Source organism: Helicoverpa armigera, chromosome 21, assembly GCF_030705265.1.
Source record: "Helicoverpa armigera isolate CAAS_96S chromosome 21, ASM3070526v1, whole genome shotgun sequence".
Lineage (NCBI taxonomy): Eukaryota > Metazoa > Arthropoda > Insecta > Lepidoptera > Noctuidae > Helicoverpa > Helicoverpa armigera.
The window spans coordinates 5793358-5937536 of record NC_087140.1 but is presented as its reverse complement, the minus strand read 5'-3'; the positions used below and the strand labels follow the sequence as shown (position 1 = coordinate 5937536).

The 144179-nt window shown below is 35.8% G+C and overlaps 9 protein-coding genes and 1 long non-coding RNA gene across 11 annotated transcripts in view; 4 read left to right on the top strand and 6 right to left on the bottom strand.

The window, feature by feature from the left end:
• The window catches only part of LOC110377125 (uncharacterized), a 5384-nt gene extending 1207 nt beyond the window's left edge, over positions 1-4177 (bottom strand). Inside the window, exons 1-4 of the mRNA XM_021335828.3 lie at positions 3839-4177; positions 2509-3657; positions 1130-2333; positions 632-834 (exon numbers count right to left, since the gene is read on the bottom strand). Of these exons, the coding sequence (XP_021191503.3) occupies positions 632-834; positions 1130-2333; positions 2509-3630 (2529 nt within the window). The 5' untranslated portion in view covers positions 3631-3657; positions 3839-4177. The remainder of the gene's footprint in view (positions 1-631; positions 835-1129; positions 2334-2508; positions 3658-3838) is intronic.
• Positions 4178-21687: 17510 nt separating this feature from the next.
• Positions 21688-22859, bottom strand: LOC135118338 (uncharacterized). Its single transcript, XR_010277522.1, has 2 exons — positions 22720-22859; positions 21688-22165 (listed from the first exon to the last, which is right to left on the bottom strand). It is a non-coding gene; the product is annotated as an uncharacterized LOC135118338 (long non-coding RNA).
• A 22206-nt stretch (positions 22860-45065) lies between these two features.
• On the top strand, positions 45066-48475 carry LOC110377143 (BTB/POZ domain-containing protein KCTD9). The gene is made up of 6 exons (XM_021335847.3): positions 45066-45739; positions 46235-46434; positions 46874-47009; positions 47508-47582; positions 47820-47938; positions 48320-48475. The coding sequence occupies exons 1-6, from the start codon at positions 45166-45168 to the stop codon at positions 48434-48436; spliced, it is 1221 nt and encodes a 406-aa protein (XP_021191522.3). The 5' UTR covers positions 45066-45165; the 3' UTR covers positions 48437-48475.
• Positions 48476-48977: 502 nt separating this feature from the next.
• Lost (lost) lies at positions 48978-73022 on the top strand. The gene is given in 14 exon segments (XM_064039968.1): positions 48978-49015; positions 49417-49505; positions 53869-54091; positions 59157-59317; positions 60362-60448; positions 60781-60869; positions 61747-61821; positions 62663-62778; positions 68929-69046; positions 69446-69595; positions 70132-70221; positions 70302-70352; positions 70727-70897; positions 71478-73022. Coding segments are annotated over 14 exon segments (1467 nt in total). The 3' UTR covers positions 71487-73022.
• Positions 73023-73781: 759 nt separating this feature from the next.
• Positions 73782-75575, top strand: LOC110377134 (uncharacterized). The gene is made up of 4 exons (XM_021335836.3): positions 73782-73930; positions 74213-74371; positions 74771-74929; positions 75382-75575. The coding sequence occupies exons 1-4, from the start codon at positions 73871-73873 to the stop codon at positions 75556-75558; spliced, it is 555 nt and encodes a 184-aa protein (XP_021191511.1). The 5' UTR covers positions 73782-73870; the 3' UTR covers positions 75559-75575.
• A 164-nt stretch (positions 75576-75739) lies between these two features.
• LOC110377127 (uncharacterized) lies at positions 75740-79963 on the bottom strand. The gene is made up of 13 exons (XM_064040067.1): positions 79787-79963; positions 79483-79694; positions 78492-78726; positions 78064-78275; positions 77680-77874; positions 77395-77547; positions 76987-77159; positions 76659-76730; positions 76558-76590; positions 76455-76475; positions 76323-76346; positions 76206-76235; positions 75740-76120 (listed from the first exon to the last, which is right to left on the bottom strand). Exons 1-13 carry the CDS (start codon positions 79830-79832, stop codon positions 75772-75774), a joined length of 1755 nt encoding a protein of 584 aa, XP_063896137.1. The 5' UTR covers positions 79833-79963; the 3' UTR covers positions 75740-75771.
• Positions 79964-80516: 553 nt separating this feature from the next.
• On the bottom strand, positions 80517-83868 carry LOC110377130 (uncharacterized). Of its 2 annotated transcripts, none has more exons than XM_021335833.3 (10): positions 83702-83868; positions 83210-83322; positions 82939-83090; positions 82596-82678; positions 82272-82489; positions 82022-82189; positions 81491-81691; positions 81078-81250; positions 80930-81007; positions 80517-80826 (listed from the first exon to the last, which is right to left on the bottom strand). In XM_021335833.3, the coding sequence occupies exons 1-10, from the start codon at positions 83745-83747 to the stop codon at positions 80559-80561; spliced, it is 1500 nt and encodes a 499-aa protein (XP_021191508.3). In that variant the 5' UTR covers positions 83748-83868; the 3' UTR covers positions 80517-80558. The 2 variants fall into 2 exon arrangements, with proteins under 2 accessions (XP_021191508.3, XP_021191507.3); XM_021335832.3 differs by having other exon boundaries at positions 83210-83328; positions 83702-83867.
• A 487-nt stretch (positions 83869-84355) lies between these two features.
• On the bottom strand, positions 84356-87875 carry LOC110377128 (uncharacterized). The gene is made up of 10 exons (XM_021335830.3): positions 87641-87875; positions 87299-87447; positions 86962-87113; positions 86696-86778; positions 86305-86522; positions 85846-86010; positions 85470-85622; positions 85036-85208; positions 84884-84961; positions 84356-84612 (listed from the first exon to the last, which is right to left on the bottom strand). The coding sequence occupies exons 1-10, from the start codon at positions 87699-87701 to the stop codon at positions 84390-84392; spliced, it is 1455 nt and encodes a 484-aa protein (XP_021191505.2). The 5' UTR covers positions 87702-87875; the 3' UTR covers positions 84356-84389.
• A 471-nt stretch (positions 87876-88346) lies between these two features.
• LOC110377149 (uncharacterized) lies at positions 88347-92829 on the bottom strand. Its single transcript, XM_064040066.1, has 11 exons — positions 92682-92829; positions 92198-92340; positions 91613-91764; positions 91252-91328; positions 90754-90971; positions 90592-90609; positions 90236-90403; positions 89758-89946; positions 89059-89231; positions 88691-88771; positions 88347-88560 (listed from the first exon to the last, which is right to left on the bottom strand). Exons 1-11 carry the CDS (start codon positions 92728-92730, stop codon positions 88407-88409), a joined length of 1422 nt encoding a protein of 473 aa, XP_063896136.1. The 5' UTR covers positions 92731-92829; the 3' UTR covers positions 88347-88406.
• A 4008-nt stretch (positions 92830-96837) lies between these two features.
• Positions 96838-130648, top strand: LOC110377144 (T-cell leukemia homeobox protein 2). Its single transcript, XM_021335848.3, has 3 exons — positions 96838-97722; positions 114258-114486; positions 128973-130648. Exons 1-3 carry the CDS (start codon positions 97170-97172, stop codon positions 129271-129273), a joined length of 1083 nt encoding a protein of 360 aa, XP_021191523.2. The 5' UTR covers positions 96838-97169; the 3' UTR covers positions 129274-130648.
• Positions 130649-144179: the final 13531 nt, after the last annotated feature.

Genomic DNA, 144179 nt, shown 5'->3' with positions numbered 1-144179 from the left:
TTGCTTTATCGGATCAGACATAACAATGTTGGGGTTTAAAGTAATAATAATGTGTAAACGTGACCTTAGTGCGTTGTAACGTATAAAGTTATGCGAATACACAAGAGTAAATATTAATTCACCTTATCATATATCGTACATGTACTTCTAAATAATGCGATATGTTAATTAATCGTTAATTTTATAGCCTAACGTAATAAAAATATAACGTTTTTTTTATTTCTATAATGTAATTTTCTCCCTTGGTCATCGGGTTTAGTACTAAAACGCGATTTATTATTAGACTTAATATGCGTCGAGTACGTTGGAGTGTGCGGTATACCGCATCATTACGGCTAAAACCAAGAGATAGCATGTGACGGTCATGAAGGATATTTTTAGTAAACATTCTGTTATATTACGAGGTCCCCCTAATACTTACTGTATTTTTATAAAATTAGCCACGCTACAAAAAAAAAGTTTTTTCTCCTATTCTTTCTTCGCAGGTATCCAAATTCGTGTGTTAAATATAAAACGATGTCTAATCGATTGGCACAAATAGGTCTATCACTGAATTATGCACATTACAATTGCAACCCAAACATTAGTTTAATTTTTTAATTAGTTATTTATTTATAAAAATAAATATTACCTGAACTGGAGCGGTTCTTCTAACTTTTCTGCAACTCCTTGTGTAGTAGAACCTTCTGATGAAAGCCCAAAAGAATTTGATAATTCTGGTGAACAGTTTACCGAAGTCAGCCAAGAGGATCAGGAACAGTGGGATCCCGATGGTGGCGTACACTATCGTCGCAACTCGGCCGTATGTTGTCTTTGGAGCTATGTGACCATAACCTGAAAAATATCAATTAAACTATGCTCTAATTTTGGAATAAAACTATGAATAAGTAAGAAGAAAAAACTATGAACCTAAAAATGCAGAGAATGGGTGAAAATGATGTAAAAAAATATATGTCTTAGGATTACGTGTATCTGAATAAAAAGAAAAGGTGCCCGTTCAATAGTTTAATTAAAACATTTCTCAAAAAGATACACACCGAAGTGCTAAAATGTGTACAAAAACAAATTGCTGATGCCATGTAAATATTTTTAAATCTCGTAAACATGATATAAATACTGTTGATCTTACCGACAGTTGTGACTAACGTCAAGCAGTAGACGAAAGAGTTCATAAAGTTCCAAGATCGTTGACCGCTGTACGACGTTACACCAGCTTCGTGGGCAGTATGCAACTGGTCTTCAAATTCATATAACTTCTTCCTTGCCATCGATTTCCAATCCTCTTCGCGCAGATTATGACTCCCTCGCCAAAGATTCTCTATGAAATCTCTCTTAACATTTCTCGTACTACACTTATACGCATTCTCGAATGATCCCTCCAAAGTTTTAAACATCATTCCTCCTAGACCACACATTATAATCAGTATTAGAAGGTCACAAACACATTTGTTTCGCATGTTCCTAATTTTTTCACAGTGGATACTTTGTTCTTGCTTAAATTCCTGCCAATTAGCAATCAGTTTCCATCTCGATCTGACAACTTTTTTATTATTTTCTTCAAGTGATTTCCTCTTTCCTTTTCTCTCAGATGTGGGCTCTTTTTCTTTCTTAGCAGTTGTTTTTGCATCGGCTACTGATCGTTTTCTCAACCCTGACCTTTGTTCCGTTTTTGCACCTCTAGGAACATTACTATCTTCTGCTCCTAAAATTATACCTGTCATCATCTCGCGTCTATCAACTTCTTGACTTAGTACATTCAGTTTTCGTGTTAATTCCGCTGTTCGCTCTGATAAATCAAAGTCAAACTCGTTTTCACTCGGAGATGAAGAATAACAGCTGGACGTGTATTCAGACTGACTTGCGTCAATATAACCTGAGCTTCGTCGGCTTCGTTGATCGACATCAGCCTTTTGACTTTTGATTAAACCAGATAAGATTTCCTTTTCACTAATAATTTGAATCGTTTTAGGACATGAGACACCTCGTGATCTAGATTGTCTCAGGTTGACTGGAGTTTTATTGGGAGTTTTCAAAGTTCTATCGGCCATCTTGTAGTCAGGTGGAAGTCGAGGATCATCTTTAGGCATAGACAAGCTTCTTGCTCGAGCTTTTTGCATCAATTCAATAATCTCACGACTAGTCTGACTCATACCTGTTCCAGTCTTATCTACTACTCTTATATCTTCAGTGCGGTGCACCGATTGTGATCGATTCACTTTAGGCGATGCCTTGTTCTTCGTGTATCGACGTGGCACGGGCTTTTCTCTACGTTTCGGCGCTTCTATTTTGGCATTATGTTGATCTTCACTCATCTCACTTTCACTAGTTTTGTTCTGTAAATGTTATTATGGATAAATTATTAGTTGCTTCTCTCATTCTACAAAATTATGGCAAACTATGTACATAGTGATCATTTGATTGCATGGTTTGGGATTATGCATATTGGAAATAAAGTGCTATTAACAAAGCGACAAACAGTATAAAAAATATTTTCATAAGAAAACTGACCCCAAATCTTGAAGCAGATTTGCTGCGAGCCGGTTTGATGGGTGGCGCTTTACTTTGAGATTCATCTTTAGGTTTCGGTTGTGGTTGTGGTTTCGCAATAATGGGTTTGATATCTGTGGACAATCTCCTACTCGGAGTCCTTACTATCCTTTCTCTTACTTCGACATTAGGTTTCTTTTCTGCCAAATTTTTCTTACTAGGTGTCCTTTCTATTTGTATTACTTTTGTTACAAGTTCTCCAGGCGATACTGGAGTTTCTGGTTTAGGCGTAGTCGCTTTTACAATTGGCTTAGTGTCTTTATCATCGAACGTAAACACTTCTTCGTTTTTCACAGGTGTTTTCAGTGACCTTGTTCCCTGTTCCGTTTTCTTTTCATCGGAATAAACCACTTCTTCGAGTTTTTTTGGCGCATTGGACGGAGGGTAGGGAAAATGGCTTTCTTTTGGAGAACTGCTGGCAGGGGAAGGAGTAGAGAGAGTATGTTTGACTTCTTTTGGTGGTTCAATAGTTAATGAGCTACGACGTGAAGTATCGACGTCTTTTGGGGTCAGAGCATAATTAGTAGATAAAAGTTTATTAGTTGGATCTATAAAGCTTCCTTTACGTTCCAAAAGATTAGAAAGATTAGCGAGTTCTTCTTTATCTGGTATTGCAAACGGCGAAATGCTCCTACGCCTACGCTCTTGCGCAGCCATTGCCCTTTGCTCGAGAACTTCTTCCGTATCTAAATCGTACACAGGATCTTTTACATTAGCTTTTTCTTGTACTAAACGTTTCATTTCTTCATAAGTACTATCAGCTTCAATCTCTCTAGAGTTTGGGCGTGGTAGCTTGATTTCTTCATCATCGGAAGTCGGAGTATCTTCATGCGGCTTTAAAGTTCTTCCAGGTTCTGGTGTCTTTTCTCTTTGCCTTGCTGCCTGACCTCTATTCTTCGATAAGTTTCTCCTCTTCCTTATTGACATATTTTGCCTGTCTTCGTCCATGATTTCCGTTTCGTTTAGTCTTATTTCAGGCGATTTTAACACTAGTTGACCAACGGTTTGCGTATCCGATTCTCTTCTAATTGATGGGATTATTAAAGTCAATTTTTCTTTCTCTGGAGATTCGTTATCACTCATCACCACCACCTTTCACTCACACGGCAACTGAAAAGAAAAAGTTGTGGTATCACAACCGCTCACAATAGACTAAGGCAATTGAACTCGATTAAAACAGTCACACCGATATCAAGCTTGGCAGTGAATAATAAATCTCCTGCCAATAGTTATGACACAAATAAAACGAGACAAGCCAACAATGATAAGAATTCAATAAATGTAAACTTACCTCTTGTTACCGATCCCATCATCAACACCAACACTCTTTATTATAACAGGGTCAAAGCAGATATCTAATAAAAGAATCTATTTTAGCCGCCCCACAGTGTTGGACGTAAACAAACGCCCGAAACTTCGTAATAAGAGATTGCAGTTCATGCTCAAAGTATCACAGTGCAAGTAGAGTCCTCAATGACATTTAAAACAACATTCACGACTTTTCTATGGAACTTCTTTATGGTGTATGTTGTCACAGTTTTCGTAATACACGCTGTGCGTTTTGTGACGCGGGAGAACTGAGCGGAAGAGCGCCAAGCCAGCCGGGCGGCGTTCCAAATTTAAAACAACTACACCTAAATTCAGTCCAGTCGTATTTGCAATCCTACTCTAGAAAGTACTCGACATAAGAAGCGACCATCGTTATTTGACACGTCACGCTGAAATTCCAGCAGCTTTTTGCAAGATCATCATCGTTTTGAAAAGATCTATCTAAATTGGCATCAAGATACGATTACGTTGCATTAAAATAGGATATAAATAGACGAACGTAATATTGACGTAAGTGCCTATTTAATGCGTAGCTTAGATGAATAAATACTTGTTAGTACCTACATACATATTTTTATTAAATATACAGATAATTTAAAAGTCACCTTTTCAAACCCGACAGGTGAAAGACCTTCGTATTAGTCATCTCATTTTGACTTGAATGGACGTAACTAAATCCGAAGGAATTTAATTTAAACAGAATGAAAGCAAAATGCTAAATAATTAAAGTTGAATGAAAACAAATGGCTAGAGGAAATTAAATAGTGAAAATACAAAATCCCAGTCCAGATAGTTAAGTAGAAAAATCCTAATGTGTCTGAGCTGTTCTTTGTAAATATGTTTGCACAGACACAAAAGAAAACCGTCGCTTGTTTCAGCTACCTTTATAAATTAAAACAAAATACTTTGCTTTAAATCTTTCAAATGAATGCAGACGAGAGAACAATAAAGTTTGTTTTATAAATGCTTTTAGTATTTATGAATTTGTGAATGAGATTTGTACTGCAATAAAACGCCTAAGCGTTTTGTTGTACCATCACTCTGCGAAAAGAATTGCTGTGATAAAACTGTTAGGCGCTTTGAAAGCATTAAATAGTGACTGTCGAGAGTAGTGTAGTAAAAAATAATACTGATTGTAATTCAAATGGAATACATATACATCCTTGTTTATGTGTACACATATTTTACATGGCCTATGTCCAGCAGTGGACTGCGATAGGCTGATGATGATGATGATGATGATGATATTTTATATACCTATGTACATACATTTATTATATTTTTATGTAGGTATACGATCAGAGTACTTATTGCCAGTTTTGCAAGTCAACATTTTCGATACGAAATTATAACTTGGCTTAATTAAAAAGCTGTATGTTACATCACTTGATTCGAATATTTCTTTATCATTCGGTTTGCCGGATAGTGATGTCCTTAAATTAAATGATACATAAGTTGTATTAGTTACGTATCGAGAACGGACTATTGAAATGTTCACATTCTTTAAATTAAGCTACCTGAAATAAATCGTCTACCTGCGTCTTAAGATAACTACTTATAACCATAAAACCGAACCAATTTCTGGGTGGTAAATAAACGGATTATGTTTTGGTTAACGCTATAGTTAAATCGTGCAACTCACCCTTGGAGCACAAGAAAGAAAGTTTAAGCTAAAACTGAATCTACCGGGGCTGCGGGTTGTTCAAAAGAGATACCGCGGCCCTGGCACATAAAAGGCCTACGACGGAACACGACGGTTTTAGTCAGTAAGAGTCTGACACTCCCTCGCCGCTGCTAACCCACAGCGGGTGAATGAACCCTTCATTTGATGATTTTTGACTTCGTTAAAAAAAAGCTAAAACTGAATCTTACCTATAGTGGTATAAATAGTGCCAGAATAAAACATGGCATTCCAGAAGGTCCACGTGGTTTTAGTGGTGTTATTGTCGTTGACGTGTTTCATGCATTCCGTATAGTTGCTCTCGTACTCGGCCAAATAGTCTTCTAAGTACGGGAACAGATCCACGTTGCTGTTCTGGTGACAAAAGAAAATATTACTTTCTATATTAATATACATAAGTAAAGAGCATTTTTTGTTTTTTTTTCTTTGTTTGTACCGTAAAGGCTCTAAAAGTATTGAAACGATTTGTAAACTTTCACTGTTGGACAGCTATACTATCTGCGCTGAACATACGCTAAGTTTAATAAAGATACTGGATGTAGATTTACAGGGATGCGGGTGAAACTACGCGGAACGAACCTCTACTAAGTACTGCTATGGACTGCTATTGTTATTCATTAATTATTAATCTCTGTACCAAATTTTATCCAAATCAATTGAGGTGTTTTTATTGCAAATACTTTCGCATTGATGGCATAAGTATTTGTAAGAAAGATATTTTCCTCTCCTCTATATAGGTAATTTATTTTGATTTAGAAGATGTTTAGAAATCTAAGAAAGTTAAAACATCAAAACAGTCTGACTTTTGAGACTAGTGACCTATTTCCTCCAGGCATATGCGTAGGCGCAGAAACAGCTGATAAACATACAATTACATGTTTATTGTATGGCATAGTGCCTAATGCTTGTGTAGTTTTTTCAAAATGATGTGTTAATTTGTTCAATTACATCATTGTTTCAATGTACAAGTACATTTATGTAATACTTTTACTTAGCAAATGATTTGTTAGAAAGCTTGCCAGTTTTCAGTGGAACACTGATGGTAAAATCAGAGATGAAGTTACGTCAACTATTTAAAATACTTTTGGACAGAACCTTTTTTTTATTTACACATTTCTTATCTCAGCTACATATTATATACTCTTAAGGTGTCAACGCTAGAACATATGTAGTTATCGAGTTGTCAATTCGAAAGTTATCTTAAGATTTCGTAAAAATCTTCATTGATTTATTTATTGTCGAAACGTGCTGAAACGTATATATTACGTCACTTCTCGTTCGATTTTTTTTAAATACTTACAAGAGGAAGGTTTTGACTCTGAACAATATCTCGAATCTTATTCGCGAGGTCTCTTCTAACTTCTGTTAATGTCTGGTCATATTTAGCCTCGTTTGGACCTGAAACAAACAAAATAAATTTTATTAAAATATAAAACTCTGTTTAGTTAATTTCAGGATATAATTGTAAGTAGTGAAATTCTCAATTTTTCAGCAGTCACGAAATAAATTCTAAATGCTAAGAGACTAAGTATCAGATGTCCTCAACCCAGTTACCAACGCAACATCCCCTGGTAAGACTGGCTGTTAGTCTTGGCTATGGCAAAATATCTACTCTTTATAACCAGTAGTTAGTTCACCAACCCTGACCCAACCCTCTAAGCCATATTTCCCTCTATTATAAATGTGGTTCTTCCAACACATGAAAAGCGTCCCATAACGTTCCACGTTTGTGACAAAGAATGCTCTCAAAATATAAAAAGGTTTCGACCCACTGACCTATATGAATGCTCTTGAAATAAGTCGGTTAAACGTCTTACAGGTAGATTGACAGGGCTACTTATGAATTTTATTTATTCATGGGACAATATTCCCATAGGACTTGACACAGGTCACGACTTTTTATTTGAGTTTTTTGTTGAAACCATCCTTTCATTACAATCTTGAGAGCGAATTTTAAGTCTTCGATTTGATTGTAGGACTGGGCAAAATTTATTGCCCGCTGTATTTTCTTTGTTAAACATTTTGAGGTTTTCAGTAGCAGAAGTAAACAGAAGATTAGAATTAAACTGTTTAACTAGAAGGACTTACCTACTTGAACGAAACATGTAAGTACGTAAGTAGTAAAAATATTCTTAAACTACTGACTAATATAAACAGCCCAGCCATTGAAAGAAAATAGACTAACATTTAAATCTTAAACTTACTGAAGAAAGCTAGAACGCTATCTAAGAAAACGATTGAAAAATCCTTTTGTATCGAAGTAGCGCATTGAAGATATATAGCAACAATAATTTATATTCCTAACACTGTATGTAGGTATATCAAGCATTGTGTGGCTAGCTAAGATACTGGCCGGCTATTCTATGAAGATACAAATGATAAGATGAACAAAGACTGACTGAAGACTGAAACTTCAGTAGGTACTTATAGGTACGTTTATGAACCGTTAAGTTCGTGGGCTTTTCTGTAGGCGCCGCTGTATCAAATGGGTGTTTAAATTCGTGCAACATCATTCTCATTTCAAATTAAAACAAATACACAATCAAAATAAATAAAATCCTGGAAAATTGCTTTCTCTACCGAAAAATATGATCTAGAACAAAATACTTATAATAGTAGTACCTACAACTATTATAGTATCTAGACACACGGCAGTGTGTCCGCCAAGTTCGAGCAAAAAAAAGCGACACACCGGCCGTGGGTTATATTGCACGAACCATTTCGGGCCAAATTTTATTTACAAGGCATGTTATAAATATGATAGAAAATAATATCGATACTTTGTACTAATGAATATCAAGAGTATTATATAAAAATATATTACATTTAAAAAAATAACAAATCAACGCAAAAATATCTCGTTTGAAAGCCTACTTATAATAAGCCATTTCATTTTACAGAAAATATAAAATATTAGCAACATTATATCGTCGATTTTGATCGCGATCACAAAACTCATCGCCAACAAGGTTTGTCCATTTCCACAAAAGAAAAGTCCCTTTTGTTGCCTTTAATGGATTCTTTGAAATAATATTTTAAAATTGGCAACAAAGAGCATTTGGTCACAGATTACTACAGATACTTCACTCAGTAGAAAACTTCCAATACCTATTACGATAATTGCCTACTCCTTCGCGTCAGCAACCACTGTATGCTAAAATGCGCCTAAATGCTCAAGCGTACAGCAGTGATTGCTTCGCACCGCGCGATTCCACAGTAATCGCAGGGCTGCCTCTTCGGTAAAATTAAATTAACATAACTTTTTATCTATGTTATTGAGAACTGTGAATATGTTCTGACTTTTATGTGGCAGTTAAAAATTTTATCATTTATAAAATATTTAACCAACTTAAAAAAAAGGAGGTGATTAGACATAGGTACAGGCCAAACTGAGAAGTTTGACTTGTATGGTTTGTAGGTATGTATGTTTGTGCGCGATAATCTCGCGTTTGGCTAAACCGATATCGATGCGATTTTCAGAAAAGGATTTGTTACATTTAGGAGAACGTTTTAAAATAAGTATAATACTTCTTAGTTTGATGATGATCTTCGGAGATGTTCACTAGAAATGAAAAAAAAAGCCTTAAAAAAAGAGAACCGACTTCAAATAAGGCACAAAGCCGTAAGAAATATTTTTTTTTTTTTTATGTTGGTGCTAACAGCTGGTAATTATGTTGGTGCTAACAGCTGGTAATTATGTTGGTGCTAACAGCTGGTAATTACGAATCGAAAAAGCACCGACATCAAAAATAAATTATTTCTTACGGTTTAGTGTTTTGAAGTCGGTTCTCTTTTTTTAAAGTTTGTTTTATTATTTTTGTAAGTTTGTTTTGTTTTATATACCTATTGGTGCTGACTGTAGAAGAAACCTAGATAAAACATAATTATATACATCAGTGTGCAGGTAAAATAAAAAAAATCTTTAAAGTTACAGCACATAAGGCACCACACGGCATCGTAATGCGCGTACGAACGAACAGCACTATTAGAAGTCGGTTAAAAATTGAACGGCGTGCGCGCGCTTCGCTTGTGAAAACCGCAACTGAATTTGATCCGCCGGCGGACCGAGACCGCTCGGCTGGGCGGTAGGCACTTATAGCGCGCAAGTACATGGAGTGACGGAGGCCTGATTTGGTTGAGAATATTTAATATGTAATATGAATAGATATTATTTAGTGGTTGTCGTTCGTTTTGCTTGATATATATATTTTTTTTTGTATGTTACATCATTTGTTTAGACTTTTGAATGTGGTTAGCTACTTTTAAAATAAAATCTCTAATTATTATTCTACCTAAGGAAAATACTAAATTCCTACTACGAAAATATTTCAGTAAATATTTTCATTATTACATACTTTTACCTATAAATTTAAATTAGTTTTACTTTCATCAAAAGAACTAGATGTATGCAATTTAAATAGCATCTTTTTAACAATCTGGGCGATTTTTCACCCCCTCCTAAATAAAAGGTTTTGTGTAATAAAACCTGTTTTATTTGATTCTCAAAACAAAATTCAAAATCCAGATTACCTACCGCATAACCTGCCACAGCCGACCTTGCCCCACTTCCATTGCACGTCGCCGTAACATATATAACATATAACCGCGAATCCGCAGCGCAATGGAAAATGCACAATTTAAACCTGCCTCACGTAGGCCGTGATAATAAATGTTGCAATGCCGGAGGTGGCTTCGAGGGTATGCGTTCAGTGCTCGGAAGTAAGGAGGTGGACACAATGGATACCTGTAGTTTATGGTCTAAGAAAATGTGGTTTGTCTATTGTTATATTAGTATGTATTTTTTTTTTCGTTAGTTGGGAGGTCATAAAGGGAACCTTTTGTGGGTGCAGCAGGACTTTTACTGACTAAAACCCACCTATCTTCCTTCTGAAGCCCTTTGTGCAAAAGGGCAGCGGTAGCTCTTAAAAAACGATTTTTCAAATATGTATTTACTAACGTGAATTTTGCTAGTTTGTTCACGGTAAAATGGTTTAACATATGTGATGGTATTCGATATGGATTCAGCGTTAAAAAATGTATATGTTTTGTTCTAAGATGGTAAGGGAATTACTTACGTAAGTCTGTATTGAGAAATGAGATCCAAATTGTGAAAAAAAAACAAATGAATGTTTACACATGAAAGCGCTTTTACTTAATCATAGTTTTCAGTTGCAGATTTATCGTTTCAATTTATTACACTATCCCGATATGCATCAAATCCCGCGCCTTCATAAATAATTCCCATTTTTTTTCGAATTTTAGTTCGCATTGACTGCAATTTTAAAAATACCTATGATGTTTATCATTTCTGTAGGTTATCGATCTCTGAGACAAAATCTTTCAAAGGGCGATTGAATGTCAATCCTTGATTGTGATATTCATTATTTAACATTGTACTTTTAATATTCTTTACAATAAACATCTGTAACTTTGAACTTTAATACAAAAATGACTTAAGCTTGATAAATATGCAGTCAAAGATTCTATTATCAAAATGATTGAACGTTTTAATTCAGCCGACTTTATATCGAAGGTTAATCAATCGCTTTTGATTTGCTTTGTAATCATTGTAAATTATAATATAAATTACTTTTCAAATCAAATCAAATCAAATCAAAACGTTTATTCGCGTTCGTGACGCACACACAAAAACGAATACATATAAAAGCTCACAAAAATAAAACAAAACAGGAATAAAAACGAAAAAAAGAAGAGAATGGAAAAAGGAAAATATGCGTCACGATCACGCGAAATGGCCCTCGCTCAGCATATGCAGCGACCCTATGCGAGACAGAGTCGCGGCGCTGATTTTCAGCGATGGCCAACACTAACATGTGACGTCAATCGGTGTGTAACCTTAACTAAGTATATACATACTAAGTGTGTAATATATATTTATAAAATATAATATACTGCTATAAAAACATACTAAATATAAATAGAAAAAACTAACTAACATAACAACATTCTGAACGAATGTGAATGGAAGTGACACTTGACGTGCTTCACAAAATTCTATAATTAGCTATGGTCAAAGCCGTTCACCAATGACCATACACACACAATGCAAACTATTTACGAATTACGTAATGGCGACGAGTGCTTATCAACAATTATTATGCAAGGCATCATTGTGTTCAAATTTATTTATTTTTTTTTATTTTTTTTATGTTGGACAAAAGCTAAGAGATGTGTTTTCAATATTCATGAGGTGTTAAATTTGGTGTCGTCTTTGACAAAGCCCGAGGTAAGTCAGTCAGTCAGTAAGTGGTTGAACATAAATTGGGTAAAAATTTATTTATTGCTTGCATATATTTTTTGCAAAAGTTATACTTCTTTTTTTTTGCTGACAGACCGTCAGTTGCACAAAGCTCCATTAAAGTTAACGATTTCTGTCGCAACAGTTTTTTTTCGGAACTCCTAAAGATTGTGCCCGTTGGAAAGCTTTCTGTTTTTCCAAGTCTGAGTTTTATTAAATAGGTACGTCATTTGTTCATTTATAACTGCCTGTTTTAGTGAGTACACATATCCAGTCACAGGCTATATCTAGCACCTATCATTATAATTATGATGACTTTCCAAAACCTTGGGGGGGGGGAGGGGCTTTGTCCAGCGGTAGACGAAGCGGTAGACGTGGTCGGTCAAAATGAACGAATGCCTATTACACAAGCAGAGTGCACTCGGCCTAACTGCATGGAAGTTGGCCCAGATGCAAGCTTCCTGCGTGCCGGCGGAAACATTCGCGGCGGGTATTAATGCATGCACAGGTTATAACATGGGAATTGCACGTATTTACAACAGCTACTTACTGCTTTATTGAAGTTTAAGAGAGGATTATAGTCTTCTTAGTTTAATAACTTTTAAGATTGTGCTCGATGATACTTTAGATTTTAGAAGATGATTTTTTTTCAGTCTCGGTTTTAGTAATCGTCATTTTAATAGAGATTTACGGGAACTACTCATTATCTAAATACTGTAGCTATTAGAATTCTTTATAGTTTTGCCATTCAATTAAATGTATATTTATATAAACTTAAAATAAGGAAAAGTTTTGGGTTCGCCCTAATAATTCAGACAAACAAATCGATATTTTTAATCACGAAACGCAATGAATACTTGTCTTTGTGCTAACAAATAAGGAAAGCAAAATAATCCTATAAGGAGCAAAATGACAAAACACTACACTACTATTAATGAGAAAAACAAAACACTACTATCCCAAGAATTTAACTCTAGACATCATGTTTTGTCTAAACAAAGCTGTTCAAAGCAAAATACAAGCATGGCGTACTACTAGTTAAAACAACAGACAAGCCTACGTTTTATATTCTTCAACGAACTTAGTAAAACAAGTCGCGTTTTCATCACAATATGGACTGCAATGTTTTGCGACAACATCACTATGAACCGTTGAGTGTGTTTTACCGCGCGTTTGTATTAGGTCGAGTTACTGGGACGAGTACTTGTGTTTTTTGGCTGATTACAAAGCAATTATGCAGTTCATAGCTTTGCTAAATGTTACAAAATTACTTATCTATGCACTGCATTAACACGTAAACGGATCATCTAGATTTTTATAAATATCACGTTGATTAAAAAAGACATCAAAAATTTAACTGCATTGGTAAACTACAATACTACACTTAACTTCATTGATCGCCTTCTACTCCAATATTTTGCTGATATTAAGAACTACACGGTAAGGAAAGTGCTAGTACATAACATACTTACTATACTACTACTATATGTATTTTGCAGTTCCTAACCGTTGGGCTTAATTGCGTTCATTAAAAAAAAAGTAATAGGATAAGCTAGTTTGTTATACATTACATATAGAGTAGAGGGATTTGATATTACATAAAAAAAAACTTTACATTATTATATTACACATAAAATACTAGCCAGCTACTGGCACGAGTACTAGCCTGCAACAAACGCACGGTGCTTTCACGTACGTCCTCTAATGTAATCAGATAATACGGCATAACGAGGGCCGGTGCAAAAATGGCCGCTCTCCAAGTTACATTATGAATGAACTAAATGAATGTACGATAATTCAACTCGATGAACTAATGTATGAACTTGCATTTTTAGTACTTTCTGGACGATGTTTTAAAAGTACTTAAAAGTTGTAAAAGTACTTGAACGCTTCATATCTATCTATACAAATAACAAAAACACTAAAAAGCAAAAAATAACTAATTTGAGGTGCATCGGCCTAGAAGTCGGTGTCTAATGGATGTTACTAAGTTAATTTTGCCACCGACTTCTAGGCCGATGCACCTCAAATTAGTTATTTTTTTGCTTTTTAGTGTTTTTGAAAGTCGGTTTAATTTTTTTGTAAAAAAGTTTTTTATTTTCAGCTTTTCAGTGATACGAGTAGTTGTCACTATCCATATTAGTGGAAAGTTCTCATCAATACAAAGAATATAAGCCCAAATACGAGGTATTTTACATATTCAGTTATCGAGTTCCCTCGACCTTCTCTGGTCTTCATCATCAGGTCAAATCCAAACCTTCACTGTTGCAAAGGTCTTGTCAATACAAATAATTTAAGCCCAAACACGAGGTAGTTTACATATTCTGTTGTCGAGTTCCCTCGACCCTGTCTGGTCTCCATCATCAGGTCAGCTCCAAACCTTCACTGTTGAATAGTGTTTTCAGGCATACACTTGAGTGTCAAGTTTTTACCCTATGTATGCCTACAACTTTCGAAGGTTGCCCTCGATTTCTCAGGGTTTCCATCATCAGATCCTGACCTGATGACTATGGGACCAACTGGCAGCAATTCCGCGTCGAACAAAAAAAGAATCATGTAAATCGGTTCATAAACCTCGGAGTAATCGATGTACATACATAGAAAAAAAAAAAAAACATACCGGCCGAATTGATAACCTCCTCCTTTTTAGGAAGTCGGTTAAAAATGAATTGTTGTTCGTTAGTCTGAATAAAACTCGAGAACTGCTGGGCAGATTGAGCTGATTTTGGTTTTATAATGTTTGTAGAGGTCCAGGGAAGGTTTGAACGATACGAAGTTCGCGGGATCAGCTGGTCGATAATAATATTATAAGCGTTACATAGCCTACTTTTTATCCGGGTTAGTGCAGAGGATGCGGACGGGATGCGGGTGAAACCATAGGCAGAAGCTAGTTATGATTATTTTGAGTGAATATTTCATGAGGGTATCCACGTAAGGAATTCATGTATAGATACTTATTATTTTCCACTCTTACTGTAAAATATTTATAATGCAGATTTTATTTAAATAATTTGTCCCTTTTTTTTCTTTAATTAACGTTGCGTTTTGGATTGCTGAACCTACTGTTTCTACTCTCCAAATTTTCCAAAACTGTTTGTCTCTAGGGTGGGTCAGGTTGATGTTAGTAATACAGTGGATTAAGATCACCGATTGTTCCTTTAGGGACAAGCTAAAACTACTACGAAAAAACTAGAACTTCCAAACATTTTCCCGGTCTAAATCACATTTCACACAGTCAAAACAAAACCATCACGTAAAATAAATCTGACTGTTTCTGAAGGCACGTCAGTGTGGGCATGCATACGAATGCATTCAGGAAATATCTCTGAAGTCACTCACGAGTTATGTGAAGCCAGTTGACATAGCGAAATGGGTAAAACCCAAATTCATAAATCAGCTATTCTTCAATTTTAAGGTCTGCATTTGCCACCCTCGTGCAGACCTCACTGTGCGGAGCAGAATTCCAGTTCTTTCTTTTGTTTTTACTAATTTTTCTATGGCTATTGATGAGATATAATTTTCATTCTGGATAACTGGGGTCAGAAAATGAAATACCTGTAGGTAAATCATTCACTTAGCTTAAATGCCTTCGTCATAACACATTTTCGACTAATGAATATCAATTCATACACTGGCTCACAAGTGCACCCCAACATACTTCGGAAAAGGTAAGGTAGATGATGAAAATCAATTAATAGCTGAAAGCTTATACGATCACCTTAAAGGAACTTCTAACCTTGACTGCAGCATAAACGATTGTCTTAACCAATAATCTTACACCCATTCATTTCAATAAAATCAACAGCAACAAATAAAACCAACTTGCACGCGAAAACGCTTAAGGAACAAGTTCCAAACTGTAATATTTCTTTGTGGAACATAACAATGAAATATGGACAAGAAAAGCTAGACATTTTCGTCATAGCTGAGCTTAGATCAGACAGTTTTCTCCAATATATTGCCAAAAGCTGTAGGTGTCAAACGAAATAATGCTTCTTTATGAAAATTGGCTGCCAGAACACGGTTAGCGAAACTGGCCTTGAAAACAGTGGTTAGGTTGGTGATTTTGTTCATATTTTAAAATAGAATATCATCAGCCTTTTCCCAAGTACATAATACATTGGGATCGGTTTTCATTTCAACTGGTTGCAGCTATGTACCGTGCAAGTTCAACTCATATTTTATTTTACAGCGAGTACTAATACGAAATGAAGAAAGTTACGCAACGAATTCATCTTATGATATAAATATGGAGTCTAGATTTTTGTGTATGTGGCATGCTTTTGTAAGCCTGTATACTATGTACCTAAACAGTTTAAATATAGATATTATTATGCAGGAGAAATAATAATCATCAAATGTGAGCATGATTTTTGAACTTTTATAAGTTTGTTACTGTCTAAATATATAGGTATCTTGGATGTCTGATTAAAGGTGAAGGGAAGGAATACATTTTGAGAAAAGCTGCTAGAAAGTCTCGAATATCCAACCCGAATCAAGAAGGTGTAGTGATTAACGCTCAATCCATCTCTGTGTGAGTGAATGTGCCTGTACCCAACATAATGTAGTCAATGATAAAAAAGGCTGGTGATGAACAGTTTAAAATAACTTTTACATAGGTACATGAACGCGTCTACAAACTGACGAATCCTTCAAAAATCAAATTCCAACATACTACAAAACTATATTCTATGAACATTACCCGGTACTTATACAACGAACAATTACTCGAAGCCGATTATTTCAAGCCAACTTTTGCCTGCGGCTTCCCTCGCTCATTAACAGGCATTTTCATAATTGGAGTTGGTTTGCAGTCTAAACTAATATTGATAGTTCGTAGTTATGTTAATTACGTGAAACGTAACTGTATTGAACATCAATTTTAGGCTGTTTATTTCGAATAGTTTCGATGTTATCAAACGGGGAGATAAATATTTGCTTTTAACTCTGCCTTTTGCATGGCCATGGTTAAATGGAGCATCATCTGACTAGCATTTTGCCAGTAATGCTTTGGTCGGTATTTAGTCTAATCAGATGCAGCTGAGTATGAGTTTATTTTTTACAAGGAGTTACTGTATATCTGACCACCTTAATCCAGATACATAATATTGATATAATAAACCTGGCTTTTTACGCTAAAATGAACCCATTTATACAGAAATGTAGAGCCTGAAAAGGACACCACGGGACCACGGCATAAACCACGGGAGCAGCTAGTAGTAACTTTAATTTTGCTAACAAAGACGTAATTTTCCCTCCACGACACAACTGGAAGAAACTTGTTATTCCTTCACTTACTATTTGTCTCCTAAAACTAGCAATATCTTTCGAAATTTTATGCATCCGACATAAAATCTGTAGTAAAATATTATTGGTTCTCTCATAATGTTTTATTTTCTAAAATGCGTCGCTTCATCAAACGAGGGACCTTGAATCAGGTATGCAAGGTTTCTAAGCTGGTAGTCCTGACCTCGTGTGTACGCCCTTGAGAATTATCCTTGCTAACTTGGTACTGCTTTATAGGTATAAAAATACTTTTTACCCGACTTCGGAATACAAAGGAGGGTTTTGTGTTTATCGTCTTATTTAGGTACTAGCTGTTGCCCGCGACTTCGTCTGCGTGGGCAACAAGCAAGCTCGTACAGCTGTTAAATACATATAATGTTGAAGTTCAGCTTAACGGCCTTTTTCAGTCGTTGGAAAAATGTGAGGGTTTATGCTATAATTATTACTAATTTACTATACCTACATAGATACTGTTGGTATATTCTTTCACATACAATAAATATGTCTTATTTACGTATGTATATAATTTGTCGGTATGTGGGTTTGTTCCTTTGCGTGTGGCTGATTTTTATAATTACATAGTTAAATAAATAGCAGTAGAAGCAGCTAGGAGACTGAAATGTGAAACATTTACTGACTAGGAGGTTCCCAACTGCGGGTTATGTTTATTTTTTTTTTACTAGGTCGTTTTTTTTATTACCATTAATCAGCACAAATTGGAATGTTTGATTGGGAGATGCAGTGAAGACAGTGTAAGTATAAAGTAGTTTATACAGACATGCATCAAAAATATTTAGGTACCTATTTTCTCTGGCTTAAGGATTTTATCATGTAACAGGCCAGTTATTAATTCAAAATCTATTGTATGTCGGTTAAATACAACATTAAATTTTAGGTCTTATGATATCGTCAATATGGTATTAAGTTTTCAAAGGAGAATGACGTGACAAATATTCCTTTATTATTATGAACTGAATTATGACAACAAAAGCCCCATAATGATTGATCGACTATCAGATTTAGCGTTAAATGAAGTCACTATTGTAGCAAAAGTTAATGGCTTATTAAGACTATGACGTGATTTTGTTTTATTATAAAACGAGCTCATTAATATTAAACAAGAAAGTCGTTTTCTACATTATAGGTATTCCATGCCAGACTGTATAAGTAAATAAATACAACCTGCAGTTTTCAAAACTACGAAGAAAATAAAAGAGATAGTTACGCTTTGTTCATGATTACGACATTATGAGAAAGTACACTAAATAACCGTGATCATGCATTGGAAAACACAAGAAGCTGATAAACTGGAAATTAAAAGTTCAGCAATAAACAAGTAGACGTAGCTTAATAAAAGTCGAGATAATCAGACATATTTATGTAGCATAAATAAACTAGAACCAAAATAGACTAACCTATTAACTCTTCAAGAATGCGTGAAAACGAGCTGAAATAGTTGAACACTTCACTACTTCTAAGTGATCATAAACTGTAATTTATGCAAATTCCTATAAAATCATTCATCGGTGGTGGTTTTCATCTACTTACAATAAGGTCGACGGTTTGTTTCGGATGACCCATTAAATTGTACCGGCTGTCATTGCTGCATGTTTAGGAGTCGTAGGGCGATTAACACACGGCACCGCGCATCGCCACGGAAGGCGGTGGCGCTCGAACAAAAGGGCACCGCTCGAACGCGCGGTCAGGCGGTGTACGTGTGTTAGGCATCAACGGATTTAATACAGGTCAATGCGACATGATTCACTGCCTACCGCGGCGGTGCGCGGTGCCGTGTGTTAATCTAAGAACTAAAGAACAGTACTGTAAGTCAGACATCCAGTCTTACCAAGGGATATCGAGTTGCCTAGGTACAATCGAGGGGCTCAGACAAGCAGTTGCTCCACGTAAATTACTGGTACTCAGCTGCATCCGTTTAGACTGGAAGCCGACCCCAACATAATTGGGAAAAGGCTAGATGAGTAAGGATATCTTTACATTAAACTTATAGTATTGAGTCTTGTTATAATGTTTGGATACTGCAGACCTAAAATACTTTTGCTATATAATACTAATACTAAATACTTTCAGGAAAACTGAAGTTTTATTTGCTGTTTACTATTCGTGTACCGATTGCTCCAGTGATCCGGATTTTCTGTGTAATTCGGGCTAATCTTTTATCGATAGCATTTGCAATTGCTGTTTCGAAATAAACACTAGAATGAAGTGTGCAGACACTCTTGATATAAGTTAGTAAAGGCATCAGCGCTTTCGCAGTAAAAAAGTGGAAATAGAAACTATTAAACTAAGATAAAATTTTGGTATGATGATAGAATATTCTGCTACTTCTGCTTAAGATTGTTCAAAAGAGTGACCGCGGCCCTGATACGTAAAAGGCTGCAGAAGGAACATGATGGGTTTTAGTCAATTAGAGTCTGACACTCTCTCACGCTGCACATAGAGCGGAAACGTTGTCATAATGATTTCCCACCAAAAAAATACTACTACTAAGTCTTTTACTACAGCTGGATTATTTGAGTTTCTAATTCAAAAGCAAGGGAAGTACATGTGTTGATGCTATGATTTACGCCGGATGGCGAAACTAAGCAACTATGAAAATATAAAAAAATATATACCAACATTTTATTCCAACTCAGATTCAAATCCTTTGATGCTTCTTAATAAATGTTTTGATAAACTAAGCCAACACAGCGATCTTACGTTAAACATAAACAAATAATATAGGTAAATAAATATCAAACAGTTTTTCTGAGAAAGCATTAGTTTCTTAACTTTCTTTTTATTTTATTTAATAAACCAATTAAAAGATCTACTAATCTATCATCAATATTTGCAAATTCAAAACTTAGGCTTGTTTTCGTAAACCAAGCCGTTTCTAAAGTTTTTCAAAGACATTATAAGTGATTGAAAAACTAACTTTTTTGGACTAAATATTTAGACAATAGTCATTAGACACCTATTTAATAAAGATTAATTACTAAAACAATTTTACATACCTAAGTACATTAAAGTCTTAATAATCACAGTCACTTGTGTACAGAATTTAAATTAACAATTTATCTATCTATTCTATACTAATATAATAAAGATAAAACATTTCGTTTGTTTGTTTGTGCCTTAAACGAATGAGCCGATTTGAAAAAAATCTTTTGCTCCTGGAAAGCCTTTTTTTGTGGGTTAGCAGCGGTGAGGGAGTGTCAGACTCTTACTGACTAAAAACCGTCGTGTTCCGTCATAGGCCTTTTATGTACCAGGGCCGCGGTATCTCTTTCGAACAACCCGCAGCTCCTGGAAAGCCTACACTCTTCTCGTCTAACATAGGCTATATTTTTACGGACAGTAGTTCCCCCGGGACGCAGGCAAAACCGCGTGATAAACAGCAAGTTAATTATTTCCTACGCGTTTCCCAATTAACCAGACATACTAAACTCAAAATAGCCGCTCTATTTAACAGTTGATTTACAACAGAATGCAAGTTAAGCATGTTACACAATTATTTATCTAAAGCGTTATCCGCCATTTTGTTATACATCGCTGTTTTAACGGCTAACTAATGGTTTCCTGAACAAACAACGAAAGAAAACAAACGTCTTCGTACGTGAAAGGGGCGAATGTACGGAGTAGGGATGCGTAAAATCACATGTAATTTCATGCCCATATATTACTTGGTACTTAACGTAGCATACGTGTAAATTAATACTAATAAGATTAATTTTACTTCTTCTTTGCTTGTGGTCATATTTGACCCTCAACAATTACCTATAGAATACTTACAGATATAGGTAAGTTTTAAAAACGCGAAAGTGAGTCTGTTTATTTCTAGTAGGTAATTTCAAGGTAGGTATATCGGGTTGACTCCAAGTATCAAGGCAATAAGACAAGTTTTCAGCATCCTTAAAAAATACTCTAAATCGTCATCCACTAGCTCTTAAACTATTGCAAATGTGTATAATTTCAAAATAGTCTCACATGCTTTGTCTCATTTGTACATAAAATAAGCTTACCCCAAAAACATACTACAAGTCTAACCAATAAGCACATTGCGTAGCCACACAACCCTACATCACTTGGAGTCCCTGACAGTGATCAATGCCAATACCACCCAAGTTCACGTCTGCGTCTCAGAAACATGTCTGGCCATAAATCATGATCGAATAAACACATTTTTGTCGGTTCCTCCCGGTGATCGATATGTCTCGCGATGACACGAATTGACGATATTTAATACTTTTCTGTACTTCGAATGTTACCCCTGACGATAGACGGGGTTATTGCTTGCCAGTGAAATTTTTGTGATATTATTAGCTAGTGGGATCGATTTTGGGATGAATCGTGCTATAATTCCTTCTTCTGATTCTTTTTTAGTTTTAGTAACAGGTATGGTTTTATATCCTTTAATGCAATCTAACTATTATAGCATACTGTCATAAAGTTAGGCTCCAAACGAAAGTTCTGAAAAAGTTGCAGCAGCTTAAACTGAGGTAGGTTTGGATATTATAAAAGAATAATATCCAAAATATCAATAACACAAAAACTAAATTTAACTAAGTGAAATAAAAATAAATCATTTATGGTTTAAAATGTGTAATCAGCTTGCAATATAAGGGAACAATGATTTTTTGCAGTGAATGGGGAATAAACGAAATTACCACTTGATGTTACAAGTACATATCAAGCAACTATGGTTGATCATTTTCCCAGCCAAACTAAGAAAACAGTCAACTAAAAATAAACTTCAAGCACTAGCTAATAGAGTCCAAATTTAAACAACCTGAACAGTAACCGAATGTCATACAGCGTATTCATGTCAAAAAATAGGCTATAAATACACATGGTGTTTTCTTTAGTCTATATAGGGCAGCAGCAGAATAAACAGCACATGATTTGGAAGATAATAAAGATTATGCCAGTAACGAGATAAATTAATAAAGGTATTGCTCTAGCCAAGCATAGAAAGAGGTAGCCGAAGCAGAGGCCGCAAATCTCTGAACATAATATAACCCTCTTTGGTGGCCGACCTTCACAAATATCGTCTTCTTTGAACCCTGAAAAATTATAATATTTATTTGGAAACTGTCGAAAAGAATAAGTGAGAAGGTCCTGGCCGTCAACTGGCGGTAGTCTTTGGGGTACTGATTTGCCGAAGTAACTGGGTTGAGAAGGTCAGACAGGCAGTGGCCCCTTGTAAAACACTGGTTTTGAGATGCAACCGGTTAGACTAAAACTCCGACCTGAACATACATAATTGGGAAAAGGCTAAGCAGATGCAGATGATGAAGAATGGGGTGAATAGACGTGAAGCGCCTACACCCTTAGAGCAACGTGGAACGGAGACGTTTATATAAATTAAAACCTAAACACATACAAATCTTAAGTCTGTTGTTGTTAATTAAACCTGAAGAGTTTGTTTGTTAACTTGCTTGCTTAAACGCGCCACGCTCAAGAACTATAAGGCCGATTAAAAAAATCTTTCAAAATTAGGTAACCTACGTATCAAGACAGAATATGAGGTTTTTATACGGGCGTGTAAAGTTGTTTCCACTCGGTGAAAACGCTGCTAGAAGTGAGGTGCATAATATAATGTGAGAATAATACTTACATCCCATTTGAATAATTGTTACGTTAAGGTTTGTATTAATTATTTATCCATCATATTACATTTCGGTTTGGTTTTGTATTGGTCAATTGTTTTGTTTATTTTATGTAATTCATGTTGCTAGTGAATTCATTGTCAAGATATTTCACATGCTGTTACGTTTCTTAGCAACTGTCTATGCTTAACTTTTTTAGAATTATGTCAGAGTTTTGATTCTTATGACAAAAAGGTTGGAAGTCGTTATCATACTACGTAATTAGATACCAAGGAGGAAGGAGAGATGAGTGCAGAAGCCTTAAGCAAGGTGGGTCAGGCGACTTCCTAGTAGGTCAAATAACGTACGGTAGGTATGCTCAGCTACTAAAACTAACGAGACATTCGGTTTCCATATCAAATCAAAATGGTTATTATCTAAATACGAATAACTAGCTGCTCCCCGCGGCTTCAACCGCAACCTGTAGGAAATCCTTTCAAAATCAAAAGTTCAGCAATAAACAAATTGATGTAGCTTAATAAAAGATTCGAGATTATCAGACATATTTATGTAGCATAAATAAACTAAAACCAAAATAGAACTAACCTATCAACTCTTCAAGAATGCGTGAAAACGAGCTCAAATAATTCAACATTTTACTATTTCTAAGTACCTAATTCCTATAAAATCATTCATTAGTGACACATCCATAAGTACAATACGGTCGACGGCTTGTTTCGGACAACCTGTCGTGAAGTTAAGGTTCAAATGAAATTACAGAAACGGTTGCAAGGGTTGATAAGGGTATAAAAGAAAATGAACGCAAAAAAGAAACTGAACTAAGTGAAATAAAAATCAATAATTTGTGGTTTCAAATGTGTAATCAACTTGCAATATAAAGGAACATATTGACAATTTTCTTTTTGGCGGTGAACTATGCATAGACGGACCTAGGTACAACTTGATGTCACAACATGTTTACATTAAAATCACTAATAAGTCACTGTACTTTACCGTTTTCTTAGCATGTATAAGACAACTAAAAATTTACCTTAATCACTTGCTAATAGAGTTCAAATTTAAAACATTTTAAACAATAACCAAAGGTCCTATAGCATAATCATGTTAAAAATTAGGCTAGGCACATGGTGTAGTTCTGTTGTCTTAAGGACAGCAGCAGAATAAACACATAACGCTTTGGCAGATTGTAAAGAGAACGCCAAAAAGAAGATAAATTATATAAGGAATAGATCTAGCCACGCATATGAAGAGGTAGCCGAAACAGTAACCTAAAAGTTCTGTATGCATGGAACACTTCTTTTTTGGTCGCTGACCGCCACAAATGTTTTGTGCTGAAAAATGATAATATTTATTTAGAAAGAAAAAGAATTACTGAGAAGACGCTTTGAGTGTTTATAAGTATAATCACCGACAAGGATATTGAGCCCTGACCTTCACCTGCGCCGAAGTGATTTATTGGTTTTTTGCCATAAGTGTAGGTACGGTGCGCAAAGCGATCCCCACTCTTCTGCCGTGAGCTCATTATCCGTGCCGATAACTATATGTAAGATAACTTACCTGCCATTGGAATAAGGGATTTGATAGGGGTTTGTATTAATTAATTATTTGTCCATATGTTACTTTTTTTGTTTCGTTTTGTTTTGGCCAAGTATTTAGCTGTGGTATTTCATGGTGCTGGTAAAGTCATTGTCAGAATTTTACAGATGCATTTTACGTTTCTTAGCAACTGTCTATGCTTAGTGAAGAAAAACTTTTAAAATGTAAAATGTTTTCGGTCCTTGACAAAAAGGTTGTCTTTTTTACAGAAGATGGAAAAAGTAAGTAGGTTTATAGGTAGGTAAATACGATTCTTGAAACATTATAATTTACAATACATATTGAATCAGACTACCTACTACGACTAAAAGACGTGAAACGCTGCATTTCTTACATAACGATCAAAAGCTACATAATTTAGCTAATGCAATTTGTCTGTCAGTCTGAAGAAAGTATTTCGATAGCTTCCCACGCTTGCAATAAGTATTGATGACTGCTGGATGGCATAACGGCGATTGATTCACACCCACGTAGGGTTTTACTAGATTTGGATTTAATTTATTTAACATAGAATGCAGTGTCTGAGGAATTTAATTTTACTTTTTTACTTACTTTACTTTGGTAGTTGCATCACCAGCATTTTTACTAAGATAGTAATACCATCCTCATACAGAAAAGAAATGAGAGTTTAATTTCTCAAGGTTAATTTTAGACTTTAAAGTCTAGGTTTTCTTTATTCTTAGGTTTTTAATAATAAATCGTCTGCTCAAATTGAACAGCGATAGGTACAGCTATAAGTATGTTAGCATCACTCTGGATTATGAATCAAAATATATATTTTTTAATCTTTTAAAGTTTTTAATATTTTAAAGTCTTTTTGGCAGTGTTTGTGTGAGATTCGACAAATCGGCTTTTACTTGGACGTGAAGCTGTAGGTACGGAGAAACGCCCAGTATAAAAATAAATCTGTCATTCGAGCCCTGTAAAAATAGTTTATACATAATAAAAATACATGACTCACGCACTTTTAAAATAAACCTAATATTATAAAAAAGGATCATACTTTCACACGTTTTAAAAGCGTACTACATGTTAGCTACTAATTCTAACTTTTTCATGTAATTTTTTTTGTAAACTATTGAACAATAACTCAAAGATTGATATCTGAAAAAAACAATGTGTCAAGATTTTACAATGTTCAAATAAGAGTATCCATTTTTATGGGCTCTTTGGCTTTAGAGACACCCGTAGAAACACAATAGGCTTTTGGTTACTACGTGGTTTCGATTTTACATGAAAATATGATCTGAAAAATAACTTTAGGAATCATCACCATATCCATTTTCCATATGACTCATGAAGAAATGACACCCGTTTGAAACGTATAACTACGTAAGTTGAACGCATGCGTAAGTCTCATAAATCAGTAGGTCCAGACTTGAAACAAAAATAAACACTACTTCATCGTTTCCTCTTATTTTATGATGATACGTTATTAACTGAAAAACTTTCATAAATCAAAATGTCGTACCTATATTTAAATATTTTTAAAACTGAGTTCTCTAAAACTGAGTCTACACGTTAAGTCATCTTTGCAAGTCCCTTTGAAATTCTTACGTAATAATAATACCTATACAGTGATTTTATTATTTTTATAATTCACATAGCGACCCACCGTGTATCCACTTACCAACTTAAACTTTCCTCATTGATAGTAATTATATTGTATTGCTGAAAACCGCATGAAAATCCACAATATAGTAGTTTTTGTCCAATTTAGATACCATTCAGTGTACATTTAGCGCGATAGTGTTAAAGTTAAGGTAGAACATATTATATGTATTGCATAAATCATTGTAGGTACACGATATAGGTACTAAAACGCTTGCAGCAAATTGCACTATTTAACTATAACTGTAGCCGAACTGTTTTCAGTTATCATGGTACGTTCACACGCGCGCGTTCAAATCGACATTCAACGGGCACAGTCACGTTCACGAGCGTGTAAACGGTACGCCCGAGCCCGTGAGCGCGCCCGTGCCCGTGAATGCCGCGAACCGGTCGAGTGTCGGTTTTTTGGCAAAGTTCAAAGGATGAATGTGCGGGCGCCCGGCGACTGTTTACACGCGCGCGGGCAGTCAGTCTCTCCTGCACTTTCGTGACGATTAAACGTCGTAAGAAAGTCGCTACGATCGGAGATTACAACATGGCGGAATGGTTAACGTCGTTCATCATTTTGATTCTTTTTCCAATAAAAATAAGTTAAGCCAAAGGCTATGACAGCAACAACACCGAGATCCTCGCTGCTCGCCATTCTTGCACTGAGTGACACGACGGCGCGCGTGTGAACAGCTTGAATGTCCGCCTGCCCGCGACGGGCTGCACGCCGCGCAGCCCGCCAGGCAGCCCGCCGGGCTGCGCGGCGCGCGTGTGAACGTAGCATCAAATCGCCGATTTGACCAATGGGCGGCAATTTAACGGATTGTTTTATGGTACAACTCACCATTAGAGTATACCGACTTTTAACATGTTGAATTCTTAGGTACAAAATTCCTCAAAATATCATTCAGCCATTCATTACAAAGGCTCGTTGCCAAAATATGCTTTGCTTGAATGCCACCTGCTCATTAAAGCAAATGCATGTCCATTTCCTTCTTTATAATTTGGCAAGCTAAAATACTTTTACCTGGAATTTCGCGTAATACCGGAATCTCAAACGTAGAATTTAGTTAGGTAAATGATTTGAAGTCAGTAAGAAATTTTGAAAAAAAATACGAAATCAAAGTGAACGTGATAGAGGTGACTGACTGACATTCGAAAATTAGTCTTTATTTAACTAATCTGGCTTATATGTAAGGTTTTTTTTAATATTTGTTTTCCATCCGATTCTTTTGAAAATCAGGCCACATCACAGTTAACAAATTAATATACTACACTACGGGGTAACCGAATATTTAGCAGTGGACCTCCTATAGCTAAAATTGTTATCATTAGGTACTATTCCGATATGATATATATGTAAATTGTACCGTTGTTTATTTGTATTCGAAAAGAAACCATAAAATTGCCTGTATTTTCCCAGAATCATTAACACAATGTCGTTTAGATTTCAAGATCGTGTTACGCAGTTATTTTTTACTACGACATTGAATAATCTATATGTAGGGCAAGGGCACATATAAACAGATCACTGAAGAAAATATTTAAAATTGTTATCTAAACTAATGTAATTAAGAAGAAATATTTTTCTGTTTGTTTGTACTCTAAAGACTCCGAAACTACTTAACCGATGTGAAAACTGTTGTTAAATTCACTGCTGGGAAGCTACACATCTCTGATGTTTTATCCAGGTAAAGGCAGTAGTTCTCCCCGCGCGAAACAACTAGTCTAAAATAATCGTACAAAATATATTTCAGAAAGAAAAAATGTACTTTTTTTAATACAGAAAATTTATAAATCTCTTTGTTCTCAACTAATCTGAAACGACGCGCCCCATTACAGCATTTTGCGAACCTTTATATCGTAACAGCGCTTTCACACTAGTGGATTTTCCACTCGCTTTTCCCGAAATTCAACGTTCGGGCTAGATGCTTACGGGCGGTGCATGCAACTACCTGTATAAACAAAGACATCTGGTTTTTCTGTTCAGTAAATCAGAAAAGTTTTTTGGACGTAAAATGCAGTTGCATAACGCGGCTCGTCTTTATAATACTAGATATTCTCGAAAGAGCACGATAGCGCTAGATATAAAGTAGTAAAAGAATTCATCAAAATTTTACTATCGGGAGCACCAGATTGCCCAGTTCAATTCACTGAACATAAATTCTTTCTAATCAAATATTCTTTCTTATCTTTGATTTACACTGAAAGGAATATAAGGAAAATGGTATCTATAACCACGCCAGATGATGGCTATTTTTTAATGGAATAATTTTATTGGTGTTTAAATAGCTTACTCTTCCAACGTCGCCTCCTTTTATTATTATTAATTCAATTTAAGAGGTCATTATTTCGTTCCGACTTTCTTTAATTTATTCATCATTATCAGCTTTTTTTATCATCCCACTGCTGGGCACAGGCCTCCTCTTACACAGAGAAGGATTGAGAGTGAATCACTATACTTCCTCAATGCGGGCTGTTGACTTTTTATATTAGTACAGGTTTCCTTGAGATGATTTACTTTATCTTTAACCAGAAGTACATACAAACTGTGGACACCAAAAAAACATGAATTGAGAACCTTCTCCATTTTGGAAAGTCGGTTGAAAAATTTATAATTTGATGGTTTTTTTGATATTTTAGTACTTAGTCAAACGTTTGATTCATTCTATTTTTCAGTACCTCCCTATTCAAATAAAACTATTCTTAAGTGTTACGATTAATTATACCTATTCATAATTATCTAGGTATAATTTCAAAGAAAAATCTTTTTACTTACATTAGTGACCGTGATTCGCCCACTGCCTAATAAATGTATTGGCATTAGATACTGTTTTAATATAGCCAAGTATTTATAACTATTTATTAATAAGTTCCTAATGATTAGTCACGAATGCGTGAACGTACGATTAGTGACAACTGTAGACTTGTCACTACTCGTTCGCTACAGAATCTTTTTATTCATTTAAATAAGACGAAAAAGTGTGACTCATTCATTGGTCATTGGTCTAGCAATCGTGCTTTTGGCCAATTAATCATACTTAGGATTTGTTTCTAGAGTCTAAATCTTGTTGCTTTTTATAAGGTGTATTTTAACCGATCTCAAAAAAAGTGTTGTTATTTTATACCTACGACCTACGATACCCGAATAAAAGGTAGGTATCCTATGTCTCAGCATGATTCAGTAAAAAAATCCAAACCGACCAACTTTCACACTTATTTATTTTTATTATGAGTACTTAGGATTATTTCCCACAATATGGGGAAAATTATAGCACTTTTACATTATGAGCCTTGAATTTCAGTTCTAGCTGCCTTATATTAGATATAGACCTCAGTTAGAATGATTTACCTATTTATGACATCAAAATGCTTTTTCCCGGTTGGTCTATCTTTCAGTCAATACAGAAACCTGTACGTACATAATAAATCCATTCATAATTATCTCTGACTACATTTTCGTTACTTATCTAATTCAGATTACACTATTACTACTATTTTCCTCATAAGCAATATACATATACCATATCATCATCAGAATATTATACTGGGCTGTGAATACGCCGAAAAATTAAACGCAAGCTTTTTTTTTAATAGTACCACAAAAACTTTTAAACGTCTGTTGAACACTTGTCTAAAAAACTTCAGATTATGACGTTGAAATAAGGTCCATTTTGCAGTTTTATTAAACAAGTGTTCAACAGATGTTTAACTGTTTGTAAGGCTGCGTATGTCTGAATCTAACGTAAAAAGAAGCGTGATCAGAACACCTGTCTTTTATTTTACTAGGTAATTGCTATACATAGGTACCCCTACCTAGGTAATATCTAAAGCTTTTAGACATATAGGCCACTGATAAACAAACTTTCATGACTGTGTTGTTTATCTAGCTTTTAAACGATAAGCTATAGGCATAATAAATTAATTCGATGTTTGATTGCATTGGGGAGGGTTATTTGTACCTGCATATTAGTCATTTTTATTTTATTTCCTGACCAGTAGGTACAGTAATATCACAACTGTTGTTTGGTCAATAGACTAAGTATATCTTAGACATCAATGACTGTTTCGGATGGCACGTTAAAACTGTAGGTCCCGGCTGTCATTGAACATCCTTGGCAGTCGTTACGGGTAGTCAGAAGCCAGTAAGTCTGACACCAGTCTAACCAAGGGGTATCGGGTTGCCCGGGTAACTGGGTTGAGGAGGTCAGATAGGCAGTCGCTTCTTGTAAAGCACTGGTACTCAGCTGAATCCGGTTAGACTGGAAGCCGACCCCAACATGGTTGGGAAAAGGCTCGGAGGATGATGATATGATGTTTGGTCAATAGACCCAACTAGGCAATGCTTTGCTTTACAATTATTGTCTTTTAGTTACCTTCAACTCAGCTAAAGTTATGCAGGCAAACGACCAAAGTAAACTGTTAACAAATAGTACAAAAATATCAACCAGCGACAAGGTAAGGTGACGTAAAACTTAAAGATATATTAGTCAATAAGCAAAATAATTTATTTACTCAAAAATAAAGTCAGTGTCTCCCAGCTATTTTCGGAAACGAGTATCTAAAAAGAATGTCGAGATATAAATAACTAGGTAACTGAACATAGACACGAGAAAATGTTTGTTTATAAGACTTTAACTGTGTGCTTTTAAGAAGTTGTAGTCGTTAGAAATTCCAGCACTGAAAAAAAAGTTGCGTAAGTTTTATATGACCTTGCTTTTTCTACAATACCTACCTATACAGTCAATTACTTTGTGCAAGCTACCTAGCAAATATTAAAAAAAAACTGGCTGTCAAAACTTTGACAAGCACAAGGATTAGCGGGAAAATGTTAAAATGACAATGACGGTGACATTTTGGCTTCCCGCGTAAATCCCAAAGTGACGTTTCACGTTGGAGAAAATTCGTCATTGGCTTCGTAGAAAACTGACAGAATAAACACTTTTGACAGATGATCTTTATGTCTCACGAAGTTTAAATGGAGTTATGAAACTCGAACGCTGAAAATTTCAGCAATAAATTGCGAATTCTATCAACCTTACCCACATAAAGTTCAGAGCATGAAAAGAACAGTCTTTAGCGATCCATAGACTATAGTATTAATAAAACGCTTGTAAAGTTTTGAAGCTGTTAACACATTGAATGGAGAGCGGTTTTCAATATTAAAAGTTTATTATATTAACAGAAAATGGCGTTATCGAATTAAACTTAGTACGTAAGTTTAAGGCTGCGGTTCTACTGCTGGAGAAAAGCGACTACATTAGCTCAGATTAAAAAGAATAACGTCAACTTATAGAAATTAATATGTTACGCAGTTAATTACTCAATTCGTTTTATAGATATATCATTATTTTTTTATATAGAACCGCCCTTAAGTTTGACGTTCTTCTTCGATCTTCGTTGTTATTAGTTAGTGGTAGAAAACAAAAAATACGCGTCTTAATCTAACCTACTATTTGTGTTCTTTTTAATGGTCTGCCTGCTAATCGCTTATCGCCGGTAGTAAAACGCACCCCTAACATTCGTGTCCCAAGATCTTAGTGAGTAGTTCCAAACTTTTGAGTGTACAGTCTGCGGTACAGAACAACGTTGGTCTCACGCAATACTCGTACTCTCTAGTTGCAACTTCATTGTTCCATGTACGGAACTTTGAGTGACACGACAACTGTTCCATATGTACCCAGTTGTTTGAGACCGTATCTATTGTTACATCTTACATCTTGTACGCTTATGGGACATTAGTTGCCAACTTATAGTGGGATTGTGGTGGTAATGAACTTATATTAAGTATGTATTTTAGTTATTTATACTTTTTGCACAATGTGCAACGGCGGACTTAATACCTTAGGCGTTCTCTGTCAGTCTACCTTAGACTACTAAAGGTACTATTGGGACGTGGTTTGTAGCCTTAATAAAAATATCCAAGTTGACCAAAATAAAATACCCTACGGCCTTCCTCGCTAAATGGGCTATCTAACACTAAAAGATGAAAAATTCCCTAAGTTTTTAGATCTCGGTAAAGTAGCGTGTTTAAAGAAATAAACAAAAACACACGAAATAATATGATTCTCTAGATTTAAAATTATTGGTTCAGATAGGATTAAGTATAAAGTTAAGTTCTTCATCATAATAAGAACACTTAAACGGGCAAGTTAATTAAAAATTACATCTCAGTAGTTCCAAGAATACCTATGTAAATGTTTACCCTACCCACGAGAAATACTTCACGTTGATTAACTTGTCTACTTAGCCAAGTAAGTTCCAACAAGACAAACTGCGGTGTACTGAACATACAAGATAGAAACTACGAACGGAGAATAAACCAAAAATTAAACGAACAAAACGTATTTGTTTCATTATTTTTTTTACAATGAACACGAACTTTTACGATTGTTCTACAACCACAGTTTGTGGCCATAACGTTCGCCTCATCAAAGGCCCGACCTTCAAAGTTCAACACAACTGTATAATCCCTACATAAAAAGGACGATCGTGACATTGTACACAAAAGAGAATAGAACATTTTCAGTGTCGCGTTTCTTATGGCCACACGTTTAGCTTCCAAGTTTAAATCTCGTCTCGCATCATGTGGTTGGGATATAAAAACTTTTTAAATATCGGTCCGGATAAAATGCAGGCAACTGAATTATACCCGGGTCGATTACGCCGTTCTGCCTAGGGGACAATTTAATATTAAATATTTTATACGTGCCTATTTTAATCTTTAATGATTTGCGTTCGTTTTATAGCAGCTAAAATACCAAGAAGCTTCCCTTGAGACCTATCTCATACATTATTCATTCTTTTAAGCTTTTATAAATGACATATGGGATAAAAGTGACTTAGGACTTAAATATTTTCTCTAGAGTACAACCCAAGTAGCATTTTGTTCCATTTAAGAGTACACATTTAGTTCACAGGTGAACTTAAAGCATTACTACAGTTCACTCGTGATGTATTAGCTGCATTATCGCAATTAATTACACCTATACCTGTCTAAGGGACTTACAGGAGTGTAGAGTAATACTTTTATACGGTTATGGGTGTTATAATACTCTAACAACTATCCTTTAGTCAGCTTTCTGACTAAGAGCATTATAGGAGGGTAGAGATACGGCAACCGCTGTTTAACGGCCTACTTGTTCGATGTTATACAGCTGGCATTTTAATAGAACACTTCTGGTCATTTATAAAGCCAAAGGCTGTTATGTTTACTTGTCTTAGACTGTTATACAGCCAGTAGCTGTATTAGGACTTGTTTGTGATACTTAAAATAACCTTTTTTTTACTACCTGTACAGAAGTGTTTAAATGATTCACTTGTGGACTGTAGGCTGTTAGAAGGCTATATAACAGTTCACATAGCCGTATTTCATTTCCACCATTTTGTTCCACGTAACCTAAAATATTTACCAAATAAATCTACAAGATTAATGCAGATTTATCACAAAATACGCAGATAGAGCGAATGAGTTTTGGTTTCATGTTAAAATTATTAACCGTAGTATAATTATAATGCCAATAAAATATCAAAAACTGAAAATGTAAATTTTCCTCTCAGCCAGTTTTAAATATTTCAAAATGAATAAAGCGTTTTTACAGAGGCGCGTGAAAATTTTAGTTGTCAATATGTATACATTTCACGATAAAGTTGCATTCCCATGGCATTAACATGCTATAGTATATAAAACAGGTACTACAGCGTGTTATATTATAATAATAATCCGCCGGAGTTAGTTTGCCCCGAATCCGTGCACTCCGTACAATTGACAAACTAATATATTAAAATGTGGAAATAATTTAGGACACAAGTGAATTTAAGGTAGCTTACTGGAGTACTTTTGTCCAATTTTAACTGTGAAGGCTGTGTATTTAGCCACTTATTACTCTTTATTACACTCATGTACGTTGTATGGTTCACACTGCGTTCCATACAGTGCCGTAAGTCAGCCTTAAGTCCGATGTTACTACTTAAACTGCTATTATAATGCTATTATACTTCTAATGTACAGCTATAGTGAACTTAAGGCTGTCTAATTTGTGCCCAAACTGATTCAATAAAAGCATTATAGCAAGCTATACAGCTCATATACAACTGACATACACAGCTTGTAGAGTACATGTGAACGACTAGACATCTTATATAGAACCCCGAATGCTACTTGGGAATTTTCGCTTTTGCAAAAGGCTTAAAATATGAAAGGCAAATAATGATTGACAGTAACTTAGTAATAAAGCCTTGTTCTGACATTTTACGTGTCTATTGTCAAATAAAAATCGTAGCTAGATATTTCCATATTTTTTACACAATTTAATGAACATAACTTTCAAAAGTTATCCCGCCATTTTTACATAGAAAAAAAAAACAGTAAAACAATCCACAGATAAAAAAATACAACATATTAAAAAAAATATCCACAAACAAGCGTAGATACTCCTTGCTTTCAACCTCTTTAAATTCTAGTGGTTGAACTTGAAGTTCTATGGCTTTCAAGGCACTAAAACCGAAGTGCTCTGCACAAGTTCGGAGCTTCTTGAACTAGTGTAAAGTTTAATCTGCTGCACACAATTGCATCACGCGAATTGCAGTTCACAAAGTTTCTTTGAATGAATAGGAAAGAATATTTCATATTGTAGCAGTTTGAATATGCAAAGCTTTGGGTTATTTTTATGTAAATGTACTTGAGAAAGTTCCATGTTGTTTCTTGTGTAAAAAAGTTGGGTAAGTCGTATTTTTCCTTGAAGTCATTCTCAGTATAGAGAAGAAAATATTTTTCCTTATAAAAGTCGCGAAGACAATTTGCTGCTTGTTAACGTTATTTTGCCTAGCCTTATCATAATGAATTGTAACACAGTCGGCTTTCGATGAGAAAAATCTCTTCTCAAATATATGTATATTAAGTTACGATTGCCAGATTTACAGCCAGTGAGCTTTATGGTACTTCCAAATAATATCAAAATAACATTCCCAAAAATTACACATCACAGTCCCAAAACTTTCAGAAAAACGAACACCCATGACACAAAAAAATCAAGTACCATACCATACTTACCCTACGTAAAAATGCAAAAAGTTCAATCTGAAATCACGACAACTTAATCCGATTCCCACACGGATCCTGACTGCAGAAAACTAAATTGCAGGCCAGTGAATGTGAAACTAGTTTTTTAATCCAACCTTTCCCGGCTGTTATAACGTTGTAAGCCTAGGATTCTGTTCGATTTTTGAACTGAGCATTCGGCTTTTATAATGTTTGCATAAAGTTTTCGGCCAATTTCATTGAAAGAGTATGAAATCCTTCGTATGTAGCTTCAACTATTGGAAGATTGCGATAAACATCTGCTTTGATTAAAGGTACGTTTGACTTCTTGGTGAAAATGAACCATGGTGCCCAAGTTGATCGACGACATAAATATAAATTTTGTTGGAAACTGTTTCGTTAGAAAATTTAACGTGAAAATTCACAGCAAATACCTAGCTTTTGAGGAAAACTACGCTTATGTCGTCGATGTGGCCTTAGAAGGGGAAACCTAGGATTGCCAACTAAATTAGGGTGAAGGAACTACGTAATGGCATTCTTTCCGTGTATTTTTAATAATGGCGATTTAAATTTTTTACAGCACATTAGGTACATTTGCTGGACCTTTATCTACAGTATCTTTCGTTTTATTTTGTTTTAGTATTCGAACCATAATGAAAATCTGCAACTCTGAGTTTACCATTATTAGTTATAGTTTTACATACCCATAGTTCATAGTTGAGTTTAAAGTTTAGTTTTGTATACCTATAGTATTTGTAAGCCTCTAATTTCTCTAGCCGTACCTTCTAATCTGTTCATAAGTTACTACAGAACAAGATCTTAAAACTCCAGTCTATTTCGATCAAGCACGGGATCCTAAATCCTGTTAAACAGTTGCAATCAATTCGTTAGCCTTATTGACAGATCTAAAGCGGTTAACTCCTTACAGTCTAAGGATCAATTAGTTTTCAAACTAAGATCGTGAGCTACCAAAATGTCCTGGCATTATTGTGTTCATTTATCTGTTCAATGCCTCTTGACCTTTAAGTTGAATCGCGATTCTGAATATCTCGATTATTATGGGAATTGATTACAGTACTAAATAGCCAAGAGTTACTAGAGTTGTTTTGGAATAAAATAAAGGAAAGCTACACTCTTCCCGAGTAACTATATATTAATTTATCCCGCTATAGTTTATTATTATGTCTATAATTTATACCTTACCGGTAAGGGCAGCAGTTCCCACAGGACGCGGGTGAAACCGAGTGAAAACGGCTAGTATTCAGTTTTCAAAATATTGTAGATTATATGGCCGTGTGTAATTATGTTGAAATATAAATTCTAGCAAATCTGCTACCACAAATGATTCATTACTATTTCGCTAGTCGTAATCGGATTATATTATAATCAGCTATGGAAGCCACTATTATAATTGTCCAATTATTTGCTCAAAACAAGGCTAAATAAATTCTGATTCATCCCGGTCAAAATAAATGTGCGAAAATGCACATTTAGGTGAGTATTACAGATGATGTAATAAAAATCAAAACGCCCGTTCCCACTTGACCAAAATTTTAAAATATGTAAAAAAGGTTGTACTCACCTTCGATAGCCATAAATACACCAGCACCAATAAAACTGTACAACATTAAACACAAACTCAAGAACAGATGAGTAAACCACCTCCTTGACAGTAACTTTAGTTTGTTATAGAACCAAAACGCTGACTTTTCACCCGCACTTAAACCATGCTTCGTCGTATTTATAGTAAAGTCTTTAAAGCCTTCAAACTGCTTGAACATAAACTCGGAAGCTTTATTGTGATACATGTGCAGGAACGGGTTGAAGTAAGGATTCCCATGGGGATCCGAGATGTGAGAGGCCGGCGTGCCTGGCGCCTTCCCATGGTATCTTGAAGGACCCCAATAAATAGACGTTCCTGTGGTCGGTCCCCTAGGAGTCATTTGAAGTGTCGAATCAGGTATCTGCAGCGTGATCTTAGGTCGCACAGGCCTCGTCGGAGGAGGCGGCGGTGGGTAGCTAGGCACTTCCAGACTGGCCATTTTCACTGTTTATAGAGCTTTTATTATCACTAAACTGTTTATCGAGTGCAGTGTTCGCGCCGCGCGAAATCGCGGCACAACAATGTTTGCGTTAGCGCCGGCGTCCAAATACTTTGCGAACCTGCATTGACATTACTGAATATTTTTTCGCGGTGTGGGATTTTGGATGTAGACGTGCGCGGGAGCCCGAACTGGCTGGACACTGATTTTATAAATAAAATGGGAGTTAGTGAGTGCTTCCCGTTGTGTCATCGGCGCTTGTCGGTTATCTCTCACTTGTAATCATTGCCAATACGATTTAGTTCCCTGAACTTTTCATGTGTAACGCCATGATGACGAGTTCCCCGAATAAAGTATATTTAAGTAGGCGCTCAGACGGATTCTGCTGAAAAAATTCGTTTTCTCTTCTTGTTTAATTTCCGTCACTTTCGATTGAGTGAACACGTTTTATGAACTTTTTGGAAAATTCTCAAACTTTGCAAACGTTGCAGGAAATGTTTGGCATTGATCCGTGAAATGGAAACTCCGTTTCTTCAAAATTTTGTATATTTCAATTATTTTTCCTGTTATCTTATTTTTATTTTATCTTTAGAATTGGTCAATGAGCACAAAATTTCATTTTTCTTGTTTTTGTTATTAAATATTATTGCTTTTAAACATTAAAAGCTTGCCCATTTACCTACAAATAAGTGCGCTTACATGCGATGCTAAAAAAATAACCAACAGCTCACTTCAACAAGCGATCTATCTTGATAGTAAGAAAATCAACAAAATACACTACTACTCCAGAACCTAAACATACCCATCCAACGGACTTACGAAGAGTCCCTATTACTTATTTTTTATTTCGCTGAACTTTATTGATAGATCTAGCCACTAGACTATCTTGAATAGGCAAAAAGCCTCCTATTTTCCTTAGCACCAATTGCTTACACACTCTCAATAAGATTTTGTCAACAGCCACAGACATAAATAGGATGAGTCACGAAGATATTTTTTTATTCCACCATTTTCGCGCCCGATTTCTGCCGTAATTTTTCTCAGAAATCATGGCCACTTATATTTATAGGTACTTCTACTTATAAACGTGTGTTGTTGCCCTTTTTATGTTTTGCTGGTTTATTCAAGTTACTTCCAACATGATTGGGAAAAGGCTCGGAGGATGATGATGATTCAAGTTACTCTGTATGTTTGTGTGTGTGCGATTATATAATGTTTGATTGAATTGATTTTGATGTGGTTTTCAGAATAGGTAGTATTTGTCAGAGTTAGGAGAAGGTCTTGGGACATTATTGTTTTATATATTTCTAAAAATAACATGTATTGTAGCCTAAGTTTAGAGATCCTTCGTTTAAGAAAAATTGTAGTCACTATGTCCTAGCATTTCAGTAGACTTTCTTAAAATTAAATTAATCATTTTCTATATTAACCCTCTGCAACTGACGTGGTCAAATTTTTACAATTCAACTGAGGTGGTAGTACACGAGACACCACTTCAATTGCAAATATTTTTGTAAAATTAAACTATACAGCTAACTTATTGATATTTATTAGATTTATAGCCTATTTTAAATGTTAAATTAACTTCTAATAAAAAAAAGAAAATGTACTTTCAAAATTAATCAACTTTTATTTACTTATGTCATATCAGTCTGAAAAATTCTACTTAATCATTTATGAACTAAAAAAAGTAACAAAATCAACTTTTTCAAATTTTCAATTAGATATTTTAAAAGTTCACAATAATATGAATCAGTTTTGGAAAAATGAGATACATTCGTTGGTCAAATTATAAACTAGAGTGATTCAAAGTCACACCTTTTTTTGGCAATTATCACACAGTGGCTTAGAGAACTGAAGGCAAATTGGCTTCGAACAATCACAGCAACGATACTTAGTTTGTCTTTTTATTTAAGTTGGAAAAATATAACAAAATGTTTTGTCACTCAGTGGAACAAATCGAACTACCGGAGATGGAGGGACCCCCCATCCATGCCTAAAACTCTTCTCCACGTGAAATGGCGTCATCTTCAGCGCGTTCGGTTTCAGGATCGAAACTAATGGATCTCCATCTTTATCATCAATACCTAACACTAAAGTCATCGTCACTTGCCTGTTACAGTTAGTTCAATATTTCCCCTTCATGACTCTGGAGAGTTCCAGCCGATGTTCTTTTACGAGCAGAAGTCCCTGGTTTAGGGTTGTTGCTTCAGATGTCCATCTAAAAACTTGTTCGGTACTTAACACCAGTTAGCTTGGCATTCAAGTAAATTGATAAGTAATTAAAATATTAACGTAATATTTCAGGAAAATTGGAAAATAACACTAAAAATGAATCATTTAAACTAGGTTACTGACGTGGTAGTTTAGGAGACACTATGAAGATATAACTATTTGACTGAGGTGGTAGTCTCGTGGAAACTTACCTTGACGCTGACGTGGTAGTCCCGTGGACACTTTCTTTCCTCCACGCTAAAGTAAGCTCACTGTGACTGCCCCCCGTATACTGACCGACGCGCGAGTCCTTTATAGGAAGGTACTCGAAGAGCTGGCGCACGAATTTGAAAAATGACGGTAAAAAACTTGATTTTGTATTTTGCGGTGTCTGTGGGACTACCACCTCAGCTGCAGAGGGTTAAGATGTAACAAGAAGATGACGTATTTTTGGAGAGGTGACCAACATTTTGATGACAAACAGAATTCTATACTAATCTTGTTATTTTTGGCGTGGCGCCTGTTATTTTGTCACGATTTACTTCTTCATTACGTTCATCGTCCAATCGTCATTTTAAAATAATATTTTTCGGACAAAATGTGATGTAGTAAATCACAAATATTGACAAGATGAAGGAAAAAATATTGACCTTTCACAAACTTTCTTTCTGAAAAAACGTGTCTACCTAATAGATACGCAATTTAGCACAACTTCTAAATTAAACAATATAACAGTTCATGAATTAAAAAAAACTTTGAGGATCACAGATTTAAAACAAACACATTATTCTGTAATCAATCATTCAGACGCATCTAAAAACTCGACGCACTTAAAAACTTCAGACGTTAGACAATAATATATTTCATAAACAATATCTTTGTATCAACGGATTACGAAAACACTACACTCAAACTGAATCATTTTGAAAGATTTAGATTTCAATATTTCTAGCTTCTAACAGCTCTTTCACACTAAGAAATTTTCCGGGCGACATATCTCGCGTTGGTAAAAAATCAATTGACAATTACAAGCGGTCGAAAGACGACGTTTAAAACCGAGCGACAGTTTTTTTGCGGCTCGGTTTTGTTTTGTAACGCACGATAAAAAACCGCCATTATAAAACCGGTGTTATATCGGCAACGAGTGTCAATGCAATAGATAACTTTGATTAGATAGATATCATAGATATTATCTAAAGGTGATGGTGAACAGAGCAAATTATCTAATTTTATTTTGATCATATGACCTGCGAGCCACGAGTCACGATAATTGACTTATTTAAACTTCTCCACCACTATACTCGTTTGTACCACTATAACTACTAAAATAATCCTTACCTAATATAATAAACGTGAAAGTAACTATGTCTGTTTGTTGCGCTTTCTTATCTAAATTACTGAACACATTGAATTGAAAGTTGGTACACAGGGAGTCTAGAACCAGAGAAAAAACATATGGACGTGTTTATAATGACGGTAAACTGCTAACAGCTACTTAGTAATACAATACACAATAAAAATATAAACTAAGAGTTACATAACAGTTAAAACTACCTATTATTTGGTAGTTAGACTGCGCAAACTGTCCTTTTAGTTCGTCAAACGTGGCACAACGCCAAAATTATTGACATCGATCCAGCTGAAAATATTTTGGAATGTGAAAGCGTTTTGGAATGTGTCTATGAACGCTGCTCTTTGAACCAATTAGTCATTTTTATTATGTTGGTATTGCGAATAGTTGCGTAAACTTAGTTTGTGATGCATTTCATTGTTTATGTGTCGAGGGAGCTACCTCCCGCGCTTGGATAAAAGTAACCTTTTCTCAGACTCTAGACTATTTGTATATCTATCTTTTAAATGAGTTTAATAGTTTCAGCGCCCGACAGACATTTTTTACTTTCACATTTCTCTCCTCAAATAACTGTGCCCCTCTAAAGTCAGCCATTTCACACCTCTCGCACTTTATTGTTTTTTTCATACCTTTTGATTATTTAGTGTCATTGAAGTCATAAGCAGTTCTTTACTTCGGAGCAACAACACTTAACGAGATCTACGTCCAATTTCTACTGCCCAAGGCCAAAATGGTTAGCGTTCTCTAAGAGAGAAGCCTAAGTTCATCAGTGGACGGCTAAAAGCTGATGATATGGTGATGATGATGACGTCGAATTTCCTAAACAAAGTCCGTGTTCCCTGACCTACAAGAACTCGTTCGGCTTACAATTCAGATGTTTTATCAACGATCCACGTGATTAAACTAGCTTGCCAACAATGTCATTACAAATCGCAGCAAATTGTATGTTACTACTCAATGCTGTCGTGTATTATTGTGTAACAGAAACAAATGATTCCTTCATTTGTTTTTTTTATGCTTTTTGGTGTTCAATGGGGGTTAAACACGCGACGTTTTGGGGAATTGTGAATGATGTATCTCTTCATTCACAAGTGACAACCATTCTTTCTCATTTTTTAGTTAACGGCATAGTTTTAAGTATTTTACATTGATTACTTACGAACATTTTTGTTTATTAAGATGAGAATACCTAATCAGCCTATTCCAGGAGCTAAAAGTTTTTGATCAAATGGAACAACCTGGGAAGAACATAATCAAATTATTTCAAACCCAGAGAACTGATAAGTATATGCTACCTATGTAATAAACTACGAAACATAAGTTTACAAGAAACAGCAACTAATGGCTATGAATTTGAAGTCACAATACTTCAATAGCACGAAGTTAATTTTCTCCCCGCGGAAAATTACTCTGCCCTTAAATATTTTTGCAAATTATGTTCGTAAACGACATAGCAGCATTTCGTGTAGACTCTACACGCATTGGTGCTATTTACTGCCTTACAAAATAAGCCAAAACAAACTAGCACATTTTAGTTCAAACATTTCTAGATGATGCAACAGGTCCAGACGGATTCCTATCCAACCATTAGAATTGTTACAACTAAATATAAACGCAATAAATTATCAATGTCTTTGAGAGAATTACCTGTGAATACCGCAATATAATAAGTCACATGTGTTGGCAAGTAAAGCCGAGAAACACTATGTATTATTATTGTAATCTACTAACAATAGTTGAATATTTTAACGTAAACTACTTATTATGCAACTGTAGCTGAACGCTACTGAAGGTTTACTGAAAACTAAGCAAAAATTGTTCCTTATTTGAGAACTAATACGTAGGTACGAATTGAACCTACTTAGGCACACTGGTTGGGATTTACAATTTCAGACGGGCCTATGCCGGGTGTTTTACAGAATTGATTGACGTTCTCATAATGTGTGTCGAATTGAAATGATCTGATTTATTCTCCTTACTCAATTATCTCTTAATATCTTGATCAATGTTAAGTTCTCCACATATCTTCCGAATATTGTATTTGTTTCTATAGGATGTCCATCCAGATACCAGTTCCTTTGACATCTTCTTAACGTCTTTTTATGATGTCACTTTCTTTTTTACAATGATAAATCCATTGTGTTATCATCACCCAATCTAACCACTGCGCTTTTCTGTACCAAAGCTAGCCTCCAAACACTGTCCAATACTCCATTTACAATTTTACATTATGAAGGCAAGTACAAAGATGTCCTTTGCGCCAATTAAAGATAATAGACAGCAAGTCAAACCTTTTATTTGGTATGAAATAAGGGACATAACACATATTGTAACCACTTCGTGAAGTTCCAGCCGCGTTAACTCACTCCACTCAACTTAGTTTAACAAATTAATACACGAACGCGAAATGTTTCAAGTTAGTTCAACCTTGCACCGACCGTGTGGATCTCTAGAGCAATGCACACTATTGCATGCTTCTTGACTTCAATTTGCAAGTGTGAATAGTTCTATAATCTTTTGTCATGGGATTACAATAGATTGGAGATAAAGTGACGACTAGAACGTCATTACTGGGTAATGTTGAAGATTACATAGGTCATTTAGATGCAAACGTACTGAGTGATGATGATGATCCACCAAAGCGGAACGGAGCGTAGAAAACACAACTTTCCATGATGGCTATAAAAAAAATAAAAAACATCTTAATCTCTACTGTAGAAAAAGTTGTTCCATTATATTTTAATAGTTTTCTGAGTCTCGCTGTGGCGGGCTGACAAAGTGTAGATTCACTACATGTCATCGACACGAAAGAAGAAGAAGAACACAGTTACATACACACACAGAAGACAGACAAAAAGAAAAAAAATAACAAAATATATTTGTATGACTATGATAAAATGTGTTTTTTTTTATTCCTCATAATATGTAGGCAGACCAATAATCGCAATTACCTAAGTATTTACTGCATAATGGATTAAAAGTACTTAGCCAATCATTATTTTGTCATCACAGCCACATGACGTCATCTCACTAAATCCAGTTCCAGGTATCGAAGAGACCTATCAACGATGCTGTCATACCAATACAATAGCAAGATCAGAGAGTGACGTGTTTAACGATGGCCATCTGGATTTAGTGAGCGATCAAGCTATAGTTAACTGGCTGTTTATAGGCCATTATAATTATCGATAAGAAGTACATAGATAGGTACTGTTAAATGGGTGTTGCCAGCAGCCGCCCGCGGCTTCGCCTGCATGATGTGTTGGTAAAATAAATAGTATCCTATGTTGATTCATATATTTAAAGTTTAAAAATAAAATTCTGAGAAAGTAAATAGAATAAAAATGTGCGAGAATTAGAACACCATATAAGAGTTAGACATTACAAACAACGGAAATTCTTCCTTCATATGTAAGGAAGTACCTAATATAAGGGAACATAAGGAAGTACATGAGGGGAGGACATAAGGAAGTTTATAAATTAGTAAATATAAGGGATAACCACGGAGGACAAAAGTTCTCCTTCGTGGGGATAACATTATAGGAGTACATAAGGGACTGCGTAAGGAAGTACCTATATAAAAAATTATGTAATTAAGTTAATGATGTTAGTACCACCGAAAATACCTATATGTACAAAGTTTCATGATGATCGGTTTAGTAGTTTTTGCGTGAAAGCGTAGCAAACAAACAGACTCGCATTTTATGCTTACAATATTAAGTAGGATGGCTCTTGGCAGCTTTAGAGTCAACTGTAACAGCAATGAGCTCGACATACATACTTACATGATAGGTACATCACATCTTAAAAACAGGAAAATGCGCAAGGGGAAGGGGAGGGATTTGGTTTCCTCGACACATTTTTCGCCGAGGCGGTCAATCAGAACAAAAAATTATAAAGCAGAAGTTAAAAAGTTTGGAAACATCCTGTCTAACCGATTTTTTGCCGCGTTCAAACTGACTTGTGAATTAGGTAATTAAAAATATGAATTGACAAATACCTACCCTCATAAATGTCTTGTAATGTGAGCTAGCGCCACTAAACTATTTAGAAAAGTGTTAGTAAGTAGGTACACCTACTTAGGTATAGGTAATAATTTAGCTTGCTTTTCTCCATAATATATTATTATCTACCAGAAGGCAAGATACTGCCTTATAACTTTATTAAAAGTAGTTATCTAATTATGATGTGTAAAGATTTTATGTTTATAAGTATTTATCTGGGTTTATTCGTAAAGTTGCGAGCAGAGACCAATATGGCGTTAAATAGCGCCACCTATCCAATTCTATTTGAAGTTATAAATATCGGTGTGCAAGTGTTGATTCTTTACTACTGAAGTATTTTAAATTTAATCTTTATATGTGTGACTATAGTTATTTAATACTGTGGTAATAATAAAACAAAATTGGATTAAATAATGTTAAAGAATATCAATATCATATCTTTAGTCGATTTCTGAGAAATAGAAACCTTTCGTAGCTGAGTAGTTGCCACCACAATAATATTTTGACAGCTGTTGTGTTTTGACATTAAAGATACATAGCAGAATTTTCGTCTCAAGTATTATTGATTATTGCAAGTATTTGAAGCAAGAACAAAGGAGACACCTATTATGAAACGAGTGTACGTTTACAGGAACAAAGCACAAGAAAATGGAAAAGTTGTGGCCGTGGAAAACTCGATTGAAGCTTTAAAACTGGAAATATCTAAACAGTTCGCTGGGTGTTCGGAGAACTTACGTTTGTATTCTTCAAATGGCTGTGAAATTGATGATGTCAGAGTGATTAGAGACGAAGACAAGGTGTATTTAAGTATTGACGATGAGGCGGCAGCAAGAAGTTGTGATAGTACCGTAAATTCTGCTGGGGAATCGAGCATAGGTGATACGGCGAAAGAGGGGACGCCTGTGTCGGATTGGATTACTCTGAACGTTGGTGGCAAGCATTTTACGACTTCTAGAGCCACATTGCTAGCTAAAGAACCTCTTTCGATGCTGGCACGAATGTTTGCTAACGACAATAATGTGTACTTAATGACACCGAGTGCTACTGATTCTGTTGGCGCTTACCTGATAGACAGAAGCCCGGAGTACTTTGAGCCCATTCTAAATTATTTGAGGCATGGGGATGTGATATTAGATAAGAATGTTAACCCAAAGGGTGTGATGGAAGAGGCTGTATTTTATGGTATGTTAACCCCTAAGACGACGCACTGACCAAAAAGTTCAATATCATTTTTATAATCAAATCTTTAATTGCTTTAAATAAATTATAGCAAAAAAGCAATTTATTACTAATAGTCTTTATGTTAGAATTTCCCTCAAATTATAGTTAAACAGGAAAACCTAACAATTAACTTAGTAGCAGTAAACCTAATGTACAGTTTCGCATAAAAGTGAATATTTTCCTTGACTTTGTTCAGACACAAGCATACTTCATACACAGACTAACTTACTTAAAATGATAAACATATTTAATGGAAACTACTTAATATGTGAACATACATACAAATCCGACGCAGATATTTGGAGTCATTGTTTTTATTATCCTGACTTAAATATTCTGTCTTTATGTGTAATGTTTAAAATTATCTTTTTTTATTTTTATATTGAATGACTAAATAATTGGCATTGGGAAGATGTTTTTTCTATCTTACACATAATTATTTATTACTATTTTCAGGTATAGACTCAATGATTCCACAGTTAAAGCTTCTAATTGAAGAATCAAGAAGCAGCTGCGGTATCAACCAAGCGTTGACTCGGATGGATGTGGTGCGTTCGATAATAAAGACACAACCCACTTGGGAGCTGAGGTTCCAAGGTGTCAACCTGTCTGGTGCTGATCTCAATAGGTTGGACCTTAGGTATATTAATTTTAAGGTAAGTTAATTCACTAAGTTAATTTTTTTTCTCTTAAAGACTAACATAAACTAAAATAGTCCTATAAACATAGTGGGGGCTTCTCATATTGATCAAAGTTATTTAGGAAGCTTCATTAGAAACAGTAAGGTTCGCAAGTTTTTCTAAAGATTAGACTAACATAAACTAAAATACTCCTGAGGCTTAAGTCCTATAAACATGATGGGCGCTTCTAATAACAGTAAGGTTCGCAAGTTTTTCCAAAGATTGTCAGCAACGCAGAATATGTTAGTAGGTACCTATTACTAAAAACTAAACACTTTATTTCCATCATGGATAAAATTTTAAAAATACTACATTACCAAGGATAAATTGCTCTATTCTCATCCATCTTCATACATTAAAAATAATATACAATATTTTAATGTTTTTACATAATTTTATGTAATATCATTTCCAGTATGCTTGCCTCTCCCGATGCAACCTGACTGGTGCCAATCTGTCTCACTGCTGTCTGGAACGCGCAGACTTGTCTCACGCGAATCTGGAAGGAGCACAGCTGTTGGGAGTGAAAGCCCTATGTGCCAATATGGAAGGTTAGAACCTAGTTTTATTTTTGGCTTGAGAAATCTAGAACTTTTGGATTAGTATTTGTAATCCGTGATGCACTCTTCGCTACCCTTACTTGTCATCATGGTGTAGATCATATGTCTTAGGGTCAATTCCCACTGAAAAAGTAGCGGCCGGCAGCGGCCGTAAGAGCACGCACACCGTAAGGCGCGCCGCGCTCACGCTCAGTCACTTGCTCTTACGGCCGCTGCCGGCCGCTGCTGGCCGCTGCTCTTTCAGTGGGAATTGACCCTTAAGGTAATATTCATTTACTTGAAATCTATTTGTACATGTTCACCAGCAAATGTTCAATGGTAAATTAGATTTATCAGCTTTTTGTTTAAAAATAATATCTCTGGTTGGTTAGCATTACAATATATGTACATGTTGATCCAGACGTAATACTGCCTTATTTTATAAGTAGCAAACAATACATTATATTTTTTTATTGGTTGCCTAAACTTAAATCTTGTTATTTTATTTAGGTGCCAATTTAAAAGGTTGTAACATGGAAGATCCAGTTGGATCTAGAGCTGTGATGGAAGGTGTCAATTTAAAAGGTAAATAACAACATTTCAATTGTACCAAAACAATACCGAAATTCTACTTACTGTTCCCAGGGGATTCACCCACATCCCAGAGGAAATTCTTTCCATACAAAATATAGCCTATGTTACTAAGTTCAGTATTTTCAGAACCCTTAGAATACAAACAAACAAAAATGTTCTAGTATAGACGAAACTATCATTTAGACGAAATGATGAATATGAAATAAAATTATTTCCATCGTGTTGCAGGTGCGAATTTAGAGGGTAGCAACATGGCGGGCGTCAACTTGCGTGTGGCAACACTCAAGAACGCCAACCTACAAAACTGTGATCTCAGGGCCGCCGTCCTCGCTGGGGCTGATTTGGAGGTATTTCAGAAATTAGTTTTATTATTTATACTCCTAGCTTTTTAAACATACAATTATATATTTTTTTAATTCAGCCATTGAGACAGTTCAACTAAATTTACAAGTTTGGAACTCGTATTGTTACTGCACTGAAGTAGTGATGGAACTGGGAGGTATAGCTTTATGATCCGTAAAATATCAATGTGCTAAGATAGATCTATACCTTTGATTAGCAATAGGGCAAAGCACACGTTCTATAAAATGTCGGTCAGAAAATCCTATACATAATCGTCCCGATTATCTGTTCTACAAAAACTCTGACGTAGGCCGGCAGCCATAAACGAAGCTTGAAGTAAACGAAACAGTATAACGTAAAATAATTGAGAATTGTTTTTTTTTCAGTGTTGTGATTTATCGGGCAGTGATCTTCATGAAGCAAACCTTCGTGGAGCCAATCTAAAAGACGCGGCGTTCGAGCTCATGCTCACTCCGCTCCACATGTCCCAAACTATCAGATAATTTATTTATTTTATGCATTTAATAAAATCTCTATGTTGACGTTGGATTTTTATTTTTACCTTGTACCTAGTTAATGTTGAATATAATTATAAAGCATAACCTATATTATCGTTAAAGAGAGGTCTCTAATAGTCCTGTTTTTCCATTTGGTTATGAACCGTAAAAAGTGATTTACCAATTATTACCAGTAAAATTGATAAAAATAATTACGATCGCTTCGCTCACACCATTTAATTTGATCTTTTTCTTACCAAACCAGGGTTTTCAGCCGAAATTACTACAAATGGAAAATTATTATTTTAGAAAGGCTTGTACATGGGGCGGCGGAAATAAATTAGCCTACACTCATAAAAAATATAAATCAGGCAATGTCCCACGCCAGTTAAGTTCTTTTACCTACATCTGCAAGTCGGACAAATTAATAAGCTACTTGGCAGGGCATAATATAAAACATTTTAACAAATACCTACGTATATCATTTCTCGGTGTAGGAATTTTAATAAGTACCTAATCGTTCTCCATTACTAAACATAACGTGGAAATGTGGAGGGAAACCAAGGGAAACAAACTTTTATTGTCGTGATGTTGCAACCTTGAAGCATTGATAGAGATTACAAAAAAAAAACTTTGTCTATCTGTCAAATAAAGAATTCTATAAAGGCATTGACATATAAAGGCAGGCATAAAATAAATGTAACAAATAGCAAACAACCGACATTAACATAATATATAAATTAATTTCAAATAACCACTCTTTTCATTTCCAGTGATAATTTTTTTTTAAATTTTTACTAGCTATGCTTTTAGTCGATTACTAAACAAAAGGTTAGTGAGTTTTGCACAGCTCTAAAACGTTTTTGTTGGCAGGTTGGTTGCATTTGTTTTTTATTCGCGACTTCGCGTTCTATTTTTGTGTGTGACGGTTCCGTTCGGCGGAGAAGGATTTTATTTTGCAAATAATTTTGATGGTTCTCATTTAGATCATCGAAATCCTTGCAGAAGAGCTCCCGATTGCGGTAAATTATCAAAATGCAGAACGGAGACGGTACGCCAAACGCCGCGGATAACAGTAAGTTTTCCATTTCGTTGTTAAAAATAATGGAATAACAATCATTATTCCACTGTTTTATTTACTAATTTAGAGAAAAATCTAGTAAAAACGCGTGGAAAATACGTGAAAAATCATATCGCATTGAAGACCTCGTGTATTTCGAAATACCCACATACAATCGATGATGAAAATGCGAAGTTTCTTCGACGCTGATGTTAAAAAATATTGTAGAATCCGATTGCAGTTGTAATTTCACTTGCGTTTTAGTGTTTCGTGCATCGATTATCGCGATTTGGGTTGTTTCCTCGGCCAGTAATTATTGATACTGTGGGCAGCTTAATTGGAGTGTGAAGCATGACTCACATTCTTCTGGTCTACCCACCTCTTTTGTAAAATGCAACTGATTTATTAGGTAGTAGAATTACGCCGGCCTGGTACAATGTACTCGTAATATGCGGAGGCATATCACTCGAAAATATGCAAGAAAGTTGGAGCGCTGCAGTAATTAATATTATATTCAATTAACTGATGTAACGCCAGTGTGCGATGTGAGGTCATTTAGATTTTCTATTTGCATTGAATCATCGGTTTGAAGGTCTTATTATGCGGGTTGCCTCATCTATGTATCTTTATATATAGATATGAGTGTGAAATTAATAAATCCTTTACTTGAACATTTTAACATATTTTTTTCGTGTCTACCTACATGTTGTAGATTAAGAGTCAATTTATTTAAGTGTGGGCTGCATAGGTCATGGTTGAATTATTTATCAGTTTGTCAGCTTTCCTGATTATTTTGTTGTTATTTCTGAGTGTAATCATTAATATAAATGAATATGTTAGTAACTTGTATCGTTTTGATAATAACTTAGTGCATCGGTTTATCTTACGTAGTTCTATGTAACCATGATATTTAAATATTAGATTTGAACATAACTTAGAAAATATTTTAAAATAAAGCTTAGTTTTATTTGCAAACATTCTATTTTTCGAATAATCAATGTTGCTTAAATATAGAGAAAATAAAACTACCCCCCATTCATTGTATTTTTTTTTCTTTGTTTTTTAGCAATGATATAATTCTAGAAGACATGGTTTGCAGACTGCTTGCTTATGGCAATATGTGAGACTGTCTTCAATAGAAAGAAATAAATTAAAAAATCTGATTAGATTCTTTTTGAATTCTTTTTTGGTCGGTAAAAATTAAATAAGTTCCCTAATTTTTTTAGTTAAACTGTAATCTAACAAACCTATCATTTCTTTAATTAATCAAGATAATGCAGTCTTTTGTCTCACACTGAGACAGGAAGCAGCTTATCTTAAAATTATAATTTCAAAGAAAAATGATAAAGAAAATCTTTATCCTTTTTTATCATAACTTGCACATTCCTATAAATTATTTCAATGTTAGTAACAAAAACTCAATTTAAGTAAACATGTTTGTACCTGTGCGACACAGGTGTTGTATTTCAACCATGTAATGGAGTCACCTTGGCTCGCAGTTTTCTATGCCACATGTTTGCTGCGCATACAATATAGTCATCAGGCTTATATGTTTAAACTGCTTTGATTTTAATAAGTACTTATAATTTTGAAACTGAGAATTGGTCATTTTAATCAAAATTTTTGGTAAATTATTTTTTCCAAAATACCCTCAATTCTTGCATTGTAAGCAAATACGTGGAAGAATTTTCCCGCGCTTTTGCTGTTGCTTTTGGGGATGATCAAATAAATTAAGTTTAGAATAATACAATGCTATTTTCTTGTTACCGTTAAAACTGATTTTGATAGTGTATGTCCTTCTCCTGTTATGGCGCCAATTTTGTGCCAATAAACCTGCAGCCGTTATTAAAATTCGTAAATTATAAATATCGTTTATAAGTATTTAAAATTTTAATTGTGGTATTATCCAGGGTGCTCCTAAGCCTAACATAGAAACTTCAAAATACTGCTTTAGTATTATGCAACGTCGTCTTAATTCGCCATTGAACTTGACCCATAGTACCGAGGTGGCAAGGTCGTTTAGATCAATATAACTTTCTGCTTATGTAAACAAGTCATGGTAATTTGCAGCTACTCGTATTGTTTTTATCGACTTGAGTATTTGCATAGAACTGCACGTGGTTCTTTGGCGTCTGATCTTGAATTTTTTAATGCATTGTACTTATGTGAGTTCCTTGGTGTATCCCCATTTTACGGCAAGAGAGTTGTATTTTTAAAATCGATGCCCCCTGTTACAAATATTTGTTCAGCCTTATCTTTAATCAACACACATTTATTTTGAATATTTAGATATAGTTAAGTAATGACAAAATAACCATAAGAAAATGAAGGATCAACAATGGCGACGTTGTATAACCGCAATAGTTTTTTGCCTCCTTATTGAAAAACACTAAGTACCTACTTACTACACAATCAATATTTATTCCTATTATTGTCATAGGTCCCTGAACCATATATTATAATAATATCACATTGACCATTCATAATGCAGGCTGGCGCATTAATCAATTTGACGGCCATGGGTCTACGTAAACCTATTTGTGTACCAGTGAGAACCGAACAGATCTAGACTTGGTGTTAGCTACTTATTAGGCTCAACTTACCTGTCTTTGCATCTCACGGAATTTGTAGGGCCTTACGCCGTTTTTAAGCCTGACGATTTTTTACCGAATGTCACCGTCGTAGGCTTCGATGACTTTGCTGTACTTATTCTAGTTTTTTTTTCTGGTCAGTAAGTAGTAATGTATTTCTTAGAATAATTTAAGCGACAATGACGCACCCAAGTAAATAAATAGCTACTAGTATGACAAATACAATAAAGATCAGGGTCAAGTTTTTTTTTGGCAGCCATAAATATGTGCAATGACTCCATTCGACTATTTCTATGAAAAATCTCTATACTTACTGTTCTATGAATTTTTGCAGTAGCAATTCTTCATCTATCGTTGACACACCTGTATTATTTTGCCAGGGTTAAAAATACTTTCTCTTTCTATGAAATCGTACCGACTGGCCATCGCTTCCTGTGACTCCCATAAAAGGAGGTTTATTCCCTATGGGCGTTGATGCAAATTATTTTATGCATTCATTTGTCATTTCTGGGCCATCCATACTATTGGATCTATGTTGAGTAGCTTGCTCTTCTCAAGTTAGCTTGAGCATTGTCAAAATGTATGTAAGTTGTTGTTAGGTAAGTTGGCTAAGTTCGAAGAAACTGAGCATTTTTTTTCGGGAACTATCCTAATTTATGTGGACAAAAATTTCACTAGGCTTCATCACCACACCTAAGTTGCTCTTTATAACTTTTCATCTGAATATTTCCCACACGTTCAATAGTAAAGTTATAGTAATTCTTAGCTATTTCATTGCCCATAAAGCTTTACACTTCAGTTCATACAATATCGTTCGTTACTATAGTCTGATTTTTAATTCGAGTCAGTAAAATGACATTTCCAGTGTTGCACAGTTTTAAAAAAATAGGGTCCCATATAAATAGTCATGTGGAAAATCGAGATTTTTAAATCGAGAATTAAAAGTTAGTCTAGATTACATTCATTTATTTATTTGTACATACATTAAATTTTTTTATTAATATCAAATTGGCTTTATATTAACATAAATATGTAATTTACGGAAATTAAACTGAAAACATGTAATTAAATATTACATAAAATACTGTTGTTATATTTTTTTTTGTTATTGGCAGGACTAAAATCATGACTAAACTTCTAAGTCGATCGATTGTGGAACATCACTATTGTAGTGGGTCACCCTTTTTTGTGAAAGTGACAGTTGCCCCTGTCATTTTACTGACTCGAATTAAAAATCAGACTATAGGTACATAACGCCTAGGCAATTCACGTTTCTACTCGACATACGTACCAACTGTTGAATACACAGGTCATTTACCTTTTTAAAACGTTTGTTTTATAAATATAGCATTATGTTCGGTTTTTCATTTAGTTATCGCTTTGACCTCATTTTGAAATAGCGATTTATTCGATGTTAGTAGCGGTGAAAATTTAAATTGATCTCTAGAAAAATACATGGAAATAAATTGTTTTAAAATAGCCATATGAATATTCGATTCGGAGTAATTATTGAATGAGAAAGACACGCAATCGATGGTGCCTAAAACCAATTTTCAATGGTTTATTTATGGCATTATTCAATGACTAATATATAAAGCCTCAGCTAATCCAAGGGTCTCGAACCTTCAATCCTTCCTTTCTCTTTAGAAACTCCACCTTTCTCACGAACTATCTCAAAATTGCCAGCGTGCCAACAAACCCACACTACTAATCCCCGGTCTAAACAAAACAATATGAAAAAAGAAGTTCATTGACCCACAATAAATATACTCTGAACAAACTTTCAGCCAAGAAACCGGTGCCGGAGGAGATAACGAAGCATTCGTTCCGACTGAAAGTATGGCGTCATCTGGAGACCAATGGCCTGGCCATGTTCCCGAGGCCAGTTTACAACAGGATCCCAAACTTCAAGGGGGCCCCGGAGGCCGCTGCGAAGTTGGCAGAGCTGGATGTCTTCAAGAATGCTAGCACCGTGAAAGTCAACCCTGATAAGCCGCAGGAGGCTGTAAGGTTAGTGTGCATTTCGTCTAGTTTTTATATACTTTTTTGTATATTTTCTTCTTCTCGTCAGCCCTGAAGACTATCTAAGGATCTTATTAAGAACTACTCCTTCTCGAGAAGATTTGGAGAGAACATTTTCGAGTTGATGTTTACTGAAATGTGAAGAGTACAATATAAATTCAGTAATTTCGACTCCCATATATTCCATAGGTAATAGAGTCGGTTATAATCGTTATAAAGAAGTATGTACGAGTCGATTTAATAGCTGTGTTGATGGACTTCTGAGCGAGAAATTCTAGTGCAGACAAGGTCACTGAATACCTACAGTGAATGCAAACACTTTCACGCGACTTCAGGCGCGAAAACCACTCAATAAATATTTAGTTTCAGTTCCAAGAAAGTTAATAGGTTCAGGGTCGACAGATAATCGCTATGAAATCGATCCATATCGATACGTAGGTACAAGCGAATAATTTGCAATTATTTACTGAACAATTTCGCCTTTAAAACTGCAGTTGCGTACGCAAAACCTCGACAGCTATTCTAACAGTAAGATACTGTAGTATTAAGCGGTATATCACAAAGAAAGTCAAGCACGACACAAAATAGAGTGTACATAGCGATTGCTTTGTACCTCTTATATCATCCTTTCGTGCAGTCAGTCCGTTCCGCGCCGCTTGGTGATTGACGGCACACAGCTTAGAATCGCAACAGTCCCGCGAATTTGATGCGATACCTTTTTCGAGTGTATTTCTTACGTCTTGCTGAGTTGATTTGAGTTAGTCGCCGAGCTCGGGACAAATTCCAGAACCCGTATAATACACGGCTAATTTTAGACCACGGCATAGAGGTGTCTCATCGCCTAAACAGCCAAACTGAAAGAATTGTATCCAGTTTTCAGCTGATTTTACACTGTGATTTAATTAAAATTAAAATAGTAAATAAAATTTCAGAATCGTTTTTATGTTAGCCTGATATTAGCATGTTTACTTTCACTGTTGCTATGATTATACGCATTATTTCATTCAACATTATTGTACGTTTCAAGGAGTCAACGACCTCTGCTCGTAAAGAGTTTCTAAGGGAACGTGCGCGTTGAACGTTCTGTAATATTTTTTATTTGAATTACAGCAATATACATAGAATAATGCTTAAAATTGTATCAACGCTGTTTTATTGAAGAAGTTGTACATTTTTATGATCAGCTCTAATTTATTGCAATTTTTTTAAAGTTGGGAAGAAGTACCTATTGCCTCTAAGTGCCAATTCAGCTCCTAAAAACTACATTTTTTTGCCAGATCTATCAATTGCATCCATGATAATCTTATGGCCGTCATGATACATTAGCAGTAAAAATATTTTATTGATATTAACTTTTTACTGGATTTTGTTCATTAATTAAAGAATTCTTTAAATCTCATTATTTTCATTAAAACAAATCAATAAAACAGCCATTACTAGCAACAATAAATACTATTTAGCTCTCAAGCTGGGACTGATTGGATTTTCCTGATAGAGGCAATATATTTCTCAATTGGAGCGCGAAATTGATAGACCTCAGTATAATAGTGATTAGTGACAAACTGGAGTTAGACGTAAATAGGCCGGTATATTCTGTTACTGAGAAGAGACGGAGGAATAATTACCATTTTTATCTTCTTTTCTTGGAAAAAGACTGTCTGAAACTGACAATTCCTAACTGATAATGTTCTTTCTTTGCAACTTTTTAGTCTATACATTTTTACTAAAATTTTCTTTCTGCTGAAGACATTATACTACAATAAATTTCATACACATAAGAACTAAATTATTGTTTGTGTAGTCCAAGTAAAAACAGGTGGTTTGGTAGCCCAAGTAGGTACATTGATTATTTACGCAATCCATGACCGATATGTTGAGTAACGCATTCCATACTCAATGTTTTTATAACTTTCTGCTTTATTACATAATGGACTGCAAACCGCTGAAAAATTATAATGAAATTATATATACTTATAATGAGCAATGTTACGGTATTTTCCAGTTACATTTAATTTTAACAAGTTTATATTTTATTTTAACGAAATTGGGTAAAAGGTTCGAGAGATGATGATAGGTAAGTCGCAAAATTAATAAAATATATTTTATGTAAATAATTTTGTTATATAATGTTCTCTTTAAATCTTAATAATGGATACTTTTGTAAAAGCAATGCATCTTTCAAGATAATGACTATCGTTCTCATTGTACCCTCATAATTGTCAGGGTATGCGCACGCGTCAAACATTATGTAAACCAAATAGGGTGGAATAATAAGTCTGTAGCAATACCATGGTTATTTTCTAGACGCGAGAACTCTAAAGAATAATTAAATGAACATTGCAATTTTAGTATTTACAACATTATTTCTTGATACTTTTGCAGCCATTCCTGGGTATTAACCCTTTACAAATTAATAGGTTTCAACTTTTTATAAAACATACTCCATTATTAGTTAGAAATGAAGGATAACCACACAATTTTAATTCTTATCATTCAGTTTTAAAGTGACAATATTCCGGGAATTCAGTAAATACTACTGTTTGATCAGATACTGCTACATATCTTAATGATGTGTTGCATTCCGTACATATGACCCTGTAATCGCTGTGATAACGTATTACTATGTAACTTATACTAATTAATTGTATATTTAAATATAATATTTACATATTTACCTACATGTTTGTAGGATGTGTATCTACTTAAGTAAGAAGTGAGTTAGAAATATTGTGTAATAGAGTTAAAATTAACAATAATGTTTTTCTAATAAGTTGTAATTCGACCGTGTGCAGCATGCTAGTTTTGGCTGAATACTGAAAAATCTTGAGTTTTTATAATCACTAAGGAGACATCTTGAAAATTCCGCACCAGAATTATTTTGAAAAAATAGTACAAGTACAGTAAGGCTCACTGTTAAAGCCAGTCAAATCAAATAATAATGAAATGAATCAGCTGAGAGGTATTTGCAAGCGATAAATATTGGAGGGTACCGGAGTTAAAATTGAAGTAACAGATCTTACTAATTGCATCTGGTAAGTCGCTGATTCCAATCCAATCGTAAATCAACACCTTTGACAATAATCATTTCGTACGTTTTGTGAGTACGTGAAGACGATAGTTAATCTAAGTTAACTAGGCGAATCCACTTTCTAGTTTATAATACCTATTTAGTTTAGAATTTAGAATAAAATTGACTGTTTTTTCTTGCATTGCAAGGCAGTATTTTCCAAAATTCTATAAAAAACAACACCCTTTTAGAACAATAAGAAAGCCCCCAAATGCCCCCTTCACAGCTCTTTTGTTTTGCTGGCAAGAAGTGGCGCAAAAACTCTGCCAAAAGAAAAGTCAAAGACAAAGTAAAACAGACCGTTTCTTTGCGTATGTTTCATCTAACACCCGGTTAATGCAAGTTTTATTGAACCGTTTTTGGCGAATTTGTCTTCGGTGCCCAATATTGCCAAGAGATACCATATTGGTAAGTATCTGAAGTTTCTCAAAGGATACACTTATTTGGGTCAATGAAGTCTGATTAATTCCTGAATGAGGACTAGACAAAATACTTATAAATGGAAGTTGAAACATAAGAAGTATTTTGTGAAATCGCGTGAGTTATTGAACTAATACAGAAGTATTTATAAGGCCACTTAAAATAAAGAAACTAGAACAATAAATAGAAAAAAAAAACGTTATGGACAAATACTTAAACCGTATTATCACCTATGTTTTACTACAAAAAATGGGTTTAAATAAAATATAGGTACTTAGTAGACAAAATTCATACTTTGTTGTACCCACAACAGCACAGCACGAAATATTCTTTTAATCACTTTTGCCTTACACAATCGGTATTTACTTGTATCCTGATAGTTGCTTTATCATTGTATATAGACAGCTTCATGAATATGTAACGTGTTTCTGTAAAAAGTGACCTTGTACTTTTTGTAGAACACCGGTAATTTTATGCCAGACTTTCCTACTATGTATTTAAGTAGTATGAGGTATAGGTGTTTACAATAATACAATATGTAATGTATTGTCTAAGTACATCAATATTCGTGTGTGTGTATTTTAATAATAGAAAGTTCATTGTCGTGTATTTGTCCCGAAATAAGTATCCACTTGTGCACTAAATGTGGATTTCAATGCTAACCTATGGTTTTATCAGGACATTTGAATTTTTCAATAAATAATATTATTCTATTAATAATGAATATCTATTCTATTTGAGGAGCTGAAAATTTACTTATAAATAAGTTAGTGCAGGTTCAGAATTTTCTGTTACAAAAGCTGGTGTAATATACTTTAACTGTTGGAAACCAAGACAAAGTTGAAATCACGCCTAGCTTAAGTGGCACAGTTCACCTGTTCTAGACGAGAGCTTATCACTTTACATATTAACCTAGAAGCAATATGAGCTATAAAATATAAGTCTGGGAGATAAGCAAATGATTCACGCTCCAGTTTCACTTAGATCAACCAAACAGCTAGCCCTTTGATTGTACTACACCATTCAATCACACGTCTACAGTCGACAACTTATTGATACACGAATAATATAACTTTTATAATCTGACGATTTAACGCTGAATTGAGCACGTCTGTACGCAGCTTTATACAGGCTATTAAATTACGCGATAACTGGAATTCCTACTGAATTCCAATCGCATCAATATCGTTGCCTCAATTTTATTGCACGCTCAAGTATTAGCTGCAATTGTTCAGTTAAACTAATCCTCGCTTTGTTTGATTCTTATCTATTCAATACGGGATAAATTCTGCATCAAATTCCTTCGACATTATAATAGTCTTTAGATTTGTCAGTCTATCTTAAAAAGGCCATGGCCTAAGATTGTTTTAAATGGGTACCCGAACGACTTCATGCAAAAGTGCACGCACAGAGCACTGCATTGAAGAAAAAACCTGTTTTGAATGTGCAAGATTGTCATTTTTTTTTACCCACAAATGTTAGATATTATGTTTCGTCTTCAAACCCTAGATAGAAGCTACAATACCCATTTTATATCTCAAAAAATGATTCTTTATTTTTCAATAGGGTCCTCTGCCTGGAGCAACACAAGACCCTGTACGTGCCGGTGCCTCGTCTGCAGAAAGGGTTCCTAAACCGGCTGGAACTGCCCGAAGGAGAGACTGGCCCCGCAGCCATCAGGAAGGCTGTCTCGCGCAACGGAATGGAGTCCTATGGAAAACCTATTGGTAAGTAAAGCAATGGGATCTGATAATGTGACTAGGATCTTGAAATTTTCTCGTAAGAATTTGCGAAGGAACGCAGTGGAGGAAGGCAAACGATTTAAATTTTTATAAGTACGTAACTGAACTTCTAACTTTGGCTGCTGAAGTTCCAAATAGGAATAGGTAGTATTTTACCAACCCTGATCAATTTTATCTCTAAAATTCTTGACTGACTGACGGATCGTTAGACTTGAAAGGACCCATGCGTTAATTTGTACCTACTTTTTCAAAATAGCTTTATATCATCATATGTCAGCAGAGTTCAATTCCAACTGGTATTTTTGACCATTTAAAAACACTATTTCCATCACATTAGCCCAAGATTTTCCTAAAGTAAGCTTACAGCGACAAATTCTCTGTCTAAACTTAGTAACTTAGTCATGATCACAAAGTTCTCGACATATTTTGTATTTCAAATGGTTATAGTACTGGTCTGACGTCATCAGTACACAGGTGCGTATCTACTATCTTTTGTTCACTCCTGACCTTGCAGCCGCTAAAAGCAGTTTTTTAGTTCCATGATCGAAGACTCATTGACTCATAAGATTATTATGCAATGGACAGTTGGGAATTTCATGCGATTTTAAAGACTTTTTGATATGTTTAATAAGATGGTTGGATTCTATCGGACATTACAGTCTCAGAGAAAAAAAAATAACAAACAATTGTTTTGGTTCGTACAAGCTGCGTCGAAATGCTCAAACTTCACCACCTTATAAGATTTTAACCCCCCACGCAAAAAGAGGATTTTTTTATAAGTTTACCTAACTATAGTTATCCCACCTTTTTTGTTGGGAAATCATCAAATGACCCTTCCTGCTGTGGGTTAGCAGCGTGAGGGAGTGTCAGACCTTACTGACTAAACCCATCATGTTCTTTCTGAAGCCCTTTATGTGCCAGGGCCGCTTTAACTCTTTCGAACAATCCCGCAGCCCCGGCAAGTAGCTATTTGACCTAACCTGATATTGTATTTGGTATTTTTCTGATCTAAAAGTAATTTCTTATCAGGCATAGAAGATTCCGTTTCGCTGGACTTGGTCGTGATGGGATCAGTCGCCGTCTCCAAGGAAGGATACCGCATCGGCAAGGGAAGAGGTAAGATATAAAACTTTTTTATAAAACAACTTTATGAATTATCTATTTTATATTTAATTTGTTTATGTACTTATATTTGTTTTTTATATTTATAAAAAAAATTTTGAATAGCTTTTGAGTTTTGTAAGGATTTCCTCCATATTTAATTTATTATCATTCATATCCCCTTTTGAGTTTGATATACCTAAGTTACCATATGGAAGGTTAATATTTATACAGGGTGTAATAAAAAATCCCGATACATATTTCAATCTATTTAAAAAATGCATAGGGTATCTTCCCGTCTATATACATAATATATGTTGTAAGACTATATGATATGTATTGTATAGGCTACGGAGACCTGGAGTTCGGTCTGATGATGCACATGAAAGCTATCAAGCCAAACACATTGGTCGCCACTACTGTGCACGATTGCCAGGTAAAAATTACCTCATGGAGAAGTTTATATAGGGAAAAATATGAGTAGGGTATATGCATGTTATTACATATATTTTTATCTACATTTTTTTTTCCATGTTATTTTTTCTGTAGTCGTAGAATGTAAATGTTCGTATATGTATTTAGAAAATTCAAAATTGTTCCAGTTACAGGTTTTAATAAAGGGTAATTCGTAGTGCGTTTGCGATAAAATTATTATCCGCAAAAAAAATCATAGCGTGTGCCAGGCCGGGTATTTGAAATATATTTTATTAACTTATTTATTGCATATATTTTCAATCATGCATTTATCCTATAAACTTGATTAAAGTTCCGGTTTGAAACACGATATAAATAAAGTACATAGCTTTATAAAATAGTCTTTATATAATATTTTATTTAATATCGTAAACTTCTCCATGATGTGTGCGTTAAACCTAATACCATGTGGCGTCGTTTTTTATAACTGTAGTATTTGTACTCCTAATTTTTATAACTCCCTTATTAACATGTAGTTGTATGTAAACCTCTTACTAAATATTTACTACTTATTATCAATTAATAAACATGACCCATGTTTCACCGGTGTATTATAAATGTCAGTTTTCTTAACACAACTGTTTACTTATGAATTTTCACGATCAATTTTCAAAGTAAACAGTTGTTTTAAGAAAAACGGACTTTTATGTTGACGGTGAAAATGGGCCCAAAGATTTTAGGTTAGTTTCACCATCTTTTATTTAAACTTATAAGCTAAATAAAAACTATCTGATATTTATCAGATAAATAAAAAAAAAAAAATGGTGGACCAAACGCTTGAAGTTATTTTTTGTCATGCAAGTGTAGACGTAGTAGTAAAATGTATTGTTTTATTATAGGTGTTCGATACACTGCCGGCCGAGCTATTCGGGCCACATGATGTCCCCATTGACATCATTATCACGCCAACACAGGTATGTAAAATATAAACTTTTTAAAAATATAATCATCCTCCGAGCCTTTTCCCAACTATGTTGGGGTCGGCTTCCAGTCTAACCGGATTCAGCTGAGTACCAGAGCTTTACAAGAAGCGACTGCCAATCTGACCTCCTCAACCCAGTTACCCGGGCAACCCGATACTCCTTGGTTAGACTGGTGTCAGACTTACTGGCTTCTGACAACCCGTAACGACTGCCAAGGATGTTCAATGACAGCCGGGACCTACAGTTTAACGTGCCATCCGAAACACAGTCACTGGTGTCTAAGTTATACTTAGAAAGTACATACAAACTTAGAAAAGTTGCATTGGTACTTGCCTGACCTGGAATCGAACCCGCGCCCTCATGCTCGAGAGGTTGGTTCTTTGCCCACTAGGCCACCACGACTTCAAAAAATAAAAATATAATACGGTCGTTAAAATAAGGCATCTTAGGTGCACACTCTTAAAATTAGATCTTATTTAAAGATCCAATCCGTTCATAGTTGTGAATTAGGTAAAAAAGAAAAGAAGTATAAAAAAAATGGTTAGAAAGTTATTATATCTTTTAAATAAATAAAAAATAAAAAATACATCGTCGTGTTGTTAGCAGTAACTTTCTCTTTGCTTGCAACACAATTGCGCTTTATACACATAATACAAAGTTTACTGCGGACTTTTTACCTGTCTATAAAAATTATATCTCTGCACTATGGACTTATTTATCCGATGATTTGCGATTAGAGATCGTTGATTTGCGTTCAACAGCTGAAGGGTTATTTAAATCTTCACTTAGAAAGTACCATGCAACCAGAAACTAACAAAAGTTTTATACCCAGGTGATACAAACTCAACGCATGAGCCAGCGACCGGCAGGCATTCTGTGGCATCTGCTGTCCAACCGCCGTATTGAGCTCATGCCGATACTGGGACAGCTCAGAGAGATCGAGATGCTGTGAGTATTGTTTATATCTAGGTGATACAAACTCAACGCATGAGCCAGCGACCGGCAGGCATTCTGTGGCATCTGCTGTCCAACCGCCGTATTGAGCTCATGCCGATACTGGGACAGCTCAGAGAGATCGAGATGCTGTGAGTATTGTTTATATCTAGGTGATACAAACTCAACGCATGAGCCAGCGACCGGCAGGCATTCTGTGGCATCTGCTGTCCAACCGCCGTATTGAGCTCATGCCGATACTGGGACAGCTCAGAGATCGAGATGCTGTGAGTATTGTTTATATCTAGGTGATACAAACTCAACGCATGAGCCAGCGACCGGCAGGCATTCTGTGGCATCTGCTGTCCAACCGCCGTATTGAGCTCATGCCGATACTGGGACAGCTCAGAGAGATCGAGATGCTGTGAGTATTGTTTATATCTAGGTGATACAAACTCAACGCATGAGCCAGCGACCGGCAGGCATTCTGTGGCATCTGCTGTCCAACCGCCGTATTGAGCTCATGCCGATACTGGGACAGCTCAGAGATCGAGATGCTGTGAGTATTGTTTATATCTAGGTGATACAAACTCAACGCATGAGCCAGCGACCGGCAGGCATTCTGTGGCATCTGCTGTCCAACCGCCGTATTGAGCTCATGCCGATACTGGGACAGCTCAGAGAGATCGAGATGCTGTGAGTATTGTTTATATCTAGGTGATACAAACTCAACGCATGAGCCAGCGACCGGCAGGCATTCTGTGGCATCTGCTGTCCAACCGCCGTATTGAGCTCATGCCGATACTGGGACAGCTCAGAGATCGAGATGCTGTGAGTATTGTTTATATCTAGGTGATACAAACTCAACGCATGAGCCAGCGACCGGCAGGCATTCTGTGGCATCTGCTGTCCAACCGCCGTATTGAGCTCATGCCGATACTGGGACAGCTCAGAGATCGAGATGCTGTGAGTATTGTTTATATCTAGGTGATACAAACTCAACGCATGAGCCAGCGACCGGCAGGCATTCTGTGGCATCTGCTGTCCAACCGCCGTATTGAGCTCATGCCGATACTGGGACAGCTCAGAGAGATCGAGATGCTGTGAGTATTGTTTATATCTAGGTGATACAAACTCAACGCATGAGCCAGCGACCGGCAGGCATTCTGTGGCATCTGCTGTCCAACCGCCGTATTGAGCTCATGCCGATACTGGGACAGCTCAGAGAGATCGAGATGCTGTGAGTATTGTTTATATCTAGGTGATACAAACTCAACGCATGAGCCAGCGACCGGCAGGCATTCTGTGGCATCTGCTGTCCAACCGCCGTATTGAGCTCATGCCGATACTGGGACAGCTCAGAGAGATCGAGATGCTGTGAGTATTGTTTATATCTAGGTGATACAAACTCAACGCATGAGCCAGCGACCGGCAGGCATTCTGTGGCATCTGCTGTCCAACCGCCGTATTGAGCTCATGCCGATACTGGGACAGCTCAGAGAGATCGAGATGCTGTGAGTATTGTTTATATCTAGGTGATACAAACTCAACGCATGAGCCAGCGACCGGCAGGCATTCTGTGGCATCTGCTGTCCAACCGCCGTATTGAGCTCATGCCGATACTGGGACAGCTCAGAGAGATCGAGATGCTGTGAGTATTGTTTATATCTAGGTGATACAAACTCAACGCATGAGCCAGCGACCGGCAGGCATTCTGTGGCATCTGCTGTCCAACCGCCGTATTGAGCTCATGCCGATACTGGGACAGCTCAGAGAGATCGAGATGCTGTGAGTATTGTTTATATCTAGGTGATACAAACTCAACGCATGAGCCAGCGACCGGCAGGCATTCTGTGGCATCTGCTGTCCAACCGCCGTATTGAGCTCATGCCGATACTGGGACAGCTCAGAGAGATCGAGATGCTGTGAGTATTGTTTATATCTAGGTGATACAAACTCAACGCATGAGCCAGCGACCGGCAGGCATTCTGTGGCATCTGCTGTCCAACCGCCGTATTGAGCTCATGCCGATACTGGGACAGCTCAGAGAGATCGAGATGCTGTGAGTATTGTTTATATCTAGGTGATACAAACTCAACGCATGAGCCAGCGACCGGCAGGCATTCTGTGGCATCTGCTGTCCAACCGCCGTATTGAGCTCATGCCGATACTGGGACAGCTCAGAGAGATCGAGATGCTGTGAGTATTGTTTATATCTAGGTGATACAAACTCAACGCATGAGCCAGCGACCGGCAGGCATTCTGTGGCATCTGCTGTCCAACCGCCGTATTGAGCTCATGCCGATACTGGGACAGCTCAGAGAGATCGAGATGCTGTGAGTATTGTTTATATCTAGGTGATACAAACTCAACGCATGAGCCAGCGACCGGCAGGCATTCTGTGGCATCTGCTGTCCAACCGCCGTATTGAGCTCATGCCGATACTGGGACAGCTCAGAGAGATCGAGATGCTGTGAGTATTGTTTATATCTAGGTGATACAAACTCAACGCATGAGCCAGCGACCGGCAGGCATTCTGTGGCATCTGCTGTCCAACCGCCGTATTGAGCTCATGCCGATACTGGGACAGCTCAGAGAGATCGAGATGCTGTGAGTATTGTTTATATCTAGGTGATACAAACTCAACGCATGAGCCAGCGACCGGCAGGCATTCTGTGGCATCTGCTGTCCAACCGCCGTATTGAGCTCATGCCGATACTGGGACAGCTCAGAGAGATCGAGATGCTGTGAGTATTGTTTATATCTAGGTGATACAAACTCAACGCATGAGCCAGCGACCGGCAGGCATTCTGTGGCATCTGCTGTCCAACCGCCGTATTGAGCTCATGCCGATACTGGGACAGCTCAGAGAGATCGAGATGCTGTGAGTATTGTTTATATCTAGGTGATACAAACTCAACGCATGAGCCAGCGACCGGCAGGCATTCTGTGGCATCTGCTGTCCAACCGCCGTATTGAGCTCATGCCGATACTGGGACAGCTCAGAGAGATCGAGATGCTGTGAGTATTGTTTATATCTAGGTGATACAAACTCAACGCATGAGCCAGCGACCGGCAGGCATTCTGTGGCATCTGCTGTCCAACCGCCGTATTGAGCTCATGCCGATACTGGGACAGCTCAGAGAGATCGAGATGCTGTGAGTATTGTTTATATCTAGGTGATACAAACTCAACGCATGAGCCAGCGACCGGCAGGCATTCTGTGGCATCTGCTGTCCAACCGCCGTATTGAGCTCATGCCGATACTGGGACAGCTCAGAGATCGAGATGCTGTGAGTATTGTTTATATCTAGGTGATACAAACTCAACGCATGAGCCAGCGACCGGCAGGCATTCTGTGGCATCTGCTGTCCAACCGCCGTATTGAGCTCATGCCGATACTGGGACAGCTCAGAGAGATCGAGATGCTGTGAGTATTGTTTATATCTAGGTGATACAAACTCAACGCATGAGCCAGCGACCGGCAGGCATTCTGTGGCATCTGCTGTCCAACCGCCGTATTGAGCTCATGCCGATACTGGGACAGCTCAGAGAGATCGAGATGCTGTGAGTATTGTTTATATCTAGGTGATACAAACTCAACGCATGAGCCAGCGACCGGCAGGCATTCTGTGGCATCTGCTGTCCAACCGCCGTATTGAGCTCATGCCGATACTGGGACAGCTCAGAGAGATCGAGATGCTGTGAGTATTGTTTATATCTAGGTGATACAAACTCAACGCATGAGCCAGCGACCGGCAGGCATTCTGTGGCATCTGCTGTCCAACCGCCGTATTGAGCTCATGCCGATACTGGGACAGCTCAGAGAGATCGAGATGCTGTGAGTATTGTTTATATCTAGGTGATACAAACTCAACGCATGAGCCAGCGACCGGCAGGCATTCTGTGGCATCTGCTGTCCAACCGCCGTATTGAGCTCATGCCGATACTGGGACAGCTCAGAGATCGAGATGCTGTGAGTATTGTTTATATCTAGGTGATACAAACTCAACGCATGAGCCAGCGACCGGCAGGCATTCTGTGGCATCTGCTGTCCAACCGCCGTATTGAGCTCATGCCGATACTGGGACAGCTCAGAGAGATCGAGATGCTGTGAGTATTGTTTATATCTAGGTGATACAAACTCAACGCATGAGCCAGCGACCGGCAGGCATTCTGTGGCATCTGCTGTCCAACCGCCGTATTGAGCTCATGCCGATACTGGGACAGCTCAGAGATCGAGATGCTGTGAGTATTGTTTATATCTAGGTGATACAAACTCAACGCATGAGCCAGCGACCGGCAGGCATTCTGTGGCATCTGCTGTCCAACCGCCGTATTGAGCTCATGCCGATACTGGGACAGCTCAGAGAGATCGAGATGCTGTGAGTATTGTTTATATCTAGGTGATACAAACTCAACGCATGAGCCAGCGACCGGCAGGCATTCTGTGGCATCTGCTGTCCAACCGCCGTATTGAGCTCATGCCGATACTGGGACAGCTCAGAGAGATCGAGATGCTGTGAGTATTGTTTATATCTAGGTGATACAAACTCAACGCATGAGCCAGCGACCGGCAGGCATTCTGTGGCATCTGCTGTCCAACCGCCGTATTGAGCTCATGCCGATACTGGGACAGCTCAGAGAGATCGAGATGCTGTGAGTATTGTTTATATCTAGGTGATACAAACTCAACGCATGAGCCAGCGACCGGCAGGCATTCTGTGGCATCTGCTGTCCAACCGCCGTATTGAGCTCATGCCGATACTGGGACAGCTCAGAGAGATCGAGATGCTGTGAGTATTGTTTATATCTAGGTGATACAAACTCAACGCATGAGCCAGCGACCGGCAGGCATTCTGTGGCATCTGCTGTCCAACCGCCGTATTGAGCTCATGCCGATACTGGGACAGCTCAGAGAGATCGAGATGCTGTGAGTATTGTTTATATCTAGGTGATACAAACTCAACGCATGAGCCAGCGACCGGCAGGCATTCTGTGGCATCTGCTGTCCAACCGCCGTATTGAGCTCATGCCGATACTGGGACAGCTCAGAGAGATCGAGATGCTGTGAGTATTGTTTATATCTAGGTGATACAAACTCAACGCATGAGCCAGCGACCGGCAGGCATTCTGTGGCATCTGCTGTCCAACCGCCGTATTGAGCTCATGCCGATACTGGGACAGCTCAGAGATCGAGATGCTGTGAGTATTGTTTATATCTAGGTGATACAAACTCAACGCATGAGCCAGCGACCGGCAGGCATTCTGTGGCATCTGCTGTCCAACCGCCGTATTGAGCTCATGCCGATACTGGGACAGCTCAGAGAGATCGAGATGCTGTGAGTATTGTTTATATCTAGGTGATACAAACTCAACGCATGAGCCAGCGACCGGCAGGCATTCTGTGGCATCTGCTGTCCAACCGCCGTATTGAGCTCATGCCGATACTGGGACAGCTCAGAGAGATCGAGATGCTGTGAGTATTGTTTATATCTAGGTGATACAAACTCAACGCATGAGCCAGCGACCGGCAGGCATTCTGTGGCATCTGCTGTCCAACCGCCGTATTGAGCTCATGCCGATACTGGGACAGCTCAGAGAGATCGAGATGCTGTGAGTATTGTTTATATCTAGGTGATACAAACTCAACGCATGAGCCAGCGACCGGCAGGCATTCTGTGGCATCTGCTGTCCAACCGCCGTATTGAGCTCATGCCGATACTGGGACAGCTCAGAGAGATCGAGATGCTGTGAGTATTGCTAATTTAAGTCTGGAAATTAACTTTTATTTTAGGTAGTTTGAAAAGGGTTAAAAACGTAGATACATCATTTTTGAATCAGAGGAAAACAATTTAGATTCAGTCTTAGGAAATTCGGCATTTGTAAGTTGTTGAAAAAAGTGTAAGTAACCATTTCGACACACGAAGTATTGGATTTGACTTGTGAACTACGGTATTCATAAATTAAGAATTAGATTACATTAGAGGCTTGTAGTGGCCCTATACGTATCACGCTGCTATTACTATCAAGAGACACTACAAAAGCAGCTCATTTACTCACACGTGAAAAAGTTTTGTCTTCACTAAAATTACTCGATTGTCAATCTCTCGATTATTCTACGTGTATGAAGGTGTTATTAAAATAGTTTGTCTTGTGACACAGTGCGGGGCGGGCGTGCACGCTGAAGGAGGTGGACACGGACGTGGAGGAGCGCGCGGCGCAGCGCCCGCGCCGGCTGCGGCGCCGCACGCGCTCGCACAAGAGCCACAGCGAGGGAGAGGTGACTCATACTTACCTATACTAATTCATTTTTCCCATCTAAACTTATTATGTTCACACGTAAAAAATATTTTTTGTATGCTAAATACTGATATGATAATTATTATGTTGTTGTACTGTTATATCCGAACAGTCAGCGTGGTTTCACAGCTATCCGGAACTGGTATCTCAGCTATACGGACAGCCCATACGGGTGCCTGGAGCGGGAGCGGGAGCACATACATCGTTTCACAGCGACGCGAATTGATGCGCACGGACGGCCCGTATGGGTCTCCCGGATAGCAGTGAAACCACGGTCACCGAAGACAACCTTTCAATTCTGAAAATTCAATACACTTTTTCAAACATCCATAAAGTCTATCTATCTTCGAAATGACACAAGAACCTTATACATCCTCAGGGCAACACGACAGAGGGCGAGGAAGGCAAGGGCGGCGGCAAGGCTCGGCGCTCGGCGCGGCGACGCAACAGCCACAAGTCCGCCAGCAAGGACAACGACAAGCCGCGCCGCCCCAAGCGCCAGCGACCCGACATCGACTTTTCCGTCAAGGTACTACATTATAACTACAATAAAACTTAAAAAGAAAATTGGTTATCTGAAAAGTCAGTTTTAACATCATCATCAACCTTTTTATCGCCCCCTGCTGATCGCTCACACAGAGAAGGTTTAATCCCCATGGTTTCTTTTTTGTCGTCACACTCTCGGCAGAGTGGTCGTGGTCGTCATATCAGAGATGGTAGCAAGCTTCACAATCCATCGCCATTCTTCTCGTAATGTAGCTCTCCTTGCGGATTCGTGAAGTGGACCATTAAGTGCAGTCTTTATTTGGTCAGCCCAACACTTTGGTGACCAAATCCCCACGCTTGCACAATGCTAAAAAAGTGATCCCTTGAAACACAGTCTCGTTTGCATATGCTCGGCTCAGGCTTGCTACCTACAAGAATTTATCATTACAAAAACACTTTCTTTTGGATACAGAATTGTCCTTTGAATATTTTGATTTGTCAATTCTGTGGGGTATTTATTAACTAGGCGTCCAAAGTAAAATGTTTTGTTCATAAAATATTTTGTTCGTTTGTTGTCAGATATCCAACATCAGTCCGAATACGAGAGTGCGCGACCTGAAACAGGCGCTGTCTGAACGCGGAGTCAAGCCACAGATCATGGTCTGGAAGGTAAAACTTGCACCTTAATTACATCTGTTTTTCGTGCCATAGTTTAAGCAAGGTTGATTAATGATTCATTATTTTTGCAGGGATTCCGTGGCTTCTGTTACTTACATTTCTTCAAGCCAAGTCCGCAAAAGGTGAGTTTTTTGTTCTAATTTCATGACAATTTTTATTTAATTGTATCAATTAACTTAAAATATCTCGGCTCGTCTCGTCTGGCTTGCGCCGTTGTCCAGAGCGGTGCCAGACGAACCGTATGGCATACCATACATTTTTATATGTAGGAAACCGTTGCGACACCGCTCAGGCGTCACACTAGCGTGTGGCCTGGCCCTGATTGCATACTTCATCATCACGGGGACGGGACGCGACACTGAGCAGTTGTAATGTACTAGATATTTCGCGTCGCGACGCGTCGAGCGGGACGGCTCTGTGTGGCGTCGTCCGTCAGATACCTGTTGGAGGCGACCTGCATCCAGCATTGCTTACTTAATACTTGTTGCTTACCCAGGGTGAAGGCGACAGCGGGTCTGGCGTGAGCATGGAGAGCGTGCTGGCGGCGCTGGCGCAGATGTCGCTGGGCGGCAGCGGCGCGGCGCCGGGCGAGCCGCCGCGCGACGACAAGCCGCGCCTGCTGTGCGTCGAGCCCGCGCCGCCCCGCCACCAGCCCATCGCTGCAGAGGTAACCACACACTGGATCCTACTACTCTCGGTTTTTTACACGGGGAAATATTCTAGTATTAGTAATCTAGAAATATAGTAATTCGTGGCATTTAATAAAATCACTCATTTCGTCTTTCGCACTTCATTCTCCCGCTGAACCTGCACGCTAACATAGCCCTTAATAGCTGTCCTATACGGGTTAGAATCCTGTGTAGTATACTTGTAAGCATCTCGCTTAAATGCTACAACTCCATCCTCCGACCCTTTTTCCCAACTATGTCGGTGTCGGCTTCCAGTCTAACCGGATGCAGCGGAGTACCAGCGCTTTACAAGGAGCGACTGTCCTATCTGACCTCCTCAACCCAGTTACCCGGGCAACCCAATACCCCTTGGTTAAACTGGTGTCAGACTTACTGGCTTCTGACAACCCGTAACGACTGCCAAGAATGTTCAATGACAGCGGGGACCTACAGTTTAACGTGCCATCCGAAACACAGTCATTGGTGCCTAATAAGATATACTTAGAAAGTACATACAAACTTAGAAATATTATAGAACACCTTATTACAGTAACAATAACCTTTTCTTCTCTTTGACAGGTTCAGTGACTTCTCAACAGTAATGGACTCCCAAGATCATCCCTCGATATTTTGTTAACAACCTTATAATTATTTCTAAAAAAACACGCATATATCGTTGATCGCTTGGTTGCACACGGACTGACGGGTCCCCTGTCGCATTCCGACACTAATTTGTTTAACATTAAGGTACATTTTTCTTTGTGCCGGCCCCAGAATTAACGCCACTGCATACTGCACACATTTTTCGTATGGTCGCATCCATCTATGGAATGTTTCGCCTAGTCTTCTTGGAGTGTATACTTTGTTTTCAAGTGCTACGAAACGTTATACATGTCGCTTGGTTGGTACGAAGCACATGTTAGTAGTATTTTCACTTTATTAGTTGTAATGATGCGGTATGCGGCGAGCTGTAACCGAAGTAGAAGCGAGAAGGTTCGATTTTAGTTTTGTCGGTAGTTCGAACGTGTGTTCGCTCGATGGTTTTTTTGTTCTTGTTTATACGGGCCGGCCACTAGAGTGAGCTATATTTATACACTTAAACGAAATTATATCTTTATGAATGTTTTAGTTGTCTCTAGTCTAAAGTTAGCATGTAATTGAACGTTGATTCTGTAAAGGAGTTTATGGTTCCACGTTTTTTGTCAATGCAGATACGTTTAAGCATTCTTCCATAATTATATTACGAAAAGAAGCTATATTTTTAGTAAATAGTATAGAATGAACTAAAACTAAAAAAGATTATATTTACTATTTTAAGGTGCTTGTAAGAACGGAGTCCCGAACTTTGTTTAGAAATTAGTTTGGAAGGATTTGATTAGTGTTAAGAGTATTTATTTTGTTACGAATTTTGGGGCTCTGTTTTTTTATCTAGTTGTATATTTGTGCCAACTTTGTTTTGATTGAATCCACTTGTTATCAAAATATCTCGTAATTACGATCTGTAGGCTGTATATGGCAGCATTTTACTAAAACATTTGTCTTTAAATAAATTAATATATTTACATGTAACATATCGAGTGAACGTAAGTTGGTATAAATATTTTGAACTCTCTGTGGATGTCAAAGGTTACTTTTTCAGTATTAGGTTATCTGTAATTTAAGACTTGAAAAGTAATATATTATTGACAAAAGATATATTTAAAAGTTTATATTTCTACTAGTTAGCGAATTTTAGATATTCGCGCCGCATTGGTCTCTCTTAGCATAAAAGAAATGTATTTTATATAGAAAGAGGAATTTTATTAATGTATTTTTCGAAATTTTTAGTTATATCGGGTTGCATAATATTATAATATAAAAGGCTTTGTCGTTTACATTTACAAGCATTTCTCGTAACTGACGTTTGTACACTTGCGCACAGAAGTGTGATCGTGTCCTTACGTTGTTGTTATTCCTCACTTTGCAAAGTATAAGCACTATATAAAATATATACATTTATGTATATAACTTGTTAACACATGCTATTTACTAGTTTATTTTGTAATTTTATAACGTTGGGTAGCAAGCATGGACGAGCGTTTTTTTGTTTTGTATTTTTTTTAATAAATTTATTAAACACTTTAATTTCTGGCTTTTTATTTTTGTTTTGCTGTGCTTGAAGAATTTATGATATTACTATGAGAAATTGTGGATCCAGGTAGCTAGATTAATTATTACATGAATATAATTCATTAATAGACGTTTATATTTGAAACTTAATGTTGTGATTGTACTTTAAACATTTCGCCGCTTAGAGGTTGAGGGTAAATTAAATTCTATTTTTCTAGACGAATTTGCTGTTTTCTTGTGGTATTCCTTGGATATACTGCGTCCGCCATTCTGCTCGTGATTTCTCAAAGACATCACACCTCAAGGTCCGAATTTCCCAAGTTTTGAGCCGTTGTATACAACCACACACATTAGATAGTAACGGACGACATGGCTTTGTAAATAATGTTATATACCTACGTTTAAACAAAAAATAAATCGTCTTTTTAACTAGATTTGATGCAAAGCAAAGGTAGGTATGGTAGAATAAAAGAAATCGAGTTAAACTAATCGAGCTAGGTAAAAACTTTTGTGAGAACTTTTAGTTAATTTAGTTTGGAACATTGTCACAATAGGGGAATGTTAATGTTCGATTTATAATTTTACAGATTTGGGTAGGTTGGCCTGCTGTTATCTGTACCTTAAACACTGCAACTGGTGGTCCATTAACTATCAGATCATCTTGATTGATACCTTGTCAACGTAACATACAATTACAATAATAAAACACCTAATTAAAAACTTGTTTAGAAAAACATTTTCCATGCGATCCTATCTATAAAAGTAAATAATATGACATGTTACTATTATCTTATGAAACACGCGATCTACTCAATATATTAAATAGGGCGACAGCATAACTGCTCATTTTGTAAACTGTAACAATGATACCTATTATATTGATGTGTTTGTTGCAAACGTGTTTATGCCAGTCTCCTGAAGTGGTAAGTTGTTAAATCAGCATTTTTCGTAACTACATTTTAATTAAAGCGCCTAGAAAATCTACGTGAGCAATTCTTTATGTGTATTTTACCGCCACTTGCAGAAAGATCCATTAAATCTATTGCTGATTCTTTCTTTGTCAACAAGATAAAAAGTGTTACTAATAGATTTAAAGAAGCTTAAATATTAATGGATCTTTCTGCAACTGACGGTTAGTTTGAGAATCATAAAGTTTTTAAAACATCAAAACGTTGATAATAAACACATTGATATTTCTTACTAAGACGTATTTGCTGAACTTGGACTCCCAAATGGAGTGCTGCGACTCCGAAAGCGAGGAGTTTGTGGACGTTTCGGGAGTGACCGTGGCTCGGTACAACGAGACTATAGCCTACATGTATGGAGACATCAAATTCCTTAAGGATGTTGGCCCTGACACAATGGTAAGCAATATACAGTAGGTAAACGCATTATGTCGACGTAATACTAAGGGTCCGTCTACACGGTGCATGTAGCTGGAGCAAGTTAACATGCGCAAGTGACAAGAGCACGCGGATGGGTATTTTGATTTGGTACCTGCGCGAGTCGCTGGACCCGCACGTTTTTAAAAACAAGCAAGCTACTTGCTCGTGCAGATGCACCCTATGGCCCAAGTTCACTCACTGACAACTACATTTTTTATTAGTCCGTGCTGACAACATAAACTTTTTGTTTACTATGAAGTTTTACATTTAATTTTCAAAGATAACAGTTGTTTCAAGAAAAAAGTGCTTCATCCAGTGGCTAACGTATGTGGTTAATCTAGGTACTATGCTTAATTTCAATTACTAAATATTTTTCAGGTAGAATTAATTCTTCAAAAAGAAGCTTCTGGTAAATACGAAGTGATGGCTACTCACGAGATTTGTGATCTATGCTCTGAAGTCATGAAGGGACCTGAAAGTGATTATTATTCATACATGAAGTACTTCGGTATACCTGAGGAATGCCCTTTTGCTGCGGTAAGGTTCACTCTGCTTTATCTAATAGATCTTTATTAGTAACTGCTTTTTAATCTACGCTAATATTTGATCTTTTACATCAAGTTCGTCAATGCATGAATCCGCTAGATTGCTTACGTTAATATACAACTACTATAGGTACTATGATTATACCTAACTATAAAAATAAAAAAAACTAACCAAATACAGAATTTTTTGTTAGTTTATCTTTTCTATTTGCGTATTGAGTGCGTTTTGACCAAACGAAAGAAATGGAAGATATTGAATACGGCTGTTCTTTCACACCGCACCGTTTTTTAATTAGGTATTTCCCTATCAAAAGGATACCATAATTATTTCAATGTAAATAGACACGGAAATTAATTGATTTTTCTAAAAAAATAACTCTCAATACCCGAGTACACTACCTTATACTCAGCGATTCCAAATCTAACACCATCTTCGGTTTCTAGGGCGATTATCCTATAAAAGAGTTTATCCTGGACACCGATGACCTACCCCTGAACAGCAACACAGCAGGCAGGTACCAAGCTTTTATGACCATGTACCAGAACCCAGAAAGGGATTGCAAGAAAAATAAGGAGTTCATGTTATGCCTCACTATGAAGCTTCTAATTGAATTGGACTGATATTAGCCAACTATTTGAATAGGAATCGGGAAGTCTGGAGACGAAATTGCTGTCGTTAGGATTTTCAGAGAATAAAAAATAAAACACCTCCTAAAAACTAGTGTTTTTTGTGTCCTATCCCTGAATCTACTAAGTCAAGATTTGCATAACTCTGTGGAGAATCTGAAAAGTAAAACACCCCTTAAATTACATTATGATTTATTGATCCAAAATCTATTCATTATCTGGATCATTTACATTATCGTCATGACTGGACTCGTAGGTCGCAGGGTCTTTCACCTGACCTCTCACTTGGATCTCTTCTGAAGATTCTTTAGACTTAGCTTTAGGACTGCTTGCTTCTTTAGACTTAGCTTCAGGCTTATCTTCCGACTTGGGCTTGTGTTTCTTAGATTTAGACTTCTTCTTGTGTTTCTCTGCTTTTTCTGAATCGTGTTTTTTCTCCTCTTTCTTCGGTTTTTCTGTTGTTGCTTTCTCTTCTTCGGCCTCTGAACCGGACTCAGCTTCTTCTTTTTCCTTGGAAGCTTTTTCTTTTTTCTTTTCTGTCTTCTTTTTGTCGTCGCTGTAACAATTTATACAGAACATTATATATTTTCAGTAAAAAATGCCTTTAAAATTTTATTACTAAAATCTATTAAGTTTGTTACCTGAGTTGTCTCAAAACTTCTTTTGAGCCACTGAAAATATAAAAATTATGTAAACTTAATACCTCCCCAATAGCAATCGTAATAAAATAAACTTAATTTTATAAAAACTGATCTCACCTTTCATCTGAAGACTTCTCGTCACTGCAACCAAGAATAAATCCATTAATATTAACTAAAATTAAATAAGCACAACTTCGCAGTTACCATAAACTTTCATATAAAAAAAAGAAACAAAAATATTATTCAGACCCTCCAGCTGGTTTCTCGTCTCTGAAAAAGTCATTATAAAATTATACTACATATTCCATGTTCCGAAGAAAAATAACAAAAAAAAAGTCCCTTGATAGATTACCTATTGTCTCCCATACCGTCATCATCATCGTCACTGCAATATAAAGTTAGTTTAGCACATTGAATCAAAAGAAAAGAAAATCGGTAGAAAATTATACTTACTCCGCATTATCCCAGCTCACCGACCATTCTTCATGCGTGATGCCAGATCGGAACACCCTTCTGCAATTCTCCCTATACATAAAAAATAAGTTTTGTAGCTAATACTGCAAAAATTTCGAAAAAAAAATGGAAAGATTATAGTGTTATAGTGGGCTCATCAAACTTAAAGACGTTAATTTAAATTAGGCTGATAAATCAGCACTTTGAACGTCAAAACAAAAGACAGCCCCAAAACGCTCACCCTTCACCCTCTTCCTAGGTGTTTTTGCTACAAAGAGGGAACACAGACAAGGCAAAAAACTACTTAAGAATACTTCTAAGAACTTACTCAACGTCCTTATGAATAGCACAGGATATAAATTGACGATTTCTGTAGATTGAAGTGTACAAGAAGGGTCCGTGACAACTGTGACTCTTAGGGTCAATCTTACAAGCTGATATAACTCCAATTACTCGCTCTTTGCCTTGATATCTTACGATCAAAGGACCACCGTGGTCGTTCTGAAATTAAAAGTGGCATTATTTTACGCTACCAAGTACCAATAAGTTCCTGAATTGAAAAAGCAAAAATCTACAGATTTTCTGAATTTAATTTCATGAGCATCCTCCTGCCTTTACCCCGATTTTATTTCGGGTCGGCGCAGCATGTTTTCTCCTTCCATACTTTTTTATCTACCGTTATCTCGCAAGTAACATTCTTCAATTTAACTTGGGCTGTTAAAAATATAATATTTACCTCACAAAATCCTCCTTGCATCGACGATCTCCTTGCTGTGTAGTCATCAGGGTCTCTCAAATGTCTTCCCAAGTCCACGTTGATAGTTTTGGTCGGAACTTCAACATCAGTTTGACGTCTTGACTCCACATCAGTGCAGTTGGCGTATCTTTTCTACAAATGGTTAGAACAAATCCTAATTACACATTCCTCAGATTTCGTTTTAGTTGCATATTTTTTCAGAACGTTTAGTATGATTACATATAGGACATTTATTATTAGTAGAAAGTTGTTTTCGATACTCACGTCACACACTTCGCTAAGCCTCTTCATCACATCTTTGGTGCAGATCATGTATTGAGTGATAATCTCCCTGAACCTCTGAGCCCATTTCTTGGCGCACTGCTCGTTGTCCATAACGCATACTTTGGCTTCTTGCAGGCATTTGCTGTTTTTGGGAATGTGCGCTGTTCCAGTTTCTTTTTGACGACGATATACGCCCTTGGATGATACAATTTCATTTTAATCAGTCAAGGGGTCGTAAACCAAAAATTAGTTACAACAATCAACTAACGATTTGTAGATTTGGACGTTCTATACAATAGGTACTTACTACCTATGGACTTTGAAAAGTTTCTAACGAATAGAGAAATCTATAAGATCATATAAGACAGTTGCTAAAAATCTTACCTCTCTGAAATTATTACCGCTACCCCATCCAGCGATCCAGCCTTTAGTACCAGGTTTCTCCATTTCCCTACTGATGTTGTTATACATAATGAGATCAGTGCCGAACTCGCAACCCTTCTCCTGAACACCGAACTTGAAGGCTTTATCTACTTTCACTATAGCGATATCGTTGGAGGACCACTTGATGCTGTCTTGGAAGTCGAATTTGTAGTCTGGGAAAGAAAGTAGCATTTTAGAACGCCATTTAAAAAATAAAAAACATTCAAGAAGATGACACATGAAGACAAGATGATGCGATAAAATTTAGACGTTAAAAAAATGGCCAATCATCAACAATGTTTAAAATTTTAAACGCTGAGGGACAATTAAAACTACGCCAGTGTTTTTTTTTTAAGTGTGTCCTTAGCTCGTGAAACTAAAAAACTTACTTTTAGGGATACATTTCCAGACAACTTTACGCCGATGCTTGCAAACGCACTCGTCGTTCTTATAATCGAAGCTGTCAACGAATTTGGTGGTGCCAGAGACGATGTAGAAACGATCAGCATCTTCAACGCAGGCAGCTGATGTCAGTACGTAGTAGGGATCCACGATGACACCTCCGCATAACCAGCCGCGGTACTTGTGGGCTTTGGCAGACTCTTTTGTCAGTTGGAGATATACCTGGGTGGGATATGTGACGTCACTTTTAGTTAAGGTTTCATTGCCACGTGGCCGTTCATGACGGTTGGTTGATGCGACAACGGTTTGCGTCTGTCGCATATCGGCGATGAAGCACGGTAATGTGTATTTAGTGTTTTCTTGAGAGCTGTACAATACAATAACATCCAGGTGTGCCTCAGTCTCGGCCATGAGCGCAAAAGTACTAAATGTAATTTTATTTGCGTTGACAATAAAAGATAGTATTTATGTGGTTCAACATACAATAATTTAGCAGTTCAGTCTCAAAACTTGCTAAACGGTAGTCAGGTTTCGAATTCAAATGACCAAATGTTGAAAGGTCTAAAATAAATATTCTTGGCTAGGAATATTGCATAAGCCGCAGTAAAATGTCAAACTTAACGACTTTAATTATAAAATGATTGCCATTCAGTAGGTATGTGTTTGAATCATGTAAGAGTTGGATGTTCTACGTGGCAGAATGTCGGTATGTTGATGTCATCAATATCATAAATGTACAACTACCTACTTATCATAAATGCCGTGCAGCTATTGGTCCATTCAGCCACAAAAATAAATGAATGTTGTACTCACGCATACGAGCACTGCCACGTCATCTATCAAATGAGCCATGTGGCAAATGCAACGATGATGATAATGTTGATGCCTTATTTAAATGTTTTCAAAAAAAAAGTGGTTTGAGGAATATTTGAACCAAGCAAAAACATATTAAGCTTAGAACTGCTAATTCATACTTACCATATAAGGTCTTTTCCCCTTTTCTGTTCTTTTGCTGAAGAGAATTCTTCTAGCATCAACCGTAGTGGTATTCTCATAGTTCCAACCTTCGTCCGCTATTTCTTCAACTTCATCAGCTGACGAATTACCAGATTTTGAATGGTGTTTTGAATGATGTGGCTTTACAGGGTCATCTTTTTTTTCTTTCTTCGTTGAATTTGAAAGTACAGGACCTGTAAAACGAAATGTTTTAGTCAAATAGTAAATTCCCGATAAAATCAGTGATAAAGATCATTGTAAGATGAAATATATAAAAGAAACTTACCTAATAGAAATATAAATGTCGCCAGAAGCAATATATGATTCGTCATTTTGACTCACGGACCGATCCCAGAAGGATCGAAAAATTTATTTGTTCAAATTCAATATGAGTTTGTAGATATTAATTTTGTGGTCAATCTCCCAAAAGTAACGCTTCGAAGAACGTAATTATTTGTTTTCCGGAAAACGTATTATGTTACATACAATGCAATTAATTTTGTAAAGTTAATTGATGGAACAACGGAAATTGTTGTGCACGCTTATTGAATAAATCTTATTTTATGACTGTTGTTATTTATTGTAATTGAAAATTGCCCGAAGACTGTACCTATACGGCTTTTGTGCTCATTAATGCATTATCATAGATCCGTCCCAATTATAATAAACTAGTTCAAAAATCATGATAATGATGATGTTGATGAGTCCAAAATTCTAGTATTTTATTCTATTAAGTATTCAATTGTGATATTAAAATCAATAATTAAATATTTCCAAGTTCCTAATGTACTGAATGATGGATGAAGATTTTTTAACATTTCAGTAGGTATACCTACATACATTGATCTTCGTCTTATTTACTGAGATAGTTTTAGCTTTTATGACTTCAAAGTTGTATGAGTTATACAAGCTCTGACAATAGGGCTGGCAGCTCACTCGATAAGACGACGACTTTCTTAAAGTTCCTTACGCTATCATAATTCTGTAGCATAACAATGATCAACAACAACTCCATTTAAAAATGTATTTTATTCATAATCATTAACATAATGTAAAATTTAAATTGTGATGTTATTTATTTTAATATTTATCGGCAATTCCGTGATCGTTTCGTTCCCTGACCGGAGAATGAAGCCGCTTCCTGCAAAGACTTTGTCTGATTTCTTTGTTGTTGGTGCATCGTGGGCTCTGACAACTGGTTGGTTGTTGGCTGCAGGAACCTCTTTAGCAACAGCCGCGTTAACTTCGGCATCAGCCTCTGCTTCTGCAGCTTGTAATGCCTGCAGTTCAGCCAGCTTTTCTTTAGGTAGCTCGTTCTTCGCAGGCCTAGAAAATAAATCTATTTTATATTTTGAATTTGGAATGTCTCATAAAGAAACAGCAGCATATATACGATCCTAAGGGAATTTGAAGAAATAAAAATAATTACCCATCGGGATGATTCACCCATGAAAACACTTTTTCTACATGCGTCACGCCCGATCTGAATTGTCTTCGGCACTTAGGTCTGCAAACAAATTAAGATTAAGTTTTGGCTTACATTGAAAACAGTGTAGGTACTGAGGTATGCTACATACTCAACGTCTTTATAGATGGCACAAGATATGAATTGCCGGTTCTTGAATATACTGGTATAGAGGAAGGGTCCGTAGCATTTGTTTGACCGCTCTTTGACGAGACAAGCAGAGATGACGCCGATAACGATAGAATTTACTCCGGAACCGTAAACGAGGGGTCCGCCGTGGTCATTCTGGAATAGGTGATATTTGTTACTATTATTTCATCGTGTATATACATACTTCAAAGCAGATAAAGTAGTGACTTGGCGAAAAAGATAGCTGCACTAAATTTTCACTCCACTCTTGTTTACATTTTTTAATTTAGTAGCAGTTTATAGAATGATTATGAGATACTAGCTTTCGTCAAGCATTTTCTTCTTACAAGCTTTCGCATTAATATTATAAGTAAGATCAATTAATTTAGTACTGACCTCACAAAAACCTCCGTCAGCTAAGGCTGCGTTTCTTCTGCTGGAGTTACCACTGACCATTACATTTTTCACAGCATCGTCTTGATAAGCAGAGTGCATAACCAAGTTTGTAGGAACCTTTTCTGACTTTTGGCTATTCGTGTCTCTTCTCATATCTTCTTCATCTGAATAGTTTATGTCTTGACAATCTACGTATTTTTCCTGTTAATTACAATTAGTAAAAAAATGAAAATCTGTATGCACAGGGTTTATGTGCATGTGATATTTATGTCATTCGTCGTCGGTCGTGTTGGATTGCCGTCCCATCGGGTTATGAGAGTGAAGGAATAGGGATTGCACTGTGTCTGCGCAAATGCTCGTGCACTATAATATGTCCTGCCCAGCTAGCTGATCTCCTTAAATGAGAACAGCCGCCGTGGCCGAAATCGGTCGTGGACTCCATTATTATATTTATGTCAGCAACCTAGTAATGATAGCTGAAGAAGAAGGCTGAAAATAATATTTAAGAGAACACTGACTCAGTATACCCACATTACAAATTTCAGACATAGTCAGTCCAACGTCTTTTGTGCAGATCATGTAGTTGTCAATAATATTGTGGTAACGGGATCCCCAGCGGCGCTTGCATCGGTTTTTAGGTATAATTTCCACGTGAGCTTCTAACAAGTTCTGTTGGTTTTCTTTCCTCCTGTTCACCCACTAAAACAAAAGAGAGCATTAGCACTTTTAAGACTCTTGGTCCTTGTAGAATTCGAGCATATGTTCTTACTAATTTACTTACATCATTATACCTAGATGTCGTACCCCATCCAGCCAAAGAGACAATAGTTCCAGGATTCTCCAAAGTTTGACTCTGATTGTTATAACAAACTGGTTTGGGAATGAAGTCGCAACCTCTAATCCTTCTTGTGAAGTCAAAACCATCTTCAATCTTGACTATGGCTATATCGTTGTTCATCCATCTGATGTTATCATTCTCGTGTCCATCAAAAACATAGTCTGAAATATTTAAAGAAGACTGTAGGCTACTATCTGCTCGTTTTCTTCATTCTTTCAATTGAATCAACATTAATTTCTGCTAAAGCAGTCTTTTTCTATTACTCACTTTTGGGAACGCACTTCCATATAGCTTTCTTCGCTCCATTTTTGATGCAAGGATTATTATATCTGTCATCATCATCAGCGTATCTGAAATTAAGTTTAATTGTAAGATTAAGCTGAAGTTTTTTTTTTTGTGGAAGAGGGTATTTTGTAATTTTAAGCTTTATTGAAGGTATCAAAATTTGCATCTTCGACTCTTTCGCTGTCCTTCATTATAGCAGCTGCATTGCCCTGTAACGTAGGAAAGTGGTCTGCAACCCTATCGTATTAGCTGTGCTGTTCAAAATGCTCAAATCAAATCCTGCATTTGATTCCTTTTAACCGTGATTATATCATTTCAAACATACTTGTAAGTTCCAGAAACTATGTAGAAATGTTCCGCATCTTCAATGCAAGCAGCAGAAGTTAATATATACTCTTCATGTATGATCACGCCACCACATAACCAAGTCCTGTAGTTTCCTTGCTTTTGATTAGAACGTGGTAGTTTTAAGAAGACCTGGTAAACACAATTTCGAGTCTTTCAAGATCATACTGATACAAACATATTGAAATATCAACATGAAAGGCAATAGTTTGAAAATCTGAATGAAATGATGAAATTATTTCCCATCTTACCATGTACGGTCTACTATCTGTAACCTCGTCTCCGTTTATAATTCTACGTGTCTCATTTAATATAGAATGTAGCTCTGTAGGCACGTGTGTTGTTACTACCATAGCTCTGACATCTGAAACTATTGAAATGGTAATTAAACTGTCGCTGATCTTCATCATCAAAACCTTGATCGTCATCATGGTGTCATCATCATAATTATCTTTATTAATCGGTATGGTGCGTCTGCGGTCTTAACGCCGTGTTTGTGTTCTGACGCACAAGCATTCACTTTGTTTTCAAACAAAACGTGCGATGCAGCACGACCGCACCGCATCGCACCTTTGCCACATCGCAGCGGCACCGCAATCGCACTGCAGCTTTGAAAGAACCAAAGACTTTGTCAGAAGACAAGAGAATCATTAGTCATAGTCATTACAGTACACTTCAAAATGGCGTTAACCTAAATAATGCTAATTACCAACACAAATATGAAAAGTAGAATAAAATGTTACCTATAAAACCCAAAACTACAAGAAATATAGTTATAAAACACTTCATCGTAGAAAGAAACAGTCGGAAAGATCGTCTACATGGAAATTAAGAGAATTCTATAAACAATGTAATTTCACGGAACATAGAAAGAATTTTAATTCAAAACTTGTGTTATGCGTAGAAGTGATATCCGGTAAGTCAAATGTTATTGGTTTTGTACATGACCTTTGGACACCACTTCTGTTTATAGAGTTATGCTTTAATGCAAGTCATTTGCTAGCTATGAATATTTTCTGCTAAAAATCGTAGTAGAATATCGTCCAAGTCTCTTTATAACTTTGATTGCATGCATTCTGGAATTGTAGATCTTATGTAGGAAAGGCCAATGACAATAAATTATCAACCAGTCTGACCAGATGCAACTGCTTCAGTATTATACATGTAGGATCTATTTAACCTTCTCATCCCAGTTACCCAGATAAAATTAAGCTAATTGGAAAGACTAGTTGTTAGATAATCTGGCGTCTGGCTACTTATAACGTCACAGATGTAGAAATGTAAGGCCATAGCCTCCCGTCTCTTTGATTAGTTTCTTCTACATCGCCTTTTTCACTACCCCATTGAACTCTCTCTTCTCTTTCTAGGAAGGAATACGAAATAAACATAACTCTTTTAAAATCATTTATTTATGTATATTGTAAACTAACATCAACGAGATGTACTATTTGCTTTAGGTGTGGTGGTGGCTGTTTTATTGGCTACATCTTCGGACCTCACGACTACTCCACTATGCTCTTGGGCTGCATCAAGTAACTTGGGATGTATGGTAGTAGACCAGTTTGTTGCTACTGACTCATTCAGAGCTAATTGACGTCTTTTAATTTCTTCTGCTTTTTTCTCTGCAACCTTTGTAATTTCGTTCTTTGCTGGACTGTAAGAAATAAAATGTAGTAATGCTTAACTTTTTCTAACCGATTTACCTTTTTTGGAGCTTAAATTTACTTAAAAGGCAGTTATATTTCTTTCCTGGGATAAAATAAGCAGTAGGTGGGGTTATCTTTTATGAAATCCGGTCAAACCTTCGGTTTCCACGATGATGAGCGATCTCATATTTAAATTGTTTACTGTGTATGCAATAAAGTTAATCGCCGCTCTTCCTAAAGAGGGACCGTATATATTATAAGAGAAAAAATATTGATTACCCATCAGGATGATCAGCCCAGCTGATTTCTGTTTCTGTATGAGTTACATCAGATCTAAATAATTTGTCACACGAAGATCTGTAAGAAGGAACATTTTTAAGTTTCTTAAGCCCAAAGGTCTTAAGTCAAAAGGATAAATAAAGTCTACTAACTGTGCGTCTTTGAATACAGCGCAGTTTATAAGGGCCCTGTTCTTGTAAACGCTGGTGTATAAGAAAGGTCCATAGCATCTATTTGTGTTTTCTTTAACGAGGCAAGCTGAAATAATGCCAATGATCATAGCGTTGACGCCTTCACCGGCCACCAAGGGACCACCGTGATCATTCTGGAAGATTTGTGACAGTTAATAGAAGAAAAAGAGGTTAATAATACAATTGCGAGAGATCTAAAACACTTTTTCGATATTAGAGATAATAGAGCTACAAAACCTTGAGTTGTTAAACCATGTTTTTGCGTTATAGGAACTGTTGTAAAGACTCTCGAAATTCCTTACGACTGCAATACCGACATGTATGCTCAATTTACAAGCTTTTATAAGGAAATAGCAGTTTAAATACTGAAACAGAACCGCTGCATGTAATGTTACCTCACAAAACCCTCCACTGCCTATGTTCTGTCTCCTACCAGACGCGTTGTGGTACGCAGAATGAAGCACCAGCTGATTAGGGTTAAGTACTCGTCTCGTTCCACCTTCCTCTGAATCCGAATACTGCACATCAGTGCAGTCCACGTATTTCTCCTAAAAATATCACTACTGTTAACAAAAGTACCATTCAAGAAGGTGATTCAAATCTAGCTAGCTATACTGTGATGCCGAATCGAACTATTTTAAATTCTTTTACTCAATGCATAGCTTACACAATGCACCCAAGTTAAGTTAATTAAGAGACATTTTTGCTAGATTTTGTTTTTAAGTCTGGAACATTTTCAGGAGTTGTATAAGTTACGTTACTATTACCGACCGAACATATTTCAGAGAGGTCAGGGACGATATCTTTCGTGCAAATCATGTAGTTTTCTATGATGTTGTGGTACCGACGTCCCCACCGTTGCTTGCACTGTTGCTTCGGTATGATAATAACGTTGGTTTCCAGAAGATTCTGCTTCCCAGCATCTGCGTTATTATTCTGAAAATATTACGAATATGTATAATTGGTATAACACGTTACCACGAGAACTTAAACATGCAAACATCCAAATTGATGAACTCTTTAATTTTCAGAAAACGGTGTCCCGACATTGTCTAAAAGTTTCGAGTGGATTTCATAGAACCAAAGGCAAACAAAAGCAAATTAGATTCACTTTTCCGCCTACCGCGGTGTTATCCCAATAAACTCCTCATTTTTAGTCCAATTGATCTCTATTTACTTTTTCCAAAATATAAATTGGCTTAAAAGTCATCCATCCACTTAGTTACTTACATCATTATATCGAAACGTGCTGCCCCATCCGGCTATACTGGCAGTAGAATCTGGCTCTTCAAGCTTAGCGCTCTGATTGTTATAACAGACTGGTCTAGGAATGAAGTCACAGCCTCTCACGCGACGGGTGAAATCAAACTCATCTTCTACTCTCACAATTGCAATGTCGTTGTTCATCCATCGAATGTTGTCGTTCTCATGACCGTCGAATACATAATCTAGGAAGGCATGAATATTAGCCTCAATATGTTGTTAAAACCGACTTATAATTAATAGGCTTTCTAATTTTAAGATCATGTGTTTGAAAAAATAGTTTCAGTAACACTTTCAGGTCAAATTCTATTTTTATACTCTAAGCCAGTAATCTCAATAAATACAAGGTTAAACTTACTTCTAGGAATACATTTCCAAATTGCTTTCTTCGCTCCATTTTTTATGCAAGGATTTGAGTATCGATCATCAGCTTCGTCATGCCTAGAATAATGTATAACAGTATATGTAATTAAAATGTTTATAATGTCATTACGAATAAAATAGGAGTAAATGAATGGATGCGAGATGCACAAGACCGAGATGGTTGGTGTAAGTTATTGGGAGCCTATGTTCAGCAGTGGACAGCAATTGGCTGATATGATGATGATGAATATAAGAGTATACCTAAAAGTTCCAGAGACGATATAAAAATGTTTAGCGTCTTCAATGCAAGCGGCAGAAGTGAGAATGTATTCGTCGTGGATGATAACCCCGCCGCACAGCCATCGCCTATAGTCTTTATATTTCGGATTGTTAGTTGGTAGCTTCAAGTATACCTGTAGATTTTAAACAAAGTGAAAGAACTAATTGAGGTGCTTCTTGTGGAAGTACATTATTATTTATAGAGGATGAGTATCCAACAGCTGAGTTACTATACCAGTATGAATATTTTTGAAGTATCATGCCGTCTTCGACTTTCCAAAAATTAAGCATTATTTACATAGTTATTACCAAGTCTTACCATGTAAGGCCTATTATTAAGAGCTTCAGTTCCGATAACAATCCTTCTTGAATTATTAAGAATGTCCTTTACTTCGGATAAGTTAGTCTTTTTCAAAATATTTTCAACCTTTTTCGGCATAACTGTCGCTACTTCTATCGAAGATACACCTAAAACACAAATTGGTAAGTTGTACATAATTCAATGTCTATCTAGGTAGTGTGATGGTTAGCAGTGCTAACTGCATTATCGACTTATTATTTGTTTATTCTTCGACCAGTTTTTTTGAAGATTAATTACCTAAACACAATGGCAATGAGCTTTAATCTGATTTAATATATTTTTGAAAATCCCGTGACTTACCTAAATAACAACATATTGTGCTTATAATATAAAATACATTTCTAGAATAAAATGTTTTCATTGCGATTAATATTTCAAAAAGAGTTTAGGAAGGCCACAAAATGTGGCGAAATCAAAATTATGGCTGCAACAATTTCACGGTAGTGGTTATTTGATTGTACATTTTAATTTTTGATATTTCCTGTTCAGAACTAACTTCGAATATCTGATTGGAATGGCTTGACTAGCTGGAAATCCAAAGAATTTTAATGTCTAAATCGATTCTCGTTTCATATTCGGCATTCTTATTTGTTCAAAATTTTGAATCATCCATTTCACGGTTGCACGGATTGACTTTATTCATCTATTATTTTATATCTACGTTACGCAATTTAATTACGTATTCAGAATATCTTGTGTTTTTAGGATATGCTGTTGCTTCAATAACTTCACCAAGGCTTTTATCATTTTTTGATTTCAAGTTCTTGTCAGCCTAAAGTGCACATCCATCTTTTTCCTTTTTATCGTTAATGATAATCTTGAATTTAACTGTTTATAGCAATTCAATAACATCAGTTGAGTGAAAAGTATTATCAAATTCATTGTTTTGTATCAGCATTACCTAAAGCTAAATTTGGATTTCTCATTATCTCTAGTAGGAGAAGAATCGAACAGGGATATAGTATAAGGTATTTAGGAACACGTCATTGAAACACAAAACCTTTCTTTACTAATCATAAAACTACAAACGAATATCCACTTTAATGATCAAAGAATAAGGTCTAGTTCACAAGACGACCGAATCATCTCTGTCTGTAGTTTCAAGGGCTCGTCTCGTCACTGGTCGGAAATGTGTAGAGGTAAATAAAGGCTTCGGATAATATATCTTATTGGGATCTTCAGTGTGGACCCTGTGAATCGCGTGGTCCTCTTTTGCAGGCCTGGAATATGTCATATTCAAATAATTAATATTTTATTTCATCACTCATTTACTTGATCTTGAATAGAGTCTATATGAGTCTGTCGTGTATTTAAAAATATTCGAAAAAATGAAAATATTAAGTTGCATACCCGTCTGCATGATTCGTCCAATCGAAATTAGTTTCGATTATCGGAGTTTTCGAAGATCTCAGTAATTTTCTGCAGGTCGGCCTGTGTAGAAGCAAATAAAAACAAAACTTAAATTAATGACGTGTTTTTTTTTAATAAGAGAGGAAGACTTATATACTTATAAGACTTATATGGTGGATGGTGAGCATGTTAACACCAATATATCGTCAATATCTTTTGTAGATCTATCAATATTTTTGGTTGTTAAATAAATACTTAGTTAGATGATGAAACAACATTTAGAAGTTTCAACAATCAATATAGCACATATAAGAACGAATGAAAAAGAATATAAGAAAGACAATTTTCATTAACTAATACTATCGTACCCAAGATCTTTATCGATGGCACAGGTGATGAGGTTCCTGTACCGATACACGCTGGTGAAGAGGAAGGGTCCATAGCATTTTCTGGTAACATCCCTGGTGAGACAAGCGGACATCACGCCAACTACCACCGCAGTCTTGCCTTGGCCGACGATGAGGGGACCACCGTGGTCATTCTAGAATAAAGAACGGATAGAGTAGTAATAGAACATGTAATTTTTGAATAAAATACACCTTCTTCTTCCTGCCCTGTATTCTCAAGTCATTTGGGGCCGGTACAATATGTATTTTTCTTCCATTTCTCTCTGTCAGCCGTCTTACATACATCCACTCCCGTCTGTTTCATGTTCTCTTTCTTTAAATAAAATATACCACAGCCAAACAATTCGTCTGGCTTGTTTCACAAATACAATCGAACTGATTGATATAGAACAGTTTTTATTTAATAACTAACGATCGTTCCCAATACTCTGTCCATCTGTTGTTTTGCTTACTAGATAGCAATTTGACAACACTTGTATGGAGGCAAATAAACAAATAGATAACACCCCGATACATAAAGGGCTTATGAAGGAACATGATGGGTTTAGTAAATATGAGTCTGACACTTCCTCACGCTGCTAACCCGCAGCGGGAGATCACAAAACAAATCGTAAGTAAGAGGTAGTAAGTGCAGCTACTTTTAAACTCTAGAATATTTACCTCACAGAAACCGCCACTGGAGACCTTGTGAGTCCGCCTAGCATCAGGTATGTGTCTTGCAGTATGAATGGAAAGTTGACTGGGTTCTATCATCATTCGTCTTTCTGGTTGAACGGCATCATCAGCTTCCCCATACTCGTCCTTCTCATCATCACTGTACAGTAACTCCTTACAGTTTACTTCGCGTTCCTAAAATGTATCTTTCGGTCAGCAATGTTTTTCGTTGGTATTCGATCTACCGATAAATGAGAGATTGGTTATTTGTTTTTTCACAGTAAGATAGCCAAAAGAATATAGAATTAAGAAACTTAGTAAATAAACAGCTAGTAGAGTGTATATATGTAGATACTATAGTGTACAAGTATTTGCACTCACTATTGCTTCACTCTCATAGCCCGATGGGATGGTAAACCGACACGACCGAAGGGAGATCAAGCGCAGGACCGATATTTACGTGCTAAAATACAGAAATACTGACCGAACAAACAGAGGCCATAGCTTCATCATCAGTAATATCCCTCGTGCAGATCACATGCTCATCGATGATGAAGTGATATCTTGGTTCCCAGCGCTTCTTGCAGTTCGCCTTGGAAATCAACTGAGTATCTGTCTCCAGCAACTCAGGCGAATTTATTGTACTGCGGAACTACAATCATAAGGTCGGGATTGTTATCAATATTATTTTGGAACTAGATAACTGACTGATAAAATATATAGTATCATTGGCAGAAAGATTGAGAAGTAAGGAATAGTTATTGCCTTTTTGGTCAGTTTCGAAATTGAAAAAGAATACTTCCTATATTAAGATCAAATATTTTTTCAGCTTGTACTTACAGAATGTTGCAGGGCCCCCTAAAAATAACCAGAAAATATTTTTAAAATATTCTTATTCTTGTTCTATTGACATAGCTGTAAGTTGTCTAGCTAGCCAGCTATTCCAAAATGTAACAGTAGGTTTATGCAAATTGCAATAATGGAATCGACTGACTATCTTACATCTCCGAAGCTATCTGTGGATCCCCAACCAGCTATAGATCCAACTGAACCAGGCTTCTCCAGCTCAAGAGAACGGTTGTTGAAGTCAATCTTCTTGGGAATGAAGTCACAGCCTCTGATCCGACGCTCGAAGTTGAAATTGTCTTCGGTCTTCACGACGGCAATGTCACCCACCATCCAGCGGATATTGTCGAAGTCGTCGCCATCGAAGTAGTAAGCTTGGTGGAACAAAATTAAACAGTTCAAGTGCTACTGTAAAACAAGCTGTCAACAGCAACTGCTGACATCATGTACAGCGAATATATAAGATCGGTTGATAGGTGAGAGCGCAGAGAGATTGCAATCATTAGCTCACTTCCAACTAGAACCTTTATTTTTTTTTAAATCCTGATAGAAAATGAGAGCTACAGTCTCGGTCAAAAGTCAACATCTTGTTGATGAGTAATAATCTCAATTAGACCATTCTAACCTTACATAGTATTATATACAATTACTTACATTTGGGCACGCACTTCCAAACTGCTTTCTTAGCCCCATTAGTAATACATTCATGTTTGTCTTTAATTGGTACCCATCTGAAAACAGATTATTTGAGCACAAATGTTACTGAATACTTTACAGGCTAATAAATAGAAGCCTTACCTCGAACGAATAACATCAACTCATTTAACTTTAATTCTTAACTCAACAAAATTCTTTAAATGCAAATTACGTATCGCGCTGTCTTTAAAATTGAGTAGTGTTTCAATAAATGTTTGCCGAAAATCTATCACAGTGGCGAGCACTTGGAGAGGCCTATGTCCAGCAGTGGACTGCGATAGGCTGATGATGATGATGGTGATGAAATGTTAAGTCTTACTTATGTAATCCAGAGACAACGTAGAAATGCTTTGCATCCTCAATGCAAGCAGCTGACGTTAGTATGTATCTCTCGTGTATGATGACACCTCCGCAGAGCCAGTTTGTCTCGGAGATCTTAGGGTCTGCAGCCGATGCTGGTCTCAGGTATACCTTGGTAGTAGAACATCTTTTATTATGGTGAAAACTATTACAGTTTTTCGAAGGTATAAACTTATTGCCATTATCATCATCTGCCTGACCTTTTCCAACCTTTTACCATCTTCCACCCAAAACCAGCTTATTCAAATGCCTGGATTATCTATCAGATCTTTCTGCACTCAACATCATAACTTTTTTCTAAAACCTATCTGATCTATACTAATATCACAAAGCTAAAGAGTTTGTTTAAATACGCTTATCTCAAAAGCTACTAGAGCGATTTGCTGATTTGCCCATTTATCGAGAAAAGCTATAAACTATGTTCTATCTGGGTGTGTGATGTAATTTTCATAGGGGTCAGAAACCGCTAGACGATAATCCACTACCATATTTACCACTTCCACATTTACTTCACTTTTACTGTAGCTAGAATTAAGATATTTACCATATACGGTCTAGTGTCTTGGACCGCATGTCCTCTAAGTATTCTTCTAGTATTTTCCATGGTCTCATTTAATGACTTTATTGTATTCTCATTTATTGTATCCTTAACTGTTTGTGGTAATGTGTCTGTGCTATTTACGGCAACTGAAATAAATGGGAAGGACCTAGATGGATTATTTCTTTATACACTAGAAGTGGCCTAATAATATTTATTGTCTTTCAACTTCATCATTAGCACCTTTTTTCCTGTTCTGTGGGCCTAGTGCTATGGGGAGAGTACTTAGCCCTATTGGATGATAATATAATGTTTTTGTCGTCCATTCTTCAATGATCACTGTCAAGAATTTCTATCTTCCTTTTACCTCATCCATCCATTGGATTCCCAATGGAACTTAAGTTGTTCTGTTGAGTATCTACTATAGGTCGATTAGCGAAAACTTAGCAATCATAAGTATAAAATGCAGAGATACAAAATGTTTGCTTACCTCCTGCTGAAATAGAAAAGCACAGTACTAAATTGATCAAAAACAACATATTTATTTAAGTACTTCCTTTTGCATTACATAATAGTAAAAAATAAACAGATTTTTTATGTCTTTATGAAATAGCAACAAACACGTTTGTATTGGCAGACTAACGTAAGACTAAGGGCCTGTACACACTTGGCAACTATTCTAATCTGATCATTCTGTATGAAACTACTACTCTCATTTGTTTTCTAAAAGTCTAAGTTGGTTGGTTACAAACTGTGTAAGCCTTCCAAGCCTACTTTGCCTTCTTTGCCTTCCAAGGCAAAAAATAATATGCCATTGAGACGTGATACTGACAGAGAATTACAATAACCTACCCATCCGTTGTTTTGCGATTGAAGATTGAATTTTGACAATAATTCAAAAATGCAGGAAAAAGTTAGTTTAGTTTAGTTAAGAAGTACTGTAAATTGTTGCTCAGTGTGCCACGGTGCTAAATTCTGAATTAATAACATGCGTCGTTGACTTTATGAGTAGTTTTGAAATGATAGGAAATGCTCAGCTTCTTCTTGATAGAACTCAGTTTCTGATGTCGTGTTCAATGTTCGGTATTAGATAGATTTTGATGTTAGGTTAGTGATAACGATTACGTAATGCTATTTAAAAAACCTTTGATATAGCCACGAGCTCTTAAAAATAAAAGCAGCATTGAAATAAAAATAAAGATATTTAATTTAGGGCTGTCCTGTAACTATGTACTATGCGGCCCGAAATAACATCAGATGTTGAGACGTATCATCAAACTTTTCCTAGTTAAAAAGTAATTTAGCAATCATCTCCCAGTAAACTAAAAACGGAGTGAAGGGTTATTTTTTACAACTACGGAACCTCTAAACTAAACGAAGTACCTATCATAGTGGCAAGCAGACCAATACGTAGGTAATGCAAAAAAACCTTTTGTTGTCTTGTTGTTTTAGCTACTCCCTGCTAGATGTCGCTGCACTAACCCTGCTACAAGTTTGTAAGTGAACTTTTTCTCTAATATCTATTCACCGCAAGATGGCGTTGTTAAATTGTCGGAATAAGCTTTTTCATTAAAATATCAATTTTGTATAAGGTTCTTCAAGCCGGTTATTTTGTGAGAAATAATCTTTATGAAGAAAAGAAAATTATGTATATTACACACCCAGATTTAAAGAGATTTAAATATTAAACTAGGTAGGTACACACCACGGTACACACTTTATCAAGTTCATAAGGTTGTTAGTTAATTTTAAATCATCATCAACCGGAGAATTAAGCAAATAAGCAAAAAATATTTTAATATTTTGTAATGAGAAGTGAAAACGTAATTGCTTTTAAAGTTTTCAGAAACGCTGGAATCCCTTAATTCTTTAAACTGAAATTCGTTTATCTAATAGACAATTTCTATTTTTTATACTTTTGTAAAATAATCAGAGGTTATTTATTAGACAGTCTAGGTAATGCTTATTGTTGGCAGGCACATAATGAATGACATTCAAAACGTTTTATAATTAGGTATTCATGGGAACAATGAAAATAATTACATACCTAATGTATTTATAATTTTCTTACTAATAATTAGGCAGGCACCGTAACCATTTATGGAAATTATTAGGTACCTACCTTAAACTTGTGATAGAAAATACAAGTAGAGAGGTGTCTCTGAAAAAAAACCGAAGTAGGAAAATTGTACAAAAAAACTTTTTTGTTGAATTATATAATTTAATTAAAATGTAAGTTTAAATTAAATCATAATTGATTTGGAGCCTAATGACGTTGAGCTTAGCTAATTGTTTTTTTTCTTCAGATTTTATGCTTTTCAACCTCAAACACGAATTAGGTACTCAATAGACACTACCTCAATGCTCAATGGTAAGTATTGATCACGCAGTAGATAAACAAAGTTTATAAAATACTTTCTTAATTATTGTCAGGACTCCATACTGACCGTTACAGCCTTTTTTATCGTCCCACTGCTGGGCACAGGCTTCCTCTCACACAGAGAAGGATTAAGCATTAATCACCACGCTTGCTCAATGCGGGTTGGTGATTTCAGATTATAGTCCAGGTTTCCTCGAGATGTTTTGATTCACCTTTTTATCAGCCATTCGTGTCCAAGATATACTTATATAGGGCTCCATACAAAGTGTATAATATAGTACAAATACTTATTCAACATTTATTGTATTCGTAAAACAACAAAGAAACTGTACCTAATAAGGAAATACTTCAAGATTTTATTTTGTGTATGGTTACACGTTCAGGATACAGCCGAAATCCCCAAATAAAACTAATTGAAAACTTTTAATATCAAGTCAGTCCAAAGTAAAACTAATACCACTTCTTAAAATTTTGTATAAATACACATTTCCTTTAATTGAATAAGATTCAAATAAAAACTATATTGCTATTTATGTATTTCAGCCAGAATACACTGGTTGGGTTATAAATGGTCACGAAAATGCAAGAGATTTATGGCTAGGACTATAGAAATAAAATATACTTATTTCGTATTCATCTAACTTGTACAATTTGTTACATGAATTCTTGCTAGAACTTTACTGCGGGAGATATTCTTCCTACAATATTTATTTGAACCAATTAACAAACAAACAAATTAACCTCATTCAGAAGCCCACAGTTCGTTACGATTTCATTGTGGCCTTTGATACAGCTAACCAATCAGCAAAGTGTAGGTATCCCATCACGTCAGACCGTTAAACATTTGCATAAATATAAGACTTACCATTAATATTAAATTATTAAAAAGTTATATAGTACTCATCTATCAGAAGGAAAATCTACCTCCGAATCGTCTAAATATCACTAGAGTTCCACAAGGATTTGTTATTGGACCAATGCAAGTATTGCACAGCTTATGCCCAACTCGCCCTCAATACTAAAATATGCATTTTGATGTATTATAATGATAATAATTGTTTTTTGATTCTCATGATTAGATTTTGACGATATCTTATTGATAACTTTGAATTTGTTGAATGACGAATTCAATTAGTTCAAAATTCCAAATTGAAATAAAGTTTTTTTTTTTAACGTAAGTAGTAGTAACGTAAAGTAACCTAAGTAGTTTGCTCGATACAAATATAAAAATGTAGATACTTTAGGAGATCCTAAGTCAGAAGAAAAAAACAGTCAAATAATTTCTTAAATCATTCATTTTTTACATATTCTTGGAAATAATATTTATTTTTGTTGTATTGTGCCTTGACAATAAAATAATTTATTTCGCGATAAATATCTATCGGATGAATAATGCAGTTTTTACTTTATCATGAAAATATTTTAAAGAAGTTTTCATACTAAAGGCTGAATCATTGTTGGCCTCAACAACAACGATATGAAAAAACGTCAACTCAGTGCCTACCCTTTTAACAAAAACGATTTAACTATAGGTACTTAAATATTTATAAAATTGCAAATTCAATGCACATTCTATTACGTCATACCTTTTACCGTGATCAACCATTACAACAAAAGGAATAAGCATTCCCGTATCATATAAAACCATAATCTAACACCCTTTACCACTCCAACTGTCGGATACAATACTATAAAGTAGCTATCTTCAGCAATACATTATCCTTACTTATCTATGGCCATAACATGAAACTTGGGAGCTATTTTATTATAAAGTGCATTGTCTACTATGGAGGAGGTCGGTCGACCGCCGAACGTAAATAATTTAACTGTCTTAAAAGATTCAAAAATAGTTTCCTAACATTGCCCCCCTTAATATGTACACCATTTGTCAGGCCATAACTGGATTTAAACGACGCGTTACAAGAAAAAGGCCACGCCCTCTGACAGAAATATAGCCCGCCCACTCTAACGCGTTGAAAGGCTTTGCCAAAGTTTCTGTCTGTCTCTATCGCACGAATATTCTTGGTGGTATTTACCTTGTTATAAGACTCCTAAAAATGTGCCAAAGACCAAATCCAACCGGATGATTTCAAGCTTTATTTTGCTAGGCTTAAGGTTGAAAATGCTTTGTTAATGGTGTCATGGGGGGACTCAATTGAAGTGAGACGAGCCACGAAAGGGACGCAGCGAATCGTTCTGTTTAAGTTAGTGAGTCCAAACGAGTTTTTATGTTTGGAAATCGTATTAAGCTTTTGTTGGAAACTGTTCCACTCAACGGGCATAGTTGAGGCGTTTGTGCGGTCAAACTATCGCGTTTGAATTTCGTAAAGCGGTGGGGATACTGCTGATTGGCTCGTTTTGGCCGATACACTGTGTAACGATTCGGTCGCGTGCGGTCGAGCGTAGCGCGCCAACTAAGCTTTTTTCAAATAAGAAATTCGAGTTCGTATGTTCCATTCTTATTTCGGATTTCAATTCGCATTGGTCTAGCATAAAAATTTGTGTTTACGAAAAAAATGTTTTGCTGCCAAGAATATCGGTGAAGACTAATATTGTAGTGTCAGTGTTTTGAAAAACAGTTTTAAACACTTTTTAAAAATGTCATCCGTGCACTCTGATGATGACCAAGAGGAGATCAACGTGGACTCTGACAGCAGGCTATCAGGGCATTGCGATAGAAGCATAGCATCCGAGGACCGAGACTCAGAACACAGTTACCATGACAGATATCATGATTCACCGAACGAACACATGACTGACACCCAACCGAGGGTGAACCTACCTTTCAGTATATCTCGGCTTTTGGGGAAACAATTTGAAGATATAGATAAGCGTCGAAATTCCGGGGAAAGTGATGATAGGAGTGATCAGGACACTGAATCAGAGAGTGCTAAAGATGAAGGGAAAGACAATTCTGGTTTGCCTTTGAACTTTTCACATACACCAGGTTTATATCCAAATTCGGGACTGTTGTTGAGACCTGGGCTGGGTATCGGTGGAGGGTATGGGTTCTCGAGTAATCCGGGGGTCGTTAGAGTGCCAGCTCATAGGGCCCTGGGTGCGTTGGGTGCCTGGGGGGTCACTATGGACCCTATGAGGCAAGCAGCAGCGGCAGCCTTCGCACATCAAATTGTTAAGGATAGATTGAACGGTAAGTTACGTAACAAATATTTTCCGTAATAATTCAAATGAGGTACTTTATTTTTGCAACATTAATTTTTGCGTCATTTCTTTCAGCGACGGTTTCTTTTTGCTTATTATTTCTTATTTATTGGACTATACATGATAAGACTAGTAAATCACTTGTCTATTTTCAATCGTAATCTAGTTAAACGTTAATTAATTATAATCTATCATCAACAATAAGTCAAATGTCAGATCAGTTAAAGGGGTTAATTAGGAAGATAAGTAGAATATATTGAACCGTCGTAATTCTCTGTAATGAACAAGCAGTAATAAACATTAGAATCTTAGTTAATTAATATTCCTGTGTTATCTTTTAGTTGACCTGGATCGTTTAATTGTTGCTAGTTGTTATAAGAGGAAGTAGGCACTTATCAGTTTTTTTTTCATTGATTATGTTAACATTAGTTAGTTTATGATATTGTGGAGTAGATAATAAAATTACCACTAGATGTTGAAAAAAAAAAATAACTATATAATTTTATGTTACTTCTAAGGCATAAATTCTGATCCGCAACACGCAACAACTTAAATAACGAAGCTCCAAGAAAAAGCTATCGTTTTCTCCAACCAAACAAAACAAAAAAAAAACTCGAAAAGAAAAAACAAATACGCGTCGAAAATTGTTATACTTTTCCTTCTTTTGTTTTATAAAAAAGGGTCGAAATCGGGTGCCAACGTCCTCGGAGCCAATTACGCTCGCGTGCGAACCGATGACACACCTAGAAAACTATTTCTTTTTCCCTTTTTTTTGGTCCTTCGAAGCGAGATTGACGGCGCCCCGTTCTGTAATTTGTCCCGACCGCCGACGGTCAGTTCGGGGACAGATTTTTTTTGTCACGTTACTCATCCTGACAGAAAATTGGCTGTTAAGTTGCACGTTTGGTGTTGCTGTAATTGGACCTTGGAGTTTTTTTTTTTTGATTTCTTATTGAACCGGATGCGTTGGCAATTTGTGTTTTACGCGTGTATGATAGCGGTTGAGAAAAAGTTTGTTGAATTTTAACTTTGTTCTTTTGATTTTGTTTTAATTCGCATGGATATGTTTAATATTACATTTATTTTCCTGGACATAGCCCTTACACATCTAGCATAAATATAGATACTTATTTTTCCTGACCGCAAAAAATCCTCAAACGCTTTTCCAAAGCCCAGCGGTTGATGTTTTGCTTGTAGAAAAAAAAACACAACAATTTTCTGCAACAGATAAAACCAAATCCAGAATAGACTCTTTAGTTTTTTCTTCACATCTCGGTCAATTTGTTATAAACAAACTTGCAAAAAAACCCGCAACCCGACGCGTGCAGGAAAGGGCCCTATAGTTTTTGCGACCACCGGCAAAGAGGAAGCGGCGATAAACAACACACTGTATAATTGAGACAATAGCTACTCTTGGTCCTTACATCCGAACGTGTATCGGAAATACTTAAGTAGTGACAGAAAAAAGGACCAAATCTTCGGCGCCGAAGACATTTTTTTTATTACACTATTAAAGTTTTTATGACTATTTTAAAACACTAAAACACTTTGGTCGTTACACCATTCAAGTATTATGGGACCATTAAATGTAGATTAACATAATCTTTGATTAACAGTATAGGTACAAAGTTTGCGGTTGATTCATAAATCTGTGATCTTGATCATCATTGCGATAAGAAAAGGTTAAACAATTTTATATCTTTTGTGGTTGTAGCAGAGCTAAATATACAATGAACAGATTGAGAGAATCGGTAATTAAAAAGCCATAAAAAAGCAAAATATTGGGTGTTAAAACTGTTATTTTCGATCTATATCCATAAATTGATTAAAAATATTGAATATTCATACTGAAATAGTCATAAATTTTGACCTTGAAAATACGAGAAGTGTTAACAATCTTAATTAATGTAGTAATAAAAATATAATAAATAAATATTACTTTGAATATTACATTTAAATAATGTTTTTTTATAGACAGAGAGATAATAATATAGAGCTATTAAAAATATGTAACAGTCCTTTTAGCTTTAGTTACTAGTGACATCATAAGTTAAAAAATAAAAAAAATACTTTCTTACTGTATTGAGGATATTATTTAAGCAATTGTGATTTTATTTTGATATCGGTTATAATTTTTTGTATGTCCTTATGTAACCAAGTCCAAGGAATTAGATTTGAATCGACGACGTTATACATATAGGTAGGTATGTATTTATATAACAATATTTGTTTTGAGAAGGGGTTTTAAGTTATTTCGTCTTATTCATTTTTACTTAATATAATAAAAATGAATATAAATAGGTATAAAAAGGTCTGGTCAGTAACACAATATATAAAAACTCGTTCGTAAAGATCTTTTCTATTAACTTTTAGACAAAACTTTAAATAAAAATACTTCTATGAAAATTCTTCTTAGAACCTATACCTTCTTCGATTTGTAGAGTTTGTAACTCTGTAAGAAGTTACATATACCTATATACTTAGTTTCCTAACATTTCTTACACGTAGGTAGGTAACTTTCACGACTCGTAATAACAGTATTTTCTCTGAATCATCTCATAAATACCGTATTTACCTACGTATTACTGTGTGTGCTATTACGGGACATTATGTATTTTACTATATACTTATTATATATACTTGTTATATACCTCTAGTTATATAACTGCGTCACTTCAACCGTGTCCACGGTTTCAATATCGAATCATTTGTGGTTATTGCGCTTTGCCTACCGACGGAACGTGGGATGAAATTTTTGTAAAAATTATCTTTTAATTTTGCAATAAATATTTGTACTTGTTACTTATGCTGTTAAAAATGTTTTCAAAATCATATGTCGTTGTTGACTTTGTCAGTTTGAAAACGTTAACAAAAGCACTTATTATGGGCGACTTTTAATAATTCTAAAAAATCATTTAACCTTCCGGAAACTACATTTATCCTAATATTTACAATTTATTTTACTTACAAATTAAAACAAATATAATATTTACATATAAACCGTTTTTTTTTATATTTATCCTTCCGGACTTGGAACTGATTTGAATTGAAAAAAAAAATATCGTTCGATGTCTGTGGAATGCAATTTCAAGCTATTTTTATATGACATTGTCAAAACAATAATTTCAAGGTAAGCCTAACAATTTAGTATTTAATAATACGGAAATCAAGCTACACGTGAAATGATGAAATAGAAGCGAAGTATTGTGAAAAGACCCAAACGGCTTACTTAAGAAAGATGTCAATGACCTTAGAATTATCATTAAATCCGACGGTCAAACACCTTTACTTAAAGCCTAAATTCACTGACTAGGTAGGTACATAAAAGTCAGTTTTTCTCAAACAAGTTTACATACTATATTTTCTCGTTCAATTTTCAAAGTAAACAGTTGTTTTACGAAAAACGGACGTTTATCAACGTCCTCCTAGCCTATCATCGGCTGCGGCGGCTGTTCTCATGTAAGGAGATTAGCCAACTGCGCAGGACATATTATAGTGCACAAGCATTTCCGCAGACACAGGTGCACTCGCTATTCCTTCACTCTCATAGTCCGATGGGACGGCAATCCGACACGACCGGAGTGAGATGAAGCGCAGCACAGACATTTACGTGCTCTCCGATGCACGGGAGTATCAATCTCCGACTTCCAGACTCCGGGCTGCTTTTCAACCCACAAAGCGATTTATGCCCGACTCGGGAATCGAACCCGAGACCTCGTGACATTTGCGACAGCTAGACACCAACGCAGCAGTTATATTGTCGATGATCTAAATGCCCCCAAAGATACTGTTATTCAACTGTCAAATCAAAAAAAAAAAACAAAAAACCGCCATGGTTAAGCAACAAACACTAGTTGATTGTCAACCGTTTAGAAAGGCGAGCCAGTTATCCTAACAAAAAAGGCGATCTCTTTGCAAAATCAATAGAAAGTGTCGGTAATAATATTCACCGCGATCTTACCAGTAATGGTTGCTACCATTTCCGCTACAGTTCTCATTATTTAAACCGCACAATTTTACCTAATCCACCTTTTTGCGTCTATTAGTGGCCATTGAGCTGGTATACAACCTTTTTATATTTGCCAACCGGTTTGACAGTTCCTTGCACTTGATTTTTTTTCTCTTTGGCCAGTTTTGTGGTGATGCTGGCTGAAGAAAATAGAATAGAATAAACGTTTATTATAAATAGTAAGCTTGTTGTGACAGATTTCAGATAGTTTAGATGAGGTTAAAATTGGGTTCGATTTTTAAAATAAATAAGTCGTTTTTTTATTTTACGAATATGCAACGTATAGCAGTACAAAACGATTTGAATAAATCGATGATCGTTTCTAGAAGGAAGGCAGAATGGCATTCATTAATGGTTTTGTGAAACGAGCTTTGTAACAAATAACTAAACCGTATTGTAGTAGGTATTCAGTAGTCATCACAACATCATATCATGGAAGTATTATACTGGGGGTCTTATAAAGGGGTATTGGGTTACCTGGGTAACTGGTTTGAGGAGGTCAGATAGGCAGTCGCTCCTTGTACAACACTGGTACTCAGCTGTATCCGGTTAGACTGGAAGCCGACACCAACTTAGTTCAGAAAAGGCTAGACAGATGATGTAGTAGATACCTCAAGACGCCAGTGGAACCACAGGAAGAGCTAGTCAGTTTTCAAGATGAAAAAATAAAACGGTTAACGTTTATCAGTATAAGTCTCAGCAGATAAAAATATCTGGTTTAATTTATCTTATCTTGAGATACGAGAGTGAGCTTACTCTTAAATATCAATCTAGTGATTACAGTTCAAATGGTATTGCTTGTAAATCGTCAGTTAAAGTGAGAAGCCGTGAAACTAGTTAGATAGGATTTTATAAATAATCATGTTAGTTGAGTAGAAAAAAGTTATAAAAGAAACGTTTTAAACTGATGGAGATATAAATGTGATATTGTCTGCGTTAAGTATCTTAGGTAATGAACGTGTCTAATTTTCGCTTTTAAATTTGGACTAGTGTTTATTATTATTATCTGTTTATTTCTGTTATCTCTCCAGTTATTATGAACACAAAAAAATCTATCTCCGTATGTCTATCAGGCTTTTAGGTACCTATGCCAAAACTAACATCTTTACTCGTGTAAAAGACATCAAGGACATATTTTTATTTTAGGCCTAAAGCGCAGTTACAGTTTACCCCCATTAATGTATTACCTATTATTAGGATAAAGTCGGCAAGTTATTTAGTAAGTTAATAAATCTATATTTCAGTGTGAATTAAACTGTTTTGTGTATTATCAGGTGATATTGACGCGAGATACTAAATAAATGACTTATGTAACTACAGAGCTAGCCAGAAGAAATTCTGTTTTTGTAAAACGTCACAATCATATAAGTAATACATTTATACCTTTCCACCAATAGACATAATTATACACCAACTACACAAAAATACATTTTATATAGATACAAATACTTCGGTTAAAAAGGGTGAATCCTTTAAGACCAAACCCTTCTGTCCTTGGCTACTATGAGATCATGATGCATAATAATCTCTATTATTTAAACCCAGTTCTCATGACGGACACCAAACCACAAAGCTTTGAGACCAAAAACATTAATTCACGGTAATTTTGCCCAGTGTACGTCGGCACGAATTTGCATTATTCCATTATTTTGTTTAATGAACGGTGCGCCTTAAATTGGGTCAAGGAATCCAAAGTGATTGTTTTGATGATGGTATAATAACTTTGTTTAATAAGTTTATGTAAGAAACCGTGAGAATATTTTAGGTCTCTTTAACCGACTTCCCAAAAAAAGGAGGAGGTTCTCAATTTTGATATCTATCTTTTCAATATATTACTTTAAGTTTTTCTTACTAAACCTAAATAACCAAGCTAGACTTCTTTTACCGTCGGCAAAAATGGACGCCTCCCCTTTTATCTTCCAATGTTTTTATTTTAATCTCATCTGAATCTTTATTTTTAGATTGTCTTTCCTATAGATTTTCATGAAAAATGTTATATAAGTAAATTACAACCATTTAAAAAACATTATATATAATGTTACATACTAGATACTGTTAGATCAATTACAATCTTTTTGTATTTGGTGAATGTTTTTTCTTAACTATAAAAATTCAATCGCTCATGCGATGTAGGCCAAAACGACCGGTAGTCCGATTACGTCAAAACAACCACTTTTAAAGGAAAATAAACACGTTTTATAATCTACTATCTTGATATCAACCAAATAGAGATAAAAACCTTTCCTATCTTCGTATAAAAAAACTATAAAACTTCAAACAAATGGATGTTTTGAGTTTTAAGTCAATGTTTTTAATTTTATAGCTGTATTTTATTACTTACTTCATTTTAATTGTGAATTAGATATTTTATTATTATGACCTGTGAAGATAGAATGTGTTTTTTAAAATAACATTTGACTAAGGAATAATTAAATAGTTAATTAAATATATTTTTTGTGGGACATATTAATATTAATATAGATCTGATTAATATAAATATTAAATAGAGATGCATACAGAATTGTTTTGGAAAATACCATCTCCTTAAGGTCTCTTTGCAAATGAGTCACATCTGCTTGGCATATTATCTTCATGTACTCTCTGAATTACATATATTTTAACATCACCCTTTACGACACAATAAAAACAAATATACTTAACATCAGCACTTACATTACATTAAACACAACTCTATAACATTTGACGGCCCGTCATCACAATTTTATTTCGTCGTCACTCCCACAAAATTTTATCTCACCATTCTTGCTTTCAAAACGCCGCAAAATCATCGATACACATGTCTAATATTGCCGATCCTCCCCTCGCAGCACTTCGGTCTTCGCCCACATTTCCCGCGGGGAGACGCGGCATCGTTGGCGTTATGAAAATTTGACGTGAACCAATATGCGATGATACGTTCAGGGGTTACGTCTCGTATATTATTTGCATGTGTGAAATTGCTCTTTCTCCCCTCGTGAGTGAGATGGGGTTCTAATCGGTTGGCTTTAGTTTAATTGTTTATGGTCTGAAATTAGTGCGGTTGGGACGGCTTTTAGGAGGCTTTGCATATTAATTTAGGATCAACTATTATACTTGGTGTTATGTAACTAAGTAATGGTTTAAACGTTATTCCGGACGTAATATAAATCCTTATATATGTAGTTATATTTAAGTGATGTGATCGAAACTCATAACCTCGAGCTTAATTTTAAAGTCGTTTGCGTAAGAATTAGATTTGAACCGATTTGATGATTTTGATGATATTTTTTTGATAATGATAGTGATTACTTTTTTTGATAATGTATCATTTTATAGTCAGAAAAGTCATATTCTAATAAAATCTAGTTGTAGAAACGATGCCAAAAAATAACAAACATTTCCCTCAACATACCTACTTCATAAAAAAGTCCAGAAAAAAAAACATAAGACGCAGACCCATAACCTTAAGTATACCTAAGTAAGCCACAAGTTGATATGTTTTATCGCCAATCCATAACGCGCGATGCTATAAAACCGACCATATTTCAAATGTGTAAATATATGGAGTATGGAGCATACGCCCCGCGCCTCCCCTCGAGCGGGCTACATAAAATATTATATTGCAATTTATATTTTGCTCTTCAAAAAGATTAGAAGAATCCTTGTTTATGGAAAGTGGTGTTTTTTTTTTTTAAGTTAGCAGGCAAGAGTGTGACTTTTAAGTTTATGAGTATGTGGATAACAGTTGAGACAAGGAAATAAGGCATTTTTCAGTTAGACAACAAGGAGGTTAAGCGCTAGAACGAAACAACAATTCAGTTTCGTTTTAAGATTTGATTAATATGCAAAATTAACATTATGAACGGAATGTTAGACGCATCACGATTTATCGTGACTGTAAAATTTGGACCCGGATATGCATTAGGTAATTTAATTGCTTGTTCTAAGAAGTAACATAATATGCTGACCAGTACCTACATATGTATGGTATGTTTCTTCGAAATTGTGTAAATGCACCGACTTACATAAACTTACATAGACATTGAAATTCCAACTGTTATTTATTCCTAAACAAAAGCAATAACTAACAGAATAAATTGCGTATTTTTTTGAAATATTTGTATATCCTAAATATATGTAATTTAGTAATATGTAGTCATAGAGACTGGCAAAATAATTGCGTCTTTATTTCCAAAGCTTGGTTCCCGTAATAGCTTCTTTAGCGGTGATGAGAATTATGTCGAGCAAACGTTTGCAAGCTTTCAATGTGTTTACGGTTTAGAAACACGAATTACTTTATTTGTATGTACCTCTAAGTGTTCCAAGTAAGTACAATGTACCTACTTACCTATATTTTTCCTGATCCTTCCTAACCACTTAAGTATCTGCCTGTATGCTAAATCTGAAGAGTTTGAGAGAGATCTGATCATTGAACTGATTTGAAAAACTATTTCAATGTTACAAAACCCAATTTATGGATGAAGGTTTCAGGAGTCTTTTTAACCGGGTGCGTGAATTTGTTTCCACGTGACTCGAAACAAGTTATTGATATTATAAATCTGATATTGTAATGTCAGTAACATAACATGCAATTATCAAGAACAATATCAAAACCACTAACACCAAAACTCATAAGATACCACTCCGAAATTCTCATACACTGACCAACGGACGCTAGATTATCCGCAATTAGGCACTGACACGTAACCCCAGTGGGCCCACCGATGACAGCGTAGACAAAATTTTAATGAGCAAAATGAGCGAGCGTGCGTATAATCACGCTTCCATGCAACTGTCCCACGAACGTGGGAGCATTTTGTTCAAGCATTTCCTTGTGTTACAAATCATAGATGTCGTGGAAAAAATTATGTTGATACGAAAAGACGGTTCGAGGCTTGCGTAATATTTTTCTTGCTAAGTGCTGCTTTGGGTGACAGAGGAAATTGCGGGTTAATTTATGATGTTAAGTTTTTCATTTTGGGTAAAGATAATACTGGCTGGATAGTATTGGCTGGCATATAATGTAAAACATTAGAAAATCGTACAGAATTTTCACAAAATTAAAGATTGTATGGAAACAATGTATTTATTGTTTTCATATAATATATTAAACGCAAACGTCTACAAAATGTTCCATTGTAACAAAGACATTAAAATACCTAGTATTCACGGCTAAACCCAAATACCAAATACCATTATTTTGTATAATTTATTATAATGCCAATATGTATACAATCGAAGATAGTACGGCTTAAGCTTGCATACCGATTTGTGCATATCTTAATATTGTATGTAAGAAGATAATAATATTATGATTGAATAAGGTATTATTTGTATTGATATTGTAATGTACTTTGAGCAATAATGCTTTAAAATCACCGTAAAATCAATTTACGTTAATACCATAGAGGGATTTTCCGTCAATTCATAGAAATTTGTTGAATCATACCCATCATTATTGTTATATTATGATAATTCATGATTGCACACAATTTATTGAATGTGTTTGTTCATAGCAAATTATCCTAACTTATTTTGATGGACTGCCTATAGTTTTCACCATAGTAATATAGTTCTAACATGCGTGAATCCATCGCACTAGAGCTTAACCCACCACACAAAAAACCAAAACCGATACAAAAACAATGTTCTAACACAAACCGAACAGCGAACACGTATCGTACATGGATTACGACACACGAACAAAAGCACTAAAAACAAAAACATCATAAAGCCAGGCTTTTGTTCAGGAACGAGTGCAACATTTGAAAATGCAACCTAAACCCACATCCCGATTGCATTTCAACCGATGAATATTCCATGAGGTCGTGCCGTATCCACGATTCCCGTTCGTTTGGTAACGTAACTAGTGGGAATTGGTATTCGCTTGTTGCGTACAATATGTATGAGATTTTGTCCGCTTATTTTTTCGCTTCGCACCACTGTCCGGTGTAATTGAGAAATGTTTACTCTCGGTGCACATTGTCGGTGCTGCAGTGGACCGGGTAATTGCATATTTATGATCGGATCGCGAATTGATTTGCAAAAAATTGCCGAAAAATTTCGAGCACTTTATTTTTTTCGGTTCAGTGGTCGTAATAATTTCGGAATGCAGATGGCGGGGGCATTAAAATTCACGAATTATTGTAGGCTTGTAGGTACAGGGGGTTTCTGTTTTATCCCGTTGAGTTTCGTAGAAAATCGCGGAGGCGCGGACAAATGCGAGCGTAGGAGTGATGGAGCGACTCCGTATAATCCCTCGTGACTTCTGCGTCCAATTAGGCGTCAGGCATTCGTCTTCCCGTCCTGAGTTTTTCACTTCCCTCTGTAAGGGGCGGATTTGTACGAAAATATGAGCGAGAATTTGTCTCACTTTTAGTGAAAGCTACGTTGAACTGTTGCAAGTAAGAATATGACTTTGTATGTAAATAGGAATAGCAATATTAAATCATTTTTTATTTCCACCCTTACCGGTACAGAATGAATTTTAAATGAAGTCAGCCATGTAAAGCTATTCGTCAAATCAATTTTGATTAGACCGCATCATATCCTTTTCTTGATTACGTCGGGATATTACAAAGGTTAGCATATGACCTTTTCAATATAATTGGTTAGAATAATACTGAATGCGTAGGTAGGTATTACAGAGTCTAGATAAGAATATGGAAATATCTCCCAGTACATATATTTATATCGCTATAAGCTTTAAAGGGATTCTTAAGACAGTAATTAGTATGTAGTTCCATTCCTCTGTCTGGCATCACCTCAAGTAGCATTCTTTCAGCCACACCTACTTATTGTCTTTTCACACACAACACCACCCAAATGTGACACAATTCAATCAAATTCTATGCGTATTTTCTGCAAGAAAGAATTTGCTTTTACAATAAAATTGCATCAAACATGCAACCACACATACAAATATTCAAGCCTAAAGTCTTTTTTACATAACATATACACCATAACAGTGAGTTTCAAAACACAGCATAAATAAATATGATTCACGATGAGTGGGCAACCCCGGATCGCAGGGCTGTTTAATATCAGGAAGGGTTCACCCCAAACGATTAAACCCTTCAAAGTTAATTTGTTTGTTAATTTTTCTGTGCCTTTATAAGTGACGTAATTAGGTTTCGCGTTTTAAAATTAAGCGCAATGATTTTTTATTGTTTTTCTTGATGAGGAAAATTGTTTTGGAAATCTTTATGGAGTGAATTACTTTTAACTCCAGTTTATTATACTAATTATAATTAGAATAACTTTATTAACATGATCGTTTTTCTAAATATAAGTTGGTTAAAACAATTCTTGCTATTTGTATTTAGACCCAGCTTACAACAGTGGAACAGATATGATTTTTTAGACCCTATTTTGACTCCTACTTCAAAAACAATGACTTTAATAAAACATTGCCACCTTTAACTTACATATATAAAGTTACATGCCACCTGAAATTCATAACACCTATAAATCTGTCTACTGTACCTACCTACAGTACTTATATCATACACAAGTAAGCATAGCATGAAGACATGTGTTATGTAACCAGCAATTTGATGAAACAGCCATCTGTTCGTACTACTAAGATAACGCAGAAAAATGCAGGTGTCTTTATCTTATAAGGAACATGATGTCAAAGTTATTTAATTAAAGTAGGTACTTGCATTGTTTTAGTACGTATACTGTAGGTATGTTGGACATAAGGAAGCATGAATGTGATGACAGCCTTATTACGTATAGCAATACGTTTTTTCCTTGAATATTGTGTTGCTTTGTCTATGAATGGAGATCGTGTTTGGTTTCTGTGAGTAATGGTGTTGTTTCCTTTGTGAGAGTGTAATAATCCTACTTGTATTATATCCTACTTCCTACTTATATTATAAATGTAAAAGTTTGTGAGAATGTATGGATGTATGTTTGTTATTCAATCACGCAAAAACCGCTGGACCGATTTGATTGAAATTTGGTATATAGATAGGTGATACCCTGGATTAACACATAGGCTTTTTATCAACACACCAAGCGGGCGAAGCCGCTGGCGGAAGCTAGTTCTGAAATTATTTACGGTCAATTTTACCGAGAGTCGATTAAGTAATCGATTGGTTAAATGAAAACATGTTTTTGCTATGAAGCTAGAATTTCCGTCTAACAGGCGTCTAGTCCAATTACTAGGGGGAAATTTTTGATTTACCATAAACAGTTGTTTTCCGTTATTGGACGTTTATTTTGTTAGTAAAAATGCGTAGAAGCAGTCACAGCAGTAAATCAGTTGTTCAATACTATTTAATATAGACACAAATTGTGAAGTTTGACTTATGTATTACATTATTGATTAAATTGACAGCTGACATAGCAATGCATTAGCAATTTGTAATGCGTAGGAGTTTACAACTAAGTAGGAGTATAGTTCGGCCGTTCAGAGAATGCGTTCCTGACACCTATCAGTTAGTCAGGACTAGTGATGGGCACAACATAACACTGAGTTCGTTACCGTTCCCCCAAAATAAACCGCCGCATTATTTTAAGATTATTTTCGTTTTAAATTGGCGGAATCATTTAAAATTTATAATTTAGTTATTTAAGTGGAAACCAAAAAAAGGTAATATTCAAATAATAAAATCATTTTATTTATTCTTTGTTACAAAGTTACAATCTGTATTTCTATGCAATAAAGTAAGTACATTGAATTGAATGTGCGTACAGAATGTTAATCAGACTCCGATTCGCTTGAGGAGGTGGTCTTCATCATCATCTTCGCCTACGTGTATATTACGTGTATATTAGGTATTATCAATAACAGAATCAATCCTGATATCTCGGTCAAAATCTTCCAAAATCAGGTTTTTAGAGCTCTACCTCACTGGGACGCCATGGTGACGTCGCCAGCGGCACAGGTCTGGCTACTTCTGGCATCCAAATGTCGCCAAGTCGAGTGGCCATGGCGTCTCGACAGTCAATTGTTTACGTCGTCGCTCAAGAAATTGCAAGCTGACTGGCGACCACATTGGCGACTGTGTGAGGGAGGTGCGCTTTACCGTGTACATTATAGTGGCTACTGTGGCCACGTCGCCAAGTTGCCACGGTAGCCAGAAGCCACATAGGGAACTGTAGCTCGTGGCCACGCCTCCAATTTGGCGACGTTTCCAAACCGTCGCCGTCGTTAGGTTCCATACATTTCAATACTAACTGCTTGGATACGTAGCCGGCGACGTCGCCATTGGTGTCCTAATGAGGCAGGGCACTTAGTCTTAGCGCACGAAACGACAACAAATGACTATTTAGCGTCACAAAATGACGGCCCATGATGCCATTTGGGGTTACCATTTTCAACCTAAATATAAAAATGCTACTTTCTTTCGCGCGTTCAGTTTGATCATAGTTTTATTTTTATATTTCATAAAAGTTATCCTATAGTCCATTATTTTCAAATTCTTAAAAAGAATAACAAAACGTATTATTTTATATTATAAGTATAACTGTATAAGAACCATCAACCAGAACAGATTACGATACTTGCCTGTTATTTTTAGCACAGCACTACAAATATAAAGCGCTGACATAACCTTGTAATAGCGCAGTATAGATTTAGAAAAATATTGTTTACCAAGTTATTTGACACTCAATTTGGCACAAAATTACAACATTCATTGATTATTATTGATATAATAATGTTGTTTTAATGCTCAACAATTGTTAAAACGATAAACAACCAGCAAAAATATTTTTATCGTACTGCAACGCCATTTCAAAGTTACGTCGTCAGTTCAATCGCGATGTGTCAGAAACGCATTCTCTGAGCGGCCGAACTATAATAACTTGAACTTTATTGAAATAAGTTGTCATAACGACAATAATGGCTGTGGAAAACGTGATGGAATTATACTAATAGGCATTGAAATATTTTAATGCTTAATGTGGTAACTAAATTATAATCTTAGGAAATAATAAATTGGATGTGATCGAAACTTAAACTGCTCAAAGACTGACCATTAGGTGTAACAAAAAACAAAAAAAAATAAGGGCCATATTTATCAGCGTTTTATTTCTGCTTTGCTGAAAATCACATCAAAATCGGTTCAGCGAAAAATTACATACATACAGATCAGTGTGAGAACCTCTTTTTTTGAAGTCGCTTAAAAACCCAAATTTTATATTGCCATATAGGTAGTATAAACATACGCAGTAAACCTACCGTTATTTTTATAACAATACGTTGCCACACTTGCATTGAACCGCTAAAATACAGACCAACCCCAAAAACATCCTTATTCTAGAAACGGCTTACGTAACACAAACCACGCTACTTCGGGCACACGCATGAATCATACCGCCCTTAACCGGATTACGACCCGCAGAATCTTATTACCGCACCCTTTTCCACCCTGATACCAAGCGACGGGAAATTTGTTTTACTATGTAGCTAATCGCTTTTATATAGTTCTGTCGGTTTTGGCTGATGTTGTGGACTGTTCTGAATATTGAAGGCGATTTTATATGGATTGAATGGGTTAGGTGTATTGACGGTTGTGTTAAAATTGCCTAAAATAGATCATATAGGGATGGGCGAGATTAAACCGCAAAATAAAGGCCTATGGATTGAAATTCACAAATACTATTTTACATAAAAACCATGATGATTTTATGTAAAATAGTTTGTGTCCTCAACAAAGAAAGCTGTAAAGTGCATGTTTTCCTTCTAGATTTGGAAAAAGATTTCACCCCAAAGTGTTGGGTTTCAGTGTAAAAGTATTATGTCATTAAGTTCTTACGGCGTTCTACTATGCAAAGAATTAACATACACCAACGATAAACTACACTCTAAAATACGTATTCACAAGTACTTCGTGCGCTAGAAAATGAATAAACCGAAAGCCTTACCTTTAAAGTTAAATTGCAGGGGGAACAAAAGTCACTAACAATCTTAAACTACGACCAAGTTACTCCCCAGCAATTGCTACATAATTTGCGGTCACGTAAGGCGGCCATTACACTGTCGGCCGACCAATGAGAGCGCGCCGTTTAATACGTTTCCATATTTGAAAAGAATTTATGAATGTCATTTTTAATTCAGAATAGGGCAGCGGTGATATAGTGCTTTCTACAATGAATTTATCGCACTGTGTATGTCGCATGGCGTTCTTAACACAAAAAAGTGTGAAAACCTTCATACAGTTGAACTTAATGATCGATTAATTAAAGGTCAGTAAAGTGTACATTCTTAATAAAGTAGAAAGCATCTATAAATTAGTTTAAATGGCTGCAGATATGTTGTATGACGTTCCATTAAAACTATTATGGCCAGCAATCACGATTACATTTTTTACTGCGAATAATTTAACAGCAACTCAATTTAAACTAATGTCTGAAATGAAACTAGTTTTTTTACATAAATGCCTAGCTTATTTACGGTCTGGTAAATAGACAGACAGACAGATTATTACAAAATTATAGAAGTAAATGCACATAAATACGCTATTAAGTTGATTGTACTATAAGTTGGATATGGCATTGAAAACAATATAGTTATAAATAACATGATCTCATCTCACGGATCATTTAATGCAAATCGATCTATTACGGAAAACACCGGCCATTACAGGCTGACTGACCAATAGGAACGCGCCGTTTAAATAGTAATTTATTGAGTTTCGAATTTTTAAAACGTGATTACGCCCGCCATCTTGGATGTAATTTTGAAAAGAGAACGTGCAACAGCTACTTTGAAACGATTTGTAGCGATTACTTGCTTCCTTTTTTAAAGTAAGATTTAAAATAATTTGCGGTTTGTGTATGGTCGATCTTTTAAGGCGCGTTTTCATGAATGATTATGAACATGTAATTTCACATTTATGTATGGAAAACTTTGATTATGCGATGTAATCAAACCTTAATACGTAGGTATACTTCATAGAGCTGCGTATTTTAATGAGATTTTTATTTATTCATAGCAATTTTTGTACGTAATTCTCGATTTGTATTGTTCATAAGTATTAACTCGTGATTTCAATTACAAAGATAAGATGTTAATGTGTGTCTGGAGTTTGTAATTATTTGATGATTTCTGACTGATATGTGGCTGTTTTGAATAAAACCTATTTCGGTGGCAATTCCACACAATTTTTGAAGTGATGTTTATTAAACATCGAGCTATTAAGAAAACGTTGAATGGAAATAATAATATGCTTCTAAGATTTTCTAGCATTCAAATTTTGATGACTATTCATTAATTCCTTAATAGGACGTGCATGTTTATTAGAGGGTATATCCTTTACAAAACTGAAATCTTTGAATATAATGCAAATACATTTTAACTAGCGAATTGAATGCTTAGTTCAATCATTCTAAATTTATTTTCGTCAAGGATTTTTTGGACGTCATCCGTCGTCATTTAAAACGTTGGCACTATAAAACAAAAATACACTCTCCAATACATGAGCTACAAAATTCTTTAAAGAATTCCATGAAAAAGTCCATTTTAACGAACCTAAAACACTTCTAAATATACCTAAGTAACAAAACCTCCATTCTCTTTCCAGCCTCATTTCCAATCACGAGGCGGATCGGCCACCCCTACCAGAACCGAACGCCGCCGAAACGCAAGAAGCCTCGGACCTCCTTCACGAGACTCCAAATAGCTGAACTGGAAAAGAGGTTCCATAAGCAAAAGTATTTGGCCTCGGCTGAGAGAGCCTCGCTGGCTAAGACTCTGAAGATGACTGATGCGCAAGTCAAAACGTGGTTCCAGAATCGACGGACTAAGTGGAGGTGGGTGATTGTCTTTTGTTTATTTTTTACTTTTTACTTAAGTATATGGTCACAGAGAATGCAAGCTAAGGGTTTGTTTTCTGATCGTGCACGTTGTCTTCGGTGCGAGTCCTGGGTCGGCCTGAATTTGCTTAGTGCGTTTAACAAATTCGCAAAGGATCCCGGTGGCATGCGGCACGTAAAGCCGATGTCCCCAAATGCAGCAGTTGTTGTTGCAATTCCAAGTCGGAGATTATAAGGCAGGTTATAGAAAATTTTGACACTAGGGCTTTTTAAGGTTTTAAACCTGCGGCTCGCGCAATACTATATATTTTTTTGAACATTCTTTACCGTTCTTAAATCCTTAGCCTAGTCTTTTGTTTCAACAGTTTTGTAAAATGAGACATACCTTTGTGCCTTATTGGACTAGAAGATTTTTAAATATAATATCAACTCGTATGACTGCTTATTGATTACATTAGCAAATACCCATTCTGAAAGTTAAAGGTGGTCAATGAAATACAGCAGGCAAGAATTAAGTAACCTTATAACGTAACAAAATCAATATTAACATAAAGACAGCCTTTTAATTCAATTCCCCTAAATTACAATCGTTTACATATACTTACATAGCTTCATTCTCCGAAAACACATGTTCTCAACGATTTTGTTGATAATGTTTCATGTATTTTGTAAAGTGAATTAAAATATTTATCTTAACTTAAAATACTTGTAATTATGTAAATAGGGGAGATTTTTAGCTTCGCTGTACCTCTTAAGATAACATTATACTACCATTTAACTTGATCCCTGTTTAAGTAGAACTAAGAAAGATTTCGGGTGTCTATGAAAACTGGTGAAAATGGTTTCTAAATAGTATTTGGTAGTAAAATAGGGAAGACGACGCGGTCGGTTAAGTATTGGTTTTTAGTAAGAACAATTCGAAATTGGATGGTATGTAAAAAATATAATGTAACTTATTTATGGATTTATTTGATGATTTTCTTTGAATCTGTGTGAAATGAAAAAAAAAATTACGTGAATTTAATATTTAGTCCCGATTTGAATGTAAAAACTATAGTTAAAAAATAAATTGTATGTCATATAGGTAAAATAATGGAAGGCAACAAGTAATTTCATAATCTTTTACATTTTATTCAAGGAAAAATATAGCGGTGTTTTAAATAAACATCCTATTATTTATAATTAAATTAAAAAACATTATGTATATGTTTGGCCCTGCCTAATTTAATTAAACATCGCATTATGTATAATTAAATACATATGTATAAGTCAGGCCCTGCTTATATTAACTTAGCGTTGAATAAAATTATTGCAAAAATATTCAAAGTATATTAACCATATCTTACCTTATAACATTCTAACACCAGTTATAATCTATTTACAAATAGGAAACTCGTCTTAACGATAATTTTAATCAATTCCCTTTTAACATCTTATATTGAAATCGGTGATTACCATAAATTAATTATAATCATTTAATCAATTGTAGAACACGTGTTTTGTAAATGCTTTTAGCTGGCAACACCATGCTTTTAATCTATGGCAACATTAGTTTGACCATAAATTTTCAAAGTCATCTTTTACTACAGATAATGTCAGCTTGTGGAAAGATTTATGCAGACTACGAATTGAAATGAAAAGTTGTACTGATATTAAAAGTTGTTCCACGATTTGAGAATTAAATCTACATTACATATAGGTACCAGATTATTCCATGTAATATTTGTTGAACTACAATAATGTAATTTCCACAGAATCTAAGGAAAAGAAACATTTTTATGAACGAATACAATTTCAATTCAAAAATTCAAAAATGCCAAAATAAATACCGAATAATGCCACGTTCTACCTTTATTTTCGTAATCTTTCAGTAAACATCAATTTAGACACGTTGAAGCTACTAATAATATATATTACAAAATAATATTAAATTAAGTAACAACTAAAACGAATGTAAACATGTGTATAAGTATCAGCGGAGATTTATACATTATAAAATGTAAATGCATCAATGCGTAACATTATTTCTACCACAAACAAAATAACTTATTTTTTCAGTGCTTGAATATGAATAGACTAGGAATAGGATCATGTTTGACCACAAATATCTAATACCACAATGGATATAAAGACACGTTTTTTTATTAAAAAAAAAAAACAGTTTCTTAGGTGCTTGGAGTTATTTACGGACCATATTTTTAAATTTTATAACTCTTATGTTAAAGTTATATGTGCTGCCTAAGCATATCCTCTACAAAAAATGACTGATTTAAGCTGAAGGAAAACATCTGGACTTAACCTGGACTATAAAGTCTGAAATCACGAACCCGCATTGAGCAAGCGTGGTGATTATCGCTCAATCCTTCTCCGTGTGAGAGGAGGCCTGTGCCCAGCAGTGGGACTGTAAAAAGGCTGATGATGATGATGATGATACCAGACTTTTTTAGTTTAAGTACTTAATAAAATATAGCAAGATATAAAAAACAAAGAGACTCATCAATTAGTTTTAGGTCAAATACCAAAATTTGATAAAATACTCAGTCTCATATCGGCCCATAATTTACGCCTAACCCAGTTTTAAAATATATTGAAAGGCTGACAATAAATCGAACTTACTTTGTCCTAATCTTTTAAATGAGTCTTTATTTCAAAGGTTCGTTCAGAAATACGGTTTTAGGCTGAACCCAAAATTCCTTTGCTTCGTTTACATCGCATGTGTTGGTATTTTAAAAAGATGTGTTTTTGTTTTTTATATAAGAAACATTAAATTAGATTTATTTGATTACATGTCATACTTAATGATAGTAGGTAAGATGTTTACAATATGTAAACATGTTTGAGTATAATTTATCGGAATCTGAAACGGACCTAAACTCTTTATTTAAATGTCCTGCGAAACTAATTCACATAATTTATTGATAGATTATCTATAACACCATTAATTAGAAAACCTTAATGTCTTGTTCCTTGGATTTATTTCTGCTTCAAATATACGAGCATAAACTTAGCTCTGCCAAAGTCAAAAGCGCTGTCAAACTTTATCATTATTAATGTCTAAAATGAACAAAAAAATCCGTCTCACCTACTTACTTAGTCAAAAACATTAGCCGGTAAATTAATCAAGTAAACTGGATACAACTGCTATCAACATTGGTTCTAGCCACGTCGCCTCTCGTTAGGAGATAACCCGACTTTTAATAATACACAACAGGACAAAAACAAGAAGCTAGAGATAAGACACCATTAACTTGGTCGGTTAACACAAAGCGACTCGGCTAAATCGACCGAATCCGAATACTAATGCTCTTTGTGCGACACATTTCAAAATTGGAACGGGCATGTGAGACGATCTTAGGCGCCATCTTTTCTTTGTGGCTTGATAGATCATCCTAAGGTTTTATTAAGGTTGTAATAGAATATTTAGGCCTAGGAAGATATTTGAAAAAAACTTACACCTATCAAATGTTGGTTTATTTGACTATCAACATAATTTCGCATGCATCAAGTTGAAAGTTACATTATTCTTTGGAAAAACGAGCAACAGAACATATGCTAAGATATGGCCAAGATAAAAAACTGATTAGCAAGCACATTTTCTATTGCTTGAACTGCCTTACAACACGAACTACCAACTTAACAAACATACGTTCCGAAACACAATCAAGGCACGATTACAAAGGCGAAATAAAATCCTGTATCAGACAGTAGATCACGAACATCGGCCGTGAGTGCCTGGCCAATAGTCTTTTTTGTTTTATTATATTAAAATCAGTGGCATGGCGCCGCGCGTATCGAGCATGCGTTATCAGTATCGAACACAAACACCGCTTGTCCATTAGAACGTAATCGGTTGTGATGCCACCAACACAACTTTGGAACGCACCTCGTGCATTGTCTCGCAGTTTTGAATTTCGAATTTCTTGTTTTGTGCCTGTGTTTATTGTTTTAAAAAGGATTTGTAGAATGAGTTTTGATATCATTTGCTTTCAGTAGCGTATCTTCAATGGGTTTCTATGTTAGTCTATGTAATGTTGTTTATCAGATTTCCCATAAGACCATGTAGGGTTAATCTTTGAGAGAAAAGATAGTACATATTATTATTGTAGAAATTGTTATCCACAGTTTAACGGCATTTTCACTCCTAGTTACTTTTGAATTGCATGGACACTTTACAGTGAAATGTGAATTCACTGTTTTCTATTTTAATAATAAGTGTCTTTGTCTAGCAATGGATAGACTAGTATTTAACTATTCTGTTTAAGTACATCATTATCTGAAACACAAAGTAAATCCGTGATCAATTCAATCAACTGTCCTATATTTATTTTAATTAGAAATATTACGTAGACACCTATCTCAAAATTTGTCACGATGCTTTTAAATCATCACTAAATCAACGTGATTTCTAAAGTAATATCCTTATAACTGATACAACAGACATAAATTAAATGAATGGCATTTTATCTATGACAAATGAGTTTGTATTATCTATGGCTGCGACGGAGGATCATGGTCGTTAATACAAATATTGGGCTACCGTAGAATATTCGGAGATAATTCTTCTTAATTTAAAAAATCATTTGAAGGAACGGGGATTTCATTTACAATTAAAATTGGGGTCTATTCTAATGTTATAATAACATTGAGCATAAGTAGGTTCTATAGCCAAATTAATGTAACCTTCATGTCACAAAAACAATGTTTAGTTCTACATCGCAATATTGCACAACAATTAAAAATGTTACAAAATTCTCATTCCAGTTTCAAATAATTAAAAACAGAACGTAAAGCGATCGCCAATTTAAATTCTCATTGCAACATTTTTAATTTCATCAACTTAATAGCACGGGCGATCATTCATACGCATGCCAACAGCATTAATCTGTCTACAACGGAGACAATACATGAATGAACGCAATAAATTACACCTCTCGAGTAAGTAATAGTTTAAACTCATCCATAAACAATGGCTCCATGCATTATGATCAGTGCCTTCATTGATTATCTGTGTACACAGATAAGGATGTGACAAACTCATATATTAAACTATCGATTTTATTGTTAGTCGATTCTTGAGCGATATTTTCTATACTTAAAATTAATTGCTTGTGTTTTGTCGTGTAGGTGTTTTTAAAACATTAATAATGTGTCGATTTGAATATAATGAACTCGATAAACTTTTAGAAAATGCAATTTGTCATCCTATGAATGAAGAGAAAGCGCTGTTAGCTATGCAAATAATTAATCATTTGAAAATAATAATATATATTGAAAAGTCTGCAACAACAGATTTTATGGTTATTAAAAAGATAAAAGCTGTGAACAGTTTTAGATATAAAATAGATTAAACAAGGTAAAAAGAATTAAGAAGAATATAAGAAGATTAGAATACCTTATATTCTTAACACTTTACTGACTTCGGTTATGCAAATACGAGTCTTAACTTAGACATTATACATTCCAGATAAAAACGAATATAAAAATAAAATCTCTTAAAAATGATCAACTAAACTGCATCTATTAACTAATCCACGCTATAAATTACAATTCCACCGATAAATTCCGTTGTACACCCAATCAATTCGTTCTCCAAACCGCTCCAAATTGCTGCAACAAAGGTTAGGAAAGCAGTTAAGTGGACGTAGTATTTATACATATGCTATGTACACAACATCACGCGGGCGGTAACACGGGGTAGCTAGGGTGATACATTTTGTATGAGCAACACAACTCGGCAGTTTGAAGCATCAATTATTAACTGCGGTGGAAAAGACGAACGCCCGACTTTTTACATGTATTGTACCCGTTTGTTTGGTTTATGGCCTATTTTTGTGACTTTTACCGACGTTTTAACGTTATTTTTATGTGAGCCTCGTCTCGTAAAGGCCTTACTAGTTATTTTACAATTAATGATATTGTGAAGCTTTTTAACTGTGCTTGTTATTATATATTTTAGTATATTTTTATCTTGCTTTAAGTTAGAGTGCAGCAATTCTATCGATATGTAATGGTATAAACATAAGTACTTTGCAATAACATACATGAATATTGATAAAGTCATTACAAAACATAAGATTTTAAGTACATATTAAAATAAAATTATGTCCCAGTTTTGTACAACTTTACAGCTATTAAGCTGTTTTACATCTTAATCTATATGTCGATGTTGCATTTAGTCGATATCGGTATTATTATCAATTTTATTATATAAGTACATCACTAAAGTTAATATCAGTTTGCCGCTTATGAAAGTTGATGGGAATTGGAACTTTAGCAGTACGTTTCCTACTATTAGGAATAAAGTATCGTGAAGCAATTTCCTCAAACTATTTACACATTCTAAAGGTCGATGGTCATTTCCCTGAATCGTGTTCGACGATCGACAAATCGAATTGGAATCGTTGCACGATCTAACACGTAATGTTACCCACGTAGCAACATGGCCGCCCTAGGCGTCTCGTTTCCTTTATTTATTTACCCACCCTGTTTCATTTTCTTCCTGTAATTCTTTTCCCTTGTATAAGTGAATATTAAAACTCCCCGAATTAGGGTGTTTTTGCCCTTTTTTCTCAAAATAGCATCTTATAACAACCACAAAGAGTATGTTTTCGTATGAAACTGTAGCTTGCGATTTAATTTCGCGAATACATTATTTGTAAAGGATAATGAGGTCTATTCTTCTTGGTATACAGTTCTAAATGGCTTGTTGTTACGGCGCTACTGTTAAGGTATTTCGGTTGTCTCTTGTATAATTGTTGCTTGTAGGTTGTCTCCTTAGGAATTAGGAAACAAATCCGTTTGCCGATTGATACGAGGGGTCTAAGAAGGGGAGTGATGTGTTCCACAGCCAGTCGTTAATTTTTATAGCACATCGTCTATTCTTAGGGGATCCTAAGGGAGTACAAAGATGTATTGATGCTGTCAAATAATGCAAATGGCTGTCACTTGCTAAGTATGTTAGCTGCTTTCAAAATGATCACTGTCGTTTTCTTCTATGGTTTAAAACATGAACACTTCAATATTACTAATTATTTATAGGGATTATGTACGGATTTAGTAAAAGTGTAAGGATAAAACGAATGCTTGACCTGATACAGTGTAGCAGTAAGAAACTATTAAGTCATCCACATAAGTCGAAGCACTCCATAAACACACAAATATGCAAAATCAAAAGTGATTATATAAATAAGTGGTTAACATTTATATAAACCTTTAAGTAGACATATGTTTTTAAAGAAAGTACATAATGTAAATTCACTTAATGTAAACTTACTAAGTACATCAGTTAACGATTCCTATTTGCCAAAATCCATGATCAAGATCCGAAAAAATTAAAGAAGCGAAATAATAACAAATTCAAACACTCATACATTATGCAAGGAGGTTTTACGGGAACGTCTTGAAGTTTTAAAACGCTCCTCGGATTTATTTGACTGTTTTGATAACTGCTGAGGGCAAAGTTGTAAAGTTTTATCGTAAGAACATTTTTATTGTTCGTGTGTTTTGACTTTAGGGAGGGTTTTGAAGCATATTTTTGAGTTACTTAGTGAAAATTTGAGTAAGCGACTTTTTTATTAAAGGCACTCTTCTTTTGTGTTCAGTTTGAGGTTGGCCTTTAACTTTGTGACGTCATATAATTTGTAAACGCATGAGTGGACCATTGATCATCAGTATAGCCTATATGTAATTATTATGATACTTTATACATACGTCCCGTGACCAGCTTATTCAGCATAACTTCACTGCCACTAAACTCATCATCATCTGCCTAACCTTTTTTCCAACTAAGTTGGGGTCAGCTTCCAGTCTAACCACATGCAGTACCAGGGTTTTACAAGGAGCGACTGCCTATCTGACCTCAGCCCAGTTACCATGGTAACCTGATAACAGACAACCACCAAATGCTAGCAGAAATAAAAAAACAGAATTAATAGGAATTCTCATCGCCTAAATAAAAGAAGATACTAAAAGTAACGTCAAATCAACTTATTTAACCCCAAATTTCGGAGCCGCTAAACAAATTATTAGACACGATTTTTGGTAGAGAGAAAAACAAAAAAAACCGTAGAGAGTTGGCAAAAGTAATTAATAAAGCAGATCTTAATTAGCTAGCATAAATTTGTTAAAACCAACCGCGCTCGGGATGAGATAACAAGGATTTTGAGGTATACTAGAAGGAGCTTGGAAATGGGAAACATACTTTTGTATGGGACTGTGATGTTAAAGATTTAGGCTAACATAGATTAATTATTTAGTTCGGGATTTTAAATACGGGTCGGGAAACGAGTCAATGTATGTGGCAATTTGGTATAAATCCACATTTATTACTAGTGCGTACTCTGCTATAGCTCATTATAGCTATCGTGTTCATCACATGTATGTATGAAACGGATTTATTGCAATAGGAATAAGTCAGCATTATATATTCTAATGACTGCTACGAAACCGCAATTGCAGTAGTTCTTAATCCTAAGTCCCATACGTTTAGCATATTTTAAACCACAAAAACAGACAATACGGACATACAATACCCCAACAAACACTACCACATCCAGTGAGCTAACCCTCATTGTTCTCTTATAAAATAATCAGTCTGAAAATGCTAATTGCTACCCTCCACGTTTGGCTTATTTAAGGGAAGTTTAATTGTTACCCGCTTTATCTAATTATAAAGACGCGGACTAAACTCGCAGCTTGGTAACTAGTGGTGTGCTTTGTCGATAAATTTTATTTTTAATCGATAAGTGGTACCTTACTACAGTGTCGTTTTAATTACGTTTTCAGTTATCGTATAGATAAATATGTGGAATACTAAAGTTTTAGTTTGATATCATTTTGTATTTTTGTAGATAAAGAATACATTGTGCTAATTATTTTTAATTGTCATCGAATGTAGAATTCTAACAAAGAATAACCCATTTATTTTATGTCTAAACAACATAAATGGTTATAATAAATTACAAAGTTGCAATCCCAATTTACTTTTAGTATCGATTTTTTATTCAAATGTATCGATTTTTTATTCAAAAGTATCGATTTTTTATTCAAAAGTATCGATTTTTTATTCAAAAGTGTCGATAAATATTATCGACACTACCACAGCACCTCTTCATCTCGTACATTAACTGTTCTAATAAAGTTCTTGCAACGTTATAATAGACTTAACGCTTTGTTCAATCATTCATTATCGCTACACACAGACCAGCTTAATCAGACCCCTCGGTACAACCCAGGTCTCCCCCCTTGCGATTAGAAGTTCCATCTCTGCGGGCGGCAAGGGAGGTCAAGCTAAACTAGCTGGTTGAGTCTCTACTTCAGGGTGGCCATATGTCAGTCTAAACTTTGAATTCAACGAATGAATTAACTTTATATTCATTTGAACGTCAGTTTTAATGAAACGTGTATTGTGGAACTTTCTTCGCGTATAATGTGTGTTTTTGTTTGAATTATACTTTTTGGTAATTAAAACTTTGGGTATATTTGTTTCCATTAGATAATGCCATGGAAATGACAACACAAATTATTCTATAATAGAAAGGCTTAATTTATTCTTATTAACATAATATACGTTAGACAAAATAACTTTAGTTATCTATATTCTGCGTGTGTACTTACAATCTTTAAAACGTCACCCCGTACGTACATTATTAGAGAAGATATAAATTTTGATACTGGCCACCACTAAATAAGCACTAACCTCCTTGTATCGACTAATTAAGATACCATTTAAACTTTTCCAATGCACCCAACATTAATTTGCATGTAAAGGAACCAACTAACACAAGCCTCAAAAATAACCTTTATTACAATGGCCATAAAGTACATTTTAGGTTGTACGTTAAATAAAGGCAAGTTTTATAGATGAATAAAGCTTTTAAGCTGGGTTCAGATATCGCGAACGCTGTTAAGAGTCTCAATTATGTAACAGCCTTATCGTAATTGAAAATTTTTCGTCCCGATATTCTTGTCTGTGTACTTAATAACGATTAAGTTTTAAGTGTTCATTAGTGTGCACCAGTCTTTATGTTATACTTGGATGGTTAGCCAGCAGTTTTTAAGTATATTTAATGTTACGAGCTTAAGTAAATCGGAGATTAACTTAATCAGAATTGGCATTGAGTTCACGAGTTAATTTCAAAGAGATGTCAATTCATATTCGCATGCAAATAGTTCTTTATTTTATTTGTTTATTTAACAGACAAAAATAACCATTGCCTTTACACAACTTAATACTATAAGAATTATTAATTTCACAACACAAAAATATTGATCCACAGTTTAACTTAAGAACCCCCGTTTTCTTCATAACCACCGATTATTAAAACCTTACCGTTTCACAAGTTCAAGAAGTGCCATACTCCTCATTAATACTTTAAAAGCTAAGTAGTATCGTTTACCTTAAAGTGTATTCACCCCTTTTAAGTAGAGGCCGCTAAGAGTTAAGTTGTGGCGGTATTATGTTTATGCTCGTCTACTTATTATCAGGGAGGTAGTGGCATGGATGTGGCTTGAGCGTAGTTGCAGAGAATAGTTGGGCGTTGTCGAAATTCAAACAAGAGTTGAGTGCGATTTAGTGTGTATCGTTTAGGTATTATAAAGAAATAAATACAAAGAAGTTATACTTGATATACCAGCAGATTTTGTATAAAGGTTCATGAAACATAATAGACAAATGTAGGCACTGCTGGGAACAATCTTCTTGCCAGCAAAAACACAATGGGAAGTGCTGAAAAAGGGTCTTTTTTGATGTTATGTAATATCTGACGTTCAAAAAGTGATGTATTTCATCCTATTTCAATAAATGCATTCTTTGACTTTGGTTTTGAAGTCATTATTTGATTATTTTCTACTCTTATATATCTTCGAAACAAGTTGTCTCAGAGATGAACTAGTAAACAAATAACGTGAAAAATAAATCAAACGTTTGCACTCCGCAAGATAAAGTAGACCATATTATAATTTCAATATAATTAACCACTAGATTTTTCGTATATCCTTTACCACAAAACTGTCCTTTCCAGCACACTTAAAAATCTTGAACAAAGGACTTTAAAATTACAGCGACGCGATCAGTTGCGCAACTCATCCAGCTTTGGGTTGTGGTTGCGGTCGCGTCCGTCCGCGGAGTTTCAAGGAGAATCTATGGTGACTAATTGTATGGTTATAGTTCTCTGAGAGATGGTTAAAGATAGCCTTCGTTTGACAAAGGTGTCGTGGGACTGTCTGGTGAGAAAGACGAGTGGCAATTGTTTTTTGTTTGTAATTCTGATGCTGAATCTAAGAGTTTTTTTTGTTTGAATGGTCTATATGGTCTATCTTTACCATCGTTTCTGTGTGTGTTTTCTTTAGAGAATTGCAGTTTACTCCTATGACCGGCCTTTCAATTTTTATTTACTGGTTCCGACAGCAATTTACCCACATCTCTTGGGAACTAAACTACGCACCCGGTTAAAAAGTTGACTATAGCCTTTCCTCATAGATGCATTATCTAACGCTGAAAGAACTTTTCAGATTCAGTTTTACAATGTAAGCATAGCTGTAGATATGCAAAATTTTCTACATACCTCAATTCCACATGTCCCTTCTTATGAAGACAATCCTCACTCACCTTTCAAAACCAAAAACATCCAATTTTCCACATCAAAAATTGCAATCAATAAACAGCCCCAAAAATCTAGCAACAAATCGGCCAACTAGTCTGCATATAAATTATGCAAATGCAAGGCTTCGTGTTAAGAGGGTTGCCTCGAAGTTATCAGGCTTGGTACTTGACTCGGAAGATCAAGTGCTCACTTGGAGCTCGGTGAAGCTGTAGCTACGGCTAACGAGATTGTACGCGACTTGAAGATAGTACGAGTTATGTGGCCAATGTGGGCGTCGCGTCAGGTGATGGCTTTTTCAGTTTGTATGTTGGTTTTGGCACTGTTCGTGTATTATTTTGTGTATTCATTGTTATGGAAATGAAAACTGACTTGTAGTTAAGGATTGTTCTCTTCACTATTCATTGGATGTTTTGGCATAATTATGTGCTTCCAGACGAGGTAACTAAATCTAGGCATTAAAATCCTGTTTGGTATTTAGGCAGTAGGTGTGTTTTGTTTGTGCAAAAATAGTCAATTTTTGTAAGGGAAATTCGATAGGCTTCGTGTTAAGAGAATCTTTGAATGTGGCATTGACCCGTGTCAGTGAGCTAATCAAATCATCAAAAGATGTTTATGTAGAAAGCACATAACGTACTTAGGTTTAAAGTTTAAATTGTTATGCGTTATTTACCTATTTTATTTACGTGAAATAGTATATTTTCATATGAAAAATTCTAACAGTTCGACGAAATATTGGATATTACCATATTTCACTTTATTTGCACTTGCCTAAGAATTATATAGGTACCTAAGTTTTATTAACACGTTAATCTATTTAAAGCAACTACAAATCTAAAGTAAACCCGCCCACTAGCTCGCAGAACTAATTCTCCTGTCACTATTTAGATACCGCGTTTAATTGACACTGATGACGTCACAGCCCTTGGTGTCAGATCTGAGACTCATGTATTATGCGTGGGCGCTGAAAGCTGTGGGCCGATCATAATTAGTTTGTGTTCTGATATTTCATTATGTGTAAAGGATTTTGATTGTGTGTCTTTGTAGGTTGAAAGATTAGGGATGAGTATATAGTATTAAGATATCCTATATTTTATTATACAGGGTTTAAGACATAATTAACTTTATTCTTTAATTATTAAAGTACACACTACACATATATACAAACTTAATCTACTTATCTTTATACAAAACTAAAAATAAAATACTATATACAAAATATTTATAAACATAAAACATAATATAAAAGAGCATCGATCAGGCGTCGAAGTATTCCTCCGCATCACTGTCCTCCGGAAACGTGCCCAGAAGACTGGCTGCATTGCCACGTTGAATGGCAATGCTAATTCCGTTGTCCAAAGAATAAGCCAGCCCTCTGGTCACGCGAAGCGTCGACAAGCCTTTTCGCGATGTCCTTGTAAAGTAACCGCGAACTCGGGCCCCACGGTCCGAGCGTTTCGACCCCAAACGGCTCAAAACTATAATTTCCAATAAGGTTATTATATTTGCGCCGCTTGGTGGTCTCTGCAGAAGCTGCAGCCGCACCAGCATGACCTGCCGTGCTAGGAAGATGTGATGGCGCCAGGGTGTCGACGCATGTTGCGTCCCACACCAAGGGCCTACCCATCTTCCATGGCAACAACGTCATACCATCTGGCCTCTTTCCATCGTCACGTACCAGTCCATTAGGCTCTAACACGGCTGGTACGCCGGCGGTGGAAAGAGCACGACGGATAATGTCGTTAATGCTGGCATGCCGTGCAATACGACCAGCGCTTCTGCAGCACGACAGACCATGGTGCCCGAGGCTGTCGACAGCTTCACCGCAATGGCAGCGATGCGGAGCAACACAGGGAGCGCCTAATCGAAGGCATTATATGTATAACTAGCTGCAGCCCGCTACTTCGACTTCGTCTACTACTGAACTTAATAATTTATCTCGGCAGTCGCGAATTCGTAAGGCTTTGATAAAATAAAAAATATTAGTTTGCAACAATTTTAAGGCACGATTCAAACTAGCGAGAGCGGACATACAGGCAGATTTCCAAAAATTAGCTTTTTGTGAATTACTTATATAGTTTTTTTGAGAAAATTGTTATTAAGAGAGTCACAGTCAACTTCGAAGTTATGTATGTAGACGCATCCTTTTAGTAATTAACTAACTAAATATACAATTTAACTTGACCAAATTCACCATAAAATGGAAACCTCCTTCTTCCATTTCACATTAAACCTTATAAACGTCATTAAAATTAAACAGCTTATTTACTAGCTCGCAGGTGGGCTGTGATTGGTGAATAATTCCGTGAGCCATTAGTGGACTGTCCACTACCCAAGCTGGCGTGTTTACACGTGGTAGCGACATTAAACTGATTTATTGATGGGGGTTTATAAAAATAGTTCTTTGTTGAACTGTATGTTCAATGAGAATGAGCCTGGCCTGAGTAATACATCATGTACTTTTTTTTGTGTGTAGTGATTAATTTTGATGGCGATTTAATTGTGTTATAGAAATACTGATTGTTCTTTAATCGTCATTTGTGCACGCACACGCTTTGAAAAATGAAGGGCGGTGATGCGATAAAGGAAAATGTCGTTTAACGTTGTGGTCTCCGCTCTTTTACGCCTTCCTTGGCCATACCAAAAATAGTTGACAGAAGTCTCAAAAAACCCGAATGCCTCGTCAGCATATCCGCTCATCTTTCTTATGTACCTACATAGTCATACGTTAGTCAGTTATAGGTACCATTACTCTTTTTTATAATCAGAAAGCCTGAGGATTGTTATTCATAGTTTCAGCATAGACCCCAAACTATTGCCAAAACTTTAAATTCGTGACAGTACACTCACAAACAACGATTAATTTCAATTTCCTTGTTACAGACGCCAAACAGCAGAAGAACGCGAAGCAGAACGCCAAGCAGCAAACCGCTTAATGCTGTCCCTTCAAGCAGAAGCACTAAGCAAAGGCTACATGCCTGAACCACCACCCGGTTCAGCGCAACTCTCCGCTTTACATTACCAGAACTCAACAAATTCAGCGCAAACACAGCCGTCGAACACCGCTTTAAGCGCTTTACAAAACCTTCAACCATGGGCTGGCAATCAGAGTAACTTTTTGAATGCTCAAGCGGCGACTGCCCAACCCCCTCACCCGCCTCCCGTGGCTTCGCCTATATGTTGATCGGAATTAGATTAGAATTTTATGTGAAGGATTTTTTTGTATGACTGTATTGACTGGTACAGGCGATGTAAAAAGTGCTTCTGTACTTTTGTAGGCATAAAAGGCTGCATAATTTTCTTATGTGTAAATTATTATCATTTTTTGCATTTTTTGTTCAAAAAAATATGGCATAGTTAATTAGTTTTTGAATGGAAGTAAAGACGCCTTCAAAAGTGTTGAGTGTAAATAATTGCAAAAACAAAAAGTGGTCCTACTGATATTATTTTACCTTGAAACTTCAAGGCAGCTTTACCCAAGCAATTTATCAATTATTATGATTTAATGAGCTAGCGATTCAAAGTTTGTCTTACAACCAGTTTTACCAGATGATAAGAGACTAATAGAATTACAATAAATTATCTTACTAATTGTTATAGTAATTTATACTCATGTCTACTCAATTTATTACTGAAATTCGCCTCTAGTCCACACGATTTACAAAAAAAAGAAGTACCGATACCTATGCTCTTTTAATATTACTTTGTAATAGCAATAAATTAAAATAATAACTGTAAATAAATTTTATCAGTATTATAATGATAATTACTTAATTCTGTAATAGTATATTGTGTAATTAGAATATATTCTTTAAGTCTGCTTAATTGAAATGTAGTGGAAAATAATCTTGTATGTAAATTAGTGAGCAATTTAGAAACAATAAGTTTTTAATAAAATAATTACTGTGAACGGAGTTGTGTGCATGATTGTACTTTTTTACCATAATAGGCCTATTTTAAATGAAAGGGCATGCCTTTTTTTGCGAAATACGAAAATATTATATGTTCTTTCACACATTTTTTATCTAAGAAATGATAGGAAAAATATTACGCTTGGAATACAAAACTTCATCATTCTATTAATGTTAATAATTTAAGAATTCTATGTAAAAACATTGTAAATATTTACTTCAATAAGGTTGTACTCATATTACCTACATTTAGTTTTTAAAACTCACTCGGATCTCAAACCAATATTTTTACAATCAAAATACAACTAAAAAAGGTATAATCAAATGCAAAAATCTTTAATACAGCTACTTATTTCCATCTTTTATATAAATTTTTAAAAACATCTCCAGTCTTAAAAAATGTAATTTAAATTAAATAAATGGCTTTTAAATGTAAGTTACAAAATGTGCATTCCAAGTAGAAACTTGTAAATATTAAAAGTAATATTAATTTAATGAAAATAAGTGATAGTTTATAATGTAGCTCAATTCACTGTGAAAATTGTCTTATATTGCGTTTATGTACTAGATGTAAATTATTATATAACTGTCGAATTTTCGTTGCGTTGGCTACATACATGAACTGGACGTTTTAATAAAATATTGAGATATCCATATGTTTTTGTTTTGTTTTAAACTACCCACGAATCGAACACAATAACAGGTTGAAAAGTAATACTTAAGCAGAATTTTATGTTCAAGACAAGAAAAGGTTTACTCTAAAGATCAATTAAGTATTCAGCATTGGAATGGAGATAATAATGAAAAACCGATTTTAGTCTATACCTACTGCAATAACAGTATCTACGCAGCGGCAAGTCTATGAACACACTAAAAATAACGAAATACCTGTATACCAGAAAACACAAAAATCTCAAATCCAAAGCTGGGTTTATAATTCTTGGATGTCCAGAATATATTATTGACAGTTAAGTACTAGGACTTACGGGAGATTTTGATGTTCAGGCATTTTTTAATTCTCATTGTATTCATGGGCTTTTATTACTGACTGTACCTAAATAACATTTAATGATATCTAGTTCTGAATTTCTGGTAGTGCCTAACTAACGTAAATCCTTGCTGAAAAATATGCAGACGACCAACGATGGATCGACCCTTGATGGGAGACGAAAGGTTTGTATTCAAAGAAAATGTAGGTATGTATAACGAAATCATAAAGTAAATAACCACTAGAGAGCGCACTCGCCAATTTCTTCTAAGAACACGACTCACCACTGCGGGCGGGGGGACGCGGCATAATCCGCGGCTACTATTGGTCAGTTCACGGTCGCTACTAAAGGATCGTACTGATCGTAGCCTTATAGTACGCGCAAAATCACTAACTTTTGGCGAGCGTCGGGGCACTGTATGCGCAGTCAAGTGGTTTTATAGTCTTTGAACGAAATACATATTGATGTAATACTGAAATAGGTAATTAATTGACAGTATTCATATAAAAACACAACACAACAAACAAAGTTAACATGAACAAAGAATGAAGTAAATTCCTCGAAGTGATCAAGCCCTATTTACTGGCCACAAAACTGAGAGTTTTAACTTCTTGAGAAATAATCCAAAACCAGTATAGCTATATGGAAATTGAACTTAGGAACTGCTTCTATACGAGAAAACGGAAGAGCTTGCCAGCATATAATAATGGCGAGATTCTACCAAAATGGTATCGTCGGCGTCGGTGTGAGTCCACTACTTTTGGAGACTCGGAGATTTAATTAAGAATTGCTACTGCTTGTTAGACTGGATACCACCACCAGAACAACAATTTAGTACGTACCAGTGCTGCACAACAAGTTTCGCATTTAGTATCTACAAAGACGTCGTCAATTGAACATTCATTAAGTGCCTACTACGGCTTAAACGCAATTGTAAGTATTCTTTCTTCTACACTTTATAAAACATGAACTATAATGGAGGCTATCAAAAAGTCTTTGCGACACACAAAAGAAGCCGACCAATCAAATAAAATACGGTAGGTAGACCTATTGGTCATATTTAAAGTATAAAAAACGCTGACTAAATTACACACGGCAAACGGAAAACAATTGTCCACAAAACTACTATAAAACGAAATCGATTTTAAACAAAAAATGCCCACATTTCCGTCCACAAACGGACTGTTTAACGACAATTAGACCGCCATTTTAGAACTTTAATACAATTTTAATACCAAGAAGGTTTGTAATAACGAAACATTATATGAGGACGTGACTCCTGTGCTATTATTACAACCTTTTGTTTTATGAAGCGGAAAAAAAACTAAACTGATTGTTTTTGTTGACCCTAATATGCCTTCAATATGGGACGTCACAACCTTCACATCTATCGCTTGTTATGTATCCACTGCCGCATTAGTTCTGTCAAATGATTCTTCATTTCAAACTAAACCGGCAATGGTAGTGTAACATTTTGGAATGGTAGTTTGAATTAGAGAGACACCAAATATCAGCTGCAGATTAAGGTTAACCCAAATGATATTTTAAAGGATGTCTCCACATAATGGAAGTTTAGCGATCGAAACGATTTGTCGGCATCGTTTATAAGTCACCTTATTTTGACAATGCGATGTATCATTATCTTCATTAAAGCTCGCACGATTATTCGTTTGAATATCGATTTTATATCGAGAATCGTTATTGTCGGTTGGTGAGGCAAAAAGTCGTAATCTATTGTTCAAAGTGGTTAAGTTATTTGTTCAAATGGTAAATGTAGCTAATGCGTCAGGCATGGTAGATTTTCTGTAAATAAAATGGCATTTATTTGAACCTATTTGATGAAAATGCCTGAAAAATAAATATACCGTAGTACAAAAAAATAACAATTTTATATAGGGACGAAGGGTCAATTTGAAATATTTAAGTCCTCAGTATTCCAAAAACTAAGATCACAATAAAAACTCAAAATCCATGCCAACAATTGATACACAACATTTTGTCTCATCCTCCTGCCCTTATCCCACATACACAATTTTGTCTCCAAATACAAAATATTATCCCTCAAACAGCCGTATTATAATAAGCCATAATGGGCCCTCAAAAAACTTTAAAACTGTTTTTTGTTTGATCGCGTGACATTTGTCTCAAATTAGTTTACAAAAGTCGCAAGGGCAACTCCGACTGGATTCGAATTTGAACCCGATTTTAATAGATCTCGCGTGCAAACTGTTGTATTAGAGAATGTAGTGAGAATGTCGAGAATTGGCGTGAATAATGTTGTTGTAAAATAATTGTATATAAGTACTGCAGATAACTATGCTGATGGCGCTAGTATGAATTCTCACCTCTGACTATGTTGGGGTTGGCTTCCAATATAACCATCTGATTAGGTATCTGAGTACATGAATGAGTGCAGTAGTCAGTGTTTTACATTTAGTGACTGTCATCAAAGATGAATAAAAAATAAAAAATAGACTTTGCACTATGTTGAACTCTCAGACCACACTATCTTGACGAGTCACGCATTTATTTTTGTTATTGTTAATATCATCTCTGAAATAAATGTCTTGCAATAACGTAATCAGTCTGCATGAACAGTATTGTTTTCTTCTGACATGCTCTCCTTTAAAATCCCTATGAATACACAAACATAGAACCTTGTCAATCTTTTCTGCCGTAATATCCATAAAATAAAACATACATCACATACACACTCCCCTTCTACAAAGCTGGTTAAAAATATACCAATACACGACACTCCTACTATCATAACGTGACACCACTGACATGAGCTTCTTTGCAAGTCGCCACTAATTCCATGTCATATCGAAACACGACAACATAATTTTACTAACTCCTATAATATCCTGACTAGTAGTTTGTCCTTTTATAAATATTTTTTTTTATTTTTATTTAGATGATATTGGCAGTAAGATAAAAGAAGTAATATTCAATGGCAAGACATCTTCGAGATCCACATGCTTAGATGTTTAGTCAATCTTGATCTTTGTTTTGCCAGTATTTACATGTTTTCATATAAAATGCTCGATGTGGTAACCATGTGGCATCGGTAGCACAACCTAGCATTTTGTGTGAAAACTGATGAAAGTCCGGACTATCTGGATGGAAAACGCGCTGTTTCCACATGGCAGCCACACTGATACAAGTCGTCCAATTTGTACCCTTGGGTACATAGTAATCTTATCAGGTTGAACCAAAGGCAACAGTAGTTATTTGGATTCCCTGTGTGGATGCACTTGTCCAAAACCAATCTGGAAGCTTCATGTTAACGCCAGTAGGTAACGAACCTCAAAGAAAAAATATTACAAACACTCCAAAAACGTTTATTTTCAAAGGCAGGCATGTAGAAAATAAATTGAGTTCTATAGAACTTAATTCGTCGAATCGTCTTATAAGACGTCATATCACCAAACATTAAAAAATATAATGAACACCTTAACTTACTACCTTTTCGGATATCACCATCACTTTATATAATGCAAAAACCAATTAAACGAACCAACAGCCAACACAAACTATTCAAAAGCTTTATTATTTAACCCTTTAATAGTCGAGTAGTCACATGCTTGCATATGCAGTGCAATAGTGGAAAGCAATTAGGCAGTAAGTGAGACTGATTAGGGTTGCATCAAATATAATCTGGTGCTGGCGTGCAATTTGAGGTGAACGGGCCATAGAGAGAGGATATGTAGACTGGGCAATTTTTACTTTGGTAGATAAGTAAGTTATCGTTTTATAGAAAAGTTTCAGATTAAGGGAAAGCTCGGTAAGTATACACAAAATCCAGTTTGTTAATTCCAGGAGAATTTCTCCGGGTAAATCTACTCACATTTTGTAGATAATCAAACAGCATAGGTATAGTTACCTAAAAATCCGTACCTACATATAGTTTGTTACCTTTGGGTGTAAGACAATTAATAAGAAGTGCTAAGCCAGAAGAAAAATTCAATTGGAACACTAAGAAAATCTGAGCTCAAGACAGCATCATCTTAGGAAGCTTTATCTTTTATCTATTTTAGCTTTATCTTAGGAAGAAGATCAGTCTCAATCCAAAGGTCGACAATCATACCGATTATGTTTTGTTGTTTCTTAAAGACTTCGAAAGATGTAGATATAACAGCTAGTTCTACATGTTGTATTAAAATAAAAAACTGGTCATTCTATATCATCAGTAAGTGCACAAACAATTTGGCGTGTGACAAGCGCCTCATTAGGGAACCACGGTTGCACACTGTTCCTTGCATTGTGACCGCCAGTGTAAATACGACACGGTGATACTATCAATTTGATGCAAATGTAGGTAATTAGAACACAGGCTAGTGGTGTTTTTATTTAACCTGATAGTAATTTAATTATGGACAACAAAATTTTTTGATGGATTTCTGAGTAGAGACTTTTTGTGTTGACTACTAGTTAATGCTAATGTATGAAGCTACTGTATAAAATAGGTATTCCGTTTATAATTAGGTAAGACATCCGACTAAATACCAATGTATCATTAACAGATATCATTCGCGTATTTAAACAATATCAGATGTAATAAAAATAGATACAATTCAAACGTTACATAAATATACGACAGAAAAAGACATACCTAGTAGGTACCTAGGCTCACAGCAAAAGTACAGTCCAAACGAAAATCGTTTTATATTTCATCAGGCAACTTTTCAATGTTAAAAATTCTACGTCCCCCCTATTATTTTCATCGCCCTTACTCGATAACGCTTTTATGTTCCCCCTGAAGGAAAAAAATGAAATAAAGAGTAAATTTAAAGTTAAAATGGACTTTGACGGATGACATGGCCGACCTGGCACCGTCTTGTACTACAATATTCACGATGTGTCAACGGTGACAGAGTTCGGTACACTTGTGGCTGCGACTGTACCTAGATATTTGGAAGGAATACAGACACAGGTGTGGAATTAAGTGTACTTTGTTGTATTGAAAGATGTGGTTAATTGAATAAAAAATTATACAAATACTGATTTTGTCTATTTTCCAAAAATGGTTTAAATGCTGTCTGCCTACAGTTTTATGATGAACATTAAGTAAATAGAAAATAATTCTATTTAATGGATCATTAAAAAAAACAATGAAGAATGTCGCAGTTTACTTGTTCACAATGTCAAACAGAACAAACAGAAACAAGAATGTAATATTTGACCCCAGCAAACATCAGAAAACTCTCACTTGTTTAATCGTGTAATCTCAACCCCGTGCGAATTCAACTAGCCAACTGCAAATTGTCCAGTATACAATGATCCCTTCACCCTTACCGATCATTCTACTAATGTTCGTAAAGAGACTGATGAAGGAAACCAAGTTATACTGGTCGATAAAGCCCCAACTAATGATATTCTCAAGAGACAAGTTATGAATGTTTGGAGTTCGTCACACGAATTTGATACAGTCCCACGCTCCGATGATAAAGATCTCACTTATGAACCTGATAGTTACTGACAGATTAATGAAACTTTAATTGTTGAGGATCGCGTAAAGGGATTTGGTGAATCTGATAATGGGTGTGAAAATGTTGGATTAACTGATAATGGGGACAAATTATATGGTGATTGTGAAGCTGGATATGTAGTTGACAACATATGAAGCTAACTTCATGGAGATACATTAAGCTAACGTAAATAGAACTTTAAGTTAGAACATTAACGGAGCCGTTAGAAGAACTTAAAGTCTCGAGGAGATAACGGAATTCATGACCATTACAAGTAAAGGTTGCCTTTGAATGATAGCTACAGTTGCAGTCAAAACGTAGCTTAATATTTCAGTACAAAATATTCCAGATGTAAAAAAGCCAATCAAATAATAACAAAGTCATCAACAAACATCAAACAAAACACTCACATTATTCATCTGAACATTAGATAAAAGAATCACAATTCAAGCGCCAATTTCCACCCACTTTTTATTAACACATAAAATCTCCCAGCCCTCCCATACAAAACAATAACACGGTTTTTCTAATTCCCTCGGCTAACAAGTGTGCCTTCATAAACTTTCCATCTGTACCCCACAAAGCTTTGGGGCTTGTTCTACCCCTTGGGGATCAAGCGTGTTAACTGGCATTTGATATTGATACACTCTGACATTCCAAAACGGATTCTAAAGTTAGAGGAATAGAATTTGAAATTGCAGATCAAGTAGATTTGATTTACAATGTTTGATATTCAGATGAAGTAATTGCTGTTACTCCCGCACATGTTAATGCAATTGCTGCTTTAAATCAATCAGCGTACGAATCAAATTCAGTTAATGCAGTAGTATGATCTTATAACGTTTTGCAATTGACATCAAGGCGTGATTCCCATAATATGCAATGGTTTAGTGCTGTAGCGAATTTTGCACTTGACTCTGGCACTGGGTGTATGGGTAACATCTTGTTTGCCATACAAAAAGGGTGATGGTGATGGTCCCATAGCGACAGGTCCTCTGATGTCTGTATCAAGTTTATGAATTTCTCACGGTCCGTTTAGTTCTGTTAGATTAAAAGTCAATGCGATGTGAAATGTTTGGGTGGTATATATAAATCGTTTTTGTTCTTACTATTTGCCATTTGTCTTTTTGGGATCATGAAGTACCAAAACTACAAGGCATGCTAGGTTTTATAAGTGGCTGTGGAAAATATATAAACTAAAGACAAGACCTATTTCAGATTGGTCTCTTCACATAGACTGGCATTACCAGAGAAAATTTGAAATTCATTTTAAAGATTTTACATAGTATTAAAATCTTCTCTGTAATCAATAACCCTTATTCCCTATAATGGGCTATGTACACTTATAAATACTCACCATCATAAACTTAGCGAAACTAAATGCTAGTGCCTTCATCAAACCTAGTCCAATATTCAAAATCATACTTCGATATTTACAAAAATATTACTCTCGGCCTCTTCAACCCACCCAAAAAATAGCAAGTAAAACATCAAACAAAGCAATCAATAACGCATAAATAATAAATAATAAAATTCGGTATACCCTCGCAATGATATCAGATGGCTCTTGCATATCGTGCCTATTATATAATGGTATAATTTGATCACACCATTCGCGGCACATGCCCCTTTGCAGTTTTTATTGTCCGCTTTGAGTGTAGGGCGATGCTGGGTGCTAGGGCTGTGCAGAAAGAAATTATTATATCACGTATAAAAATACTCTCACTTTATTGTTTGATTCTCATTATTTACAGCAGAAATATATACAGAGCTATTTACGAGTTTACAAAAAAAAAATATAAAAGGCATTTACATTTTAACTAAAACGTGTAAAAAAATCCTTTTCATTGCTCGTCGACTGGGAGCCTGCCTTGGCCTTGGCCATTTAGCGTGCCAAAAGGCTTTCAGCTTTGTCACGCTGAATGGCAATGCTTACTTTTTGTCTAAGTAACAAGCCAACCTTTTTGCTCTAATGTTTAAAAATTAGAAAAATGATTCTGTTTTAACAAAGTATCGTTATTTTTTCATTTAATTAGCCTGTTTTATTCCACTGCTGAGCAAAGAATTCTCCAGCACCAGTCTTCTGATTACTGTTATAAGGAAAAACAGTTTTAAGTACTCTAACTAATATTGAGAATTAAGATACAAGAAAATACCCCTGTCTTTAGCGTAGCGGTGGTCCATTTAAAAGTGTCCTAAAAAACAGATGCTGCATGACAAAACCAGAGCGTGTGACAACCCTAAAGGTTCACTTTTTAATTCATCACAGTGCGACAGACAGGCAGTTACAGTTGTTTGTTTAGACAACAGATTGCTTTACAAGCAAGTGTACTATTTGCTGTGTTCACGTATCATTGCTCTTTTAACAATTGTTATATTATTGTTTTTTATGAAGAGGAGACAATGGTCAGTTGAGCTTAAAAAGATTAGCTTGGTGCTTTGTTGATATCGTATGCTTGATAGTGTCATAAAAATTATACTACTGGCCTTATAACAACTGTTAAAAGAGCAATGATACGTCAACATTTTGGCTTCATACAGATTTTTTAAACTATTTGGCTTGACTTCATCTCAAATATGAATCTTCACCGGTCCTGAATTCCCAGTTTTGTACCAAAATAATGTAATAGGTAGGTAATATGCTGTATTTGAGACTAAATCGCGATGGGCAATTTTTCTACGGTAAAGTTACCTCTGCCATATTTTTAAGAGAAACAGGCTGGAGAATGTATTTTTATGAGACCTTTTATTCGTTATTCGTAGCAATATAGCTCCAAGTGTGGTATATAGTGTATCTTCTAAATAACTGTATTTTATGACACCAAAACTCAATCAATCTAAAACTACTTCATAATACTCTCACAGACTCCCCACTCATTAATAAAATAATAACAAAATTAAATTATAAGAAGATTATTTTCAGAGCAATCACTTAGAAATAAACCGCAATCAATCCAGTAGAGATGCTTATCTTTTGATCGATTATAATTCAATCACAAACAAATAAATTTCATCCCCACCACCAGTGTACTAAGACCTCTGAAAATTGTGAACTATCAAAGAGTAGTTCGAGAGTGAGGGGTCAATATAGAGTGGACACATTATTAAACCCTCAAAGGCGCGTTAAAACTCAATAGGGCGGTGTCTGACAGTGTCTGTCTATAAAGTTGCGATTAACAGTGAATTAAACAGAGGGTGGGATAGGCAAAAACTTTTTTTCTATTCTGTGTAACAGCATTGTTCTTCGTTAAAGAAATCCAACTGAAATAATCAATTTAAAAAAATATTTATATACAAATTCTACAGAACTTCTATAGAATTTATATGCTAGTTACGATGTAGAATTTGAAACTCTAAGAAATACCGTCTATAATTTTATTATTTTCGTAAATGTAAAATATGAGATTTCTTCTCTGTCGAGAGAAGAAGTGAGTCCTACTCACTCATGACCTTTTAGAAAACCGTATCGAGAATGAGCTACAATCAAAACTATGGAAAATAGGGAGCTAATAGAATTAATAAGTCTCGCTGAAGTGCTTGACAACCCTCACTAAGACTGAATTCAGCGATTTCATACAAAAATAGGGGACACCGCTCAAATTACACTCATTGACATGCGTTAAGGCAGAAACCATAGCGACGAACAAGCCTGTCGCATCTACACTACACCTAATCTACATTTAACCCCTCAAGTGTTGCAATAAGTTAATTGTTAGCAAAGGGGCGAGGGTTATGAGCGTCCCGTTATATTGTTATCGGCCTATCGTTAAGTACGGTTTTGTTTTAGTGTCCCGGTTATTATGGTTATTGCGACCGGGTGCTGCATTTACAGGGTTATACATTATAGTTGGATTATTATTTTATGCTCGTTGGTTGGGGGGCATTATCTATGTATACTTTTTGTAATTACCTAGTAATGTTAAGAGTAGTTGTTTGTGATGGGTAATTGAAAATATTGGACTCATTTCAGGTATTTATTCAATCAAATATGAAGTAATGTATGTACAATTGAGTCTGAATATTATAACAGTTTCATGCCCAATTTCATGATTATTCATTGGTATCTATATATCTTAGTGGTGTCTTGATTTGGTTTGTGTCCTGCCTAGGTAGGCTCAATTCATGAGGAGAGCTTCAAGCTTTGTTAATAAAATCGTGTTTGCTTTAGTAATAAGCTCATATAGAGGTAGAGGGTCTCGCCCTATTCTGTTCAGCGCTACTAATTAATATATCTACTAGGATTTAAAATAACGTCTACTTTATACACGATTTCTCTGTTCTATCTTAAAGTCAACATCATAACAAGCGAACTCATACTTTTTGCATTATCATTTACAACGAAACGTAAAAAGCCCAATCAAAATAGCATCCCCAAAAAAAAAAAAACAATTATAATTCACCCATGCGCACTGCGACACGACGACAAAAAAATCGCATCGGTAATTCAGTTAATACAGCAAGGGCCGAGTTTATCGCTGTCTGACTTATGTTTGACGAATTAAAAAGGGGATGGACACGAATGCACGACTGTGAAAGATTGGTCGCGTGGTTACTGTATTAGATATTACTTTGTACTGTTGGTTTATTATTGGTTTTGGACACTGTTTTGAAGATGTTTTTGTACTATAGTAGCATAATATTGATTTAGAATAAACACTTACAAAAACAAAGGCAGAGGATATATGTACTTAGAGTAGGTACCCGCTCACTGCAAATTTTAGTTCAACGATAGATTGTTTGCACTCAAAAATCAGTATGGAGATGAATGGTTTTATTAGGAAACCTTTATTTTTTATTGACCATTTGAAAACTTTGATTTGATCCAAGATTTTCTTTAAAAACATTATTTTGCTGACCATTGGGTTAACTGTTTATTTATTTTGATTTAATTCAGACACCTTAGGTCCATAGAAAACAATTTATATAAAAATTATATCATTAAATCATATACTATTACATATTTTACATAAACAACTTCTAACTGTTTAGTCAACAGTGTACTTAAAATATTTTTGGTGCACGAATTAATGTTTAAGTTACATATTATAACACCCACTACTAAACACAAGTTAAATAGCTATAGATAAAACATCTAGTAGAACAAAACAAAATAAATTTTAGTGACAAACAAACGAGATAAAATCAGAACCAACTTGATATAAAACCTACCTATCACATTATAAAATCTACATACGAACGATTTTACCAACACGTTTATTATTCGATACTCGTCGCATTCGATTAATCGTTACAATCGTCAAACACGGCATCGATATGCGACTAATTAATCGCTTCATCTGTCGCATAATGAGCAGGTAACCTGTCGCCGGCCCGTGTCAACAGAATTATTTATATGACGTCATACTTCTCAGGTTTGTAGGATATTGAATATGTGGAGATTATTGTGTGAATGAACAATAGTAGTGAAGAATAGTTCAGTCTAAAAATGAGATAAATATAAATTCGTCGCTATTTAATTTATAATCTGGCATTCCTATTCATACAGTTGTCTTTAAATAAATAAAAACAACTATAGGTACATAATAGTAAAGTTGAATACTCCTTAAACCTAACTAACTATCTGTCTGTCTGACTAGTCATTTTAGATACGACAGCCTAAAGAAGGACTGGCTATTTTCTATCCGATTGCGGGATGTAATTCCCTGCAGCCTTTTCCTGCCTTTTTTGTTTGAAATGACCAGCGTGAGGAAGTGCCAGACTCTTATTGACTAAAACCCACTATGTTCCTTTTTAAGCCCTTGATGTACCTACCAGGGCCGCGTTGGTCATAACATACAATCACCTTGGAATCTATCTATCTTTATACATCGCATAAAATCCTAAACTGACCAACCAGACATTAAATTCAGTGGGCAAAAGACAGATCTTAAAATAGACCATCCTGAATAGTGTAGTCACCGCAAATATCGATTAATGGAAGTTTGTCTTACAATTCTACCCAGTAGGGCTGTTCAGCTATTTGCAGACTAACTCGATAATTGGTTAAACTGAACATTGAACTCGATTGAATATTAATCGAGATATGGACGTTTTAGGCACGTCTTCGAATATCGAAGGGGTATTTGGTGGTGACAATTTAAATGGATGTTTGAATATGACATGTAATATGAAACTGTAGATGGCGATCGATACAAGTGTCGATTTGACTATTAAGTTACCGATATGGCTTTTTCGGAATTTGCGTATCTATAAAATTTACTCGTAAAACATTTGCTTTGGTATATAAATACAATTTTATCTACTTAAGATATAATCTGAATTGAAACACGTCATACTTTTAGGGCTACTTGGTACAATATAATAGTTCAAAAAAATATACAAAACTGCGATACCACATTACAACGTATGGTCGTGCTAACATTACTACGTAAACTTTGACACACGCGAACAAAATTGCTACGAATTGCCTCGTAGCAACTCGTAGCATGTCGCGTAGCTACCGGTTATTTACAGCGTATGTACATAGTAAGTAATATACATAGTCTTTTAATGGCTTATACCTTCTAGTGTTATTTATTTTACATTGAGTGTTGGCAATACATCTTCATATGATGATGATCTCCTCCTAGCCAATTATAATCGGCTACGGCGGCTGTTCTCATGTAAGGAGATCAGCCAACTGCTGGACATATTATAGTGCACAAGCATTTACGCAGCCACAGGTGCACTCACTATTGCTTCAGCGTCATGCCTGATGGGACTGCAATCCGACACGACCGGAGAGAGATCAGGCGCAGGACCGACATTTACATGCTCTCCGATACACGGGTGTATCAATCACCAACTTGCAGGCTCCAGGATGCTTTGTGAACGTTTCCATAACCCACCAAAATATATATAACCTGCATCACTGTCATCTTAAAACCATTGACTACAAACCCAATAACAATGCAATATCAATTAATCTAGTTAGGCGCCGCACCGTAATCGCGTTCGCATCATGTGATGTCGTTAGCGAAATGTGTAGTTGGTGTTAGTTGACTACTGCAGATTGGGTGCAAGGGTTTGTGATGACAGTTAGATGCTTATATTTTTGAAAATATGTAAAGAAATTAAAACTTGTTTAAGCTATGTCTGTGGGTAAAACAGTTCCTGTTTTACCTACATTATCTGTAGATAATGTAGGTTGGGGGGGGAAGCCAGGGTATGGTCTTGGTGGGAATCGCTGGATGTGAGACCAGCATTACCTATAAAATGCCAAGAAACCATCTGCTGTGTTAGTGGTGGAACACCGAATTTGAGCAGAGCCCTGGCCAGTCCGAGTCACCAACGTCCCCGCCGTCCCTCCTGGGAACTGCTGCACCGCGCAATCGCGTGGCCACCACCACGAGGTGCAGCTGAGCTGAAGGTGCAGGGCGCAAGGCGAGTCTTCTGCGCCTCAAAACAGAACCAACTCATCAGGGAGGAAACCCGAGAAAAAACCCGAGCACGCCCACAGGCTCCAAGGTGGCAGCCCCACCAGTGGGCTAGGGTATAGTGGGCTAATCACTCGCTTACCTAAAACCAAAAGATTAAAGAAACTGAAACAGTGCAAAACCGGACCGATCAAACTACGACGACCTTTGGCATGAAAATACGGACACGAATTGCTTGTTGGAACGTGCGAACACTGAGCGAAGATAGCCGACTAGCCCAAGCAGAAACAGAAATGTTGCGATACAAACTGCAGATACTCGGTCTCAGCGAAGTGCGCAGAAA

Excerpts from the sequence above, each read along its gene's own strand:
- LOC110377143 (XM_021335847.3), top strand. The coding sequence starts at position 45,166 with ATGAAACGAGTGTACGTTTACAGGAACAAAGCACAAGAAAATGGAAAA. Across the intron at positions 46,435-46,873 it reads TTAGGTATATTAATTTTAAG|TATGCTTGCCTCTCCCGATG; the intron begins GTAAGTTAATTC and ends TATCATTTCCAG. Across the intron at positions 47,939-48,319 it reads TCGCTGGGGCTGATTTGGAG|TGTTGTGATTTATCGGGCAG; the intron begins GTATTTCAGAAA and ends TTTTTTTTTCAG.
- LOC110377134 (XM_021335836.3), top strand. The coding sequence starts at position 73,871 with ATGATACCTATTATATTGATGTGTTTGTTGCAAACGTGTTTATGCCAG. Across the intron at positions 74,372-74,770 it reads ATGTTGGCCCTGACACAATG|GTAGAATTAATTCTTCAAAA; the intron begins GTAAGCAATATA and ends AATATTTTTCAG. Across the intron at positions 74,930-75,381 it reads AGGAATGCCCTTTTGCTGCG|GGCGATTATCCTATAAAAGA; the intron begins GTAAGGTTCACT and ends TTCGGTTTCTAG.
- LOC110377127 (XM_064040067.1), bottom strand. The coding sequence starts at position 79,832 with ATGACGAATCATATATTGCTTCTGGCGACATTTATATTTCTATTAG. Across the intron at positions 78,727-79,482 it reads AGGGGAAAAGACCTTATATG|GTATATCTCCAACTGACAAA; the intron begins GTAAGTATGAAT and ends TATCCCACCCAG. Across the intron at positions 76,476-76,557 it reads GACGGTATGGGAGACAATAG|AGACGAGAAACCAGCTGGAG; the intron begins GTAATCTATCAA and ends TGACTTTTTCAG.
- LOC110377130 (XM_021335832.3), bottom strand. The coding sequence starts at position 83,747 with ATGAAGTGTTTTATAACTATATTTCTTGTAGTTTTGGGTTTTATAG. Across the intron at positions 82,490-82,595 it reads ATGGAAGTGCGTTCCCAAAA|ACTATGTTTTTGATGGACAC; the intron begins GTGAGTAATAGA and ends TAAATATTTCAG. Across the intron at positions 80,827-80,929 it reads TGGGTGAATCATCCCGATGG|GCCTGCGAAGAACGAGCTAC; the intron begins GTAATTATTTTT and ends TTTATTTTCTAG.
- LOC110377128 (XM_021335830.3), bottom strand. The coding sequence starts at position 87,701 with ATGAAAACATTTTATTCTAGAAATGTATTTTATATTATAAGCACAATA. Across the intron at positions 87,448-87,640 it reads CACAATATGTTGTTATTTAG|GTGTATCTTCGATAGAAGTA; the intron begins GTAAGTCACGGG and ends TTTGTGTTTTAG. Across the intron at positions 87,114-87,298 it reads TTAATAATAGGCCTTACATG|GTATACTTGAAGCTACCAAC; the intron begins GTAAGACTTGGT and ends TAAAATCTACAG.
- LOC110377149 (XM_064040066.1), bottom strand. The coding sequence starts at position 92,730 with ATGTTGTTTTTGATCAATTTAGTACTGTGCTTTTCTATTTCAGCAGGA. Across the intron at positions 90,972-91,251 it reads TTGGAAGTGCGTGCCCAAAT|CTTACTACTTCGATGGCGAC; the intron begins GTAAGTAATTGT and ends TGTTCCACCAAG. Across the intron at positions 88,561-88,690 it reads TGGACGAATCATGCAGACGG|GCCTGCAAAAGAGGACCACG; the intron begins GTATGCAACTTA and ends GACATATTCCAG.
- LOC110377144 (XM_021335848.3), top strand. The coding sequence starts at position 97,170 with ATGTCATCCGTGCACTCTGATGATGACCAAGAGGAGATCAACGTGGAC. Across the intron at positions 97,723-114,257 it reads TGTTAAGGATAGATTGAACG|CCTCATTTCCAATCACGAGG; the intron begins GTAAGTTACGTA and ends TTCTCTTTCCAG. Across the intron at positions 114,487-128,972 it reads AATCGACGGACTAAGTGGAG|ACGCCAAACAGCAGAAGAAC; the intron begins GTGGGTGATTGT and ends TCCTTGTTACAG.